Source organism: Castor canadensis, chromosome 12 (genome assembly GCF_047511655.1).
Source record: "Castor canadensis chromosome 12, mCasCan1.hap1v2, whole genome shotgun sequence".
NCBI lineage: Eukaryota > Metazoa > Chordata > Mammalia > Rodentia > Castoridae > Castor > Castor canadensis.
The window spans coordinates 89,238,567-89,382,745 of NC_133397.1; the positions used below are offsets into that span (position 1 = coordinate 89,238,567).

General features: G+C 38.8%; 2 protein-coding genes across 2 annotated transcripts in view; both read left to right on the top strand.

The window, feature by feature from the left end:
- Il18rap (interleukin 18 receptor accessory protein) overlaps window positions 1–13,282 on the top strand; it is a 32,180-nt gene extending 18,898 nt beyond the window's left edge. Inside the window, 7 exon segments of the mRNA XM_020157388.2 lie at window positions 2,232–2,297; window positions 4,167–4,290; window positions 6,292–6,443; window positions 7,797–7,934; window positions 11,587–11,760; window positions 12,526–12,896; window positions 12,899–13,282. Of these exon segments, the coding sequence (XP_020012977.2) occupies window positions 2,232–2,297; window positions 4,167–4,290; window positions 6,292–6,443; window positions 7,797–7,934; window positions 11,587–11,760; window positions 12,526–12,896; window positions 12,899–13,066 (1,193 nt within the window). The 3' untranslated portion in view covers window positions 13,067–13,282.
- Window positions 13,283–40,723: 27,441 nt separating this feature from the next.
- On the top strand, window positions 40,724–102,067 carry Slc9a4 (solute carrier family 9 member A4). Its single transcript, XM_074050453.1, has 12 exons — window positions 40,724–41,228; window positions 45,293–45,756; window positions 63,964–64,223; window positions 65,843–66,060; window positions 68,743–68,945; window positions 69,499–69,585; window positions 79,515–79,585; window positions 81,369–81,530; window positions 87,099–87,195; window positions 92,135–92,266; window positions 92,924–93,011; window positions 97,901–102,067. Exons 1-12 carry the CDS (start codon window positions 40,973–40,975, stop codon window positions 98,254–98,256), a joined length of 2,394 nt encoding a protein of 797 aa, XP_073906554.1. The 5' UTR covers window positions 40,724–40,972; the 3' UTR covers window positions 98,257–102,067.
- The last annotated feature ends 42,112 nt before the right edge of the window (window positions 102,068–144,179 follow it).

Below are 144,179 nucleotides of genomic sequence, written 5' to 3' on the forward strand. Positions count from 1 at the left end.
TAAAGTAGAACATTGCTTTGTGTCATAAACACATAGTAGCACACTGAGGGAAAATGCAGCCAATTTACACTCCCATCAGCAATGAACACAGTCCTACTGTTGCCAAATAATCTTGGGTGTTATCAGACTTTTTGATTGGTGTCAAAGTGAGTTTTTCTTTTCTTCTCCTTCTTTCTCCTCCTCCTCTTCCCCCTCTTCTTCTTTTCTCCTCCTCCTCCTCATTTGCACTTGCCTAACAATGAAATTAAATGCCTCATTCATGTTTATTGCTCTATTAGATTGCTTCTTCTGTAGCTTGTGTGTTTTTTCCCCAACTTTGGCCTTGCATCATTCTTACTAGATCTACAACTGTCACCACAAATGAATGGTAAGATGTAATTAATTTAAGCGTGGCTTACGGGGACACAACATAACAAAACTGTCACTCGTGCTTTGTATTAAAGGGCTACAGAGTGGTTGATTCCACTCTTAATGAAAAATTTAATCAGTTTTAGTTCTTTTTCTGTGGCAAGATACAAGGCATGTGGAGAGGTCTAGGACCAAGTTAAACACAGCCTTGTACTACTGCAGATCTCAGCCATATAATTTTGTATGGGATTGCTCCTGAGAACAGATGTTAGAATATCTGCACCTCTTTCTCTTCAAGTGGTGTGTAAGTATTCTTTTTTATTCACGCATCCCTCAGTCGCCCAAATTCTTGGTGACAGAATGTACTTTTCTCTTTCTTAATGGACATCTTGCAAAGTCTGTTAATTCTCCTAACATTAATTTGTTCCCATACAAATATTTATTGAACTTCTGATATGGGTCAGACTTATAGCTAGGCATGTAAAAATGAGCATCTGGATATTTTCTCTGGCTTCTGAGAACTTACCATATTATTGGGCAGATAGGAATCAGGAGATCACAATATGATGTAACAAGAGAAAGAGGAGCAGTGGGCATGTGGGAGGCCCACCAGACCCAAACCTGGGTAAACCAAGCCTGAGTGAAACCTGAGGGATGCGCAAGAATGAGCACCCCAAAGTAGAAAAGATGCCACTGCAGGCAGAGGGAGAAGCTGATGTCAAGTAGGTAAAAGAAAACACAGTGCAGCCTGGGAAGACAAGGAAGATGAGGGGAGGAGTCTGGAAACAGGAGGGATCTCTCACTGTTCTAACTGTTCTAATAAAGTTTGGAAGACTTTTCTGGTTTAGTTGGGGGGTTTCGTTTTTTTGTTTGTTTTTGAAGAACACTACTGGTGACTTCGGGCAAAGCAGTCTCAGTATAGTGATGAGTGAAGAAATCAGACTCTACAGGAGTGTTGGGGATCTGGGAAAATAAGTACATAAAACTCTTTCAATGAACCAGGCACACCTGTAATCCCCACTGCTTAGGAAGTTCAGCCCTCAGGTGGTAAAGCATAACTGTACAAGGTTGGCCTGATCAAAAAGCACAAGAACCTATCTGGAAAAAAAACTGGAAGTAAAACAAACTAGGGGCATTGTTCCATGGGCAGTTCTGCAAAAAACAAAATATGGCTGATGTAAAGTGTAAGATACAAAGAGGCAAGACAAAAGGGCGGGATTTTTTTTCATTTTTTTAAGATAGAGAGACTGGACATGCATAAATATTGATGAGGATATATAGAGAAAAATATTAAAATTAAAGATAAGAGAGTAATGTGGTGTAAATGAGGAAGTCTGTGAGAAGTAAGATAGATGACTTTGAGAGCAAAGACCATGACTTTTCCTAGGAACTAGAACGCTTGGGGAGGAAGCTTGACAGTGGAGGCATATATGAAAGTTTGTGGCCAGAAGGTGAAGGATAAAATAACTGAAGGCTGAACTCTCCTTTTTGAAACAAGTCATGAGGTTAAGCATGGCAGGGTAGATTCATGCTCGTGCAGATTCTCAGGTGGGTTCTGCCTTGCCTTCTCCTCAGCCAGATGGCACCAAAAAGAAATTTTGGAGTAGAAAGCACAGAGGGGCTCAATTCTGCACAGTGAGCAGATTGCTGTAGAAGACAATGCATCCAGGCAGATAAAAATTAATGAAGGACTACTGTTTTGCTAGCAGCCACAACCTGGGACTGATGTCCCAGTCCCTCAGTGGCAAGCTTTTCACATGGAAACAGTGAGAGGGAGCACCAAAAACATTTAGATCAATGTGTTGAGCTAACACCCCAAATCTTCAGCAATCAGGACTTCAGATTTCTCAGTGCAAGTAACAATTTGTGTTTTCATCTTTTAGTTGAAGACACTAAGTTCAAACCAGACATTCTGGAGCCCATCGAGGACACAATGGAAGTAGAACTTGGTAAGTTGGCCATGTCAGCACCCCTGGGCCTCATTGTGCAGGTCTAAGTGTGATATAAGGAAAGTAAAATAGAACTGGGTGTGAATCCTGACTGGACCCTGTTTTATTCTGTGACCTGGCAAGTTACTTCATTCTTCTGAGCCTCAGTCCTTAGATATGCAAATCATAATCATAAAACTGACTTTACAGGATGGCACTGAGAAAAAGTGGAGCAGTGTGTGATGAGTGGCTGGTGTTTGGACATGACCCATAGGTTTTATATTATTCCCGGGAAGCGGTGGTTGTATACATTGCTTAGGTCCATTGATACATCTGCAAGTTTACTAACTTAAGTAGCATTAGCCCTTATGAATATAGTTCTTGGTCTTATTTTTAAGAGAATTATATACTACAACCCCTGCTCAAATATATTACAAAACAGTGTCCTCTTTTGGGGGAGAATGGAAATTGACTTCCTTATGATCTCCTTTCATCTTGTCAAGTTCATCAACATTTGTGACTTCATATGCAGTCAAATAAAAAAATGCTGTATTTAAAACCAGATGGTGGTTTGTCCAGTAAAATATGTGCCTTCTTAAATGCTAATAAAAGAGTTATTATAGAAAGAAATGCGAAAAGATACATTATTACATGAGGTCGCCAGGTGGCAGTAGTGGTGTAGCCTGAGGACAGAACTAGTAATGGCAATATGGGAATCACATGAGTGGAAGGAACAAAGAAGGGAGAAAAAAGTTAATCCTAGATAACATTGTCAGATTCCATATGGTGTAGTGAAGCTTAAAGTATTAGTGGTGGGAAACATTAAGGAAAAGATGAGTTTCAAATGGCCATTTCCTTGCCATTTCAGGGTTTAATTCTAAGTTTGAGGCAGAGCATGTATGGATATTTGGATATTCCTTGTGGAGGTGGTAGGTAGAGGAGAGTCCAGGAACATGCTTGTCCACTCATAGTGATTGTTCAGGAAAATAGCTGAGTGTCTAAGTAATTTCTAAATATCTAATCTCTAAATAATATCTAAGTGTTATGGTAGCCTAATTATGTTCCTTTAATATACAAATAGTGGTGGTACTAGGGTTTGAATTCAGTGCTGTACACCTCCAGCCCTTTGTGCTTTAGTTATTTTTCAGATAGGGTCTCATGCTTTTTTCCTGGGGCCTGCCTCAGACTGCAGTCCTCCTACCTCAGCCTCCCATGTACCTGGAATCACAGGCATGTGCCATTCTTTACTTTTTTTTTTTCTTTTTTCTGAGATAAGGTCTCAGTAACATTTTGCCTGGGCTGGCCTCCAACAGTGATCCTCTCCATCTCCACCTTCCAAGTAGTTGGGATTACAGGCTTGAGCCAACTTTTGTTCTTTTAGTTTGTTTTTCAGACAGGGTCTCATGCTAACTTTGCTCAAGCAGGCTTCAGATGATGATGACCCTCCTGTTTCCACCTCCACGGTAGCTGGGATTACAGGTGTGAGATGCCACACCTTGCCCTTCAAGTAATCTTTTGTTTAAAAAAGGGTTTTTTTTTGTACCTTGTACTTTAACAGCAGTTAAGTACAAGGAAGACTGGATATATCACTAAAACCCCTATTCTACTGGCGTCGCCTTCAAACCACACCAGGATCCTTAGTGATAGCATCTTGCTAATCTTCATGCTAAGAATGTGTTTAAGATATAAGAATTTCCTAAGAGGTACAGACACACTGAGTTTTATGCATTTCTGGATAAGACGTATTGACATTTGGCCATTTCTGGCACCCCTGTCTCACCTGTACACCAGGCTTCACCACTATCCTTTCTCGGGCCACATCTTTCTTCCGGCACCTGACAGTGTTCTTACCCACTTCCTTCCTGTTTTCTCTGACTTCTTAATTTTCAGGAAAGCCTTTAACTCTTCACTGCAAAGTACGATTTGGCTTCCAAAGGGACTTTCAACCTGTGATAAGGTGGTATGTCGAAGAGTCTTCCCAGGAGTGGGAAGTCCTAATATCTGAGGAAAAAAGGTAAGAAAACACTAGTGAACTTTACTCCTTGCAAATCACCTTTAGAAATGACTAAAATCCACACACAGTTGGTTAGTGGGTAGCCACTAGCACCAAGTAGTGATGAAAATAAGAATACAGAAATGCAATGTTTGTGTTAATTTTAAGCTTGAGGGCCACACAGTTTCTGATGAGGGCATACAATGAACCAGCCATGCATAAAAACATTTTGATTCCATTCCCATGTATTGTACCTGGTCACCTGTGACATCAGAGCCATCTTAATTTGTTTTAAGTACAAGCTGAGCTACACCCACAGCCCCTAACGTGATTTTAAAGCTCAATGTCTAGTAACAGTTTGCAGTTTGATGTGGTCGCTTTAAGAATCAAACTTTCTAGCAGACAGACATACTGACTCAGGCTGCTTGAATAGAAGTACAACCAACAAATGAGAGAGGCTGGTCCCCACCCCAACACTTTGTTTTTACCAGTGCCATCCACTCCTTGTGTTGTGAGTTCAGGGGTCCAAGACTGCAGAATCATTAATGAACTGCAAAGGACCCAGATGAAATGGTGCCATGATACAGAGTCTGACAGCAAATATGTGCGGAGAATAGCTGAAGCAATTTAACCTGGAGAGGAGCCTCAGAGTTGGGACAACTGTCTTGAAATACTTGGGAGCTACTGCATTTTAGCAGAAATTAGACTTTGTTTATTGTTCTGCATAGTACAAACACCAGCTCACTGGACAGAATTTACCAGTGAGAGAGTTTGGACATCAGAAAGGAAAACTCTAGACATTCAGAGCCAACCAATGCCCAGAAAAGCTGGTCTTCAGTTCCCAGAAGGGTTAAAGGGCTGGTGTCCAATCATGTCCAATCAGACACATCACTGAAGGATATGACCCTTCATTTGTTCAAGATCTGGCCCAAAGTAAGAATCTATGCATGACATGCCTTCTTCTATTTTTTAGAAATTTCAATGAATAAATGTAATATCACTTTGAAAAGTATGTATCATCACAAAAAGTAGAGAACAGACTTTGGTCAGAACAATAACATCTAGCAAGAATTTCTAAGGTCAGGAAAGTCATTGTAACTCACCTTAACCTGACATTGCATTAAGTTCAAAGAGGTGTAGTGGTGTCAAGGAGAGCTTGCTCAGCCGTCACCTACCCTCAGGTTTGAATCTGTTTTCCATCTAGTGACAATGTGACCCTTAACTCCTGTGAGCCTCCATCATCCCACCTGTAATCTGTGGATAATGACCTCCATTTTCCAAGGTCACTGTAAGGGGTGTATACAGGAGATGCGTCATTCTTATCATAGTCTGTGGCTGGCAGAAAGCATTCAGTTAATAAGAACTGGTATTATAGGCTCACAACAGCACAACCTCAAATTTCATCACATAAACACAATTACTTAATGTGATGACAGTTTGAAGACTGGCAATTTTTAGAGAATATAAATTTTGAATAAATTCCAAGACTCACAACTTCCTGGATGGGGAATCATGGCATAGATCCAGGAATCAGGCTGCCATTTGCCAGCCTTGTGACCTGGGGCTGCTCATCTATCACCTGAGTCTCCTCATCTATCACCTGAGTCTCCTCATGTCACTTCCACATTAAAATGTTCGTGTTCATACTTTGTAGGGTTTGTGTGTGGTGAGGACTGGAGGGGGCTAGGGTCCATATTCAGTGCTCAGAAGAGTGTCTGATAGATAGCAAATGCTCAATAGGAGTTAATAATTTTAATGTTATTCTTAAAACCTATTCCCAGGAAGGAATTCTTAGAGGGATACCAGCAAATGATATCTTAGTGCAAATGCCTAGCAGAGTCAACAATTTAATCAAGAATGAGCCTTCTCTGTCCATCTTTTATTCTGCTGCTATCTTCCTGTGACATCGATTTCAGTTCTTCTGAAAGCCATACTTTTGGCTACTTATAAGCGTTTCAAGTGCTGCCAATGACTGTCAGTTTATGGTACTGAGTAGGTATGGAATTTTCCTTTCTTTCCTAGTATTAAATCCACATTCAAGGAAGAAGTCATTGAACATGTTGTCTTCTTGAAAGAAGTCACTCAGAGGGATCTTAGCAGAAAGTTTGTTTGCTTTGCCCAGAACTCCATTGGCAACACGACTCAGACCATCCAACTGAAGGAAAGAAAAGAAGGTAAGTCTGGAAGGTTGTCCAAGAATACACTGCTTTCTCTTGAGAGGAAAGGGGGTTCCCTGAAAATAGTAATGATGACAGCAATGAACATTTTAAGCACTTTTTTGACCCATTTAATGCCTTGGCCAAAGGTCTTCTTAACTAAGACTCTATGACTGAAAAAGCCTGTCATTCACTCACTCATTGATTTGCTCATTCCTTCATTCACTCACTCATTTACCTGCTCACTCATTCATTCACTCATTCACTGACTCATTCATTTACTCACTCACTCTCTCATTCATTCACTCACTCACTCACTGATTCACTCACTCATTCACTTGCTCACTCACTCCTTGTCTTGCTCATGCACTCATTCATTTTTTATTCACTCTCTCATTTACTCTCATTTACTCACTCATTCGCTCGCTCCCGCCCTTATTCTCACTCCCTTCCTCATTCTTACTCACTCACTCACTCAGTCACTCATTCACTCCCTCCCTCATTTATTCCCTCCTTTTCTCCCTCCCTCATTCATTCACAAAGTTACTCCCTCACTCATTCTGCAAATACCAGCAGGCAGGGCAGGCCCTGGGTAATGGGTAGGATGCTGACACCTCTCTCGGCTGTTTGTCCTTCCTGGCTTCTAAAGAGCATGGTGGACTCATGTTCTGATGGATGGAGTATGGAGAAGGGAAGGAATAATCTTGCTTGCTGTACAGAATTTTATGTGTATATCACAAATGGTAGCCTTTTAAAAGCTAGAGTAGAAATTCCCAGTAAGGATTAACTCTTAAATTTATTTAAGAAGATGCCCAGAGATGAAGCTGATATCATTCACCCATGCATTCAATTGGTTAATAGAAGACTATAATACAAACAAACATGAATGTTTGTGAGGCTTAAGGAAGACAAAGTTCATTCCTGGCCTGTGGAGGATGCTCCATGATGGTGGCTTTTCTCTACAGAAGTTTATAGATCCCTTGTTTTAGGAAGGTGGAGGGTGCAAAAGTAAGCTGATAAGACTCCTGCTGTCAGGAAGCTAAGACATAGTGAGGATGACAATATAGGATAATAATGTATATTATGGGATGGAAGAGACACAAATGGACTGTGTGGAAATTTATTTGTGAATAAATAAATGTCTGTGATCAGTATTTCAAGCCACCTGATCAGGAACAGCTCAACTCTTTGTGGTCTCTAGAATTTACTGTGGATAGTTCTCTGCAGACTTGATTTGAGATGTTCACAGATTCAAGAGAAATGCAGCTACTGGCTTTGATTTTGATAAGATAATAGAACAGGAACAGGTGTTGGGCAGGCTCACGGCAATACTGCCTCTGTGCTGGCTCACGGCTTCCGTGTCTTCCCCAGTGGTGTTCCTGTTCATCCTTCTTGGTACTGTCATGACCCTGGCCGGTGTACTGGTGGCGGGTGCATTTCTCTACATGCACTGGATTGAGATAGTGCTTCTGTGGAGAACCTACCAGAGCAAGGACGAGACTCCTGGAGGTAAGGTCACCCCCATGCCACCCTCTGATGTTCTCCTTAGAACTGACACAGACTGCAGTATGACCAGGACAGTAAAAATGCCATCAGTACCCATTGGCTTTCGTTCCTTGGTGTTATTTTAGGAAAGAGTTTCACGTGCCTCTTGCCAGCCAGGGCAGAGCAGGAAGGAGTTGCTCAAGAAATTGGCAATCCCCGATGAACAAATAAGGCCCCTGAGGGTTTGTGACTTCCTCTAGGTCTGGTGGCTGCATACCAGAGAAGACTCAAAAAACACTTTTTGTTCATTTTATTGACAAGGATTCTTATAGATGATGCTGTTGTGATATTTGTCAAATTTGGAAATATTCTCTCTGCTAATCAATCTAAGGCAATATGACAAATAGCATATCAATGTCTTAGTTTTTTATGTATAAAATAGGATTGTAATAGCATCAATCAAAAAAGATGCTATAAGATCTCATGATGTAAAACATACTTTTAGAAAGGCACCTTAATACATGGAAAAATTCAGTATGTGTTAGCAATGATTATGTCTTGAAGACTGGAGTGTATGCCAATTAAGTGTGTTAACTATTCTAGATATCACAGTCATTTTATAAGCCAAAGTTGAAGAGAAGTCACGCTTGAAACTGAACCTCTGGAAGCCTATTACAGAGGGTCTTTGGACCCAGTTGTTCTGCCTTAAAAGATCTCATTAGGTAAGGGAGACAATTGGGCAGGGCAGAGAGAGGAGGGAAGAAAAAGAAGAGAGTAGTGGAGGGTCTGTATAACTGAAGCACACTATCTACGTGTATGAAAACAGAAAAATAAAACCCGTTAAAAATTGTAAAAAAAATATGTAAAATCTTACAGAGCTCACCTCAGGTCCACCAAATAAAAGTCCACTTTAACAAGATTAAAAAAAAAATAAAAAAGAAACAAGAGCTCATTAGTTACTAACTCAATCATCCTCATCTGTAAACTTTAGAACAGTGGACATATCCCAATAACTTGGAAGCTCAACAAAGCACAAGAACTATCGCTACTCACGAAGATCTTGCCAATTTACCCAGGAGACAGGCTAATGATACTTATTAGTGTTTGCTTGTTTAGAAGAACTGCATTTGGTTTGTTGTTGTTGTGTTTTTTTCTAGTTAGTCGTGGAACTCTCAGGTTAGAAGATTTGCAGTCTTAGAGAAATTATTCTATTGCTTGGAGGAAGCAGAAGCCCTATTCTGCTCAGTTTCAGGGATAAAGGGCTTATTTTTGGGGAGGGAAGTCCCTCCAATCCAAACTCTGGTGATTTCCCACACTAGAAATTCAGTAAGAAGGTGTCAGATCCCAGGAAAAGCTGAGTAAGAAAAGTACCAGGCCCTGTGTAAAGAACCAACCAACCAGAACAAACACAACCAAAAAAACTAAAAGCGAAGCAACAAAAGAAGTCCATCAATTATGTGTTTCTTTAGGTAAATTATTTAGAACACATTCTAGAAATTCTGAAGCCAAAAATGTTTTTGAGAATAATTTTTCTTTAAAATTAGCCTTTTTTGAATAGAGCAAATTATGTAGTCAAAGTCTTAATGTTTCCCTTCAGCATCTTTTATTAAAATGCTATTTACCTTCAGATTCTAGAGCTTGTGTGTAAGAGTGGGTAAACAGATCTCCAGGCAGAAGCTGATTTTCAAGGACAGTGGTGCAGTGCCCTCTGCTGGCCAATTTATACTTTCCAGTAAAATGACTTTTGAGGCTAATGAATATCTAAAATTAATATCTAAAGTTAATTTAGAAAGGTATAGATTGTTAGAATTATGGAGGACCTAAGAGTCCATCTAACATCCCATTCTTTAATTTTATTACCAAAGCAATGTAGTTTCCAGATAGTAGAAAAATCCTAGTGTGCTGGGATTTCACAAGGCAACTGTGGGATGTTACATATTCAAACTGTGAGCACAAACCTGCCAGCCACAGCCCTGAGTCTCCTCGTTCCAGTCTAAGCAACAAGGTGCTTCATAAATCAGCTCCCTTTGGCACCCTCCGGTCTTGATGCTTGGACCTTCCTCCTCTCTTCCTGGCGCTTAGTCCACTGAGACTTCTTACTACCACACTGAGCAGGTGTACAGCTATTTTGTAGCCAACAGCCTCACTCCTAGCTATTTTGTGACAATTCTGTTTGTCAGAAGTTGTGGAAAGGGCTGGAATGGATGTTCCATTCCAAATAATGTGAGTTAATTTATGAGATTTTTCTGCTTCTCCCAGTACTGACTGGGAGAAGGCACATGAGTCCTTTAAAATATCCTAAAACAAGTTCTGTGTAAACTTGAGTTCCCATCTAGAAGGGAGGGGACTAAATACAAGCCAGACACCAAGCATATTTTGTATGTTATCTCTTGTGAACTGCGACAGCCCACTGAGGAGCTATTATTGTCCTTATCTTTCTTTTTTTAAAATTTGATAGTACTTGGGACTAAGAGCCTCACACTTGTTATGCATGTGTTCGAACACTTGAGCCAAGCCCCTAGTCCTTTTGCTTTTAGTTTGTTTTTCAGATAGGGTCTTAAGTTTTTTCCGGAGCCAACCTTGGACCATGATCCTCCTACCTCTACCTCCCGAGTAGCTGGGATTACAGGCGTGAACCACCATACCTAACTTATCCTCATTTTACATATAGGGATTCAAATAGAAGTACATCATGACTCACTTAAGAACAGAGATACACTCTGAGAAATGCATCATAGGGTAGGTTTTACTTTATGTAAACAACATAGAGTATACTACATAAATCTAGATGGCATAGCCTACTGCACACCTAGGCTACAGGCTGTCTGATAAAATCAAGCACAAAAGAGAAATGGTATGATCAAGAGACATGATAAACAGGAGCTGTCTGAAGCTGTTGCCGGTGTAACATGGGACCGTGTTTTACAATAAACATGTATGTATGTAAGTAGGAGTACATTGTACACAGCCATGGAAATATAGTACGGTAAATACATAACCAGCAACCTAGTCATGTATTATCATTATCAAGCATTACATACCATGCATAATAATTTTGTGGTTCCTTTATACGTCTGGCAGCCCAGTGGGCTTATTTTCACCAGCATCACCACAAACACGTTAGGAATGCATAGCATTATGATAGTATGGCTATGAGATTACCAGGTGATAGGAATTTTTCAGTGCTATTGAGACCATTGCACGGCTGTAATGCGTGACCACCTAAGGAGACACTTTCTCCTATTGGATGCATGGGGCTGGGTCGTAGCAGTGCCTGGCTCCCTGGATAGTATCATGCTTTGATAGTATCTGATTCCTCTTTGATGTATAACTGACAAGACAGAAACAATGCAGATGCAACTAAAGCTCAGAGGCCCTTCAGGGGACAGACAATTTAATCACAGGAGGCCCCAGCTGTTTGATCTAACCCCAGCAAAAATGCATGAGTGCTTCATAAATCAGAATTTGATTTGGGGTGGGCAATCAATACTACTCACCAGTGTGATTTTGAAATGGATGCAGCTGTTGATTTTTATTTTTAAAATCCATTTTATAAGGATCCCACATCTTATTACTTACCTGTTTAGCATGCTTCAAGCATCTGTATATGGACTGTGATAGGAGTAAAAAGTGTAAATGGCTTATGTTTTATTGTTTTATTATTCTTCTTCCTCAGATAAAAAGGAATTTGATGCTTTCATATCCTATGCAAAATGGAGCTCTTATGAGAGTGAGGCCAGTTCATCTCTGAGTGAAGAACACTTGGCCCTGAATTTGTTTCCTGAAGTTCTAGAAAACAAATATGGATATACCTTGTGTTTGCTTGAAAGAGATGTGGCCCCAGGAGGAGGTAGGTCCTGTATGCCAAGAAAAAAAATGTAGAACAAATCACACAGTTCAATGCAAGGGCTAAGTTATTTTGTGTCATTCTTTCTGCTGAGATACACATCTTCTGGGAGGTTTCATGAACCTAGATCATCTTGGGTGACCACATAAAAAAACATGTTCCATAGACATGCTCCATCATTATAAAAAAAAAAAAATCCATTTTCAGAAAAAAAAAAAGTATAAGGCCCTAAAGAGGCCATCCAGAGCAAATATGCTTTTCCTGGCTCCTTCACAGGAAGTCATCTCTGTCATCTGAAACAAATGGCCTTCCTGACTTCTGGAACCTCGCCCTTCAAGCCTCAGCAGTGGGTCAAGCCAGCATTTCAATGGGAGTGATCCACTAGATACCCAGTCTTTGCTGGCCTATAGCATCCTCTGCCTCAGACACCTCCAGTGCCACCAGAAGCCTGGGGATCCCTTGACCTATGTTGACCTTGATTACCTGCTTTTAATGAGCATTGTTCCTAGAGGAAATGACAATTTAGGAAGATAGAATATAAGTGTAGGAACATAAAATTAACAGCCACTAGAGTGTATCCTCAACAATCAATAGAGGTGACATTGTAAAAGTGATGGGGTAAATCATGTCTCTTTCCCCCTTTACCTGAGGACCCATTGCAGGGAATCCCATTGCAGAGAATCCCTGGGTAGATCTGGGAGGTTGAAGGCTATGGTGACTCAAGGCTTACCAATATCAAATGCAAATAATTAAATTATTTATTTCCAGTGTATGCAGAAGACATTGTGAGCATTATTAAGAAAAGTAGAAGAGGGATATTTATCCTGAGTCCGAACTATGTCAATGGACCCACTGTTTTTGAATTACAAGCAGCAGTGAATCTTGCCTTGGATGACCAAACACTGAAACTGATTTTAGTTAAGTTCTGTTCTTTCCAGGAACCAGAGTCTCTACCTTATCTTGTAAAAAAAGCTCTCAGGGTTTTGCCCACAGTCACTTGGAGAGGCTTCAAATCAGTTTGTCCCAATTCCAGGTTCTGGACCCAAATGTGTTACCACATGCCTGTGAAGAACTCTAAAAAATTCACGTGGAACCAACTCAAAATTATCGGAAGGGTTTTTCCCCTGGAGAAGACTCGGTAAAAACAGAAACCACTAGGAAAAACTCCCAGCTTAGGAAATGGCTAGCCAGCCAGGAGCTCCTTCCTCTCCAGCCCCTGGGAAGAGAGGTGCTGCAGGGCAGAAGGCTCTGCATGGATCGAGCTGACAGAAAATTGAGTCTTCCTTTGGCCAATGCTGAGCAAGCCTGACGGACACTGAGGTGTGGCTTAGCACATTGATTTCTTGGACTAACGGGGAAGTTGATTATCTACACCTTTATACATCTCAGGATTTTCTAAGTAACATGAGCAGAATTAGCAGATATAGCTACATCTGCTTTGTGGCTATGGACTATCATTCATACCGAATCAATATAAATTTTATTTCGTATATATTTGCAATCAAATAAATATTATTCTGTTAAACATGTGTGAATCAAGCTTTCCCAATGCTCTCCTGAAAAGAAGAATATTCTAACTCCACATGCACCCATCGACTCTGGCACCCGGAAAGTAAGTGTTAAAAGGGACACAGAGTAGACAAGACTACAGTCTATATTCCTCCTTGCTGGAAACTGTAAGTATTCCTCAACTTGTGATGGAGTGGCATCAGGAGAAAGTCAGGATAAGTTGAAAATGTCCTAAGTTAAAAGAGTATTTAGCACACTTACCAGTTTCCTTTGTGATCCTGGGTCTAATCGGGAGCTGTGCTCACTAACACTGCCCACCACCTTAAGAGAAGGTCAACATCACATAACGCTAGCCTAGAAAACAACCCAATTCAAAATCCAAAGTATTCTTTTTACTGAATACGATCACTTTCACTACATCATAAGGTCAAAAAAAATTGTAAGTCAAACCATCGTAATTCGGACCCTGACTGTGAAGGAAGGAGCCCGTTACTTTGGGTCAACACAGTCTGAACCAGAATATAGGCTTGGGGAGCAGTATGGCTAATTTCAGTTCCTCCTTGTCTCATTGGTAGAATTAATGCAGTGCTTAGTCTGGGCCCTGGGAAGTAGGGACCAACTGGGTCAAAATGATCAGGTCAATATGGAGACAAGAAATGGACTAGCAGGTATGTATAAACTGGAAAGGGAGTGTCAAGAGTCAGTGGCCAAGTTAAGAGTTCTGGGAAGAGCAGGGCAAGGTGATGCACTCCTGTAATCCCAGCGACTGAGGCAGAGGTAAGATGATCTCCGTTTGAGGTTAGCCCAGGCAAAATTTCAAGACCTTATCTGAAAAACACACTAAAAGCAAAAGGATTGAGTCATGCCCAGAATTGTCCCCCCTAAAAAAAGAAAGGAAGAAAGAAAAAATATAAAGAGTCTGAGACCTAAGTGTGTACACCAGTTAAAAAGAAGAAAGAATGGAACTGGAACAGAACTTTGATTTGAGCCATTGCCTGTTAAGGTTATTAACCCAGTGTGTGTCCTGACTTCATGTTCTCAATTTAAGTCCTTCTAAATAGCAGGTGATGTGCTGAAGAGATAAGCCATTGTTCCTGATTGACAAGGCTAATTTGGTTCTTATAGGTGCTTTTATTTTCTTTACAAAAGTTAAAATAGTGTTCTAGTCATAGGTGGATGTAAAACTTTCGCATGCCATCCTCCCTGTAGAATGGGATGACTCATAATTTGGACAATGAAGTAAAGCAACTACTGGATTAATTCACATGTAATGTGTCACATCCACTGGTCTGAATGCCATCCAAGTGCAGAGTGGCTAAGTCATTGTCATTGGCCACTTGGTGCCTGTGTGAAATGCTCCTCTGATCTTCCTTCGCAGAGGCACCCACATCATAAAAACCACTGTGGCTTTGGCACCCAACATCCTTGTTGAAAATTTCAGCAATAAAGTTAAAGAGGAGCTAAGAGCTATAAATTAAGCTGGAGGAAGTTTCTTTTGGGAAGGATCATTGTGGGGTGTCAGCGGGACGAATACACACTGTCATTGGGCCATTGTGTTTGGAGATGGCTAGCATTTTCCAGCCAGCCTCACTCTGAGATTTCAGACTTAGAAACCTCCTTTGGCCAGTACATCCAGGTTTATCTACACTAAGAGAGATGCTGCTGGAGCTAAGCTCTCAAGAGGCCTAGAGTTCTGTCTTTGGCTTTACAGAAAGAGCCTCAGACAACTACATATACAAAAAGAGAAATGTCTAGCCCTAGTATTTACAGAATACATTCTTTCCAGGTCTAGATGACAAATTAGCATTTAAAACAAAAAGACTATTTATATTTCCTACATGAAAATCAACCAAAACAAAGGGAACAACCAATTTTCTATGTATACATTCTAATTGAAAAATTGGACTAAGCAGGAAAGACTATTATTAGAAAAGACTATTATTTTCCCACTGCACCTTTTAAATAAGGTGGTCTAATCATCAATAGCTATAGCAAGGTAGCAGTATATAAAATCAACACAGAAAAATCATTAGCATTTCTATACACTAACAATGAGCAAACTGAAAAAGAATGTATGAAAACATTTCCATTTACAATAGCCTCAAAAAAAATCAAATACCTAGGTGTAAACCTAACAAAAGATGTGAAAGACCTCTACAAGGAAAACTATACACTTCTGAAGAAAGAGATTGAGGAAGACTATAGAAAGTGGAGAGATCTCCCATGCTCATGGATTGGTAAAATCAACATAGTAAAAATGTCTATACTCCCAAAAGTAATCTACATGTTTAATGCAATTCCCATCAAAATTCCAATGACATTCATTAAAGAGATTGAAAAATCTACTGTTAAATTTATATGGAACACAAGAGGCCACGAATAGCTAAGGCAATACTCAGTCAAAAGAACAATGCAGGAGGTATCACAATACCTGACTTCAAACTATATTACAAAGCAATAACAATAAAAACAGCATGGTACTGGCACAAAAACAGACATGAAGACCAGTGGAACAGAATAGAGGACCCAGATATGAAGCCACACAACTATAACCAACTTATCTTTGACAAAGGAGCTAAAAATACACGACGGAGCAATAGCAGCCTCTTCAACAAAAACTGCTGGGAAAACTGGTTAGCAGTCTGCAAAAAACTGAAACTAGATCCATATATATCACCCTATACCAAGATTAACTCAAAATGGATCAAGGATCTTAATATCAGACCCCACACTCTAAAGTTGATACAGGAAAGAGTAGGAACTACTCTGGAGTTAGTAGGTATAGGTGAGAACTTTCTCAACGAAACCCCAGCAGCACAGCAACTAAGAGATAGCATAGATAAATGGGACCTCATAAAGCTAAAAAGCTTCTGTGCATCAAAAGAAATGGTCTCTAAACTGAAGAGAACACCCACAGAGTGGGAGAAAATATTTGCCAACTATACATCAGACAAAGGACTGATAACCAGAATATATAGGGAACTTAAAAAACTAAATTCTCCCAAAACTAATGAACCGATAAAGAAATGGGCAAGTGAACTAAACAGAACTTTCTCAAAAGAAGAAATTCAAATGACCAGAAAACACATGAAAAAATGCTCACCATCTCTAGCAATAAAGGAAATGCAAACTAAAACCACACTAAGATTCGACCTCACCCCTGTTAGAATAGCCATCATTAACAACACCACGAACAACAGGTGTTGGCGAGGATGCGGGGAAAAAAGGAACCCTCTTACACTGTTGGTGGGAATGTAAACTTGTACAATCACTCTGGAAAAAAATTTGGAGGCTACTTAAAAAGCTAAACATTGATCTACCATTTGATCCAGCAATACCACTCTTGGAGATATACCCAAAAGACTGTGACACAGGTTACTCCAGAGGCACCTGCACACCCATGTTTATTGCGGCACTATTCACAATAGCCAAGTTATGGAAACAGCCAAGATGCCCCACCACTGACGAATGGATTAAGAAAATGTGGTATCTATACACAATGGAATTTTATGCAGCCATGAAGAAGAACGAAATGTTATCATTCGCTGGTAAATGGATGGAATTGGAGAACATCATTCTGAGTGAGGTTAGCCTGGCCCAAAAGACCAAAAATGTGGACATTAGATCAAGGGCAAACACAACAATGGGATTGGACTTTGAGCACATGATAAAAGCTTTAGCACACAAGGGAGGGGTGAGGATAGGTAAGACACCTAAAAAATTAGCTAGCATTTGTTGCCCTTAACACTAAAGCAGATACCTTAAAAGCAACTGAGGCCAATAGGAGAAGGGGACCAGGAACTAGAGAAAAGGTTAGATCAAAAAGAATTAACCTAGAAGGTAACACACACGCACAGGAAATTAATGTGAGTCAATTCCCTGTTTAGCTATCCTTATCTCAACCAGCAAAAACACTTGTTCCTTCCTATTATTGCTTATACTCTCTCTACAACAAAATTAGAAATAGTTTCTGCTGGGTATTGAGGGGGTGGAGGGGAGGGGGGGGAGTGGGTGGTAAGTGAGGGGGTGGAGGCAGGGGGGAGAAATGACCCAAGCCTTGTATGCACATATGAATAATAAAAAAAAATAAAGGTGGTCTATGTTCAGGCTCCTGGTTACACCTGTTGTTCAAGTATACTTGTCATGGTGTTTTCTTTCATTCTGACAACATGTGTTAGCTTGGATGATGAACCTTCTACCTCCAGCAATGCTGCATTAACTCCTACTGACACTTTGGGATATCTCAGGCTGTTCTCACTGCCTTCTTGGTCTCTTTTGGGAATTAGTACTGATATTTGACATTTATATTTTTCTAGATTATCATTTCAAGTAAGGTGGTGTAAGCATATGCCACCTTGACTCTCCTCCTTATTGTAGTTATAAACCTTGGAAATGCATAGAAAATTCATTTGAGGAGTCTGAAAAATAAACAGAAGCAAGTAAATTGGAGAAGACAAGAATTCAAAGTTTCAGCTAGGTGTAGTGGCAAATGCCTGTAGTCCAAGCACTTGGGAGGCTGAGGCCTGAGAATCTTGAGTTCAAGGGTGGTCAGCGCTACATAGTGAGATTGTGTCTCAAAAAATTAAAAAAGTTTCACAATTTTATTTCTATTCAATATCCACTAACTCAGACTGATATGGTTTGAAACCCACAGGAGGGATAAAAGGAAAAGTTGTAGAAAAAGCAGTGTAATTCTGGCCTGAAGGCTAGACAGAGATTTCCAAGTCTTTTTCCCTCCAGTGGTTTTTCCACCCCTGTTTGTTCACTGCCCAGACTCTAAGCAATGCTATCATGTGACAGGAGCAGCATCACCACCAAAAAAAGTCACAATAAGGGTCTCCAAGAGCCTACAGCTTCAAGGAAGGAGAGTCTTATGTCCACTTTGACATAAGAAGTTGTGGTTCCCAGAAGCTATAGTGAACCTGTATTGATTTTTTTCTCTATGACCTTTTATCATTGGGTTGCAGAGGTGGAAGCAGTTATGGGAAGTACATTGCACAGTGGGATAAATAAAGCTCTGATGGTCTGATCATAGAACTGCAAACCAGAGGGGAGAAACTTTTGTACCCAGAAAGTGCCATGGGGATTTTAGAGAGACGCTCAGGAATGTACACTCACAATGTTATTTATAAACTCCAGAGCTTATCACCAACCTGCACTAGATGAATCTCACACTAACTGGACTACCATCAAATCTGAGAATTGAACAATGGGATTGACAATTTCCTGAGTTCTAGACAGGCCAAAGGAAGAAGTACTTATGGGGTGGGTCCAAACAGAACTGAAAAGGAGCAAAACAGAACTACACTGAAGCCACAAGTTTGGGGTCCTCCTCCAACTGTGTCAATTGCCTGCTAAAACAAGAGTAACCTACAAAGGATTTGAACAAGATCCAAAGTTGCATAACACAATATTAAAAACGTTAAAGTAAAAATAATTATGACATTTTCTGGTAGGATTTTCAATGTAGGTACATGTAATATATAACTTAATTACAACATGATAGAGGTAGGAGGGACTATCCGGTGGTAAAAGAAAACAAGAACAAAAAAAATTGAGGAAATAAATAGAAATCAAATAAAGATATGGTAGACAGAAATTCATACGTATTAATACGTATATTAAATGCAAAATATCTGAACACAATAATTAAAAGACAGATTAATAGGTTTTTTTAAAAAAATAAAGCAACTTTATTTTTATTGTAATAAAAATAAATATGTATGATAGGTAGATTAAAAGTAAAGGGCTAGATATAAATATATAAGAAGTAATCAAAATAAAGTTGGAATAGCTATATTAGCATCCGTTAAAGTAGACTTCAGAGAAAAGAAAATAACCAGGTTTTCTGGTTTAAATATGAAATGTTCCCCATAGTCTCATATATTGAGGACTGATGGGCTTTTGGGTAGTGACTGGATCATAAGGGCTCTGTGCTCATGAATTAACTGCTGATGGATTCATACTTTGCTGGCATTATGGGAGCTGTGGAGACTTCTGGAGGTGGGTCCGGTTGGAGGAAGTAGCTCACTGGGGCCCATGGGGACTGTATCTTACCCTGGTCCCTTTCTGCTACTGCTATGTTTTCTTTTTGTTGTCTGCCATGAGGTGAACAGCCTGTACCACACACTCCAGCTTCCATGATGTTCTGCTCACCGCAGGCCCAGAAATATGGAGCCAAGTAACTGGATTGGACTCTTTGAAACCATGAACCAAATAAGTTTTACTTCTTCTAATTTGTTTTTGTCAGGTATTTTGGCAACAGCCACACAAAAGTACCTAATACACAAGGATTAAAGATAGATAACACATTCTGATAAAAGGATGATTTTTCCAAAGAGACATAAAAATCTTAAATCTACATGTACTTAACAACCATTTCCAAATACACTAATTAAAAACTTTTAGGACTGAAAGGAGAAAAAGCCAAATAAATAATTTTAGTTGAAAGTCTTCCCTTAAGTATTGATAAAACAGGTAAGCAGAAATTGAACAAGGTTATAGAAGAACAGCACCACTTAATTGGTGTTTTCCTGGGTTGGCAATTACATAACACTCCACCCAACAACAGCAGAACACACGTTCTTACAAGTGCATGTGGTACATTTGCCAAGATGGAGCACATCCTAGGTTATAAAACAAATACTAAGAAGAATAAAAACCTTGAAGCTTTACAAAGTATGTTTTCTGCTAATAATAATTTTAGACTAGAAATTGTTAATAAAAAGATGACAAGAAAATCTCAAAAAGAAAGCCCTTGGAAGTTAAATGATACATTTCAAAGTAATCCATGGATAAAAGAAGCAGTCTCATGGGAAATGAAATATTTCCAAATGAGAGAAATGGAAATTAAGCATGTTAAAAATTTCAGAATAATACTAACTAGAATCATGCTTTGGATAAGTAGCATTGGATTAAGGGCTAATATTAGAAAAGGAGGACCTCTCAAAGTAATAATCTAATCTTCCACTATCAGAAGTAGAAGGAAGAAAATAATAGAGTAGAAATCAATGTCACTGAATACCAGAAAACAAGAAAAACCAGCACTAAAATCTCCTCTTTTGAAAAGATCAATAAAAATGTTAAACCACCAGCCAGACTAACCAAGAACAAAAAGAGTGGATCCAGATTATCAATATCAGGAGTGAAAGACGAGATCTCACTATGGGCTCTGCAAATGATAAAAGGATAATAAGGGACTATGGTAGATACCATAAGAGGACATTCTTTATAACCTAAATGAAATAGATAAGTTCTCAAGAACCAGAAGTAATAAAAACTACCCTTAGATGGACTAGATAACCTGAATTGGTCATAACTGTCAAGGAAATTTAATTCAAAATTTAAAGTGATGAAAACAAAAATCTCTAGCCCAGATAGTTTCACTGCCTATTTCTGCTCAACATTTAGAAAAAACTCATAAATTTTATATGATGTTTTCCTGAAAACAGAAGAGGAACATTTTCCAAGTAATTTTTTGAAGCCAGAATTTTTCTAATGCCAAAACCAAACAATGAAAGTATAAGAAAACCATAGATCACCATCAAGAAAATAATCAGCAATTGAATCTGGAAATATATAAATATAATATAGCATAACCAAGTGGAATTTATACTGGTTATGCAAGGCTGGTTTAAAATTCAAAAATCTTTCAATATAATCCTCCATATTAACAGTCTAAGAAGAGGTCCACTAGAAAGCTTGGTATGTCCTGTAATGACGTCTGGTGACTGTGCTGTATCACCTGTTATTTTATACTTCTTGGTAATACTGGGGTTTGAATTCAGGGCCTCATGCAAGTTAGACAGGTTCTCTACCCACTTTGTATCATCTGTCTAGCTGTGACATGCACAGGAGCATAGTGAGGATGTGTCAGTCACCATTGAGAATGTGGCTGTGAACTTCAGCCAGGAGGAGTGTGCTCTGCTGGATTCTTCCCAGAAGAATCTGTACAGAGATGTGATGTGAGAAGCTGTCAGGGACCTGGCCTCTATAGCAGCCATATGGTAGAGAGATTCTGGGAAAAGAAAGAAGGTGGTCAGTGGGGAAAGTCTTCAGTCAAACTCTAGATCTCAGCTTGAGTGAGGAAACTGGAGTAAAATCCATGAATGCAGTATGTGTGGAGAAGCTATCATTGGTCAGTCATCCCTTCATTAGATACATGGCAGTCCACATTGTACACCAACTATATGAGTATCAGGAAAATGGAGAGAAGACACATTAAGATAAGCAATGTGGGAAAGCTGTCAGTCTTGAAAGGACTCACACTAGAGAACAATACTGTGAATGAAAGGAAGGTGGACAATTCTATTTTCCTCTAACAGGCTTTCAAATCCACACAAGAATGCACAATAGTGATAGGCTATAAGGTGCTTATATATATTTCCCACCTTATATAATGTGGAAAAGCCTTTTATTCTCCCAGTTCATGCAAACATACAAGAGAACTCACATTCACGAGAAATCCTATCAATGTAAAAACTGTGAGAAAGGTCTAAATGCTACCAAATTATTTTGAATACACGAAAGAATTCATACTGGAGAGAAACCTTATGCATATAAGGAATGTGATAAAGCTTTCAGCTGTCCAAGGTTTTCCAAAGACACAAAACAACTCATACTGAAGAAAGACATTCTGATTGCAAAAACATGCAACAAAGCCTTTAGTTGCTTTAGTTTCCTTCAAACCCATGAGAGAACTGATAATAGAAAGAAAACACAAGATAAGTGTAAGGAATATGGGAACGCTTTCTTTTCTCTCTCAATGTTTCAAAGGCACATTATAATTCACATTGGAGATGGAACTTAGCACTGCATAAGGTACTTAAAGGAATCCTACATAGAGAGGAGGAAGATAAATGCACCCAGAAAATATGGGAGAGCATGTATCTCACTAATGAGTCAACAAGCAAATAAGTATCACCAACCATTACAAAAACAACAAGATGACATGTTAATGGTATCATCCTCCAATCAAAAACACAGACTGGTAGATTGGATTCAGAAACAAAATGAAACCATTTGTTGCCTACAGGAAATGCACCTAACTGACAAACACACACACAGTCATAAAGTGAAAGGATGAAAAAAGACATCCCAAGAAAATGGTGCCTGAAAGCAGTAGTGGCTATCACTCATATCTAACAAAGTGGACTTCAAGCCAAAATTAGTCAGAAAACACAAAGAAGGTCACTTCATATTGATAAAGGGGACAATCCATCAAGAAGAGATAAGAATTGTAAACATATATGCACGAATGCCAGTGCACCTAATTACATAAAACAAACAAAATTTTGTGTAAAAGCACAAATAAACTTTAATGCACTAACAGAGAGTGACTTCAATACCTCAATCTCACAAATAGTTTATCCAGAAAAAAATCAACAAAGAAACTTCAGAATTAAATGACACTATACATCAAATGGACTCAACAGACATCTAGAGAATATTCTACTCAACAACTGCAGAACACATTTTATTCTCAGAAGTTTGTTGAATTTTCTCCAAAATAGATAATATTTTAGGACATAAGGCAGGTCTTAACAAATAGAAGAAAACAGGGATAACCTGCTGAATTTTATCACATCATAATAGAATAGAACTATAAATCAACAGCAAAAGAAACCAAGAAAATATTCAAACACATAGAGATTGAGCAATTCACTGAATGATCAGTGGGTAATTGAAGAAATAAGGGAGGAAATCATAAAAACCCTAGAATCAGGTGGAAATGAAAACATAACTTATCAGAACCTTTTGGATACAGCAAAGGCTGTGCAAGCAAGAAAGTTTATAGCTATGTGTGCCTTCATTAAATAATTAGAGAAATCTCAAATAACATAATGATTCACCTCAAGCTCTTAGAAAAATAATAACAAGCATAACCCCAAACTAGTAGGCAGAAAGAAATAATAAAGATCATGGGAGATATTAATGAAATGGGTGATAAAAAATTCAAAGAATCAATGAAATGAAAAGTTCATTCTTTGAAAAGATAAACATGATTGAAAAACCCTTTACTAAGTTAACCAAAAGGAGGGAAAAAATCCAAATCAATAAAATTAGAGATGACAAAGGAGATACCACAAAAATACCAGTGAAAATAAGAGAATCATTAGGGAATACTTCGAAAAACTTATATTTTAATAAACTGGAAAAATCTAGAAAAAAATGGATGAGTTTCTAGGCACATATGACACAGCTAAACTGACCCAAGATCATGTCAGCCACCTAAAGAGATTGATAATGAGCAATGAGAGTGAAGCAGTAATAAAGAGTTTCCAACAAAGAGGAGCCCAGCAACAGGTAGACTACTGAATTCTACCAAACCTTTAAGGAAGAACTAACACCAAGGTTCCCCAAACTCTTACATAAAATGGAAAAGGAAGGAGCACTACCAAACTTATTCTATGAAGTCAATATTATCCTGATACCCAAACCAAATAAGGACACAACCAAAAATAGAATAAAATAATAAAATTTTAGACCAATTTCACGACTAATATAGACACAAAAATTCTCAAAATATTTGCAAACAAAATTCACACTAAAAGGAACATTCAACATAATCAAGTTGGTTTCATAATAGGCATGCAGGAATGGTTCAACACATGAAAATTAATAAATGTAATATAGTACATTAACAAAATAAAGATAAAAATCACACAATCATCTCAACAGATATGAAAAAGTCTGGTGAAATTCAACATTCTTTCATGATAAAACTCTGATGAAACTAAGAAGATAAGGAATATACCTCAATATAATAAAGGCTATATATGACAACCTTATGCCCAAGATTGTACTAAACGTGGAAAAACAGAAACCATTTCCTCAGGAATGAGACAAAGGCATCCACTCGCTCCACTCTTATTCAATATAGTGTTTCCAAGCCAGAGCAAAAAGACAGGAGAAAGACATAAAAGTGATACAAATAGAAAAGCAAGAAGCCAAATTATCCTTATTTGCAGATAATATGGTCCTATACCAGAAAGACACTAAAGACTCCACCAAAAAACTCATATAGTAAATACTTTTGACCATGTAGTAAGAAAAAAACCAACATACAAAAAAACGGTGGCTTTTCTATATACAAATAACCAACAGGCTATGAAAGAAACCAAGAAAATACATCTCAGTTACAATAGCCTCAGAAAATGTACCTAGGAATAAACTTAACTAATGAGGAAAAAGTCCTCTACAATGAAAACTATAAAATTCTGAAGAAAGAAACTGAAGAAAATACTAGAAAATGGAAACATATCCCATGTTTATAGATTTGCAGAAAATGGCTATACTACTGAAAACAATGTACAGATTCAATGCAATTCCATCAAAATCCCAATGTTATTCTTCACAGAAATATAAAAATCAATCCAAAAAATTCATATGGAAGCATAAAAGACCTCAAATAATAAAAACAATGCTGAGCAAAAGTAGCCATGCTGGAGGTATCACAACAGCTGACCTCAAATTATACTACAGAACCACAGTAACAACAGAATGGTACAGGCACAAAAACAGTCATGGAGACCAAGGGTATAGAATAGAAGACACATAAATAAACCCACACAACTATAGCTATCTGATTTTCAACATAGGCAACAAAAACATACACTGGAGAAAAGATAGTCTCTTCAACAAATTGTGTTGCAAAAACTGCATATCCACACATCTGCAATGGTTACTACTCAAGAAGCAAGAGATTAGGAGGATCATGGTTCAAGGTCAGCCCAAGCAAAAAGTTAGTAAGATTCCATCTCAGTAAGCTGGATGTGGCAGCATACACCTGTGATTCCAGCAACAGGGGAAGCCATAGGAGGATCACAGTGTAAGGGCTGCCCTGGGAGAAACTGTAAGAATCTACCTGAAAAATAACTAAAACTGACCAATGCTGGGGTATAGCTCAAGTGGTAGAGTACCTGTCTAGCAAGTACAAGACCCTGAGTTAAAACCCCAGTAATAATAATAATAATATTTATTACTTAATATTATTATTATTATAAGGCAAGATTGTAAAAGAGGTACTGTTTTGGAGGAATCCTCTGGGAGGGATGGGGGAAGAAAAGGGTGATGGAGGGCTGGATATGATCAAAGTACATTATACATGTGTGAAAATAGCATAATGAAATTTGCTAAAAATTGTTTAAAGGGGGGAGGATGGGGATTAAGAAAGAGTAATATAGACAAGATAAATTTGATCATAGTACATTATGTGCATGTGTATAAATATCACAATGAAATCCTTTGTATAATTAATTTAGGTCAATAATAAGTGAAGTTGAAAAAAAAGTCTAAGAAAGAAAAACCTTGTGATCATCTCAAGCAGTTCCAAAACAGTATTTGATAAAATTTCATCCATTCAACATGAAGTCTTTCAGTGAATAAAGCATAGAAGAGATCTTAGCAAACAAAACATAAACAGCTACAACTGAAAAAAATCTCACTTAATAGTTATAACACTGAGAACGAGGCAGGGAAATTAACTCTTAGGAGTGAATAAAACCTTGAAATGAAATTCTTCACCCATGCAATAAGGCAAGAATAATAAATAAAATAGCTTAGAAAGGAAGGTAGAATAAAACTATCTTTATTTCTAAAATGTGGGTTTCTATGAAGAAAATCCAAGAATGCTATTAAAAGTTCCTAAAAGTAGTAAATGAGTTTAGCAAATTCACAGGATATAAGATTAACATGTAAAACTCAAATATATTTCAATCTCTACTGACAAACATTTGAAAACCAAAAGTTAAAAAACATTACCATTTATAACAGCTCAAAAAAGAAAGGAAGGAAAGAAAGAGGAAAAGAAGGAAGGAAGGAAGGAAGGAAAGAGAAGGAAGGAAGGAAGAGAGGGAGGAATGCTGAGGTATATAGTGACAAAACTCATGGTTGTTCTATACTAAAAACTACAACATACTTATGAATTAAAGAGCAATTAAATAAGTAGAAAGGCATAGCATGTTTGTTGACATAAACAATCAACATTTTCAAATCAATATTTTCCCCCAAATTGATTTAGAAGCTTAACACAATTCCACTGAGTATTTCAGCAGGATTTTTTTTAGATAAGGCAAACTGATTCTAAAATATATGTAGAAAGACAAATAAATTGGAATAACAAAAACAACTTGGAAAATAAAAATAAATTTGGAAGACTCACAGTACTCTAGCTTATGAACCAATATAAAGTTATAGCAGTTGAGACAGTATAAAATTGGCAAAACAATAAATCAATGCATCTAAGTAGACAGTCCAAAAATACAAACTCATAAATATGACCTGTTGATTCTTAAAGCTCAATGAAAATTCAGTAAAGGGTAGAGTTATAGTTTTAAACAGGTCTCTATATCTCTGTCTATCTCTGTCTATCTGTCTGTCTATCCATCATCTATCAAATATATGTATAGAAAAAGATGGACCACATGCCTTATATAAAAATGAACTAAAAATTGGCCATATATTTCAATTCAAAACTTAAATGATAAGTTTTAGAAGAAAATATGACCTAGAGTTAGGCAAAGAGTTCTTAAATATGACATCCAAACATGATCCATAAGAAAGAAAGAGTGATAAATTAATTTCAACAAATCTAAAAACTTTTGTTCTGAGAACAACACCATTAAAAGAATGAGGAATAAAGTAGGCTAAAACAGACAAAAAGTATTTGAAAGTCATTAAAACAAAAACACTTGTATCCATAATACTCAATTAAAAAAAGAGCAAAACCTCAAATAGACATTTCACTGAAGAGGATTTACAGATGGAAAAAAATCTGCACTCCAAATAAAATGGCTAAAAAGTAAGGTGGGAGTTGAGGGACAATACCAAGTACAACCAGGGATGTGGAGCAACTGAACAGTCACATCTTGCTGGTAGAAATGCAAGATGGTGCAGCCACTCTACAAAGCAGCTTAGCAAATTCTTACCTACTTATTCTGTATCCCAGAAATTTCACACTCAATATTTACCCCAGAGAAGTACAAATTTATGTTCACACAAAGCCAGTATTGGGATGGACGTTTATGGCAGCCTATTTATAGTCGTCAATACCTAAAAACTTCTCAAACCTATGGGGTGCTGGCAAACTATGGCTGGTGGGTGGACATGCTGAGTCAGGGCATGACTGTGGGGAATTGTGGGGAACAAGACTTTACTGTGTAAGTGAGCTGCAGCTGATGTGTGGGTGCCTGGGAGTACTTGGAGGGATCCTTTGAACACTGGAGGACACAGAGAGTGGGAGTGCACAGGATCCATGTCAGGAAGGTGAGGGGAGGTGATCACCTGGCCCAAGCCAGGACCCAGAGGTCATGTCCTCTGGGTGCACAGGCCAGGCAGAGCACCTGCAGAGGTCTTCACACACACACACACACACACACACACACACACACACTGTTCAGTGTGTCACTTCACTGTCACTGCTGAGTGACAGTGCACCATGGGCCAGAAGAAACAATGCAGCTGCTAGAATGGGGAAGACACTCTGCAATGTCTTTCCAAATCCCTGCACTGAAGTCTGATGCTGTGGTCACTGTAAGGGACAAAAGCATTAAAAATCCACCAGTGCACAGAGCAGATATTGTATAGTAAACACAGAACTGAGAGAGAATAACTTGATAACTAGCACAAGACAAACAGCAAATAATAGTTCACGCAAACAATGGGCTCTTTCTCACCAATAAAAAAGAATTCATCTTTGAGACATACAACACCTGGATGAACTTGAAGGCATTTTACTATGTAAGAAAAGCTAATCTTGAAAGGTTACATTTTATTTTTGAATTAGCACATATTAATAATACAAGGGGATTTCATTGTGATCTATGCGGCTACTTGACTCTCTTCACCCTTCAGTATAATTTTCTTTCCCTTCTCACCTCCTACTGACCTCCCAGATAGTCCCCCATATACATTTATTATTATTATTATTATCTTCATCATTTTAGGTCTAGGTTTCACAAATGGGCAAGAACATGAGATATTGCTGTTTTGAGCTTGGCTGATCTCACTTAGCGTGATAGTCTCCAGTTCTATCTATTTTCCTGCAAGTGACATATGGCTGAGTTTATATATATATAGATATATATAAATATATATATATATCTGAATATATATATACATGAATATATATATGAATATATGTACATGAATATATATATATGAAGATATATATCTTTTTATATCATGTTTTCTTTACCTATTCATCACTTTTCTACAGGTTGGCAATAAACGTGTGAAGAGAGCTGCAATAAACGTGTGTCAGGTGTCTCTCTTGTATGTTGATTTGCATTCCTTTAGATAGATGCCCAAAGTGGTACAGTGGGATCATAAAGTAAGTTATACCATATTTTTAAAAGGCAAAACTGACAAAAACAGATCTGTAGGTAAGGGTGGAGGAGGGTATAACTCAAATGAGAACACAAGAGAGTGAATGACCTGATTGTCTTGGTGGTGACATGACTCTACACCTGTGTTAAAATTTATTCAACTGTAAATGTAAAAAGCTAACTTTATTTCATGTTACTTTAAAAATAAAACTTTAGCCCTCCACCTCCACCATCCCATCAGGACTTCCACTGCTTCTGGCTCACTTGATACAGGTGACACCTTCCTTAACTCTGTAGCATCTCCTGCCCACACAGTGACAGTCCTCAGAGCCAATTCCTTTGGTGTAACTCTAACCTGGCTGTCTTGCATGGCTTTGTGGGATGGATGTCAACTCTCCTCATAACTTGCCCATTGCCAAATGCTCCAGCTGATCTCTCACTGTTGATCATATCCTGTGGAGGGTCAGATACCAGTGTGCTCTCTGAATCCCCAAGGAAAAATTTCAGACTCATTAGGACTTATCCTTTTCTTTTAACTCTTTTACATCCAATGGCATGTATGCTGCAGGGACCATAACTCTTAAGCTCAGCCAACCTTTGGTCAAGGGGTGAAAGGTCAGTCTTCCCCTGGGCAGAGAAGTCCAGTCTTTGAGTCGACAGTGTCTGTTACACAGATTGCTAAGGGTTGTGATGCTAGACCAGTTTGGCTGCCCTTAGCAAGTCTTGCAGGACTTTTGTCTAACATCTCTGTTGTAACCAAGAGGACGCTTGTCACTCTCAGTTCTTTCTTTCTTTGTGATGGTACTGGGGTTTGAACTCAAGACCTTAAGCTTGTTAGGCAGGTGCTCTACCACTTGAGCTACTCAGCCAGCCCTGGGTTTTTGGTGGGTGTGTGTTGGATATTTTTGAGATAGGGCCTCACAAACTATTTGCCCAGACTGGCTTTGAACCATGATTCTCCTCATCTCTGCCTCCTGAGTAGCAAGGATTACAGGTGTGAACCACTGGCTCCAGGCTTAGTTCTTACATTTGTGACCTCTGTTAAAATTCATTGCCAATTGGAAGAGCTCCATTTAACATCTGAGCACCCCCACCCACAGGTAAGTGCCTGTGTACTGTGTCCTCTTAAAAATCACAGGCAAGTCTCTGACCAGAACTTTTCACAGTTGAATATCATCCCCTAGGTACTCTTGCCCCTCCGCTCTGGTTCATTTCATGTGTAGTCTTTCACAGGCCTGTATGATGGTAACTGGATTATTGGATAGGCTGAACTGAGGCATCTGTAGGAAACGGCTTTGTTCTCCTCCCCCATAGCCTTACCACATTCTACCGAACCTCCCCTGATTATATCGCACAAGAGGCTGTTTCCAAATTGACCACCAACTAAGGATGATGCACATGTACCTTGGGTCTAATTAGAACGGATAGCAGAGATGTGGCACAGATGAGTCATGTTTATCAAAGTCATTTTGTGTTTCTGAACTCACAGGATAGGCACTGGCTTTGCTCCAGGTGGCACTGCCATGCAGTGAAAGCTTAACAACCTGTGCTGGACTGTAATCTGAACAAGAAACAGACTCACTGTGCTGAGGCCAGCGTGCTCTCTTCAGAGTGCTGATCTTTTCAGAGGTCAGGAAATCCATGTTGAAACATCCATTTTGGTAGAGAAAGTCCTGCATTCCCTCCATATTCCTCTATCTTCCTTCACCTGTATGCTTTCTCCTTTTTGCCTTCTTATTATGGACTATGTGCCTGTGACAGTATTTCCATGAATAATTGTTGAGCTGAGCTGAGCTCTGGGCATCTGCTTTGTGAGCTACGATATCAGTAAGAATTCTGATGAAGAATCCACCTACCCATCTCAGATTTGCTCAGAAAGTGCTGAACTTTTTCTTCTAGCTGGTGCTCTTTCCAACACATCTCAGCATTGGTCCAAGATGAGATGAGGGGAGACAAAACTAACATCTGAACCCCTGGATTTTGTCTCTTCCTCTGTTTCCTATAGCCCGAAAACTCATTCCCCTTTTATCTTTCTTCTTCTTCTTCTTCTTTTTTTTTTTTGATGGAACTGGGGTTTGAACTCATGGCTTTGCACTTGCAAAGCAGCCATTCTACCTCTTGAGCCACACCTCCAGTACATATTCCCCTGGTTATTTTGGAGATGGAGTCTTGAGAACTATTTACCCACACTGACCTCGAGCTGATCTTAGCCTCTCCAGTAGCTAGGATTATAGATGTGAGCCACTCGTGCCCAGCTGTTACAGCTGTTTTTCTGTCAGAAAAAAATAAGATTCCTGATTCTGATTAGAAAGCACTTACCTTAGTGTTCCTAACAATGACTTTGACCAAGTACCATGTGCAAAAATCAGTTTGCCTACAATAAGACACAACCCTGTCTATGTTAGCTCTACTATCAAAATGCTGCCTCTCTGTCAGAGGCTTTCTTTTATACCCGAGAGACTGATGAACACCCCATGGACAGGCCCAGCCTGCTGGTTGATGAGAGTCTATTGTCCTCTCAATTCAGCCTTACAAATTTCTAGAAACACACATACTGAGTTATTCAGGTCTTCCTTGCCCAATTTTTGGGAGAATTGCTTCTCAAAGTTGTTTAGAAGCCTGTTCTCTGTCTGCCATGGAGGAAATGAAGAAATCACTTTTCAAGCAGAAGGAAGGATTGTCTCCATGGCTGTGGGACTTTGGAACAGTAGGCAGCAAGCTATATGGGCACAGGGTGGCATTTCCAGCCCACATTGAAGAGGTGGTCCTTGGTCCCAACTTTCTTAAAGCATTGGAGAAATTAGATGTGGAGCTTGGGGAACTATCTCTGTTCTTCTAAGGCACCGTTAACAGATCGGTCCTCCATAGCCACACTTGCTGGCCTCGGTGCCAATGGCTACCCAGGTGGTGAGCTGTACAATACTGTCTTCAGCTCTATGGCAAGGAATTCTGGAATGAGTAGTCCCTTTCAATGAGTTAATACAGGTATGACCTTAGGATAATGTGTCCTGTGATCATGAAAAATAATCCTCCCTTTTTGCTAAAGGTTGTGAGTCATGAATTTTGTATCAAGAGATACAAAACTGCCTTACAATAAAGCAATAGATTTCAGAGGTTACAAACCACCTATGGAAGAAGCCTGCTGTACCAGAGACATTGATAGATACACTGCTGTTTTTTTTCTCATACCCATGGAAATCCAGGTTTTCTAGGTGAGACAATAAAGAGGGCAAATTCTTCTCATCACACCCAGCTTCATACTGGATGGCAGGAATGAGGTCATGGCAAAACTCCTGAATGATTTCTGTTGTGGACTGAACTGTGTCACTCTCAAATGTATATGTTGAAGTTCTAACTTCCAATGTATTTAGAGAAAGGGTCTTTATGATATAAAGTTAAGTAAAGTCATAAGGTTTATCTAGCATCTACTACGTACAGAGCATTTTCCTCTGTTATATGTTATGAAGCTTAATCTTCAGACTATCTTTAAAACAGACACCACCATCATCACCTTGTCATCACACATTCATTGTCATCATCATTGTAGAGAACACAACTGAGACTTGAAGAAGTTTAAGCCATGACCCAGATCACATAGCTCCATGTTTCTCCCTCTTGCAAAATTTATTCTCTTAGGGAAGCTACCATATTTGAATTGTAAGAACGTGACATTAGCTCTGGCACAAAGACGTGTTTCATGTTCAAGCTCACATTTATGCCTACCATGCTACCTGTCCTCTCTTCCCATGTTGGAATGTCTTCTGGGGTTGATTATACCCTTCTCCAGGCTATTTGTTTCTCTCAGAGCAGTGGAGGTTTGACTTTGGGGGGCAGGGACAGAACATAGCTTTTTTGTCCTGAAAGCAGGGTCAAAGCTCCTGACTTCTCTCCAGCTTGGGACTCAGGCTTTCAATTTAGGCGTATGATATACCAGAACTTGATCCAAGGCCACTCAGCATAATTGCTAGCTGTGGGTTTGGAAAGCAAATCATCTTTCTGGACAGCATTGACCAATTCTCTATCACTGCTCTTTTTCCCTCTTCTTCCTAAAAAAAGAATAGAAAATTCAGCTTAGACAAAGGAACAAGAGCTCAGGAGCTGGCGACAGATACTCTAAACCCAGAATACTGAACAAATACTTTCTGCAAAGTCAGTGAGGACCACACAGTAGAGGAAGTAGAAAAGGTGTGCTGAGCATTTTGTTGAAAGCTATCGTAGGAGAGAAATGCCTTTCTAGTTCATCATAAGCCGACACAGGACATGTGTCAAGCTTGCTGTTGTTCCTTTTGGAACTTCTTTAAACCAAAAGCTGCCTCTGGGAGCAGTTTTGCACTTGCAGAGCAGGCATTCTACCTCTTGAGCCACACCTCCAGTACATATTCCCCTGGTTATTTTGGAGATGGAGTCTTGAGAACTATTACCCATTTGCCCTCATTTAGTTCCATGAAGACAGACAGCATAAGGTGACTTAAATTATCAGGAATGTCAAGCAGTTCCTTCTCCACCACTGAGCAGATGACAAAGACCACAAGAATGTTTGAGACTTGCACCAATTAGGGGCCAGAACAAGGCAGGTTTCTACTGACAATACAATTACCTGAATAGTCAGATCAAAAGCTTCAGGTAATTTTAAATCTTGCTACAGACCTAAAGTTTCAGAGAATTCCTTTAATTTTCTGCTTTGCAAGGGAAAATATTTTTTCCCTTCTTCACCTTTAAAATCTCTCTTTATATGAATAAGTCCACATAGATAAGACCTCAGCATCCTAAGAAGCTCTGGAACCTCTGTGAATGGGTTTTTTTAGGGATTTGGATGAATTGATCAGTAGCTTTTGGATCTTACTACTGCTAGACATGCAAAGATGAATTTGGTTGCAACTAAGCTCTGAGGCTCCCTGTTAGCAATTGCTCTAACCCTTCCTAAATGTCCGAATCCTCTTACTTGTAGAGAACATGCACATGATAAAATGTGCTCTTTCAACATCCCATTGTCTTTCTGAGACATCTTTTTCTTCCTGATATCCCAGCAACAAATTTGCTGGTCACATTTGTTGTATGGATGGAGGCCTGTCTCACCTCCATTCCATCCTACCGTTTTTCAAAAACAGTTGCTACTTAGTGCTTTCTATATGACAGAAAATGTTCTAACAATTCTATTAATGCTAACTCATTTAGTAAATTCAATTGATCAATTTTATCTTTATTCTTCTGCAAGTGGAAATCAGGGTTTCTAGCACCATTTGCTGTAAAAAAGAAGTCTATTTTTTACATATTGAAATATATTGGACCACTCATTAGAAATCAATTAACCTAAAACATAAAAGATTATTTCTAAACTTTCAATTCTGTTCTATTGGTCTATACAGCAAATCTGGGATTGAGGGTATCCCAGTACACAGTTTTGATTACTTTAGCTTTGTAGCAAGTTTTGAAGTTGAGAAGCATGAATATTCCACCTTGGCTTTTTTTTTTAAAGATTTTTGCCTCTTCTGGTCATATTCCATAATGAATTTCAGTATCAGCTTTTAAATTCTAAAAAGAAGTAACACATCTAGGATTTTGTAGAGATTCTGTTAGATCTGTAGATCACTTTTGAGACCATTGTCATCATAACAACATTAAGTCTTCTGATTTATGGACAATGATTTCTTTTTACTTAATTAGGTCTCTTTTACTTTGGCAATGTTTCATTTTCCAGAATACACGTTTGACACTTCTTTTGTCAAGTTCTTTCCTAATAATTGTATTTTATTCTTTTTGTTGGTGCTGGAGTTTGAGCTCAGAGCCTTATGCTTGCTAGGAAGGTGCTTTACCACTTCAGCCACTCCATCAGCCATAATTTTATTTTTGATGCTGTTGTAAACGGCATTGCTTCCTGCATTTCATTTTGCTTTTCTTATTGCTACTATAAAATAAATTTGTTTTGTAAAATCTCATATTCTGCAATCTTGCTGAACTCATTTATTATACCTAATAGATTTTTAGCCAATTATTTAGAATTTTTATATAATAATGTCATGTGCAAATGGAAATTACTTTTTCTCTTCCAACCTAAATGCCTTTTATTTATTTATTTATTTTTGACTAATTGCTTTCAATAGAACCTCCAGTGGAATGCTGAATAGAAGCGACAAGAGTGGATGTCATTATCTTATTCTTAATTTCAGGAAAAAACAATTAGTCTTTCACTATTAGGTATGATGCTGACTATGGATTTTACCATGTTGAGAAAGTTCCTTTCTAGTCTGTTGAGTGTTTTTTAAATGAAAACGTGTTGATTTTTGCAAATACTTCTTCTCAGTCTAATGAAATGCTCATGTGGTTTTGTCTTTTATTCTGCTGATATGGTAAATTACATTAAATGACTTTTGGATATTAATTAACCTTGCCTTCCTGGGATAAATCTTACTTGGTACAAATAAGTTTTTAATTGTTATATGTTCTTCTGTATCTCCAGCAACATTTGTTATTTTAAGGCCTATTTTGTGGGTTATTTGTAAAGCGTATCCATCCCTCTTTCCGTACTGTTTGCCTGGTATGTCTTTTCCTACTCTTTTTACTTTCAGCCTACTTGTGTCTTTGAATCTAAAAGTGTATTTTCCATAGAAAGCTTGTAGGCTTATTTTTTGTTACTGTTAAAACATGGATATTTTGAATGATCTTTTAGTAATTCTTGATATTGATTCCTTTCCACTCCCCAAACTCCACAGTTTGTTTCTGTTTGTGTGTGTGCTTATTTGTTTAGTGACTTGGCTGGGCAATTTCAATAAAGTCTATTCCCTCTGCAGCCTTTGATATCACGCTTTAGTCAAGGTAGCCTTGGACAAGCTCATATTGTCCTAAACACCTCTCTCCCACTGGATGGCAGTGGTTTTGGCAAGCTTCTCTTTGACTCCTTCTTTCATTGATGTCTGTTTATCTTCTAGCTGATCTGTTGTGGTTATTGATACTGTTAATGGCAATGGTGTAGTCTCTGGTCAGAGGATTTCCAAATTCTTTGTGTCCCACATGTAAGAATAAATGGCAGGACACATGGGTGTAAATGGAGTTTATTAAAAGTTAGGGAGGGGAATTACAAAAAGGGGGCATGGTGGGACCAGGTAGAAGCTGGAAGCAGAAACAGAGTGTGGTTCTCTTTTCCAGTTCTTTTAAAACTTATGCTAACCTTGGAAGGGAAGAACCTGGTTATAACCAATAAGCAGTGAGTGGGAGGGGAATGGGTGATTCCTGGGCCAGGTGAAGGTGGTTCTAGTTGTCCTTAAGCTAGGGTGTAGATAAGCCACACACATCTGCAACTGAAAGGAAGGCTGAGAGAGGAATGTTCAATCTGAAATATTATATTAAGTCATATGTTTTCTAAGAATCCTGAACTTTTCCTAATTCTAGCCTGCTTCCATATCATACTTCACTACCAGTTTCAGGTAATTTAAAGGTGAATGAGCTATTGTTTTCAACAATGCCCTGGACCATTATTTGTTTCACAGTAAAATCCAGCTGAAGCCAAACCCTTTGCAGGTTAATCTTTGAGGCCAGTCTTTGAGACTTGCTCTGAGCTCAGGCGGGCTCTTAGCTATTTCTTTCCCCAGTCTTTCTGTTAAATTTCTAGTTGGTCTATCCTTTCACTTGTGATCATGGAGCTATTACTGGAAGGAAGGAACAAGGGGGACTCTTTCAGCTTACCAGTTTCCACATAAATTACAGGAACTTAAGATTCATGATGCAAAGCATTTCCAGGAGTCTCACAAAAGGAGACTCACAATTTAGAAGTTTAGTAAGGATTTGTCTTAGTAAAACAGATAAGGTAGGGAGAAACGGGAAAGGGAGGGAGAAATATCTGCTGCACTTCACATGCAAGAGGTGGGAGTGAAAAAGACTTAGAATGGAGGTTCTTGCCTGGGGTATTCTTGATTTCCTATCTAGACACATGGTCTCATTACTTTGCAACCCCTAATCATTGAGCTAAGGTTCCAAGCATTAAGACAATAGGTTTAGTGTGTATTTAAAACATAGTTAAGATGGGTCTTGTTTATTCTTCAAAGTAGCCTGGGTTTACCCAAAACACAGGGACAAAAGGTGTGAGCTTCAAGACTTCCATTTACCAGACAGGCCCTTTAATTTTCTGGCTTCTACTTTATCCAACAATTTTCAGCTCCTAGACATCTAAAGGGAGAAGGCAGACTTGCCTTTTGCTGTGTCTCCCTGTTCTGTTAAGTTATTTAACATCTAAAAGAAAAGAAAAACTGGGGGCATGGCTCAAGTGTTGGAGTGCATGCCTAGCAGAGGCGCTGAGTTCAATACTCACTAATACAAAAAAATAAATAACTAGGGGAAAGGAAAGGACAATGAGAGATAAGGAGGGTCAATGTATGTTGCACGCACACACACACACACACACACACACACAGAAATGCAGGTGTAGACTGCATAATGAAATCCACAAAACTTTGTGGGGGGGTGGGAATGTAATGGAAGGGGTCACCTTGTTCATGTGAACACTTTACACATGTATGGAATCATCATAATGAAACCCCCTTGTACTATTAATGTATGCTAATTCAAAAATATAGTAAAACTATAAAAATATAAATAAAAATAAAATAAAAGGATAAAGGAAGATGATGGGTTTGATGCTCTGATTTTTCAGCTTTATTTTATCTTCCTTATTCTGTTTTAATTCTTGAGTCAGACCTTCTTAATATTTTTTATTTCTGATTCCCGGTCACCTCATCTATCTCTCCATCCTGCCTCCTACTAGCTCTTATTACGTGCTCATTGGTTTTGACTGCTCCCTTAGGCTTATATTTCTCTACACTTTGTTCAAATAGTCTCTTTAGAGATAGCTGTAGAGCTGTTTTTCCTTTTCTGTTTGGCAGAACCTCTAGTCCATTTTTCTGGAGACAGGGACAGGGCAGCAACCTGTTTCTCTTTCAGGGACACTATACTTTATGAGTTGGATACTGTTCAGGGCAGTAGCCCTCTGTGTACTTAGTTTGCTTGAAAGTATTTCCTGGTGTGGAAACTCAGTCTTACGAGCAAGCTGGGGTGAAAGAGGTTAAGTACCCATGTTCCTGGCCAGCCCTGCCAGGGTTGAACCTCAGTCCTATGAGTGCAGCTTCATGGAAAAAGGATTGTCAGTCACACTTGTCTGCAACAGAGCTTCTGCAACTCATTATTGGAGGTTGTGCAGGCTTTGGAAACATATAGTGACAGCCTGATTTTCTGAGTAAAAACTGCAGCCCTTGCCTGGGAGCTGAGCTTAGAGTCCAGCCCTTGACTATATCTACCCAGAGAAGAGGTTTCCTTACACTGAGCTCATGGGTAGGGAGAGAAAACAGGTCATGCCACAGATTCTTGAAGGTCTTACAGGTATTTAGGATGTTTTCTTCCGTTTTGTATGCCTTTAGAATAATTTCCGGAGACCGAGAAGTTGCATTTATGTTTAGTAATTCTCATGAACCGTGGCTGTATTACTGGGTGGTGGGAGTGGAGGAGTTGAAACTCTGTTATTCTGCAAGTACTTCCTTTCTTCCTTCCTTGTGCTGTCTTTGGCTTGCAGCACTCACAGAAGCTTTGTCTTACACTCAGTGTGCTAGCTTGTGAAAGCACTTTAGACAAATGTGTGAAAAGTATTGCAAGGGTGGAAGTGATGCCAAGGGTCAACAAGGGGGAGCAACTAAATCTTAACCTGGAATGCAAGTTGTTTTACTGCCTCCCTCTGTTGGCATCACTTCGCTAATACCGATTGTGCCATCAGTTGTCAGTTGATTGTAAGGTGAAAGAAAATGTGGTATATATACACCATAGAGTTTTATTCAACCATAAAGAAGAATGAAATTATGTCACTTTCAGGAAAATAGATGGAACTGGAAATCATCATGTTGATTGAGACAGCCAAGCTCAAAAAGCCAAAAAGTTATATGTTTTCAGTCATGTGTGGAACATAGATCTAAAACAATAATGATGATAACAATAATAATAATGGGACTTGAGTGTAAAAGGGGACTGTTTGGGTGAGATCTGGGGTTGGGGGAAGGAGAGGCTGTGGGGGGTAAAAAGGATGGAAATACATTAGCTATATATGTGAGGACACACATATATGTGAGGATACACACATATAGATATATATATATGTGTGTGTGTATATTTATATTTATATATGTATGTGTGTGTATGGACAGTTATAATGAAACCTACCAAACACTATCTGAAAAAAGGGGGAGGAGGAGTTAAGGGAATAAAATAGAGGGAGTGAACTTGTTCAAAGTACACTGTACATATTTATGGCACTATCACAATGAAATTCCCTTGTACTATTAATTTATGATAATAAAAATTGTAAAAAAAACAAATTTAAAAGCACAGTAAAAGGATCATTCATAAGAAATGTCATATATTCATGAAAGTTTGAAATTTTAGACCAGGAAAAGGGTTCCTAGTGTGGATGACATCTTCATTTTCACAGGGGAAACTGAGGCTCAAACAAATAGTGAATATCCCAAAGTCAATTAAGTAATGACTGAGAACAGAGGTATTGGATTCTTAGTTTTGGTCTTTCTACAAACCACCAGAGGAGATTCTATTATTTCCTTTTAGAAGAAAAGTACAATAAAAATGCAAATAACAACAAAGCCTTTAATGTAAAGAAACCTTGTAGTATGGGTCTTTCACGTATTCATTCTGGAAAAATAAAACAGTTGGCTCAATATGGTACCCTTCTTGTAGTCTACCTGATAGCTCATTTTAGTGAATGGAGCTAATCTAATTTTGTGTCAAACTGTGAAAGACAGAGAAAAATACACATGAGCTCTTAATTTTATTATCATGCTAGGAATTTGAGCCTACGTGTTAGGATCTCAACCATTCCTTTCTCAATTTCCCAGTGATCTTTGGGGTGTGTCTGTCTGTGTCTGCATGTGTCTGTGTGTGTCTGTATGTGTGTTATCTGTACTCAATAATAGGAGATAAGAAGAAAAACACAAATTGCCTTGCAGTTTGATGTGGATGTTGAAGTAGTATGTGAATTATGGATGATACTTCTTATTTTCTATTGAGTGCCATTTTTCATTGCAACAGTGTTATATTTTATCACCTATAAGAATAAGAAATAGGATTAAAATAATAAAACCTGACATTTATTAAGTACCAACTACATACCAAATACTTCACTTGTTATGTCTTGATGAGGCGGATGTTATCCTGCCCCTTTCCAGGTAGAGAAACTTTAACAGGTAATTAACCTGGCAAAGTTCACTAGGTCATATATAGAAGAACTAGAAATAGATTCATAAAACTCATCTCAAAACTCTTCCATGAACACTCTGTGATATGCTTTTTTTGAACAAATAGACCACAATAATAAAATTATTTAAAATGGAAAATTTGGATTTTCCGTGGAGTTTTTCATAACTGGAATTTAAGATGTGAGAAAGTAGTTATTTGGTTTCTTGCTTTTAAAGTAATTCTTTGTAAAGTTTATGGAAAGTTGGCACTTCATTCCTTCTATGAATTACTGCTCATGGAGTACTGTAATGTTTCATGCCAATGTTTGGTGTCATCCTTGTCATTGATCCCTCTTCCTCCTTCCTCATTTATTGAGACCATATGACACAGTGTTCCAAGACAGTCCTAGTTTGCACCTGTGATCTGGCATCGTTGTTAATTGATCTTCATTCTCAAAAGCTCCTTGGATGTACTTTGATGGTCATTGTTCATCTCTAAACCTGCCAAGGGTGTCATATTACAGGTTTCCACTAGGTGTCAGCAGTGTAACCTCTGAGGGAGAACCCTCAGAAAAAGCATTTCATTACAGAAGTCAAATCAAAGCAAATAATTGTGGCTCAAGAGCTACCTGCAGACCTGACCATTCAAATCTAGTGAGAGAGCAGGGGGAGGAGAGAAGGAGCAGGTACGGCACAGGTATCTCTTTCCTGGGATCCGATAGAGCGGAAAGGATTCCCTTCTTCATTAAAGGACTCCAAAAGTACATGGAATGAGCACTGTAGTGTCCTTTCCAATTTTCACTCACAAGAAGAAACCAGTATGCAGTGAAGTGAAGAAACGGCTTTGAATGAAGAGATAGTCTCCCTTCATAAATTTCTCTTCAAGTCACAGTTGGATGAAGGTCCTACAGGTAGCTACCTGGTCTGTAACAAGTTCATTGAATGACTACATTTGAGCCAGAAGCTGAATTGCTTGAACAGGAATGACTTAAAGAAGACTAGAAAGCATCTCCATGCAGGCTCAGTAACACACCGGGGCTCTTCTCAGAATGACCCATGGACTGAGTGAGTTTTATCTTTGATTTGGGTGATGCAGCTTATCTCTAGAAGCCCTCTCTACCTCAGAGACACCCAGGTGTGCACTGAGAAAAGCCCACAAGCATGGCTCTTCAGATGTCTGTGCCTTTTAGTCCTTGGAACTCAGTGCTGTTGCTGGTGGCCCTTGCATGTTCTGAAGCATCTTCCAGTCTGAATGTTTCCACAAGTCCCCGTGCCCAGCACATACCCAGTGCTGGGTTTGCAGCTTCCAGCTCAGAGCCAGATGAAAGGATATCTGTTTTTGAACTGGATTATGATTATGTGCAAATTCCTTATGAGGTCACCCTCTGGATACTTTTAGCATCTCTTGCAAAAATCGGTAAGTCCTCAAATACCTGGTTTGGGAAGTTGTTTCTCCATGAGATAACATACGTAAAAATCCTTGTAGGTGATGGTCTAAGTGGATTTTAACTGTTACCACTATTACATTAACAAAAACAACAACTCCCTTCCTTAAGTCAAAAGAAAGTCAAAGCTATTTAATGCTTCAGGGCTGTGGCTTGAAATTTAATGGCATACTTCTGGATCCTGGGTTGCTTTTGGTTTCCTCTCATTTCAGTGCGACAACCATGTAACAGTATTTATCAGTAAAAGTTTTAAGTTCTGTGGTTTAAAAGATAAAATGCTTAAAGCATGAAGACCTTGGAGTGATTCAGGTTGGACATTTCAGAAGCCACATGATGGTTCTTCTGTAAAATATTTCTTCATTCTCAGCCATGTAAGTGTGGAATTCATCAATGGCCCCCATTGTCTATTCTTTATAATTGGCACATGCTCTGTGAAATGGACAGAAAGCAAGGACAAGACAACCACAGGCAACTCATTTAGTCCTCAGAGATGGGATGTGGAGCATATAAGATGATATCTGTTAGTAAGACTGGTTTACAACTAAGTTAAATGGAGCCGATGGGACACTTCTGTTTTTCTTTGTGAAATAGTTAATTCAAGTGAATGGATTAAGTTCCAATCAAAGGTTCTTTGTGCCAAAAGCCAAAGTGGTGGTTTACATTCTGTGACTATTTAATTCCTAATTGTATCCTCTTGTCCCTTTACAGCCAGCTTATTCCAAAGTGGAAAATCAATACAATTATCTCAGTTACTAAGCATAACATCTTTGCCTCAGCTATCAACTCTATATTATTTGAATGTGCAGATTGCTTAATTGAGGTAGAATCGAGAATATTTTGATGCTCGTTTGTGCGTGCACTAGTGCAATGTGTATGCACTTCTGCATGTACCACTGTATGGATTGAGCCATGTGTGGTATCAGTTAACTTTTCAGGCTCCTGTCTGTTTACTTAATTCTCTCACCTGAGGTTGGGGACGCAGGTGTACTTCTTTGTAACAGCTATTCATTTTGAGCTAGTGAAGTGTGAAGACTGAGTGGAAATTGTTGGAGTGAAGAACTCTCTTGCAATTTGTTAAACAATTAAATTATGCAAAGGGTCTCACATTATTTTTAAAAAGTCTTTGAGTAAATGACTTTCCAAATGGAAACTGTCCTCAGTTCAGAGCAGAGATTAGCACCTTTCATGAAACCACATGGGCCCAGAGAAGGTTCAAGGTGGCCTTAGTGGCACTTTAGTGCCCCTTTATAAACATTGGGAAGAGTCTTTGTCTCCATTGTCCCCTCCTCCACCACTCTTCTTCCTCTTCTCAGCAATGGCTGAAGTTGGTCTGGGAATCAGGAAACTAGATGTTGTTGATAAGTTGGTCACTTTGTCTGTCAATAGACATCTCAATGCAGATTTATATCAGCATTAACCAGTTTGTTCTGTAAAAGGTTTTGCATGTGTTCTGACTCACTATGAGGTAAAGTGAAGAGACTGACTATAAGGACACTTTCTCTTGGGACTATTGATTTAAATGTTCTTGATTTTCATGTTGATGTGATTCAACATACTTTAGAAAAGGAAAATTACTTAAGTAGGTTATCAGTTGGAACATGCTTATTCAAGTATTATTGCATATTTGCTAGTCTTCAAGAGTAAGAGAAGGGAGGATGAAAGGAAGGGTATTTATTGAATACGTGCCATGTGCCAAGTACTGGGCTGGAAGGTTTATATGTGAAGGCTCATTTACCGAGGGAATAATTAATAAGAAGAACTTATAAAATTTTAATACCTAAATAATGCATGAGTTTTTAGATTATATTATAAAACCTGAATAAGAATACAGTTAACAGTTAGTATTCTTGTCATTTATTATTTTATTCCTTATTAATTGAGGCATATTTACTGAGTATTCATGCAATATGTGGAAATGACCTTGCTCCCTGACCTTAAGAAAGGTAGGTTAACCTAGAACTGACTGAACTGACTGCTAGGCACACTGGAAGAAGTACATCAAAATGCTCACTAATCCCTTTAAAACACTCAACTCTGAATTTACAAAACAAAGCTATTATAGAACAACAATAACAAAAATTCATCTCAAGCTTTGTGAGCTGTCTTTTATTTCAGTTCTATTTCTTGGGACATCATGGAAAAGTTTTCCTTGAACCATCTGGAAGAATGGAATTGTAAGTTCTACCCTGACTTTCAAGAAGGAAGTTAGTATTTGTGTCCATTTCAGTTTCAAGCTCTGGAACTATAAAATCTTGACATGATGTGCTCTTTTGTCCCTCGTTAAAGGGGAGAAACTATGGAAACATGGCATGCATGCGGCACTTCCCTTTACGATGCCCCCATTTGTGAGCATGTAGCTTCTTCCTGCTGTCACTATAAATACCCAAGGTGGCTGAAGGCAGGTGAATGTTGAATACATTTCAGAAACTCTGATTCCTGGAAGCAGGACGAGACTGAGGAGCTCCAGGACCTGAAAAAGTCACACTGTGGTCTCTTCCACTTCCTTGACATATCAAGCAATATGAAGTTTGGTATACAAAAAACACTAACTGAAGGAAAAGAAGGAGAGGAAGAAAAGGAGGAGGGCATGAAAGTTGCAATTAGGAAATGGAGAATATAGGACTCTAGAAAGAGGTCATAAACTGGCCTTGACCTCAATGGGATCAATGTAGAAGAGGGAGATGTCCCTTGATGACAGTCATACTCAATTTTATCATCCTGCCTGCGTATAGTGGAAAAGTTCAAAGCTGTGCTCAGGGAAACCCACATCTTTTTTGGATGGCTGAGCCTTGAAATTACTAAGGAGACATTCACTCGCTCCCCATGGCCTATGGGAGGAAGCCTACCATCCTTACTTTTGAATTCAGGGCCTTCTATCATTTGGCACAAAGTTATCATCCAATTGTTTTCCTAATATTCTTTGCAATTCAAAAATTGCTCCAGTCAAATCTCCTCAATGAATGTCAAGAGTATCTGCCTGACTTGGTCCTAGTTAGTTTATAAAGAGGAAAGGTTTATTTTGCTTCACAGTTTTGGAAGTCCCAGTCCATGAGTGATTGGCTGCAGTGCTTTTGGATTAGTGGCGGTGCAACATACAATGGATGGCTGGAGAGTGTGGCAGGGCAAACTCATTCACTTCATTACTAAGAAGCAGAGTCAAGAGGAGGAAGGGGGTGAGGTCTCACGATCCTCTTTCAGGGAACACCCCAATGACCTACTGACCTCCCACAAGAATCCACTTCTTACAGGTTCCACCACCTCCCAAGCACCACCTTGATGACCAAATCTTTAACACATGGGCAGAAGAAATAAGGGAGCCCCAACAATAAAGGTAGTGTCTGTAGAAATTAAGAGAATGGGTAGACTTCTGGGGCGGCTAATGAGAGTGATACTTGAGAAATCTGGGCTGATTATAGGAAGGGGCAAAGATGATGGAAGATGGCTCATGAGTTGATCTCATTTCCCTCCTCAGTGGCTGATCAGATAGCAATGTTATTGGTTTAATTGGTGGAGACAAAATACAGAGAAAACATTTTAATTTTGCCCGTTTGCTTGGTGAAGAAGGGAATAAGGTAAGTTTGGAACAAGTTGAGGTATATGTGACTTTGTTCGGTTGTGCATGAGTTACAAGGTGGATTTTGCCTGAGAGCAAAAGTTTCACTCCTCTCCTTCGCCCTTATGTGCTCTCTCTGATCCCTAAAAAATGGGGAGTGCAGGAGGAAGGAGAGGAGATGGGACAGCAGAAGTTCAGCATGTTAAGCACAGATCTTAGTTACAGTCCCCACAACACTTCCAGGTCCTGCTACAGATGGGATGCTGAGGCTTAGGGGTGTCAACCAGCTAGCCCAAGGTTCCATCTGCTTGACCTAAAAAGATCTCTCATGACTGGGGCCGTGGCTCATGTGGTATAACTCTTGCCTAGCAAACATGAGGCCTGTGTTTATTTCTTAGTATTGAAAACTCACAGGAAAAGGACTGTAGTACATCCAGCACCACTTCATTTAAAAGACTGAAAGACAGTCCTCTGTCTTCCCAGGCTTCCATCTTTACCACAGACTGCCAGGCCTCATGCCAGAAAGCTGCCTCCTCATCATCGTGGGGGCTCTGGTGGGCAGCATCATCTTTGGCACTGACCACAAGTCACCTCCGGTTATGGACTCCAGCATCTACTTCCTGTATCTCCTTCCACCCATTGTTCTGGAGAGCGGTTATTTCATGCCAACTCGGCCCTTCTTTGAGAACATTGGCTCCATCCTGTGGTGGGCAGGCCTAGGAGCCCTGATCAATGCCTTTGGCATTGGCCTTTCCCTCTACCTCATCTGCCAGATCAAGGCCTTTGGCCTCAGTGACATCAGCCTGCTGCAGAACCTGCTCTTCGGCAGTCTGATCTCGTCCGTGGACCCTGTGGCTGTGCTGGCCGTGTTCGAGGAGGCGAGGGTGAACGAGCAGCTCTACATGATGATCTTCGGGGAGGCCCTTCTCAATGATGGCATCAGTGTGGTGAGCTGCTATCGTGTCCCCAGGGGGGCACAGGGGTAGAGTGGGGCTGGGGGGCAAGAGGCTGTACTCAGGGCTACGGAGAAGTCGTAAGTGGGATGGGGCTCCTGCAAAGGCAAGACAGGACTTCAGTCCATAAATCATGACCCAAGTTTTGGTGACTTTCTTTAGGATCTGAATTATGTGCCAAACTGTTCATGAATTTCTTTAAAGGGAGAAAAAGAAGAATAAAACTCTTAATTTTTAGCTAAATTTAGGGGTTTTTTTCCACTTAGCAAGGAGAATCATTACTAATGACCATTCTGGGTTTTCATTCTGGCAAAAGCAGTAACTTGTGTTTTCATTTTCTCCAATTTATGAGACCTCACCCCCATTCCTTTATGCTTTTATTCTAAACTTGCTACATTACATGAAGTTAAATAAAAGAAACAGGTCATGGGGGATAAGACAGAGTAATTATAGAAATGTGTTAGCTTCTACATCACTCAAACGCATGACTCACATGGAGATGTGATCGGGCGCTTTCTGTTTAGGAATCCTTTGAGAAGGATAGACAGACTGGATCAATACTTAGCATTGAGGCTCAGGAGATGTCTGCAGGCCGGGCTGCTGGAGCCTTCAGAACAAGACAGTCTCACTGGTCAGTTTCTTTAATAAGCACAACCTTCACCAGTTGTTAGTCTGTAAGACATTTATATATTTTAAACTTTTTTATTATTTTAAACTTTATATCCCTACATACAAATAATACTAGGTTGCATTTCACTTTCAAAGAGCCAAGCAGTACAAAATTATGAAACACAAAAACTTCTACTTGCCTCTCTTCACCCTTTATGCAAGAGGCAATTGTTTTTATTCATTTGGCCTTTTTCTTCCTGGTCTTTATCATGTGCACGCACACACACACACACACACACACACACACACACTCACACAGACATATACATAGCTATAGAGGTATGTTGGGTTTTTTTTACAAAGGTTGGGAGAACATATGTATTGCTTAGATGTAACAAGTCTTGGAATTCTATGTTTTTTCAGCTGTTGCATAGTATTTCAAGGTATACCAAATGTTTACTATAATTTATTTAACAATTTCCTGGATGGATGATTATTCAGGATGTTTCTAGATTTTTGCTTTTACAATCAATGTTGCAATGAGTACTCTTTTTCTGCCTGCCTCTGGTTTTGCATTTGGGACTGTTGGTATAGGATATTTTCTTAGAAATGAATTTTCCAGCTTAAGCAGTATGTACATTTATGATTTTAGAATATTTTGAGGTTCTCATCACCACAGTCACTCCATTGCAAAATGAGAACTTTTCACTCTAGAGTTATAGAGATGACCAAATATCTGACCCTGGACAGATGGGATGGTCATTTGCTCCAGGGAGGGGACACCACATGGCTCATATGGCCACATGGGGGCTGCACCTGGAAAAAAAGTGAACTGGCAAGGGAACAGGTTGACACTGCTTCTGAAAGAAGATGTGATGGGTTGTTTGGCTAAGTTTGTGGACTATCAAGCAACTGAAACTTGCTACTCAGGGAGAGGCAGGAACTGTGCCTGGTTCCCTTGGTAGGGAGGGTTGTCTGGCAAGGTGACCTTATCCATGGAGCTGTGGAGTAAGGATAACTTGCAGTTAGGCCGGATGAAGTCCTCTCAATTTTGTCAAATGTAGGGTAGTATGTGACATTAAACTTGACTGCACAGCTGCCAAGATTTTCCAAAAAGTCATTATCAGCTTACACTGACAAAGGCAGGGTGCTGACTGCCACCTCTTTCATTCTCACATAACACTGTTTCTTCACTAGGAACATTACCATGTGATCTACAAAAAATCCTTCCAAGAAATAGTCTTTATGAATTACCAGTGTAAGCGCTTGACTGCTGACCATGAGCTCAAAGACAATTCAACCTCGCCCCGAATTTTCTATAGAGTTTGGTTTCAGGTTGCCTTTTCATTGCCAGCAACATTTGCTTGGCTTTCTCAAAGTTTAATTGCTTCCGCATAGACATTTCTAAAGACCAATCATTTCAAAATAAATTATAATTTTCTACTGACCAGAGTATCTGCTGAAGGCACTTAGGTGACCTTGCTGGGAGACGCTGATGTTGCACTGGCTCTGGTGAGGTTGCCCACACGTCACTCTGTGGTCACCCACAGCACAGTGAGTATTAAGTGTGTGCCGGGGCACTGCTGGGTCCCTAAGTGAAACCGGAGAAGCCCCAGGGCCAAATTTAGAAAGCAGCTTGAAAGCAACTGGTACTTTCTGCCATCCAATGGTATTTTGAGAGGCTTTGAACTCACCCTTTCATTGAGCAGGGAGCCTGCCCAAGGATAGCAATGGCAATCCTGCTCATTCAGCAGAAAGTCTGAGTCATCCACAAGGTGGCCTGTGGTTGTGGGCTACATGTAACAGCTCTATAGACCTTTGTCCATGAATTGCTGCCTTTTCACCAATGAGAAGGAGCTGCTTGAGCAAAATATCAATGAATCTGATACTCTGTGTCTCTTATCCCACTTAAATCTTCCTGCCACCAAGATTTTAGGTCATAGCTTTAATCACAAGAACATGCCTTCAGTGGTAGGCAAAGTGAGCAGAGAACAAAATCCAACTAGTTTTAAATGATAACCAAAACTGTATTCTATACTAGACATTTTCTAAGACAGTAGATTTCAGCTGTTCTCACCATATGAAAGAAAGAAAGAGATATAAGGAAGGAGAAGAAAGAGATGAAGGGAAGGAGGAAGGGAGGGAGGAATGGAAGGAGGAAAGAAGAAAGAAAGGCAGGAAGGAAGGAAGATGGTAATGATGTGAAAATGGTTACATTAACTAGACTGTAGTAATCATTCCATTCAAAAATGGAGAACAGGAAGGTAAAACAGATCCTGGGGGTTGGCAGGATGTAGGGAAATGGTATAGGAGGATGAATGTGATGGAAATATTAAGTACTCATGTATGAATATAGTAAGATGAGACTGTTGAAACTGTTCCAGGAGTGGGGGGAGGGGAGATAAAAGAGAATGGTGGAGGTGTTAGATTCAACTATGATATATGTATTATAGTAAGAACTTTGATAAATGTCACAATATACCCCAAGTACAACAATAATAAAAAGATAAAAAATTAAAATGATAAAAAATGATGTTGTATGGCTTTAACACATGTAATTTTAATTTTTAAAATGAAAATTCCTTCCTTTCTTCCTTCTTTCCTCCTTCCTTCCTTTCCTTCCTTCTCTTTCTTTCTTTCCTTCTCCCTCTTTACTTTCTTCTATTTCTTTCTTTCCTTTCTTCCTCCCTCCCTTCCTTTTTCCCTCCTTCCCTCCCTCCCTCTTTTCCTGCCTCCCTTCCTTCCTCCTTCCCTCCCTCCCTCCCTTCCTTCCTCCCTTCTTCCCTTCTTTCCACCTTCCCTCCCTCTTTTCCTTCCTTCCTCCCTCCCTCCATTCCTTCCTTCTTTCCTTCCTTCCTTCCTTCCTGATTACCAAAAAATAAAAATAACCCATATTCCCGGGTGGATGTTATGGCCAAAATTCCAGCAGGAAGACAAGTGCAGCTACTATACCCAGGCCTCATGTGTGTGGGTCACTTTCACATTTATTATCTTATTAAATCCTTAGGTCTTATTGTGAAGCATGAATGAGTGCCCTCATTTTTTTGAAGGTCTTTTTTTTTCTTTTATTCATATGTGCATACAATGTTTGGGTCATTTCTTCCTCCTTCCCCCCCACCCCCCTCCCCCTCCCCCATACCCTCCCTCTCCCCTCCACCCCCCCTCGCTACCAGGCAGAAACTATTTTGCCCTTATCTCTAATTTTGTTGTAGAGAGAGTATAAGCAATAATAGGAAGGAACAAGGGGTTTTGCTGGTTGAGATAAGGATAGCTATACAGGGAGTTGACTCATATTGCTTTCCTGTGCGTGGGTGTTACCTTCTAAGTTAATTCTTTTTGATCTAACCTTTTCTCTAGTTCCTGGTCCCCTTCTCCTATTGCCCTCTGTTGCTTTAAAGTATCTGCTTTAGTTTCTCTGCATTGAGGAATGCCCTCATTTTAAAGATGAAGAAAATAAAGCAAAAGAAGTTAAGCTGAGCAAGGACAATAAACTTGCCCGACAGTGACAGAGCAGACCTGTGCGCCTCTCTGCCCGCTTCCAGCCATTTCGCCTTCTTATCTGTTGATTTTTCAACTCATAAAGCTGTGAGAGACAGGAGAGAACCCACATGTTGGTGAGGACACAGGGCCAAAGTTCAGTTGGCCAAGCCAATTTTCTTTCTCATGTACAGAAGTGGTAGGTTTGGTGATTCCACTGTGTGGCTTTAGGCAAGATTCTGATCCCCTCATGCCTGGAAAATTGGGATGTGACATTCCTCAGCTCACAGGGTATACAAGATTCATACTCAGCTTTGAGTACAGTGAGTGCCCAGCCTGGTGTGGACCCTCAGTGAACACTGGTTGTTACTTTGATGTCACACCAGCTCATGGACATTGCATGGTGGCTGACTATCCATAATTGGGCAGCTGATTTTCAGTACAGCACCCCTTCCTTGACTGTATGGCAGATGTTCTCATACTTACATTTCTCCTGGTTTCCCTAGATCAATTTGCTGAATAAGCAACAAAACAATACCACTCACTCCATCTCTCCCCATCTCTAGCCTCCTTCATATCATCTGAGAGGAACAAAGGGCCAGACAGTGTCAGGACTGAGGCCAGAACCCAGGAAGTCTGGCTGTAGAGTTTTTCTGCTCTTGACCACCTCGTCATGCTGTTCCTACATAGCCTTTCCCTTGTTCCCTTCCATTTTCTTCCCTTTTGTTTTCACTCCTTCTAGGGATACCTCCATATGGCATCTTGGTGCCTCTGTGTCCATCCTCTAGAATGTCATGGAAAGAGGTGAGCTAAACCTTCTGAGTTCTTGCCTTCGGCCAGTAACCATTGATGGGTGTTTTATCCAGTTTTCCTTATTCAGGCCTCATGAGACTTAATGAGATTAGGATACCTGTCCCCATTTGGGAAGGCAAAATGTGTAGCAAAGGGCTGAGCCCCTCTGTACCCAACAGTCTAGATTCATATCTGTTTAGAGTTAGAGTGAGTTATCAGATAATCATGTGTCTAAATTTGTAAATTGTTATTTTTGTTATAAAGACATAGGTTCCCAGAGAAATCATTTATCTATTAAATGAGTAGAATTTAGTCTATGCAGCCTAAATCCAAAAGATGAGTGCAAACTTGTTGTCCCTTTCTGTAATCAGCCAGCTGGGCAATCACTAGCATTTGTAGTAATGACCTTTTACTCTCATTTATGTTGCAGTTGGTCCTTCTATTATGCATTTTTGTTGCTAGCATTAGATCCTAAATTCACTGATCCTTTATGCTAGAATTCCTTTGCCTCTTTCTTTTCTCATCTGTCCACCAGCATATCGGACATGGCTAACAGGCTGCATGCTGGCTGTCTTGATTTCTCTCCCAGCTGTTCCTGGCATCTGCATCATAGGACCAAGCATCCAGCTCTGAGCCACTGTACTTCAGGAATAAGGGAGGGGAAATGGAGAGGAGGAGAATCTGTGAGTGGTGGTGGTGATAGGGTGACCTGCCACTCTGCTCTGGCCAGGTGGTCACCATTGACTGCAGCTGTCTTTCTCTGCTTCCCAGGAGTGAGGCTTCCTTTGAATTTAGATCTGTCTGGGGAAACTGTGGGTAAATGCAACATTTTCCCTCCAACAATCTGCCACCACCAACCTTCCGCAATGATTCTGAGTCTAAACGCTGTGGGAGGAGGGCACTGGGACAACAGTGGACACATACAGGGTGACCCATGCTTTGGGCCCCATGGGAATGACAAAATGCATTCATGTGAGGGTAGATTTTCCTTCATGAGTCTTTTGTATTTTCTGCCTCAAAAGGGGTCCTGCCTTCATTGCCTCCCATTCAGGAAGCATAAAGCATAGCCAAGGGCACAAACAGGTGGTCATATGCCTCAATTCTGTTCTTGTCCCACTGAAGGTTATGTGAATTTAGTGGAATTGCATAAACACTCTGAGCCTCAGTTTCCTTTCTGTAAAGTGGAGATCAGGTAGTCTGAGGTTAAAATAGCTCCTGGCACAGAGTGAGTACTGTGCTTTTGGTATTAATCAAAGCCCACCTACCTGAGGATTTTTGACTCAGAGCTCTTCTCACACCTGAAGTGATGGCTCAAGGTCTTATCTGTCTGTCTGAACTTCTCAGGCTCAACTTTTCCTAGAGAAGGTCTATGCACGAACTTGAACAGAATCTTGGGGGGGATGCAAGCAACTTTTCTTTGTCCTCTTTTTATTTCCTTTCATTGGATTCAAATTCAGAGGATAGGAGGGGAGAGGAGATAACTTTACAAGTACAGAGTGTCCTCAACTTTAATAATGCTTCAGTTTTATTTTTCAACTTTCCCATGGGGTGAAAGCAATTCCCATTCAGTAGACATAGTGCCTTGAACTTGGAGTTTGGTCCTTTCCTGTGCTAGCGATGTGTGGATGATACTCTTTTGGATGCTGGGCAGTGGCATCAAGTGTAACTTCCAGTCAGCCTGTGATCACGAGGGGAAGTGCCAAACTCTACAACGCGCTGGGCTGCTGAGCTGGGTGTCATCTGGCAGGTTGGGGGACTGCATTTTTGACTTACGATCTTTCCAACTTAAGATGACTCTGTTGTGTTGTGACCCCATTGTAAGTCAGGGAGCATCTGTTCAATTCTGGTGAAGAATGTAGGGAACTGGGTGCATAGGGGGATGTGAGCCTACAAAAATGCATGGTTTTGGTTAAGGGTATCAATCTTTTATTTTTCAGTTTCCAATGTGGGAAATGGGAATGATTGATCTGAATTCAGAGGGTGGTTGTGAGGAGGTCATAAAATGAAACTTCTAGAGGGTGGGTGATGAATAAATATCGCTTTGGCCTTCTTATACACCAGAGAAGGAGTCATACAACGAAGGCAACCTGCCTTATGCATTCCTATGACGATTAGGTTTAAACCTCAAACAGGACCCAGAAGCCTTACTTGGCCAGGAGACCAGAAAGTGAACACCACCGCCCTGAAAAGCCAACACAAATGCCAGAGGAGGGAGGCATCTCCCCACGGTGCTGCAGTGGAAAGGGGAGGGCAAGAGTCCTGCTCCCCAGCCAGGGCTGCCATGTTTGCCTTTAGACATAGGCTCTCAGCCAAAATGTTTAGAGGTTTGCTTGATGAGCTTCCCTTTTGCCTGCAGCTGCCACTCACAGTGTAACAGGGTGCGCTGTGTGTGTGTGTGTGTGTGTGTGTGTGTATGTGTGTGTGTGTGTGTGTGTGAGTGTCTGTCTTTTGTGCATGTGTGACATCACAACCAATGTAGCCTGGAGTGAAGATGAATGGAGCTTGGAGCAGGATGGGGAGGTGGCATGAGGAGGAGTGAAGACAGCTAGTGTAGGTCCCAGGAATGTGCTGGAGGGCAAAGCTCACCAACATGGAGGGGGTTTGTCTGACACCTAACCTTCCACAATGATGCCTCCTTTACCTCCCACAAACATGGGGTCAAGTGAGCTGCTTTGTAAGCAGCAGCCTGAAAGACTAGCCCCTTCTGGGGGAGCCTATTGCCCGGAGGCAGGCTGGAGCAATGCAGGACTAAGGCTGGGTCATTCAATAATTATTTTCTGCAGTTCCTCAAATTCAAGTCCTAAACACTTGTTTGGTTCTTTTTCTTTTTTCCTGCTTGACAGTAGAATACTGAGGTTTGAATTGCACAAAATGATCTGTGACCAGACTACACTGTGAACCACTCAGGATGATTGGAACTCATTTCAAGTGACAAAAAAGAACAAAGCCTTGTTGATTGTCAAGTTGTCCTTTCCTTGCAGGAGGTGGGTTGGGCTGCTATAGAAATGGATTTGGAAAAGGAAAAAGGGAAATACTTGGGAGAAGAGCAATTTCTCTTTGGAGAATAATTAGGTGGGCAGAAAATCAATCTGTGCTTCTCACCAACTGGGCTAAGTGCCCGGGATGCAGAAGTAAACCTGCTCTGTCCCCTGCCCTTGACTGCTGAGTCACAAGCTGTGGACATTTGGCTTTCTTCTTCTTGTTTATAAACTATTCTTCTTAACATGCAACCATGGACCTACATATTATTCTGATTTTTTTTAAAATAACCCTTTACAGCCACAGAAATTCCCTGGGAGATTATATAAAATATTCATCCAGGGAGGACAGCCTCGCACTTTGATACAGCCTAGAGTTTCCTTCTCCTATGGTTGTTTTCCAACAGATGTCCCACCAGCAGCAGCACTGAGCATATGTTCTCAAGGATCTATTGGGTATGTTGGAACGCAGTATGGAAAAATAAGCTCAATGCCATGTGAAAGCCTCATGAGTTGGCTTTTGGGAGACACTGGTTGACAAATAGTTTCCCTATAGCTTCCTCATTGATTACATATATGGCTTCCATCCAGCAGAACCTGTTGTATGACCTGCTCTGTAGTTTTAGATCTTGGGGTAGATAGGGGAGGAAGCCCTTGATTCTGCCTCCAGGCTGTGGTCATCCACATTTCACTTCTTACTGTCTTTGCTTGTGGGTGGGCACATTTGTCTGTTTTGTGTTGATATGACAAAGTACCTGAAATTGGTTAATTTTTATATAAAAGTGTTCACTTTGGCCCATGGTTAGGAAGCTGAAAGTCCAAAAGGCATGACATCACTGTAAGGGCCCTCTGGTTGTGTAACAATATGGTGGAGAAGCAGAAAGAGAATCCCCCACAGGACCCAAAGTGCATATGTGCAAGGGAGGAATCAAAGAAATTCAGGGGAGGGACTAAGTCCTCTTATAACAATCTACTATTAACAGACTTCCAGTAAGAGTGATAGAAAACACTTCTGCCGGAAGACCATGGATCCCTAGTGAGGGTGGCACCCCATGACCTCATCACTTTTCAGTAGGCCCCATCTCTTAAAGATTGCACCACCTCTAAAAATCACCACACTGAGCCTCCAGCAAATGAACCTTTGAGAAACAAATCACACCAGAACTACAGTAATAAATACTAGACTAATACCATGGGAAAGAACTGAGACATCATGAACTTCAACTCCTTTATTTTGATGATGAAGTTCAGTAATACTTAGTAGAGCCAGATACCCCTGGTCCTAATCATCCATCCATCCATCCATCCATCCATCCATCCATCTCTTCATCCACCCTTCCATGCATTCATCCAACTGTGCATCCATCCATCCACCCATTCTTCCATCCATCCATCCATCCATCCATCCTTCCATCCTGTTGTCCATCCATCATTCCATCCATTCAAAAATATTACTGAGCAGCTCCTTTGTCAGGCACTGTTCCTTCTGTGATGCCAGAGCAAACTTCTCCACAGAAAAAGCAAATCACAGAGCTAGTCTTTAGTGAATTTACATCTACACACAGAATTTTATACTTAGCAGAATTTTGAGGTTAGCCTTTAAGTCACTTTTTGTATCATATAGATATACTGACACCCGGCAGTAAAAGACAGTTTTTGGGTGTTTGCTCCAAGTTGGTGTGGGAATGAGGGAGGAGAAAAATTTGCAAAGGTGGGGGGAGGACTATCAGGCTCTGGGACTTCCTTGTGTGGAAAGGTATGTGTGCATGGTGGGCGGGGGGAGTCTCTTAGGTTAGTTTTGAACTACTGAGTTTGAGATAACTTTAGGCTATTGAAGAGAATTGTTTGCTAGCTTTCCTAATAGGAATCTATAGCCAAGGAAGATAAAGGAAGATTTGAGAATTGTTGACAAGTAGGTGGCAATTATAGCTGACTTATGTCAACCCTCCAAACTACTATGCTTCTAGCTCACTCAAACTTTTTAAGTTGTAAAGTTCCTTAAAGAAACTTCCTTGTTGTGTTCTAAGTCAACAAAATCTTGCTACTCACATTTTTCTCTCCTTTACATTCACTGACATCTTTTCATATTACCAACTTGGCCTCTATTCTCTGAACTTATAAGCAACAAATGTGCATGAATAGCAACCCAAGGAGGGTCTTGTCCTGGGTTGCAGGTCTTTTTTCTTTCTCTAGGAATGAGGTAAAGCATCCTGTCTTCTGTCCTTTGCATCATTGTGCAGTGGTTGGGATGTAATTGCTGGCCTTATGAAGCTTACTTGAGCAGTGAGGGGGTCAAGAACTTGTCCTATGACAGAATTTAATCTGCCATTGCCCCATCTTATAGACTAGAAAATTAAATGAAATTTATTTGATTTACTGAGTAAGGTTGGTGAATGTATTTCTTTATGATGGTCTTTGTACCCTTTCAATATCTGACATGCAGTAAAGAACCTTCTTACCATGTTATGAGTTTGAACTTTCAATGCTTTTTACTTGCATGTAGGCACCCATTAAGCTTTTTTGTTTGTAAGGAACAGAATTTATAGCAACACCAGCAGTAAGGACTAATTTTAAAGTTACAAAGGCAATAAGGAAGACATAGATCCTATATTAATCCTCCAAGGTGGCCAAAACAAAATGCCACAGAGTGGGTGCCTTACACAATAGACATTTATTTTCTGTGGTTCTGGAGGCTGGGAGTACAAGGTCAGGTCTCTGGCGGTTCATTTCTGGTAAAGCCTCTAGTTGGCTTGCAGGCAGTCAGTTTCTTACTATGTCCTCACATGTCTTTTCCTTCCTATGGCCCTCCCTAATGTCTTTTCCTTTTCTTATGGGGGACAACAGCCATGTTAGCTTAGGGCTCTGCTCTTATGATCTCATTTTAACTTTTATCTTCTGTCTCCAAATATAGTCACATTCTGAGGTGCTGAAGGTTAAGACTTTGACACATGAATTTTTGGGGAAAACAATTTAATCCCTAGCTGACAGATTAGGAACCCAGGAATAGAACGTGCTTTATGACAAAGTGAGGTATGACAAATAGATAAAAAAGAGAGTGCTAAAAAGTATTCAATGAATCAAATGAATATAGGAAGAAAAAATACACAGAGGGAGAAAAGATAATATGGCAGATCTAAATCAATCATAACAGCTGTAAAATTAAATATTAATGGATTAATTACTCTAATTAAAAGCCAGAAATTACCAGAACTGATTATAAAGCAAGACTCAAAAAATTCTATTTGTAAGAAATGCAATTTAATTATAAAGACATAGATACGTTGAAAGTAAATGCTTACAAAACGATATAACAGGCAAATGATACAAGACTACTGAAATAGTACATTATTATTACTGATACAGTATTGATATAGTACTGATAGAATAGATGTAAAAAGAGGAAGGTTTCAAGATTATGGCACAACTTAGAATTTCATGCATTTATTGTGGGAATGTAAAATGATGCAATGACTTTTGAAAGTTATTTGGTAGTCTCCTAAAACTTTAGTAGTTCTATTATACTACCTAGGTGTTCCATTCCCAGGTATATCCCCAAGAGAAATGAAACATGGGTCTACCCACACACACACACACACACACACACACACACACACTAACTTGTAATGTTTACAGCAGCAATATTCAAATAGTCAAAAACTATTTTGAAGGGCTGGAGAAAAAATGTGCACTAATAGGAGAAAGGGAAGATCACATATGCTATGACCATGTGGTAGAACACCACTCAGGAAAAAGGAGGGGCCACTGACATCTGTAACAATACAGATAACTCCCCCAAACCATCACATTGAGTTTATAAAGCCAGGCACAAATGAGTTCATTCTTTATTACTCTATTCACTTAAAATGCAACTACACTCCCAGTGCCCATGGTCAGAGGAGGGGATCAACTTTAAGAAGTAATGAAAAACCTTTCTTGGTTTGTGGAATTGTGCAATATAGTCACTAAAGTGGTGGTTTCATGGATGTATACAGTGTCCAGAATTCACTCATTTTAGATGTAGTTTATCATACGTAAATTATTACTCAATGAAGTCGCTAAAACAAAACAAATTCAGCATGTTTGGAGCTAGCTCTCCACCTCTGTTGAGCTATGGTCGGTGGGCTGCTGTTTTTTAGTTGTAGTGAGTTTTTGTGTGTTAAATGAGCTTTGCAAATTTTGCAGTGGTTTCAGTTAGAGAGTTGCCATCATGATACTCATGGGGGTATAAAGAGTTTATTAAAGATGACACAAAGCAACCACTTCCCGTGACAATGAGTAAAGAGGGAAAATCTCACCCTGTTCAGGTACCACGGCCCTGTTTGGATTTAGCATTGGCTGTTTCTCCCTTTCACATGTGAAAAACACATATGCATTAAAGTCAATCCGAAGAAAATCTTTTGCCTCTGATAATAACACCCAGGGTCTGCTAATTTGAAAGTCTGTAAATTATTTTTCATGTAGCCATACAGATTTTGTCTGAAATGTAGTTAGTCTCTTAATTGTATGGACTGTTTTCACTTCTGAAAGTACATGGCATCTTCCTGTGGGTCCCTGGATACCAGGGTCAATGGAGGACTAGGAGATGTTCCTAAGTCATTGCCATCAACTGGGAAGCTATATGAAAGAGTTTTGGTTTGTGGCAACAATATTCAAATCTTTGACTCTCAATCATGTTGCCTGAGTTTCCTCTGGATTTGAGAGTCAAATAAACCTCATTCAAACCTACCTTTCTGGGCTTGTTGAACAATGTCTGGCTTCTCATCTTGTCTTCTCTCCTTTGGGAGTCATACCCAAGGCTTCTAAGAGCCATATGTGGATTGCTCCAGCATCACACAGAAATGAAATTAGAGCCAGGCACCAGTGGCTCATGCCTGTAATTCTAGCTACTTGGGAGGCCGAGGTTGGGAGGACTATGCTTTGAGGCCAGCCTGGGCAAATAGTTTGTGAGACCCCGTTTTTCCTGTTTTGCAAACATGAAGCCCTGAGTTCAAACCCCGGTCCTGTGAATGAAAGAAAGAAAGAAAGAAGGAAAGAAAGAAAGAAAGAAAGAAAGAAAGAAAGAAAGAAAGGAAGGAAGGAAGGAAGGAAGGAAGGAAGAAAGAAAGAAAGAAAAAGATAAAGAAAGAAAGGAAATTAAGTTAAACACACTCAACTGTGTCAGGACAAAATCACTAAGTTTCTTCTGGATTTATTTTGAAACCATGTGCTCAGCCAACTTTTTCTTCAAACATGTCTCAACTTGCTTAAATTAAATAGAGCAGTATTATATCAGCTTTGTAAAATATGATTGATACATAAATAGACAGATAGATATTTTCAGGTCATCTACAGATCAGACACCCAGGAGGCACCAGAAGTGCAAGGAGTTTATTAAGGAAATGCTGACGAGGACAAATGAAACAAGAGCCTGGGATCAGGCCAAGCCCTCAGAACTGAGTGCAGTGACCCCTGGTGAAAGAGAAGGAAGGAGAGAAACTGGATGGGACTGTCTTGCAGCATTTCTCAGAGTTTACCTAGCCCATGGGGAGTCCTCAGGCTAAGGGCACCAAACACAGGAGTCCTGTGCCTTCCAGGAAGGCGCCTGCCTCTGTGCTAGTGTCACCTTTTTGTCATTAGCTGAGAACAGTAATTGGGAGTTAAAAGTCAGAAGATGGCTGGTCAGTTTCATTCCCTCAGATCTCTGCCACAGATGGAGAGATGGATGATTGACGTCCGATAAGACAGGTGATGACAGAGAAGCAGGATGAAGAAAGACATATTTATCTTTATGGATTGTGTGGACAGGATTGTGGGCCATGGACCATCTTCTTTTGCACTTTTGTTTCTTAAAATTTCTGCACTTTAGCATGTGTATTCCTAAACAAATCTGGTTCAAGAATTCCACAAGTCTCCCTCTTTTAATTAACTCTTTTCCTAATTTCAGAAATTTACAATATTCACGGTGTGTGTATGCCCTTGATTGAGCAAATTTGCATCAAGCTTCTGATTCTACTTCCCTGTTCCCAGCATCTCCTTCCAGAAAATGTACTAGAAATTTCTCTTTGGAATAAAGAGGAAAGCCTTTCTATAATCTGTCTACATTTCCTTATCTAGTCAAGCTTATTGGTCACTGGCTGCCAATTACATTAGAAATTGGGCACACATCTCTACACTGAAATGTGTCCTAGCATTGCTTAAGAAACCGGATGGAACCATTTGGTGAAAAGCCATAGTTTAGGATCTTTCACAATTCAAAATGGTATCATTTGTGCTGTAGGAAATTTATAACTTAAGTCTGCTAGTCTAAAGTATAAGTTAATTTCATGTAAGTGTACTTTTGGTTATAATAGCCATCCTACATAGAATAGTGGCTTTCCCTCCCACCAATACATTCATGTCCACCTGGAACCTCAAGAAGTGACCTTATTTCAAAACAGTATCTTTGCAGATATAATTAATTGTAAGAATTTACACTGGATTGAAGTGGAACTTAATCTAATGACTGGAGTCCTTAGGAAGAGGAGACACAGAGAAGGTCATCTGAAGAGGGAAGACAGAGACTGAAGTGATGTGTCCACAAACCAAGGATTACCAACAACCACCAGAGCTAGGAAGAGACAAGGAGGATGCCTTAGCATCACCAGAGGGAGCACAGCCCTGACAATGTCTTGGTTCTGGACTTCTGATCTGTAGAACAGTGAGAGAATAAATTCCTGTTAATTTGAGCCACCCAGCTTGTTTCTCTTTGTTACAATGGCCTTAGTCACAATGACAAAACTGTACATGGAGGTACCTGTGGACCAAGAGCATGTGAGAGAGGCCCCATGTGCATCCACCTTGTGTCCTCCCTCCTCGACCAGCACAGTCCCTTGGCAATGAAACATACTGGTTGAGTACAGGTGACACGTGAGCTACTTTGAGGAACCACCCTCTCTGCCAAATCACATTCCAAAACCAAGAGCCATGCCGTAGTGTGAATGTGGATAGCTGGAAAACGTACAAGCAAAATACATGCTGACTCTAGGGTCTTCAAAAGCAAGGATTCCCACCTCCACAGAGTGCTTCTTCCACTTCAATGTCAGTAGAGGAAACCTTTGACAAGCAAAGGTGAGGCCATCCTTAGAGGAGAGGACAAGTGAGATAGAATGGGGCTTTGTTTTTAATGCACATTGACTGTTAATGTATATAACAAAACACGAGTCTAGGGACAACTCTTCTAGGCAATTGATCATTATTGCCAATCTCTGTCTGTGAGAAGCCAACAACCTTTTGTAGTAATGGTGATATCACAGTAAGTGCCCACAGTCATGCACAACACAGGCCTGTAGGGGCCAGGACCACAAAATGGGCTAGTACAGACAGCATACAGTTCTGGTTAGCCCTGTAGGTGAAGCCAAAGCCAGAACCTCAAAGCTGTTAAGCCACGAGGAAAAGAGGAGGTGGCCTTGGTGTCTCCATCAACTAGAATGGAATTGGAGAGATTGGAGTGGAACAGAGGCTGAGGCCTAGGGAAACCTGGCAGGGTGCAGAGAGAGATCCACATCAGAGGTAAGAGGAGAGCAGAGGATAAAGGGAATGCTGTGATTGGAATGTCCCCTCCAAAACTCATGCAGCCATTCGATAGCCATTGTGATGGTAGCTAGGGTTGGAATCACCCTTGAGATGTGATTAGTCTGCCCTCATGAATGGATTAATGCAGGTACCGCAGGAGAACTCTGGCTGGTTTGTAATAGTTTTGAGCCCCTCCTGCCTTCTCTTTCTGTCTCAAGTGTGCTCACTTTCCTTCTGGTCATGTGATCAAACAGCATGGAGGCCCTCTCCTGCTATGCTCTTGGACTTCCCATCTTCTAGAACCATGAGTCAAATGAACTTCTGTTGTTGGTACATCACCTGCGCTGAGGTATGCTGCCATAGCAGCGGAGATGGACTCAGACAGTGAGGGGGCTGTGGGATGAGGGCCCAGCGTCTCACCCTGGGGTTCTGCAGCACTCAGGAACATCCTCACACTCACTGCTTCCTTGAGCTTTAGCTGCCGCCCTTGCCCTGATGACTTTAGTTTTCCTGGCGTGGGCAAACAAAGCTCAAATGGTGTGTGCTGTGGTTCTGCAGGATTCTTCAGGGTCTCATATTCTCAAATGTCTTCTTTACTGCAGGCGTCTTGGGTCATCTGTCTGTGTTTTTGCTTTTTGGTTGTTCTGGGTTTTGAACTCAGGGTCTTGTGCTCCTTAGGCAAGTGTTCTACCACTTGAACCAGGCTCTCCCTCCCAGCCCTTTTGCTTTAGTTTATTTTTCTGATACAGTCTTTTGCTTTCTTTCAGGCCAGCCTCAGTCCACAATCCTCTGTCTCCTGAGTAACTGGGATTACAGGAGTGAGCCACCACCCCAAGCTTGTTTATTAATATAGAATCTCCCTACCTTTCCCCCCACCCCCAGGGCTGGCCAAGAACTATAATCCTTCTATCTCTGCCTCCCAGGTAGCTAGGATTGCAGGCATGAGCTACCATGCCCAGCCCAATCATCATTTTTATGTATCTCATTCCCTCTGTTTGTTTCCACTGTCTAGAAGCTAGATCTAAGTTCTGGGCTGTGGAGTGACATAAAATAGTCTCTGCAACTTCACAATAAATGTTGTAATAAGTAGACAAATAGGAAAATAAAAAGTCTGTATCCCATAGGCTAGAGCTGTTTGGAGAGTTCAATAAAATGGTATAAAGATGTTCCTTCACTGACAACGGGGTCACATCCTGATAAACCCACATAAGCTGAAATGGCATGTAATACACCCACACTATTGACCATCCTGGCTGAGCAGGACAGTGTACTCTACAGGGTCAGCTGTTCCCCCTGGGATCATGCAGCTGCCTGGAGCTGTGGCTGCCACTGCCCAGCATCCTGAGAGAGTCTCTGCATGTCACCAGCCTGGGGAAAGATATAAAGTCAGAATTCAAAGCATGGTTTCTGCTGAAAGCATATCTCTTTTCCACAATCATAACGCCAAAGAATCAAACCATCCTAAGTGAGGGACCATGTGTTTTTTATTTTTGTTTCTTTGGTTTTTTTTTTTTTTGTCTGTTTTTATTTTTCTTGCCGTGTTAGGGATTGAACCCAGGGCCTTGAGCATGCTAGGTAAGTGATCCCATACTGAACCTCACCCCAGCCAAGGGATCATCTGTGTGTGGAGAGTGTAGCAGGCTGAATTTATTCAGGAAAGTGAAGCTTGCATAGTGATTTCAGAGAAAAATTGTAATGCAAAATTTATTAACTCTAAGTAAGTTATATTTGACAGACATAAGGGATGTCTTTAAGGGTCCTATGGTATCCAAGAAAGGAGAGCCTTGGACAGGTTCAGATCTCACTGGGGAAATGTGGATTGACAACTGGAGAGGCTGAGATCCGGAGAAGTCAGCCACAGACTGACACTGAACTGGAGTTGCTGGGTATAAAAGTCTACCCCCTTCAAGGCAGGCAGGGCCCAACATCAGCAGTCCCTGGTGCACTAGGGCCCTGTGCTCCCAAAAGCAGAGAGCCTTCAAAGGAGAGGCAGGCATGCAGTTAGGGGTAATGGTCTGCAGAGAGCACACTGCTCAGGTGGACCCCAGGCCATAGACATGATGCATATGGGCCAGACTGAAGCTGCCAGGCTGCAGAGGAATTGGTCTCAGGGCCTGGGGCTCAGGGAGGTCCACTGAAAGTCCTCACACTGACATGGGTGACCTGAAAGGCCCTGAAGAAATTTCAGGAATTCATTTCCTCTTGTGGTGGTCCTTCTGTTCCCTTTACTGAGGTAGCTAAACCTGGTGCTCACTTTAAAGGAGAAATGCTCACAGGAAGTGTGTGTTACTTATACAGCATACAAGAAAGGGCACATTTGAAGCTTAGAGGTAATAAATTAAATCATACAGAGAGCTTAAAAAAGATACTGGAGCATAGTAAGTGCTCAGTTTTTATATTATTAATTTTTGGGGGGTTACTGAGATTTGAACTCTGGGCCTCACATTTGTTAGACAGGCATTCTATCACTACAGTCACTGCCAGCTAAACTTTTTAATTGATATTTTATTTGTACATATTTATGCAGCACAAGGCAAGGATTCATTGCATGTACACAATGTGTAATAATCAAGGCAGAGCGATTAGCATTTCCTAATCCTCAGACATTCATTATGTGCTCAGTTATTGAAATCTACGGAAATTATACATTTTATTCAATAAGTCTCAATGTGTTTAAATTATATGGAACACGTTTAAAAGTTACATAGTCATGTTAATATTTGTTGTATAATTTATTATTGTGTAAAATTTAACCAGACACAAGGTGGCTGGTGTATAAAATATTTCTAATTTCTTTTTTCATTTTTTTATGTAGGTGTTATACAATATATTAATTGCCTTCACCAAAATGCATAAATTTGAAGACATAGAACCTGTTGACATTTTGGCTGGATGTGCCCGATTCATCATGGTGGGATGTGGAGGAGTATTTTTTGGCATCATTTTTGGATTTATTTCTGCATTTATCACACGTTTCACTCAGAACATCTCTGCAATTGAACCCCTCATCGTCTTCATGTTCAGCTATCTGTCTTACTTAGCAGCTGAAACACTCTATCTCTCTGGTATCCTGGCGTAAGTACAGTCCAGGCATCAAGTTGCATGGTAATATGAGGAAAATTTAGGACCACATGAGATGAGCTAGGTATCCAGAAGAGTTCAGGTTTCTGATGATAATCCTCAGAGGTTTTGCAGGACTTTGGATTTAAATTTTTTCTCTGTGTGAAAATCTGATTCATGTACTTTGCCAAACAAACGTTCTTTCCAACAATTGGGTAAGTAAGCTTTTCTGGGGTGATTTTTCTGAGGAACATGTAGCAGCCATAATGTCAATTTAAAATGCTGTGAAAAGCTGTTGCAGAAGCCAGGCCCAGTGGCTCAAGACTGTAATCCTAGCTACTTCAGAGGCTGAGATCCAAAGGATGGTGGTTCAAGACCAGCCTAGGCAAATAAAAGTTCACAAGACCTCATATCACAAATAGCTGGGTGTGGTGGTCCATGCCTGTCATCCCAGCTACAGTGGTAAGCCTAAAATAGAAGGATCGTGGTCTGAGACCCTATCTCCAAAATAACCAGGGCAAAAAGGTCTGGAGGCACAGCTCAAATATTAGAGAACCTGCCTAGCAAGCACAAAACCTTGACCTCAAACCTCAGTAACACACACAAAGAATAAAGCAAATAAAAAATAAAAATAAATATATAAAATAAAATTGGTGCAGAGAACTGGGGAGAGATAAAGGTTAAAGTCCATCTCAGTACTTTTTTCCCTTGAAACATTAATTTCCAGATGGAAGGGAGGCATGCCATGGGGAAATTTCTGCCTTCTGCCCTTCTCCTCAAATAACATCACAGCTCATGACTCTTCAGTGTGAAAGGAAGCTAGAGAGATGGCATAAAACTACAAATCTAGATTTTCTCCATTCTAATGAAGATATTTGTTTAGATGTTTTTCCTTGTGTTTGTGAGGCCTTGAGATGTTTTTCATAGGATGAGTCTCCTCAGTTTGGCTTGTTATACCTGGCTGTGTTGTTTTCTCTATGGCATTGAGTTGGTATTCAGCTGTTCAGGCAGAAACATCTAATTTTATTGCATAAGAATACCTATGTCAATTAAATATAATACTATAGATTCTAGGAATCTATCATTTCCCCATGGTAAAAATGACTGAAACTGCTGAGACAAGACAAAGTTCTTTCTTTTCCCCATACTTGGAAAATGGCTGTAGAACAGAAGCACATGAAATGAAAAATTGTCATAAGATTGTTATAAGAAAAGCTGTTTGGAGAAAACAAGGTTCTTGCTGGGTTATTCTTGCTGTCCAACTGAAGTGGATTAATTTTGGTTTATGCCAGAGTGGAACAGAAAGTAAGATTTGGGGCTGACGAAGCTCTCAACAAAGCTTCTGCTTTGCCTAAGTGAATTGTCTGACATTGTTTTAAAGGAGGCCATACCACATCTCTCTTCCCCACTCCACTAACTCTTTGTTGTAGATATATGTAAGGAATAGAGAAGAGGAAGACAGAAAAATCTGTGGAAAATCTTTAGCCAGAGAATGGCAATGGAGGAGACACTGATGCTAGATAAAGACAGGCTTTGTGTATCTGTGTCACCAACACTGGGGAGGACTTTTGTTGGAGGTGTTAAAAAAAAAAAACAACTTGTTGCTTATCTTTGAGACTCTGCTCATTTTGTAGAATCACAGCTTGTGCAGTGACAATGAAAAAGTATGTGGAAGAAAATGTGTCCCAGACATCCTACACGACCATCAAGTATTTCATGAAGATGCTGAGCAGTGTCAGTGAGACCTTGATCTTCATCTTCATGGGCGTGTCCACCATTGGGAAGAACCACGAGTGGAACTGGGCCTTCATCTGCTTCACGCTGGTCTTCTGCCAGATATGGAGAGCCATCAGTAAGAGCTGCAGTATCCCCAAGACCCTCTGCCTGGCTTCTCCTTAGCCTCAGTCCTTTACGCAGTGGAAAAACATAAAGAAGAAGGGATTTGATGCTAAACTGTTTTACTGGTTAGAGAAGTCTAGGCTCCCTGTAGTGACCAGGAATGTTTTCTATTTGCTCACTAATTACTCAAATTACTAATTACTCAAAGTAATTAGTGACTGGCTGATGAGGTTTTGAAGCGGGGCTGGAGCAGAGTACTGAGTTTTTTAATTAAAGAAAGAATTTTCACATCTACACATTTAAATATAACAAAGTAAATGTAGCCCTTGCTCTTCGCTTCTTTGATAATTTGTAGCCTCTTGCACCTTAAATTAGATATAGATTATAAACTGTGGGCATTTACACTTTTGTTAAGGATAAGTGAGATCTCACAAATTTTATTCTATATAAGACAAACACTGTTGGAAAACATTCCCTTAAATAGTGTAGCTGGTTTGAGGGCTGAGTGCATGATGTATATATAGCAAACAGAGGACCAAGAGTAAATTGTTCTTTAAAAAGCTTACTCTTAATTATCATACTAGTTAGTAAAGACAAATATGTAACTGACCTCAACCCTGAAAAATCTACCTAATTTTTAAAAAATAAATCCCAGCGACTGCAGATACATCTTGTACATTTATTTTTCAGAAGCTAGAAAAGAACACTAGACACTGGAGTGCAATATACATGTTGCCTTTGAGCAGAAGCAATTGTATTTTTAAATGACTTTGACTAATCATTTAAGTCAATTACTCAAAATTAGGAGAAATGGCTGAGAACTCAAGTTGAATGTATCAATTCCAAATTACTGTAGGATGGCTTTTAGGATGGAGAAAAGAATAGCAAGAATGCAAAATTATTAAAATATTCATAAAAGTAATTGAACACACAATCCTATCTCTAGTGAAAAGATAATTAAGGACACTGAAATACAAATTTAAAATCTCAAGTCCAATTCTGGCAAGATTACTGAAGTTGGATGGACATTTATCTAGTCAAAATCTTCTTCCTCAACCAAACAATAATGGACTTAACATTTTTTTTTTAGATTTTTTGATTGTAATATTCTATGGATTTACAGGGTAGTAGAGCTAATGTCAAGAGAAGTAACATTACAGAGCTCTGGTACAGCCAATAGGAAAATGAACTACCTAAGAATGGATTAATATTGTAGATACCTCAACACTATGCACCCTTAGTGACCACCCTGCCCAACTCTTGTAGCTGAGAGAATTGGTGGAGTCACCACTGAGAGAGTGAGTGACCTACTTGGCCACATCACAGTGATTGACAGAGCAAGTGTTAGAAGCCAGTTCTCTGGCTCACTGTTCTCTCTCCCTCCTGACTCATCATTGTTAATAATAGTGATTATGAAGGGTTTAACATAGAAGACCCTTATTTCTGTTATTTATGGATATTAAATTTACTTAACATTTCATATACCCTTGGAGGTAAGTATACTGGCCCTCTATATCCATGGGTTCTGCATCTGTAGATTCAACCAATCACAGATCAAAAAGAGTAGAAAAAAATGCATCTGTATTAAACATGTGCACACATTTTTTTGCTTGTTCTCACTCCCTAAACTATTGACCTAGCATTGACAGTGCACTAGGTACTATACGTAATCTAGAGATGATTTACAGTCTGTGGGAGGATATGTGTAGGTTATAAGCAAATACTACATCATTTAATAAAAGGGACTTGAGCATTCATGGATTTTGGTATCTATGGGAGTTACCAAGGGACACCTGTACTGCTGTTATTTCTATTAAGTTTATGAGGAGTGTGATTGATCAAGAAACTTGTCTGAGGTCACATGACTGGCATACAAGACAAATAGGACAAACCAAACATAATGAAAACTTTTAAATTCTGTTGCCTTTTGTACACCACTGTGCTTGTTACCAAAGGAGGCTTGCTGTGAGCTCTGTGACTGGAACTACTTAAGGATGTGAAGAGCTGATTCTGAAATGTTCATTTAGTCAGAGCTGTAGCAAAGGGACTCTTCCTACCAGGAACCAGGACCTGCATGGTACCTAAGTCACGCAGAACACATGAAACTGGAGAATCGGCGTAGTGGAAACCACTTCTGTGTTTTGAGCAAGCTCCTCTGCCCTCCAGCCTCCACTTACAAAGCCCGCTAAACCCTCACTAACTTCCTTGCTTGCCTGCATTGGAACTCAAGAAGAATTGAACCAGCTAGCTCAGTCACTGAGAGTGCTCCCCTCACACTTTTGGGTATCAAATGAGAATGAGATAAGAATACTTTTATTTCCAAATACCTGCTTTAACTGGTTTTGAAAGACAGAATATAGACAGATCTATATTCTAACCTATGAATATAGATTAGAGATACATACCTTATGTAAAAAACTCAAGTTTTATTACCTTATACACATGTATGAATACACACACTACACATTCTAGGCAGCTACTAGAGAAAACTTCCAAATTGAGGCACTATTGCCTCACGAACAGCCAAAAAATGAAGAGGCTGGAATAATTCTTTACTTGGGATGGGTGGTCTTGGGTATGTGATGGAATCAGGGAGCCTGGTTTGGACGGCAGGTGCATATGGATTTCAGTTCTCTAGCATTGAATCCCTACCGTTCATCACCCTCTGCTCTAATACATATTTCCCCCTTTCTAGGCGTATTTGCTCTCTTCTATGTCAGTAACCAGTTTCGGACTTTCCCCTTCTCCATCAAGGACCAATTCATAATTTTCTACAGTGGTGTGAGAGGAGCTGGAAGTTTTTCACTTGCGTTTTTGCTTCCTCTGTCCCTTTTTCCTAGGAAGAAATTGTTTGTCACTGCTACATTAGTAGTTATATACTTTACTGTATTTTTTCAGGTTGGTAGATTTCCTTCATATTCAAAATAAGTAGATTCTTCCAGGACTATATTTTAATTAGTAAAATATAAGTAAAGGCACTTTTCTGATTTTTAGATCTCTTTTGAATACTCAAACTAAATTATCAGATATTTATAGGTTATGTTAATGATCAGACTTTTTCTTCTAATATATGTTACCTTTTAGTCAACACAACCTATCTATTACAATATTCCAGGGTGATAAGCAAGTGATTGCTACTCTACTATTTACCTTGAATTAGTATTTGATAGCACAGATTTTGGTTTTGGCTGAAGTTAGCTTTTAGTAAGCTAACAAATGTTTATTTTAAAGGATGAAATCCAATTCCTGTATTAAAATATAGAAAATAAGATGTATTTTATTGCAGTATTTGAAAGAATTAAGAACTAAAGTAAACATTGAAGCACTTATCCAGTGGAAGCTAGAAAGAAAAACATACAAATTGATGTTCTCATGGTTGTGATACTATACATGGTCTCTGTATTGACATACCCACTCAGCAGAACCCTATATTTTGTTATTTATGATCTAGGGAATCACAATTGGTCCTCTGGTCAGGTACCTGGATGTCAGAAAGACCAATAAAAAAGAATCCATCAATGAAGAGCTTCATATCCGTGTAAGTTAACTTCATATCATAATTGATGAATTAATAAATTTGTTCCCATTTACACCTATGAAATAATCTAGAGCCTTGATGAAACTCGTGTACCTGTCACCAGACTTGTAGCCTCTTCCTCCCAAGCTACAGTGAAAGTGACTGTGCTAGTTTACTATTGCTGCTGGAGGGAAGTAACAGCTTAGTGGCTTCAAAAAACACAAATGTGTGATCTTGTAGTTTTTGAGGTAGATGTTTGAGATGGGTCTCAACAGAGGTGTCACAGAGCTCATTTCTTTCTGGAGGCTCTAGGGAGTACTTAGTTCCTTGCCTAGGCTTCGACATACTTCCTGTATTCTTTGGCCCATGCCCCCTTCTATCTCCAAAACAACTAATACAGGTCAGGTCTCCCTCACACTGCATCACTGGGACAATTGCTCTTCTGCCTTCCTCTTCCACACCAAGAACATTTGAATGCATTGGGGTTTGGGTAGAATCAATCGTGAGGCATAATTCTTCTTTATTTGTGAAACTGAAGAAACAATTTGCCTGACCGCAAATTTTACTGGCAGGACAGTTGTCTTATTATAGTTATCTATATTCCCTTTCAAAAAGGACAAAAAAATGGAAGCAAAAAAGAAGTCATTGATTTCAAGATAATTGCAACATCCTCCTGGGCAATTCATGATTTCCAGGCCTGAAAATATTGTAATCCCTGTGATTCTTTCTGCTGTCCTCTGGGTTCTTGACTCTAGTCTCTGACTCAGCTTCACTTATTAGTGATAGTACTATTCCTTTGCAGGTTGAGTGATTTCATCAGCCAGTTCCTTGACTGTATAATTTGGGGATCCAACAGCCTTCTTTTATCTCAAGTGGTGGTGTTTCTCTAGGTGTTCAATAGGGAAGTAAAGCAGGGAGATAAATGAAGAAATGTATGGTTTATAGTCTCTCTTTTTTTATTTGTGGGACTGGGGTTTGGAACTCAGGGCTTAGTGCTTGCAAAGCAGGCTCTCTACTACTTTAGCCATATCTACAGTACATTTTGCTGTGGTTATTTTAGAGATGATCTCATGAAATATTTGCCTGGGCTGATCTCAAACCTTAATCCTCCCAATCTCAGCCTACCAAGTAGTTAGGATTACTGGTATAAGCCATTGGCACCTGGCTGGTTTATACTCTTGTGGGAGAAGGCTAGCAGATCCAAAATGCACAGGACAGATCATCAAAGAGAGTGGACTGGAACTTTTTTCATGAGCTAAAGCTGTTGTCCACAAGTGAAACTTCTTATTAGGGAAGTCTCAGGTCTATTCTAATAGTCTTTCAAGTGACCAAACAAGGCCACTCAGATTATACAGGCTCATCTCCCTTACTCAAAGACAATGGGCTCTGAACTCTGCTCATATCTACAAAATGTTTTCACATATATTCAAATATATTCTAGATTAGCATGTGATTGAATAGTTTGGGATTCTTCCATCAGGTTGAACACCTCAGAAGACTCTCACAGAGACTAATGTTCAAAGTTATCCTGCATGCTTCTAAAATCATAGTCTACAAAAATATGGGGTCCTCTACTCTTTCTGAACTCTTTTTTTTATTGTTTCATTATTTATATGTGCATATAAGACTTCGGTCATTTCTCTCCCCTGCCCCCAACCCTCCGTTACAACCCACTCTGCCCCCTCCCTCTCCCCCTGCACCTCATCAATACCCAGCAGAAACTATTTTGCCCGTATCTCTAATTTTGTTGAAGAGAGAGCATAAGCAATAACAAGAAGGAACAAGGGTTTTTGCTGGTTGAGATAAGGATAGCTATACAGGGCATTGACTCACATTGATTTCCTGTGCGTGTGTATTACCTTCTAGGTTAATTCTTTTTGATCTCACCTTTTCTCTAGTTCCTGGTCCCCTTTTCCTATTGGCCTCAGTTGCTTTTAAGGTATCTGCTTTAGTTTCTCTGCGTTAAGGGCAACAAATGCTAGCTAATTTTTTAGGTGTCTTACCTATCCTCACCCCTCCCTTGTGTGCTAAAGCTTTTATCATATGCTCAAAGTCCAATCCCCTTGTTGTGTTTGCCCTTGATCTAATGTCTACATATGAGGGAGAACATACGATTTTTGGTCTTTTGGGCCAGGCTAACCTCACTCAGAATGATGTTCTCCAATTCCATCCATTTACCAGCGAATGATAACATTTCGTTCTTCTTCATGGCTGCATAAAATTCCATTGTGTATAGATACCACATTTTCTTAATCCATTCGTCAGTGCTGGGGCATCTTGGCTGTTTCCATAACTTGGCTATTGTGAATAGTGCCGCAATAAACATGGATGTGCAGGTGCCTCTGGAGTAACAGTCTTTTGGGTATATCCCCAAGAGTGGTATTGCTGGATCAAATGGTAGATTGATGTCCAGCTTTTTAAGTAGCCTCCAAACTTTTTTCCAGAGTGGTTGTACTAGTTTACATTCCCACCAACAGTGTAAGAGGGTTCCTTTTTCCCCACATCCTCGCCAGCACCTGTTGTTCGTGGTGTTGTTAATGATGGCTATTCTAACGGGGGTGAGGTTGAATCTTAGTGCGGTTTTAATTTGCATTTCCTTTATTGCTAGAGATGGTGAGCATTTTTTCATGTTTTTTTTTGGCCATTAGCATTTCTTCTTTTGAGAAAGTTCTGTTTAGTTCACTTGCCCATTTCTTTATTGGTTCATTAGTTTTGGGAGAATTTAGTTTTTTAAGTTCCCTATATATTCTGGTTATCAGTCCTTTGTCTGATGTGTAGCTGGCAAATATTTTCTCCCACTCTGTGGGTGTTCTCTTCAGTTTAGAGACCATTTCTTTTGATGAACAGAAGCTTTTTAGCTTTATGAGGTCCCATTAATCTGTGCTATCTCTTAGTTGCTGTGCTGCTGGGGTTTCGTTGAGAAAGTTCTTACCTATACCTACTAACTCCAGAGTATTTCTTACTCTTTCCTGTATCAACTTTAGAGTGTGGGGTCTGATATTAAGATCCTTGATCCATTTTGAGTTAATCTTGGTATAGGGTGATATACATGGATCTAGTTTCAGTTTTTTGCAGACTGCTAACCAGTTTTCCCAGCAGTTTTTGTTGAAGAGGCTGCTATTTCTCCATCGTATATTTTTAGCTCCTTTGTCAAAGACAAGTTGGTTATAGTTGTGTGGCTTCATATCTGGGTCCTCTGTTCTGTTCCACTGGTCTTCATGTCTGTTTTTGTGCCAGTACCATGCTGTTTTATGGTTATTGCTTTGTAATATAGTTTGAAGTCAGGTATTGTGATACCTCCACCATTGTTCTTTTGACTGAGTATTGCCTTGGTTATTTGTGGCCTCTTGTGTTTCCATATAAATTTAACAGTAGATTTTTCAATCTCTTTAATGAATGTCATTGGAATTTTGATGGGAATTGCATTAAGCATATAGATTACTTTTGGGAGTATAGACATTTTTATTATGTTGATTCTACCAATCCATGAGCATGGGAGATCTCTCCACTTTCTATAGTCTTCCTCAATCTCTTTCTTCAGAAGTGTATAGTTTTCCTTGTAGAGGTCTTTTACATCTTTTGTTAGGTTTACACCTAGGTATTTGATTTTTTTTGAAGCTATTGTAAATGGAATTGTTTTCATACATTCTTTTTCAGTTTGCTCATTGTTAGTGTATAGAAATGCTAATGATTTTTGTATGCTGATTTTATATCCTGCTACCTTGCTATAGCTATTGATGATGTCTAGAAGCTTCTGAGTAGAGTTTTTTAGGTCTTTTGTCATCTGCAAATAGGGATATTTTGACAGTTTCTTTACCTATTTGTATTCCTTTTATTCCTTCTTCTTGCCTAATTGCTCTGGCTAGGAATTCCAGTACTATGTTGAATACGAGTGGAGATAGTGGGCATCCTTGTCTGGTTCCTGATTTTAGAGGGAATGGTTTCAGTTTTTCTCCATTAAGTATAATGCTGGCTGTAAGTTTGTCATATATAGCTTTTATAATGTTGAGGTACTTTCCTTCTATTCCTAGTTTTCTTAGAGCTTTTATCATGAAATGGTGTTGGATCTTATCAAAGGCTTTTTCTGCATCTATTGAGACAATCAAGTGGTTTTTGTCTTTGCTTCTGTTAATGTGGTTTATTGCGTTTATTGATTTTTGTATGTTGAACCACCCCTGCATTCCTGGGATGAAGCCTACTTGGTTGTGGTGAATAATCTTTTTGATGTGTTGTTGAATTCGGTTTGCCATTATTTTGTTGAGGATTTTTGCATCAATGTTCATTAAGGAGATTGGCCTATAGTTCTCCTTTTTGGAGGTGTCTTTACCTGGTTTTGGGATAAGTGTAATACTGGCTTCATAAAATGTGTTTGGCTGTTTTCCTTCCCTTTTTTGTGGAACAGTTTAAGGAGGGTTGGTATCAGTTCTTCTTTAAAGGTCTGATAGAATTCAGCAGAGAATCCATCAGGTCCTGGACTTTTCTTTTTGGAGAGACTCTTGATTGCTGCTTCAATTTCATTTTGTGTTATAGATCTATTCAGGTGATTAATTTCCTCTTGGTTCAGTTTTGGATGATCATATGTATCTAGAAATCTGTCCATTTCTTTTAGATTTTCAAATTTATTTGAATATAGTTTCTCAAAGTAGTCCTTGATGATTTCCTGGACTTCCATAGTATTTGTTGTTATCTCCTGCTTTGCATTCCTGATTCTACTAATTTGGGTTTTTTTCTCTCCTCATTGTAGTCAGGTTTGCCAGGGGTCTATTGATCTTGTTTATTTTTTCAAAGAACCAACTTTTTGTTTCATTAATTCTTTGTATGGTTTTTTGGTTTCTATTTTGTTGATTTCAGCTCTTATTTTTATTATTTCTCCCCTATTTGTTTTGGGATTTGCTTGTTCTTGTTTTTCTAGGAGTTTGAGATGTATCATTAGGTCATTGATTTGGGATCTTTCAGTCTTTTTAATATATGCACTCATGGCTATAAACTTTCCTCTCAGGACTGCCGTTGCTGTGTCCCATAGGTTCCGGTAGGCTGTGTTTTCATTTTCATTGACTTCCAGGAACTTTTTAATTTCCTCTTTTATTTCATCGATGATCCATTGTTCATTAAGTAATGAGTTATTTAGTTTCCAGCTGTTTGCATGTTTTTTATCTTCACTTTTGTTGTTGAGTTCTACTTTTACTGCATTGTGATCAGATAGTATGCACGGTATAATTTCTATTTTCTTATATTTGCTGAGGCTTGCTTTGTGCCCTAGGATATGATCTTTTTGGAGAAGGTTCCATGGGCTGCTGAGAAGAATGTATATTGTGTAGAAAGAAGTTGGATGAAATGTTCTGTAGACATCAAGTAGGTCCATTTGATCTATTGTATATTTTAGATCTTGGATTTCTTTATTGATTTTTTGTTTGGCTGACATATCTATTGATGATAATGGGATGTTAAAGTCTCCCACAACCACTGTGTGGCGTTAATATATGCTTTTAGGTCTTTCAGGGTATGTTTAATGAAATTGGGTGCGTTGACATTGGATGCATGTAGGTTGATAATTATTATTCCTTTTATTAGTATGGAATGTCCTTCTTTATCTTGTTTGATCAATGTAGGTTTGAAGTCTACTTTGTCAGAGATAAGTATTGCTACTCCTGCCTGTTTTTGGGGGCCATGGGCTTGGTAAATCTTCTTCCAGCCTTTCATCCTAAGCCTATGCTTATTTCTGCCGGTGAGATGGGTCTCCTGTAAGCAACAAATTGTTGGATCTTCCTTTTCAATCCACTTCGTCAAGCGGTGCCTTTTGATGGGTGAATTAAGTCCGTTAACATTAAGCGTTAATACTGATAGGTATGTGGTGATTCCTGTCGTTTAGTTGTGTCAGTTGTTTGAAGGTTTGATTGTGTGTACCTAAGTTGAGGTTACTCTCTACTTTCTTGATTTTTCTTTTCCTGTGGTTTTGTTCTGCCTGTCCTTTCATGGTTATGTTGGGTTTCACTTTCTGTGTGCAGAATCCCTTGAAGAATCTTTTGTAGTGGTGGCTTTGTGGTCACATATTGCTTTAGTTTCTGCTTAACATGGAAGACTTTTATTGCTCCATCTATTTTGAATGATAGTTTTGCTGGGTAGAGTATCCTGGGGTTGAAGTTATTTTCATTCAGTGCCTGGAAGATCTCACCCCACACTCTTCTTGCTTTTAATGTTTCTTTTGAGAATCTGCTGTGATATTGATGGGTTTACCTCTGTATGTTACTTGTTTTTTCTTTCTTACAGCCTTCTATATTCTTTCCCTAGTTTCTGAACTTGTTGTTTTAATGATGATATGTCGTGGGGTAGTTCTATTTTGGTCTGGTCTGTTTGCTGTCCTGGAGGACTCTTGCATCTGTATGGGAATATCTTTCTCTAGATTTGGGAAATTTTCCGTTATTATTTTGTTGAATATATTACGCATTCCCTTTGCTTGGACCTCTTCTCCTTCCTCGATGCCCATGATTCTCAAGTTTGGTCTTTTGATGGAGTCAGTGAGTTCTTGCATTTTCTTTTCACAGGTCTTGAGTTGTTTAATTAACAGTTCTTCAGTTTTTCCTTTAATTACCATTTCATCTTCAAGTTCTGAGATTCTGTCTTCTGTTTGTTCTATTCTGCTGGATTGGCCTTCCGTTTTGTTTTGCAGTTCTGTTTCACTCTTTTTTCTGAGGTTTTCCATATCCTGGGTGGTTTCCTCTTTAATGTTATCTATTTTTGTCCTGAGTTCATTTATCTGTTTATTAATTGTGTTCTCTGTTTCACTTTGGTGTTCATACAGTGCTTCTATGGTTTCCTTTATTTCTGCTTTTGCTTTTTCAAATTCTCTATTTTTGTTGTCTTAGAATTTCTTGAGTGTCTCCTGTACATTTGGGTTGACCATGTCCAGTATCATCTCTATAAAATTCTCATTGAGTACCTGTAGTATGTCTTCTTTTAAATTATTCTTGTGGGCTTCATTGGGATCTTTGGCATAGTTTATCTTCATTTTGTTGGAGTCTGGATCTGAGTATCTGTTTTCTTCATTTCCCTCTGGTTCCTGTACTAATTTTTTGCTGTGGGGAAACTGGTTTCCCTGTTTTTTCTGTCTTCCCGTCATTGTCCTTGGTGTTGTTACTGTCCCTGTACTGTGTGCAATTAAGTGTTTTCTAGCTTGTAATAATAACAATGGTGATATTTAGAATGGAAGGGTGAGAGGAGATGGAAAGCAAGAAGTTAAAGAAAAGGGAAAAACAAATAAATACACAAGTAGGAGAAAACAAAACAAGGAATCAAACAAGAAAGTTTCAAAGGTATAAACAGGGAGCGTTAGTGTCCTAATTGACAGTAAGCTGAACAGGCATTAGAGAGACAGAGAGAGGATTGAAAATAAAAAATAAAAAGAATAAAGATAAGAATAAAAATAAAAAGTAAGTAAATGAAAGAAATATATATATATATATAAATAAAATAAAACAAAATGAAAAATAGAAAATGAAAAAAAAAACCCTCCAAGTTCAAATGCAATGAAGTTTCAGTCTTAATAATTTTGGTGTCCATCTCAGTCTCCAATCCTGGAGATGGTGCCTCAGATGTTGTTCTGTAGTTGTCTCATCAAAGGGGATGCATAAAGCAGAACAAAACTGCACACACACACACACACAAAAACCCACAGTGTCCCAAGTTCAAATGCAATACAGTTTCAGTAAGTTTTTCAGCATGCAGGTGTAGTTCAGTTGTTTTCTCATCAAAGGTAGGGAGAGAGAAAAAAAAAACAGTCTGGAGACGGGTCTATGGTATCTGCAGCTGTGGCTTGCCTGCCCACTGCTGTCAGCCTGCTGTTGCTGGAGGCGTTGTTTATGCAGTTCTCTGGGGTGAGCTTAGCACTCATCTGGCCCTGCAGGCTTTGTTTACTCAGAGTTCTCCTGTGCGAGAGCCGCTGCTACAAGCTTTCCCCTTTCCAAGCACACTGAGGGAGGTGACACTGCACCTGCTTTTCAGGCCTGTGTGTTTATTTACAGCTCAAGTGGGAAGTCGGTCTTTCCCCCTCTCCTGTGGAGTTTTCCTTCCTCCACCACTCTCACAAGCTTTCCCACTCCTGATTGCTGGGTGCGTGCCCCTGCTCCTGCTGGAGCCTCTCTTGTTTATTTACAGTTCTGGGAAGGATTCCCTTCCCCCAATCTTTGGCGCTCAGTGCGCCCCACCCTCTTTCCCGTGTGTCTTTATTGTTCTTATTGCCTATTCCTCAGTTTCTCTTTTTTCCCCTGGTGGAGGTCGGTCTGTCCAGGGGGCTATGCTGCTCTGGCCCGGAGCTGTCTGTGGGAGTACCGCAGTACTGCTAAGCTCACCTGGTCTGCATCTTCCTAAGCCGTCTGGGCGTGGGCTACTGGCGGCCCAGGGGCCCTCCTGGTTTCTCCATTTAACATGAAGTGGAGATGCTCTGTGCCGGCTGGAGGTGTGGAGGGGGTCAAAGTTTTGCCTCTTCTCGGTGGTTTTGCCTGCAAGGTGTGTCTCCAGCGTCTCTCCAAGATTTCACTATAGGAGGCTCGCTTTCTGCTTCCTCCCTCTAGCCGCCATCTTCTCTTTCTGAACTCTTAATAAGAAAAGAGTACAGGCTGTTATTACTTCTATAGATCTTGCCTAGTGGTAATTTGGAGTGGCAACATTCCACTATGACAAAGATGACAGATACTTGGTTTCTAGCAGTTTACCTAATTTATGGGGAATTTATTGGGAGAGGAAAGAGAAGGAGAGTGAGACGGAGGGGGAGGGGGAGGGAGAGAGAAGAGGGAGGGGGAGAGGGAGCATCAACAAGACTTCAGCTTTGTTATGAAAGCATTCTGGTCATTATTTCTTGATGAGCACACCCAAAGTGAAATGAGTGTGGACAAGCAGTGACTGGGCGCACTTGGCTCATGGCTATTCAGGGGATTCAGGCTCTGAGTAAATAACTGGGCCAGACACTTTTTAGGTTTCCTCTATCCCTGAGGATTCATAGTTCTAATGAAATCGTCCCAAATCATCCCTGAATTTCATAGTAAAAGTTATCCAAGGAAATAAAGTAATTCAAATCCCATGAAATCCAAACTAAAAATTTTCAAGGTCACTTGAAAATATTTGACAGAGTAGGACATGGAGTATTTTAAACCATAATAGCTTAATCTGATTTTTGTCCCTATTTTTATCTCCTCAGATTCATTATTTTGAGAAATTATACAATATATTATATAAGTCTATAGAACTTCAATATTTTACTCCCTTATCATTTATTTTTTATTTTTTTCAAAAATCACCCCTAACAGCAGAAGACAGTAAATCAATTAAGTATTTAAGGAATAATTTGGTATTTGAATCTATTTTGCAAAAAAAAATTTAGAAACAAGTATAGACTTCAACAATTTCTAACTTAAATTGTTTAGAGACTAATATGCAAGAATTTTAAGATTGTGTTTTCCCTTAAATTCTTGTAAACAATAAAAATTGTAGTATAATTGGCTTGGATGTTGAAATGTCTAAATGATTAGGTACAGTCTCATTTTAATAGATTATCTGGAGAATTTTATTTTGAGAAACTGTATGAATTGGATGCTGGTAAGGTTTTTTGACAATGAAATTAAAACTTACAGTTAATTATTAGACATATTTATATGATTCCTATAATAAGAAATTTCTTACATCATTCTAGAAAAGTATTATTCAAAGGAAATCCCAGGTGCCCTGTTTTTGTTATATGTCATGTGAATTTTCAAGAGCTTATCTATAAGATCTTTTAGTCATGAAACTAAGTTGACTTGCCATGACATATTTTAGTTACATGAATAGATTGATAGAAAAGAAGATATACTTCAATAAATTAAAGCCTCCTCTAGTTTCCAAAGTATATTAATTTTTCTTGTATGCTTTTTAGAGCTTGTAGTTCACCAGCAACCATTTTCTTATGTTTGGTTTGGCAGCTGATGGATCATTTGAAGGCTGGAATCGAAGATGTGTGTGGGCAATGGAGCCACTACCAAGTGAGAGACAAGTAAGGAGGTCAGGATTTCATCCTACTAAGGATAATTGTGGCACAGGGACATTCCAAAGGGGACCAGGAAGATAAAGGGCCCAGGAGCCACTGTGTACAAGAAACGGTTGGAAGTCTTGGACATGCCTAGTCTGGGAAATGAGAGCTGTCAGGCAGAGGAGACTATTGACTTGGTTTAGGTTGCTTCAGTGAGAACTAACACAACTGATATATGGAAATTAGAAAACTTTATTTAAGGTAAAAACAGGGTCAAGGTTCTTCATGATAAAAGTGGCTCAACCATGTCAGAAGGCTGCAAAGGGCATTTGGTGACTAGTTAGGAATTTTGGAGAGGGATTCCATCACTGTGGAGAGCACTCCAAAGGAAGACCTGCAAGGGTTCTTCCTACATAATGATTCTTTCTTCTTTGCTGTCTCTCACATTTCTGAACCAATGCCGTTTCTGACTTAGTCTAGAGGAGAAAGACAATGGTTGTAGACAAAGGATGTGAGTTGTCAGTGAGTGGTTGTTGGCAGCTGAAGCCATGGGATGCATGAGATTATGACAAGGGTGTGAAGAGAAGACACCAACTGAAGATAGGACTCTGAGAAGCAGAAGGAGACAGGAAGAAGTGTCCAGGAAGGCTGGGAGGAAAGCAGAAGTGAGCTAGTATATGGAAGACACTGAGAAATGACCCAGTACGTAGAGAGACACAAATGGCCAGTAGAGTTAGGGCAATGGCAGCCACTGGAGTTGAAGAGAACAGATCAAGGTGGCTCAGCAAGAAGAATGTCAGACTCATGGCAAAGGTGGGGATTACAGAAGGATAAAGACCAGGAACCATGGCCTGTCATGAAAAAGAGCAGAAAACTAGAAGATCAAAGGGTTACCCAGTTGAAGCGAGAGTAGGTGTGATTGGAGGCAAACAGATCACAAAGCTTAGGAGTCAGCCTGCCACACCTGGCGGGGACTTAATGAATAAGGAGGCTGCCAACCTTGTATACCAGGAAACCAATCACCAGATAATAAGCCAGCAGCCCAGGAAGTTATGTTCCCCTCCAGAAAATAAAGCAGGCCCACAAACTACTCTTTGAATGTAAAATGATTGGAAGTGTTGAGAATTCCAACTCCAAACAAATGGTCTATTCCAAAGGCACCACATGCATGCACACAGCTCAGTCTAATAGGTTGGCCAGAGGTTCACTACAGTAGTCAGCGGCCATCAGTGTCTAGCCTATTCACATTCTCCATCATTCAGACTGTTAGGACATATGTGGGCTTTTTTTCTCCCCCCTAATTGGCGGATTCAGAATGATCTGCAACATAATAGGGCAAAACTACTGTAACTACCAGGCCATTTAAACTTATTGGGCTCTGGTTGAATAGGCCAGCGTTACTGTAAGTGCAGCTGCTGCTGTTATGAGCTATTAGAATGGGACACTTGTTCAAAAGCCTCAAACCCCTCATTTCTCTCTTATAATTGGAACTGAATGGGGCTGGGCCTCCCCTGCTCCTCACTTATGCACACTTTTTGCCTTGATTGCAGCTTGTCCTTTTCTTTTTGTTCAGTTGATTTTCAATGTATTCAAGGCCACTAGACCATTCTTTCTTTATTTAAAAAATGCAGAAATACTATGAATTTTAAAAAAAAAATGTGTTCAAATGCTAAGAATTCCAGGCACTGCCCTTGATGTTTTTCAGAATAAAGTTAAGTAGTAGTTTGTTTTAAGAAAAAAAACAACGCATACCTACATAACACATACAGAGATTCAAGATTCCTAAAATATTGGTTTTCATTATTAGGTTTAAGAAGTTTGATCATAGATATTTACGGAAAATCCTAATTCGACAGAATCTACCGAAATCAAGCATTGTCTCTTTGTACAAGAAACTGGAAATGAAACAAGCTATTGAGATGGTGGAGTCTGGGATACTAAATTCCACAGCTTTCTCCATTCCTCAGCAGTAAGTCATGTCCGCTTCTCATCTAGGCCTTCTATGTCAGAATGTCAGAAGGAACTAATTCAGGGCTCCATTTAAAGGTAATACCAGAGAGAAGAGGCAGAATGATGAGTGTGTTAGTCTGATTTCCATTATGGTAAGAAATGCCTGAGGTAATCAGCTTATAAAGAGAAAAGGTTTATTTTGGCTCACAGTTTTGGAGGTTCCAGTCCATAATTAGTTGGCCGTGTTGCTTTTGGGCAACACAGTATGGCAGCAATACATGCAAAACTATTCATCTCACAGAACAGAAGCAGGGTCTGAGGTTCCAATATCTCACTCAACAGCATATCCTAATGATCTGAAGACCTCCCGTCTACAGGTTTTAAGGCCCCAGCTCTTAAATATTCCACCACCTGTTAATAGCACAAGGGCTATGGACCAAGCATTTAATACCTTTGGGGAACTCTTACCTATACCATAACAATGAGGAAGGAATCATAAACAATTATTGTCTAAACCTTGGCATTTTGTGGTTTGATTCAGGCTCAGCTTGTTTCACCTGGTTTCTGAGAATTACTTTCCAGCAAAAGTTGCCTCCCTGTAGTTATATGAAATCTTCCTTTGTGAGTGAGGAGCAAGTGAATTATAGAAGGATGGAATGGCTTATAAGATTTCTTTCCTTTTACTTTTAATCAAAAATCTTTTTCCTTTAAGCCCTGTTTACTTGATTATTTCTATCCTATTATTGTATTTCTTTTCCTGCAAGTCATTTTTCTTCCTCTGTGATAAGAGGAGAGACAAGTTAGCTTTCTGAGATGCTAACTTGGATTTGGGGATGTATCAGTAAGCCTTGTGTCACTATAACAAAATATTGACACAGGCTACTTGTGAAGTAGAGAGGTTTATTTTGGCTCATAGTTCTAGAGGTTCAAGTCCAAGGTCAGGTAGCTCTGTTAGTTTGGGCCTCTGATGACTGCAGCACAATATGGTAGAAACAGTGTTGGAGCAAATGCTTACATCTTGAACCAGGAAGCAGAGAGAAAGGAAAAAACTGAGGTCACAGAATCTTCTCTAAGGGCACGTCCCCAGTGGCCTAAAGACCTCTCACTAGGCTTCAGCTCTTTAAGGTCCATATAGACTCCACAATTGACACCCATGGAGACCAACCTTTTACATATGGACCTTTGGGGAACACCCATTCAAACTATAGCAGTGGATGAGTTGTGGTAGTATGAGGTGTGGTAGTTGGTGAGCTATTTAAAAAGAAAGCAGTGTTTTCAATTGTGTTTAAGGGCAAGGTCTAAATGAGATTGTGAGATGTGCTTTGAGTCTTTTTTGAGACCAGCTTGGAATAGGAGCAAGGAATTGGCTGGAAGACTCTAGGGAGTTGATGCAGAGGCAATGTGTATGGAGAGGCAATACCCGTCTATGAATCCACCATTACATCATGAGTGTCTTTGAAACATAGTCTGTCTCTTGAACTACCTACCAACCAATTGTCCTCAAAACTGGCTAGATATTTTTGAAAGCTGCATTAGTTCACTGATACTTAATAAGAGCCCCTTCAATATTACAAGAATTAATTTACCTCTCACAGAGGCTCTCTTCTAAGGAATGGTTTATGAATTGGGAAAATTAATAACAACATATATTTGGGAAAGGAGCACAAGCCTCCCTCTCCATCCTGTCATCTTCAGAAGGTAAAGACACTTGATCATGAGCTTCAAGCATATCCCTATATTAGAAAGGCAAGATGAGAGAAATGTGAAGAATAGGTAGCAATAAAATTGACACAAAGCTCTGGGTGTTATTTTTTAGGTAATACCTTCCCCCTTTACCTGCTAATGAATCAGAAATGCCATTGCTTTCTTATATGGCCTGGGAAAAATCTAAACTAGTGTCCCTGAGGTATCTCAGCATAAACAGAAAGCTTTCTGCCTTATGTCTTGGTGAGATTGTTTTTGTGGCTTGTTTGTTTGTTTTGTGCTGACCATTACATGATTTTAAGGAAACTTCTGATACTAAAATGGGAAAAGGCTAACAAATATTTTTGGCAATGCTGTACTGAGCCATAGTGGAGCTGGAAGCAACAGGAAAGATCAGGAATGCTGATCCTGTTTACCTTAGAATGATGCTATCTTATTCATCAAAGATTTTTTTTTGCATTTTCTAAAATATTGCATTCAAATATTCAAGGTATTACTTAATGATTGAACTTTTTGGCTTCCCCTTACATTTTCTACTTTAGCTGTAGTCCCACTTATTAGATGCCCAGTGTGTGCCACACACTGTGAAAGCAGACAGAGGCTCTGTTTTTGTGGGCACTGTACTCTAGTAAGATCATGACCTTAACAAAACAAAGACAACAAAATGTACAATCATATAGGATAGGGAGTTACAGGATCGTGTGAGAAGTGAGTCTCCTGAGGTCTCCGGGTATGTGACCTGCTCACTGAAGGATGAATTGGAGTTAATGCAATGGCTGAGGACCTACCGACAGCTCCAGGCAGTGTAGACCTTTAGGAACTTCCACAATTGGTTTGCTCTGTAGTTATGTGAGCACTTGGTCTAGGAATGTAGGGGTGCTTATCTCCAATGAGAATCAGTCTGTCATACTAAAGCCTGTTTTGAATCTCTGTATTACAGGGCATTTGCTATAAGCAACTGCTTCAATTTCTGACCACAGGGCAATTTTTAAACCAGCCTTATTTAGATTTCCTCCCCTTCCCCTTTGAGTTAATTATTTCTTCAGACATTGGTTCAAGATTAGTAAGTCTTACAGAAAAGGGGTTTATTTTTTTCCCCTCCTATATAGTCCACTATAGCCCTATCTATTTAGTTAACTGGGATGAGAGAAGTTTTTTGAAATCTGGTATTTAATACAACTTTAGTATCTAAATTGCATTTATTTGATCTCATTAGAAATCTGTAGGACGTCAAGCAAAAAGGAATTCCTCTCCTAAGATCAAAGCAGCTAATTTCTAAAAAAACAAACCTTTATACAATAATAGGAAAATGAAGTGTGTACTCAGCTCGCTTTTCATTATTCGTATGAGAGGATAACAACAAAATGCACATATATTTTCTTCTTTAGAAGTTTAAGCAATTGTTCTACAAAAGGTTTAGGTTTCCAAATTCAGTGACCTTCAGGAGAAAGCTACTGTCAGGGTTGTCTGTGGTACAGGTCATAGCACACTGATACCGTGGAATCCCATTGCTTTTACATTCATTAAATATTTGAACTTCAAAATCACCCTGTGGAATAGAAAGGATATATACTTTGATTATTAGTTCAAATATTGAGCAACTCATCTCACTCACGAGTGGCAAATTGTTAGAAATTTTCAGAGGATAGAAGCTCAAAATGATTAAAGAGATGAAGCTTTAAAAATAATTTGATTAATATTATAGGGATATTAAAATATTTATAAATTTAGTGGCATGACAAACTGCAACTGTACAACCTCAATGTATTGTACTTTAAAACTCCCAACTAATTTTGACATAGACTTTATTGTTTTAGGTGTAAAATAACTTCATTAGTATAACATCTTATCAAAATAGAAGAAAGGAAGACAGGAAGGAAGGAAGGAAAGAGGGAAAGAAGGAAGGAAGGAAAGGAAAGGCACATTCAAATAATTTGGATTCATATTTTCTCAGAAATTTCCTTTATGGATAATAAATGAATGTTCCAGAGACAAGTCTTCCAAGTTGTCATTTGAATCTTTTGACCTAGGCATCATCACCAGTTTAGTTTATCTAAGGATTGTATCTTTCCCATGCTTGTGATACAAGCATTCCAGGGATGCTTGTGTTAATGAAGTGACTCCAAGGAAACTCCATGTATCACCTCGCTCAAATTAGCCATGAATCTGCATAATTGGTGTTGCAGCTTCTCAGTGTGGATTGGGGGAGTTAATCCTTTGAGATGCCCCTATTACTCTCTCTAGCCAATAGCCAGTGTGGACTTCATTAAGTCTGGTCCTTCCCAAAGTGATCAATTATAAGCTGGGGTGAGTGCCAAGTTAGGTTTACTGCTATATCAAGTTTTACTCTGCCATTCCCTTTATCAGTCATTTTTCCTATTTGTTTTACCATGAACACAGAAAATGGAACTGTTTGACTAGCTTGTGTATCTGCTTAACAATACATTACACCTCCCATAATGAAAGAACGTGTTCTGATTGTGAGAGAATGTGTGTACCTCAATCAGAATAAATTTTACTTGGAGGACGTTTACACAGTTACGTTGAAACGCCTTGATAATAATGTTTAGATCACCAAGGGTGGTAACTGAAAATCAATACAGTTGACATTCGCAGCTATAAGATAGGAAACTCTGATTTCAATAATTTTGTAGAAAGGGCATTAGTCAATCGTTAGATAGCATTGCTAAATAAAATCCTGGCATAGTGGTATGCAGCATCCAAGCCCTTTAAAATATTTTACCAATCTCACATTACTTTCAAAATGTCCTTAATATTTATGACTGTATTGCTACTGATGTTCGAAAAAATACTTAAAGGGGGTCTTCATGTAAACTAATAACTCATCTCTGTGATCTAGCATCCTAAAAACATACAGAGGCAGAAACTGAGTCATTGGTGCCCTTATGCATTCAGAATAGCTGTAGCTAGAAGGAACAGGTGAAGAGGAAAACAGACAAAAAAATTTCAAGATGATAAGGAAGGTGGCAATATTAAAGGGAGGCTTTAATTTTCTTTAATTCTTTCCTTTTTATTCTTATGCCCAACAGTGAACACATAGTACTAGTCTAATAAAAAGCTATTTTTTTCTTTAAATCACAGCCACTAGATTGTAATCAAATACATTTGTCACATGAAAATTCTTCCCATAGCAATGTCCTGACTTAGAAATCCCCAGAGGACAATTGTGCATTGACTGCTAACCTGGGTCAGGTTTTAAACTCTTCAGGAGTTTGTGGTGCCAGTGTCTCAGAGCTGGGTTGACTTTCAGGTGCAAATGGTTTAATTCTTTTTGTAAAATGTGATGCCAGTTTCTGAAATTATTTCTTAACTATTGGGTAAAATCCCTCCAGGTGAATGTACTCACACAACTTCACTATTCTCTTCTAACCGGGTTGCTCGAAATGTGGTGTGTGGATGGCCTTGCTCTGTGAACTGGTTGCCAACTGGCCAGAGTGAGATTAAGCACGGGACTAACAAAAAGTCAGCATTTGGCTGAGTATTTTTTCTCCATTTAACTTAACAGTGAATATTGGGATATCATTTTGTGGTAAAATTTTCTGACAATTGATTTTTACTGTGTTCTACAAACATCAATTTATAACAGATTGAACACAGAAAATGGAGGAGTAAAAATTATTTGGTTGTAATCACCTTAAATCCCCTTTGCAAAATGGGTCAGAATAATTAGCACATGAAAACTACAAAAGCAACAGTTTTGAAAATTTAAGACACATGTTCTGACATTTCAGATCAATTTACTAAAATAGTAGGAATAATTATGTAAAAATACAGGTCTGGAAGTTGGGATTCCCACTTTTTTGTGGCACCTCTTGCTGAGAGGGAAGAATAACACTTGGTTTTCCTCCAGTGATGTTCCCAGGGCCCGAAGGATACAGGAAATCAAACGGCTTTCCCCTGAAGACGTGGAGTCCATGAGAGACATTCTGACACACAACATGTACCAAGTTCGACAAAGGGTATGTATGAACCCTCTGGCTCGCCCCTGCTGCCTGTTCTTGGAACCAGTTCTTCAGGAATCCATTTTGTTGGCATTGTCCTCTCTAAAGTGGCCTCTTGCTGAACAAGTTCTCTCTGCTTGGTTTGGAGAACAGAAAGCTAATTGTTACATTTCTACTGCAAATCTGCACCTGCGGCATAAAAAGAAATGTAAATCCAGTTGCTGTCTCTAGGGGTCAGGCTACCCCAGCCCTTTATCTTGGAGCTTTCCAGAACTTGTGACCTCCCTGTACTCCAAAGACATGACAGACATGCAGTCTAATTCATCCAGCACAGAAAAAAGATGGCACCAGGACACTGGTGACCATCAAGTTGACTAAGTGATGTCAACTATAATAAAAGGTAAAAAATTGCATTCAGTTAGGTTATAATATTGGAGCTATAATGCTGAAAGCCAGAGCAAAAACAGACATATTAGGCAACTTATTTTTAATTTTGGAACTGGGTCTGGAATCTGCACTACTCCTTAGGAACTAGTCCAAAGTACATAGAAGAATATTTCTGGAAATAATGGATGAGTATTTCAGAAACTTTGATTAAATTAAAGGATAGTTAGACTGATGTCATCTCTATAGGAGCTTTTTGTTGAGGACTCAATTGTCCATCCTAGTTCTTGGGTGTGATTGTAAGTATGTTCATTGTGAGGGCCTTTGTTTCTGTGATTATGTCATAGATCATAGTCTTAATGGGATTTATAGTCAAAACTCATTTTCAAATGGAAGATACTGGTTTTAGTGATGCTGATGATTTGACTTGTTTAAGGTCACACAATAAATCCGGGTTAAGAACACAGATCTTCCAACCACCTACCCAGTGTTCCTTCCCTGACTCCAGATTTATGTAATCCAGTGAAAATGAGTGTTCTGTTTCAGAAAGGTTGATGAAGGACTGTAGGTCAGTTTTGCAGATAGCGTGTTTAGAAGTAAATTCCACAGCCTTTAAATCATTCCAAGTGAAACTGTTTCAGTAAGACTATCACATCCTGCCTTTGATAAATAGAGAAGAACTTCCTGTTTGAAGAATGTAGCTAGTGTAGTGCGGGACATGGCCTGCGGGGTACCTGGCACTCAGCATTTTCCCCACCTTGACGAACTTAGGGAAAGGATCAGAAATGGAGGTGGACATTCTGAAACTCCAATTCAATCTCAAGTGGTTCTTTCCTCTCTCTCCTTCCCCAGTACAGGTTCCCATATGGCCCCCTTTCTTCTTTTGTAAGATTCCTCCTCTATCTCTCCTTCAAAGTTCTCCCTTCCAAGCTACGCAGCACCTCCATTCCTTGTTGCTCCACATTTAAGCTCATGGTCCTCTTCTCATGTAAAGTATGGAACTGCTGAACAGGTTGTCCATGACCTGTCCCCACCTTTCCTTGCTCCTCCAGTCTCATTTGTCACTACACTTTGAATGACATACTTCGTTTTCATGATAACAAACTCATCCCCCATGCTAAGTATCATGGCGAGTCAAATGAGAACATGGTTAATGCAGAGCACCCTTACAACTGTGAGATGCCTTTTACCAGTGCTTTCAGTACTTTGAGAGTGAGGCTCACCAGCCCTGCTCCTTCCTGTCTTTCCTTCTAAGTCTACCTTTAAGAGGATAGTGACAGTCCTGTCTTCTGCCATGGTCCTTTTGCTCTTTTAAAGGGAAAACCATCCTGAAAACACAGTCTAGAGAACTGTTCATCCACTCTTTCCAATGGATAATCTATGTTTTTAAGGGTTGACACATGGGTGTATGGAAGCCATCTGCAGTCCTCAAGCCTGAGTGATAGGTGCAGAGTGGGGGATTTCTCACTGTCTGGGTCTTGGAAGGGTGTGTCTTGGGAGTAAGAAGTCACTTCAGTGCAGGCAAAGATGAGTATATGATTGACTCTGGGGAATCCTACAACATAGTTATCTGAAACCAAATTGGCCCTGGTGGGTCTGCAGACGCTCTCACCCCTCAGCAGGTCCAGGCTGAAATCAATGTGGGTAGGAGGTTGAGGGACAAAACTCAGGAAATTCCCAATGGGACAACCATGGAGGAAGGTCTCTGGAACACAATGGAATGGGGACTGAGAAGCATTCTGTCCAAATGTACAAAAGAAGAAACCATCCTTGGCCCAGGCACAAGGAGAGGTCTCAGATTGATCCACAGTCACTGTGGTGGTCTAGGTGATCAGATTACTCTAAGAATTTCCATAAAGTTCCAAAGCAAGGGAACAAATTATTCAACTTCTGTTCTCTTCAGCAAATAGTTAATGTGCATCCAAAGGTGCCAGACTTAGGGACATTGCACATTGAAATACAAAGTATTTTTCTCCCATAAAACTTAAGGTTTCGTGGGAAAAACAAGGAACCACCTCTGTCACAATAGGACAGAACTGGGCACTGGTGGCTCATGCCTATAATCCCAGCTACTCAGGAGGTAGAGGTCAGGAGGATCGCAGTTCAAAGCCAGCCTGGGCAAATAGTTCTCTAGACTCTATCTCAAAAAAACCCAAAAAATCTCACCAAAAACGGCTGACGGAGTGACGGAAGAGGTTAAGAGTGCCTCAAGCAGTAAGAGAGCCTCCCTAGCACGTGTGAGGCCCTGAGTTCAAAACCCAGTGCCTCCAAAAAAAAGAACAAATAAAACAAACAAATAAAAAACAAGAGGGCATAAATGGAGAGAGGAAAGAGAAGAAACTAGTACACACATTATATGCATAGGAGCATCTATATAGTTGCTTCAGACAGACAAACAAACAAGGATGACAGTTTCTGAGGCAAAATACAAGTACAAGTGTCCAAATGTTACTTGAAGTACAGCTTCCTCCAAAGTCTAGGTATGGAAATTCCTTCTATGACTATATGTTTACACACACATATACACATAGATGTATACATAAACATGTACACATGTACATATACACTGAACTCAGATTTGCATGACTAGCATTGATGGAAAATTGTAAAAGTTTGACTACATATATTGATTTAAGCATTAAATATGCTTATCATAGTGTCATATTGTTTTTAATATTTCAATGTATAAAATGTACTTAGGTTAAGGTCTGTCCTTAGAGACGATGGATAAGAATTCCTATTTCAAACTGTGTTCACAATTAAATTTTTGGCCAAATTCTTGTCAGCTCCTATTAGGGAAAGCAGAAAGTCAGCTTTGCCCCTGCCTCCTTGTTCTGTTGGCCTTCAACGTGTGCCTTTTGTGTGTAGTACTTTTAGGCAATTATGTGATTGTTAAAGATTTATTCAGTTAAACAGATAATGAAAGTCACCAATGTAATGCCTAGTCACTAACACTCAATAGCAGAAAGCCAGTGAAACTCTGGAGGGCACTGTTTCACCCTCTCCTTGTTAGGAACATCATCTTCTGTTCAGACAGGAAACTGGAAACTCTCATGTCTAGACCAAGTAAGGTCTGTCATAGATCCACAGACCAAGAAATAATGAAGATTAATCTCTTGAATTTTTTGAATAGAAAGGGAAGTATTAATATTTTCTTTTCTTACCCCAGGGATCATATCATAGCACCTTGGAGTTTGTGCCCTCTACCAGAGTGACACATGATCACAAACTCATTTCTGGATCTTTGCCAGTGCCCCCTTGTACTTTCCCTTCAAGTTGGTTAACAGATCCTGTCTTAGTTCTTGTGATCTTTCTTTTCAGAACTTAACCCTCCAGATAGCACCCACTCATCTTTCAAGACGCACTTCAGTGTCATAAACCTGACTCTTCCAAGCCTAATTAAGTGCCTTTTGCCTGTACTCCATAATTCCCAGATGATCCAACACATACGACCCACTGAAGCACATATTATCTCATTATATGCTGAACTCCCCCAGAAGACTATAAGCCATTGGAAGGACAAAATCCTAATTTATTCACTTTTAAATCCTGTACTTTTGCTTCACCTGGCACACAGAATAGCCACTCTATTGCAGTTGAGCTGCTTATCGTCTTCAAAGCATCCATTAAGCAGTGGGGATAACATCTGAGGCTGAATGCTAGTATCCAGCAGGATTTGTGGGTGTATTGGTGCACATAGTGTGTCATCTGCTCGCCCCAGAGAAACTGGGCATTCTTGAGGTGGGGGAGAGGGAGGGGGCGGAGTGGGTGGTAAGGGAGGGGGTGGGGGCAGGGGGGAGAAATGAACCAAGCCTTGTATGCACATATGAATAATAAAAGAAAAATGAAAAAAAAAAAGAGACTGGGCATTCACTGATAAACCTGGAGTAAGCAAAAAGGGGGAGAAGAAAGTCAGTTAAGAGTCTTGCAAATATTTGTTTAAGATGTGATGTTGGCCTGTGGTCAATGACAAATTTTTACTGGTCTGGGGTAAGGGCAAAGAAGAAATGAATCATGAAGCTAAGTTGATTTGATTCGATGGACTGTTCCTTATTATCCGATTTTATCCTACTCTCTTGATTTTTAAAGACCTCTTCCTTTCTGAATTGGCAATAATGATAACAAAAATGATTGATTTGGGGGGGAATGGGTGGGAGTATGTTTCCTTAATTGGCAAATTGGAAAAGATTAACCCTGTGGAAATTCCCAAAGTAGTTTTCCATCTTTCTTATCCATTCAATCAAAATACCTAGGAACCGCTGGCCTAGCATTTAAAACTATCTGGGAACGATGGGGGTGGAGCAGCTACGGTCTGTAGGCGCCTGAAGTTGGTGGGGCTGCTGAAGGGGTTACAGAAGGCACAGGCGTAAGACAGAGCTCAGCCTTGAGAGCCGTGATGGCAGACCCCTTTCAGGAGGAGGCCTGCTTCGTGTGCTCCAGGTGGTGCTCAGCCCAGCTGAGGTCCTCAGTGCCTGGCTGCCCCAGCAGCTCGGGTGCACCATGTTCCCGGGGCCTCCTGGGGCTGAACCTTGCGCTAGGGAAGTTCTTACTTGCCTTTTCGTTCTCTCTGCAGACCCTGTCCTACAACAAATACAACCTCAAACCACAAACAAGTGACAAGCAGGCTAAAGAGATTCTGATTCGCCGCCAGAACACTTTGAGGGAGAGCATGAGGAAGGGTCACAGCCTGCCTGGGGGAAAGCCGGTGCGTGGGTGCTGCTGACATGTGACATTTTTTCAGTCTGCAGATGTTTATCACCTGATACCTGGGTCTATTTCTGGCCAGTGCCTCTCTGGCACTTTGTTGCCAGAGAGAGTCAAAGGCAAAAGAGGGTAGGGCACCCAGGCAACCTCCTCCCGCCTCACCCCCCACCCCCACCAGGGCGTCAGGGACCAGAGGTAGCTGCGCATGAGGTCTGCGGCAGTGAACTGCCCTCTAGGATAGATCAGCGATTGCGACATGGCTCCAGGGCCAAGTCTGGACCGACACCCCATGAAGAACAGGTGCTGAACATCCCAGGAGGTTATAGGGAGGGATTGTTCTTGCTAAGACTTGTGAGCCTCCTCTTGAAGTCACCTACCATGTACCTCAACTCTCCCTGTTTGAGGCCATATCAAAATGGAGGCTGGATCTAGGACAGATGCTGACCTTGATCCTAAGCCCAGGTAGGCTGTGGGAGTAACTAAAAAGTTCACAGTGGTTCATTTTACCATGAGAGAGAAGGGAAATACTCTTTTTTTAAAAGCTGGTAATGAAGCAAGGCACCTTGGTACAGGTCTGTGTTTTTCTCTTTATTTGTCACGGGGAGGTCTCCAGTGCAGTAGCTCATTCCGCTTTTTTTTTCCTACTTGTTGCCCACAGGCTGGCACCAAAAACATTCGCTACCTCTCCTTCCCCTGCAGCCATCCCCAGCCAGCAAGGAGAGAAGGGAGGGCTGTTGAATCCACAGGTAACCTGATGTTTGTACACTCTGTCTTTTTCCTATAGAGAGTCACTTGGTAAATATTTGGGGGTTTGCGGGCCAAGAGGCAAAAATCAAGACTATTATATAGGTACTCATACGGCACCAAGAAGAACACAAGTTCTAGTAGGGGTGAAATTCAGAATTTTGTTTATGGACAATGAAATTTGAATTTTATATAACTTTTACTTGTCAGGAAATATTCTTTCCTCTGATTTTTTTCGGCCATTTAAAAATGTAATGATAATTCATAGTTCACAGACCAGACAAAGAGAAGGTCCTAATTTGTTGTGCTCCAGTTTAATTTGTTGGGCTCCAGGGACATTGTGGAATTCACCTTCAATTTAAATATGAGCAGAATTCTGCAAAGTTGGTTAACTTTTGCTGAATAATTCCAAAATTTACTGATTAAAAATTTCCCATTTAACACTTAAATGGGAATCTCAGAATTACTGAAACTGCTTATTTTTCTAATAAAAGCCAAGTTAATGTGCTTTAAATGATGACTTTCTATCAACAAAAGGTGACATATAATGTATGTCATATGCCATGTTATCTATGTTGATCTTCATAAAATTTTAAACATTAAAGATCACATTGAGAATTCAAGTAAACTACACATAGAATTTTAGAACATAGATTTTAAATCTTTAAAAAATAAATATAATTCACTAAAATGAGAAATTTTTTCTGGTTTAAAAACATGCTTTAGGTAAAATCAAAATTGGTAAAGACAAAGATCAATAAAGGAAGTTAAAAGCACTTGAAACACCGATGCCCAGATATAACCACCACAGAACATTTTGATTAGCATCTTTCTATGATTCTCACTATATTCTGACTCCTACATTACCCATCCCTGATACAAAGAAAAATCACAAAAACACAGCATCACATTACACATAAATTCAAATTTTAGTCATTGTTTTGTAAGCTTTATAAATTGACCTAATTCATTCAACAGTATCTTGTAGACAGGTTTCCATGTCAATAGATATGAGTCTAGTCTCATTTTAAATGGCTTAAAAATAGTCAGTTACATAGAAATATCATAGCTCACATAGCTAATTCCAAATTAATCAGCACCCTTAGGTCATGTGTGGTTGACTGTTGTACAAATAACCAAGTATTCTCTTAGTGTGTTTTTCTGAAAGTAAAAGTTTAAGGTAAAAATCATATGTATTTTAAAAATTTTAAGTTTTATTTTACTTTTTATTGACACATAGCGACTATACACTGCATATATAGCGAAAATGCCACTTCAATTTACCCCTACAGCAAAACTATGTGAAATGGTATTTTCAAAACTGGGCTGTTGTCAAACTTTTGAGTATTTTACAACATGATAGCAAAAATTTATTTTGCATATTTAATTTTCATGTGAATCTCTGAATTTTAAGTGAGGTTGAATACCTTTCTTATTTTGGGGGACAATTGCATTTCTTCTGGGGAATTTGTTTTGTGTCTGCTTTTCTCCATTTTGTGTCGGCTTGGTGCATTTCTGTAGATAAAGTTGAGGAACTCTATCTTACATGGGTATCATCCATTTCTGCTCCTATCTGTTGCTAAGCATTTTCCCTCAAGTTTCATATTTATCTTTTAGACATATTTGCTATTTGATATTTTATTAAATCTGCTCAAGCTTTCATAGAAAAATTAGAAAATGATTTGCCCATTTTTTTCACTTGAATTTTTGATAGAGTAGTTTTCTCATTTAATTTCTATCTATCTGAGTTTTAGCTTTGTGTGAGGACTAAGGTAAAGATGCACTTCAGATTGTTTTCAATGGCTGTTCTCCTATTTCTTCTCTGCCAAGATGAAGTGCTACCTTTGCAGTATTAAAGCCATCTTGAAGAGAGCTTTGGACTCTCAGTTCTGTTTCATCAATCTAGTTATCTGTTCCCAGATCATGCTCTATCTAGCAACTAGTACTATTTGATGTTATCAATGGGCTCCCCTGCAAGCAAAACAAGAGAGGGACAAAAATAGGGCACATAATAGATTTAAAATGATTTCCTGTTGCTATTTTTGCCATTTTTGAGTAAATAGAAAAGAAAGTGTCACAGTTATTTCTTGTAAGATGAGGCTCAATAGCTCATGACTTTGACTCTGGTAGCAGAAATGACCACAAAGCAAACCCACTCGAGCACTAATGTGAAATCTTTAAAAAGCATTATTAAAAATCCTCACAACACTAAAGAAATATTACACCTTGCAAAGTGTATTTATTTCAGAAGGTGGGAGTCATTTAACACTTAAAAGTGTATTCATATTATTCACCAGATGACTACATGAAAGGATCATAGCCTTCAATAGATGCCCTTAGAAAATGGCATCTCACTCATACTTTCAATAAAAGCTATTAAATGCCTGGAAATTTTATCTGGGGTTGTCTTAGCCTGTTTTCCATTGCTACAACCGAGCTCCTGAGACTGGGTTTTTTATAAAGGGAAGAGGCACGGAAGTTCAAGATTGGCAGGTCCTCACAATGTGCCATGTCATGGTGGATGGCATCACACAGTGGCAGTGAAAGTTGGAAAGAATGAGCTGTGGTGAGCGGGCACATGCAGAGGGAAGAGTTCAGTGGAACTGTCCCATCTTATAACAACCTGATTTTGAGAGAACTGATCCAGTCTTCTGAAAAAGACATTAGTTCCTCCTAGAGGTTCCATCTCCCAACACTGTCACATTGAAAAATTATGTCTTAGCGTAAACTTAGTGGGGACATATTCAAACTGTAGCAAGAACCTATATGAAAAAACAAATTAAATTCTACTCTTCACTGTTGCTTCAGTTCTGTAAAGTAGGTAGCATTGGTACCCCCACATATAATTGATTGCCTGGAGGTAAAGCCAGTCACATACACATAGGCTACACACATGAATAGGGAACATAAATCTATCAGAACAGGGCTTATAAACAAGCAGGCTTGCAAGAAGTATTAGCCAACTATGATGCAGAAATACTGACTGTTTCCAATAAGAGAATGTTGGTGAGCTGCACATAAATTTGACAGATAACTATACAGTCTTAAGTAAGGGCAGTAAATTATCCATTTTTTACTAGAGGATTTCTTTAAAAACTGTGTGCTATTAAACACTTCCTGCAAAGATGGTTTCATTAGTATCTTGATCATGGTGTTTTAAGATTTTTCTGGTGTCCCATATTATAAACATATTTTTGTCAGTTATAAACATTTGAGCATACTGTGTGAGCTCTAGTTGTGGGGTTTTGGCTTCTTTTGTTTTTTTTTTTTTCTTTTCCTTAGGAGGGAGTACAAAGTAGGAGAAAGAATAGGGTTTTCAGATTTATACAAAAATGTCTGAAAATACTGAAATTCTCAGGAGAATATTTAAAGGAAAAATAAATTCATAAGATTATTCTCATTTATATGAGATTTGCAAAAATATTCTGTTGAAGGTACACTGAAGTGGTGAAAAGACAATGTTCTATGTATGGTTAGGTAGATGGGAGATAACTGAGAAAGCACATTACCTGGACACCTACATCTCATAGTGTAGATTTACATGGCACAAGGAATGTACAGTCAGCTTTCGGTATCTAGAGGACCCCATCTGAAGATTCAACCCACTGAAGATCAGAAAAAATGTACTAAACATATACACTTTTTTCCCTTGTTAATATCCCCTAGTTAACATAGTATAACAACCATTTACATAACATTTGCATTTAGTATGTATTATAAGTAATCTAAATATGATTTAAATTATACTGGCAGGTGTGCATAGGTTATATGCAAATACTACACCATTTAATATGAAGGACTTCGTCATACCAAAATCTGGTATACCCAAGGGGTTCTGGAACTAATTCCCTAGGATACTGAGGGTCGCCTTACAAATGAGATGGCATAGGCTGATGGGAAAGAGTGAATTAGCAGCTGGACAGACTGTTGCCTGGACTCCTTTGTCATCTTCACCAGCTGCGTGATATTAAAAGTCACTTAATCTTGGGCAACTTTGGGTACTTTCCCTAGGAAATGAGGATGATTTTACTTGTCTCACAGGGCCATTCAGAGGATTAAAAAATGGCATAGTATATGTAAAATGATTAGCGCTGTAGCAGGCCATAGTAAGTTCCCATCAGTGCAAGTTCCCATGCTCGTCACTGTCACCAGGTACCAACCATAAACTGCTCTCCCACCTACTCATTTGGATGGACAGCATTAGTCACATCCTGATCTTTGCTGTGATTTTCTGTGCCTTGAATCTGCATCTCCAAAGTTGGCCTTGTCAAGGTCAAAGGGATGAAACTCAGACATAAAGCTTTCATCCAACTATCCATTAAAAACCAACCAGGCATGGTGGCACAAGTCTGTAATTGTTACATGCAGGAGGCTTTGGCAGGAGGATTGTGAGTTCAATGCCAGCCTGGGCTACTTAGCAAGACCTTGTTTCTAAAAACCAGTGGCTGAGGAATATAGCCCAGTGGTTAGAGTGCTTGCCTAGTATGGGCAAGGCCCTGGGTTATACACACACACACAAAGCCAATCACATGCACATGGCAGTACCATGTAACCTTTAGTTTTGCATTGGCTTTATGATTTATGTCCCTAGGTTGCGCCTTATGGTTTACATAACCCTGGTCAATTAATCTGATCTTGGTCAGACTGGCTTGACACTCTGGTTTCCATAGATTTCCATTTATTTATAACACTGCACATATAGCATCTGTCCCATCAACCCCTTGGGGTGGTGACCTCGCAAGGGAAAATCATGCTGATATGAAAGGAGTGTGCAAGAACTGGTACCTCATGAAGGGCTTGCTTCTCTTTGAATTTTTGCCATCTGGAAACCAAGTCTTAATTCTCATTTCATGTCTTGTTCTTTCTCTTTTTTGTCATGATGTTTTCCTAGATGATGACAGCAGCAATTCAGGATGTCCATCCATCACGTTCAGCCCATACTCTCAAACAGGGTTGCTTCAGGAAAGACGACCTACACAAGAAATGATCCCAATGAAGCCCTTGCACAGAGGAGGAAAGGCATTCAACTTAGGCCAGCAAGGCAACAACAGCCAGGAAGAGCATGGTGGCAGAGGCAGGAGGGTGGTTTTGAGGCCCAAGCCTCTGTTTCACGCTGTGCATGAGGAGTATGAATCTGAAGGGGAGACAGAGGAGGAGGCTTCAGCTACTCAGTCTAGATGGTCAACTGAGCACAGACATGGCAGGGAACGTTACAAGTCCCATAGTCCTTTGCTCCAAAGAAAATAGTTCTGTCCCCAAGACTGCCTCTGCGTCTTGAGTTTACTTTTGGGCATGTTACAAGAGCAACTCTAAGAGTGATAAGTTGAAGGCTGAGTCACATGCTTAGCTGGTGTACCTTTGCAGATGAATTCTCAGTGAGTGATAGAAGTTAACCCCACCGATCCCTAAGAATTTCTAAGAAATTCTATTCAAGACCTGAAAGAACTTCTTATCAAGACCATACTGAAATATAAGTATGATTGTTCAGTAATTCACATTGACTACATATATGTGTAACTTATCATTAAATTAGAACTAGGAGGGGAATTTGAAGTCACCAGGCTCAACATCCTTGTTTACAGATAAGGAGCAAAATGTCAAGGTCAAGGAACCAAGGTCCTATGGTGAGTTGTCCTCCTTCCAAAGTGAATACATATGGCTTTGATTTTCACGTTATGGATTAATCACATCTCAAAGCAGAGGTAAAATTTATTATAACATTGTTATATTTAATCACTGGTAATGATAGCTATGATGTACGCTATAGAATTAATCTTTGAACCATGCACTTGTAGTGTGTTTTATAATTAGAATATTGATTTTAGAAACAAACACTGGAAACACAATAGCCACAAAGAAACAGTTAAATAACAATGACGTTAATCACAGGTATTTCTTACATGTGTGTTTACAGGGTGTGATAGTTTTTCTGTTGAGTTTGGGGACTATTCTTCATTAATTTTTCATGCCTTCTACCCCCAAACTTGAGCTTAAAACTTATACTCCAGAGCTCCAATTTTACAAAACTTCTTTATCTTTCCTTCCTCCTTCCCCTCTCTTCTTTTTTTGCTTTCTCATGTCAGTGCACCTGTAGATTAGTAAATGTCTCAAATGTTATGTGAGTCAAGTGATCAACCGATGATAGTAAATTCAAGCCCCTTTAACCATTGTTTTTTGCATCTCCCCCAAGTGATCTAATCTTGCTTATCTTTAAAAGCCACATCCAAATGCTTCCTAAAACCTGCCTTGACTCCCATAATCCCCATGTGCCCCTGCATTCCTCAGGCTATGTGTGGGAAATTCTCTGTGAGTTATGCTTATACATGAACATGCATGTTTATTCTGGTAGCTCATGGCCCAAATGACAGGGAAGAAGTTTGTTCATTTTAAGTTTTTAGAAATATCTCTTTGCTTTACCCTTTTCTATTTTTTAGTTTAATTAATTTTTTCTCTTTTCAGTTGTCACAGCATCTTCCACATGGTAGACTACTTATAAATGTTGCAAAGACAATAACATTTTAGAGCTGGGAGGGATGTTAGAAATGGTCTTGTTAGATAGTCTTATTTTCCAGATGTCAAAACTGAGATGCTAAGGAAAGCAGGTTTAGAGTCTACTTTCCCTTGGGAAAAAATGGCTTGTCCTCCACTGTGACATATGGATACTGTTATTGACTAAGGGCAAATCCTTTGCCCCAGGTTTATGTTTTGTGAATGATTTTTACCCATGTTCCCACTGCAGTGGTAGAAATGGCAATGGCAAAGGCCCTTTATCTTTCTTCTTCTGTATCTGAAACAGAATCCTGCTTCTAAATTACCTAAGCATTCTGATTTTAATAAAAATTATATACTACCAAATAATAGAAATCAGCCCAAAGGGATAAAAGGACATATAAAACTCAAGAATCTGTGTAATTTTATGTTTAAAGAAACAGTTGATCAACCTCTATGCCTCATAAATGAGAGGCAATGAGTATTATTCTTAAACTGTAGTGGGAGGTACAAAGGTACATGGGGGTCACCAGAGTTCACCAATACAAAGTCATGTGTAAACTGACTTTTGAGAGATAATAGAACCTACAACCCTTCCTGGACTCCATCCACAAAGCAACAGAAATCCACATTGCAAGGGCCCCTTCCTAGAGTAGCCAGTAAGGATTAGTGCATCCACAAACTCTCCTGGTTTTCACTCAGATGCTGGTGCCATTCAGAAGAGGGGTGGTAGGACTTAGAGAGCAGTTTTAATTGGTAGGAACTATGGGGTAAACCTCCAGCTGGATGAAAAACCACCTTACTTTCTTAGGCAGAGGTCAAGCTCAGACTAAAGAGGTGAGCCATTCAGGTTAGTAAGCAGTGGAAGGTTTGTACAAAGTAGTCCCAAGGCCGGCAAGACAAGGTAAATGTCCGCACTTGCAACTCATGCCTGTCTAACCTTGTCTTCTGCACAGTAGTCCCCCTTACCTACCCAAGATCCTGGGTGGATGCCTGAGCCTGCAGATAGTACTAACCCTCATGTATTTTATTTTTTTTCCTGTATATACGGAGCTATGAGTAAGTTCAATTTATAAAGTAGACATAGCAAGAAATTAATAATAACTACAACTAGAACAGTTATAATTGTATAATGTACAATCTTATTTTAAAAATGAATTATTTATTTCTGGAATTTTCCATTTAATATTTTGGACAGCAGTTCCACTGAAACTGTGGAAGTTGGAATTGAGGATAAGGGAGAGCCACTGTATCATGAAAAGTAAAACTGTGAAAAAAGGAAAAAACTTATTTGGTGGCTATTTCCTTCCTACCTAAAGGGATTGGTTGGGTTCATGTCACCTCTCAGCTTTCCTAAGGTGAAGCACTTTTGGGGTAGCAGCAGTTACCTTGATCCTCTGGTCACTGCCTCCTGTATTTCAACAATTATGTAACCAGAGTACATTTTAACAACAGGAGCCATATAAAGAGTTGTCTTCCGGAAGGCACTTGTTCCTCTGCACTCTAAGTGGCCAGGTTGGGAAGTGGCCCCAAAGCTTCTGCCTAAATGTGTGAGAGGTTGAGGACCCAGTGATGCTAGTAACTCTGTCAGACTTGGAGACTCATAGTGAAATGCCTCATTGGATATCCAGTATTGTTTCAAAACAAGGATCCAGTTGGCTTCCATGTGCTCCTGGTGACAGCCCATGCTAGCGGTTGGTTGAGGGTTAGCAGGTGCCCCAGAAATGCTTGTGGGTGTCAGTTTCACTGTAACAGATTTTCTAACAGGCTCTAGGCAGAGCAGCAGGGGGAGTTTCTTCTTAGGTATTGAGGAAGACCTAGATGTTGCCCCTTCCTCACCTGGGGAGGGATCCAAATTGCATAAGGATCCTATCCAGAGCCTGGCTCAGATCCACTGAGCAATCAACATTCCCTGCCAGTGGCTCTAAAGAATTTGTCGTTTTATCTTCAATATCCAAAAATCTTACAGAAAATACACAAAGTCCTAATTTATCTATGAATTTTTGTTTTGTATTGTTTGTTTTTTAACTTTCCGAAAACTATTTATATTGTCAGTCTGAAGGGTCTTAGGTTTTAAAGTGAATTCTAAAGTTGAGTAAAGTGCCATTTCCTTTAACCTATACCCAAAAGGTTTCACCTTAAAGGTTTTCCACAAATTTTCTGATGCTTGGGATTCAGTAAATGTTCTTTATCCATCCTTTTCAACTCTGGCATGATGCATGGGCACCCCTCTTGTCTCTACCTGCTAAAACAGAAACTTTGGCCATGGGAGAGAATCTGCTACAATGGAGTAGAGAATAAACTATTCTGCACACTTTGCTGTTCTCTCATTCTTCTCTTTCTCTCATGAAGGCTGTGTAGTTCTGCATTACCTTCTTGGAAAAAGATTAAGCATTAAGAGATAGACCAGTGGTAGAATTACCATTCTGATGTAAGGTATGTGTGTAGGCAGAACTCAAGTCATCAGCCGGGAATGCTGGTTTCAACCTACAGGGAAAACTTTCTTTTTTTTTTTTTCTTCTATTATTCATATGTGCATACAAGGCTTGGGTCATTTCTCCCCCCTGCCCCCACCCCCTCCCTTACCACCCACTGTGCCCCCTCCCTCTCCCCCCCCACCCCCTCAATGCCCAGCAGAAACTATTTTGCCCTTATTTCTAATTTTGTTGTAGAGAGAGTATAAGCAATAATAGGAAGGAACAAGGGTTTTTGTTGGTTGAGATAAGGATAGCTATACAGGGAGTTGACTTGCATTGATTTCCTGTGCATGTGTGTTACCTTCTAGGTTAATTCTTTTCAGGGAAAACTTTCTCACCTACTCATATAGGTGCTCGCCATGCTGACCATTTAGATTTGAAATCATATGGTTAATTCAGAGCTCAGTCTCTGAAGTCAGACCATTTCTAGCCCTCAGACCGTGTAAAAATTCATTTTTGTTCCTAAGCTGAAGTTTACCCATTGATAAAATAAAAATACTAATTTTATCTGACTTATAGAATGATCATGAGGTTTAAATGACACAATAAATATGTGAGTTTTTGATTAGTGTTTGTTTTATAGTAAGACCTTGATCACTTTGGCTGTCATTATTTAGACTACAGAATATGCACTTATAAAAGAGGATATTTATTGATTTAATGACATGAAGCCTTCTGAGAGGTGGTCTGGCTGACAGAATAGAGGACACTTGAGAGGACTAGGGACAGGATGTGGCAAAAGTACAGAGCACTAAAAAATGTAGTCACAGCTCTACTTGGACATACCTCACTCCAAGTCCATCAGTCAAGAGCAAAAGCAGAAACAAGGTCTAGATATGGATTCACAGTTTTCAATCAAAGCAAAACCTCATCTTTCTTATTTCTTTGTCATTACCTCAAAATAACTGCGTTTTACTGCTTTGGGGGCAGTTATCCTGATGTGTCTTTCTGATTTTGATTTATTTTCAAAGAGACTGTGAACTTACCATGACAGGCAGTCAGTGAATAAAAGGTGAAATTTCTATTTTCTTTTGGGGGTGGGAGGATAAAACTCAATGGGATTTAATTCCTCAGCTTATAAATTCTCTTCCAAAAAAGACCTTCTTTTCAAAAATGTGACTATCTTCACTTATGTATATTAACTGGAGAGATAAGTGGCTAAGCATTTTCAGTATATAAAATAGTGTGTAATATGCTTCAGGATGCTGTAAAATTAGGCAAATCAAGTTAAAAAATAAAGTCAGCAAATGTGTTGGTGTTGCCTAATGTTTTTGCAAATATCTTTTATCCACAAATGAAATGGGTGGATTCTTATATTTCTTAATTTTTTTTCCTGAGTAAACTCTGTCAAGTATCTTATTTCTAGCTCCTCCTGAGAAAACCCAGCAGTGCAAACAGAAAGCTTCCTTTTAGGACATCAGTCACTGTTAATTGCTAATGGGGCCATAAGCCAAGAAGAATAAAAGAGTTGCCTGCAGAGTGCTAGTCGTTCCTGGGATTAGCCAGTGATATGTCCTTTCATCTGTCATAATAATTGATTTAATAAATTCATTTTCCTTCTGAGACTCTAATGAACTTCCAAGCCAGGAGTGCTCAGGTAAGTATGACAGATTAGAAAGTAAAATTGCCATTGCTCAGACTTCTTCAAGTGTGGGTTTATTCACAAAGTAAACTAAAACCACATATGGACTGAAACAAGATGGTCGCCATGGCCAGTTTCTAGACATAGTTATCCAGCTCTTAAATCAAAACAAGTAGTCCTAAAATTATGGTATCCATTCTGCTTTAAGAAATCAGTCTTAAATATAATAGCAATAGCCATCATGTTTAGAGAGCTTACTAATGCCAGGCACTATTCAGCATGCTTTACACTCATGGATGCCAGTAGGGTCTTATCATAAATGATAGCAATCAGGTTGAGAGGGAGTAAGTACCAGGTGCCTGCTCCTAGGGAAATTGCCAACACCAGGTCTGTCTTGGTGAATACCCAGCAGCCTAAAGATATTTCCTGAGTACACTGGGAAGTTATTAAGCAGCTTAGGTCCACACATTTCTCATGTAGGAAAGATCCAGCAGGAAGAATCAGAGAAGCTCCATCTTGCCTAAAAATGGACAAATAAATACTATGGAAGATACTATTGTTTTTGAAAATGTGTTTTTATAAACTTACTGGCTAACCTGAAAATTAGATGATGATGAATGATTGATAATTTTAGTCAGCGGGTTTTTAGGGAGAGCTCATAAAATGTTTGACTTTAAATTTAGTTTCTTTTTAGATTTCAATAATATGCTGTTTTCAAAGAAAATTTTTCTTTTTTTTCTATTCATTTATTCACATGTGCATACAATGTTTAGGTCATTTCTCCCCCCAGAAACTTTTTCTTAATTCCTAAATGAGTCACCAACCAGACAATCTCCATTGGCCTGGGCATTGAACTGTGCTACTTACAATACTTATGCCAGCTAAAACTAGCTTTGTTGGGAATATGGTTTCTCTCTCTCTCTCTCTCTCTCTCTCTGTCTGTCTCTCTCTCTTTCTCTCTCTCTCATCAAATAAACAACTGAGCTTTGGCTTGGTGATGTAAAACTTCAGAATTTAGAATGAGTAATTCCTCTTTGGTTTGGTCCACTGGGCCTATTTTGGGAGCTCAGTTCAAATCAATGTTCTCTTGTAAATTTTATTTAACAATATTATATGTTCAGCATTTTACTAGAAACTCTCTCTACACTTTTAAAAAATAGAATTCTCCTAGCAACCTTATGAAGTAGATATTATGATTTTATATCTATTTTACAGATGAGAATACCAAGTGTTGTCAAGGATAAACAGCTAGCAAGTGGCAGTATCATTCAGAACTGTCTGACTCAATGCCACTAACTTTGTCCACCAAGTCACAGTAATACCCTCATACCTGTAATCAGAGTTCTAGGCCACAGACCAACTGTCCAGGGTTCCACATGTCAGGTCTGACCACTCACTTCAACCTGCCAAATAAAAAGATGAGTATTGTTGAAGGGAAGAGAAAGGAGATTTATTACAGAGCATGAGCACACCCTGAGAAAAGGCAATGGAAGCACTTTAGTCTATCTTTGGAGTAGAGGGAGAATTGGGGTGGCGGGTAGAGGTATGCATGACTAGTAAACAGTGCTGGTCACAGTGGTCCAGTGGTCAGAGGTGGTCCATTGTTCATTATCTCAGGATTGGTAAAATGGGGCTTTGTTATATAATGTCATATTTGCCTGGTGGGTGGCCTGTCATTGGAGGTTCTGCTATCCTTTCCTTAGGGGTTGCTTTCCTTGTAAGGATGTTATCTATCCATCAGTCCTATCCTTCCCTAGGACCCAAGGTGATTACAGAAAAGAGAGATATCAGAGTAAAGGGGACAGATGCAAAATGGAGGCAGGAGTGTCAAGCTTTTCTGTTTTTAAGTGCCTCAATGAAGAGCTAGTATTTTTTAGCAAAAGGAGTTTCTAGGTGACTAATATATAACAATTGCAAAGAATTACATTAAGTAACTTTAAAAAAAAGGAACTTGCCCTTTGTTGCCATCATTTGAACTGCTAAGATCATTTTGGTAAACTGGATAATATTTTAAGTCCTGTTAATCTACTACTGTCACTATCCCAAAGCTCTTTGTCCTTTTACATGATGTTGAAGCTAACAGTGGCTGTCCAAATCATTCATCCAGGAATATGTGTCTATGATTAAGTACAGAGAAAGTGAGCACATGAGTTATCCATTTGTTGATTTTTAAATTATTGATATTTTTTATTTCTATTAGATTTTGACTTTGGACTAGTAGGAATATTGGAAAATTTTACCTAGCACCACAGCCCTGGACTAGCTTAAAGGAAAGGAAGGTCTCTCTGCATTTCACTTTCTGTGTGTCCTTACAGGAATCTTTCTGGGTAACTAAGAGCAAGTGAAACTAACATTGGGTTTCACTGGTGTTCTGTTTCACAGGAAGGCTGCCCTTGTTTTGGATTTGGGCTTCTGCTGGACCTGGTTCAAGAGGCAGCTCCATTATCTAACTGTGCCATCTCTGAAGGGGTTGTGTGTGTAGTGTGGAGAGGGCAGGCACGATGTCAGCAAAGTACTAAGTGCACAAGTTAACTATTCAGAAAGAGGTGAGGAGGATAAATAGTCTGTCCTCCAAAAAGGGAATATTTTATAAAGAGAGGACAAAAGGACAGATCCTCGCCTAAAGATACACCCATGGGCGAGTCACAAATAGCCCCAGAGCCTGGCAGTACAAACTAGCAGTCTTAAGAGCATGGTGTTTAGCAAACAATGCTTGCTGTACCCCACCCACAGCCTTGGAGCTTAGGATCAAGTTCTGAATGCAGAAAACACAGCTGGTATTTCTGCAGTTTCACACCACAACATGTTGAGTTTCAGGCAGCTCCCTGGCAAAAATATTTGGACAAGATTACAATAAGGAAATGGAAAATTTGAAATGTAAACTACCATAGGTAGTTAATTTAATTCTTCCAGGAAGAGGAGCTAGACAACAAAATATTGGGGGGGCGGGAAGAGCTACTTCATAAGAGGGTTAATTTCATAGTGACTTGGAGAGATACGGTTAATTTGTTGGAGGAGAAAAGGTACTACTGTAATGAAATTACAATGTCTTCCTGAAATTTGGGACAGACTCAGGAGACTTTCATACATTGGAAGATAATTTTACATTTGAGGAGTTCTTGCAAGGCTTAGTGTACAGCCCCGGTGATCTTGCTTTATGAGCTCTTTGTATGATATTCATAAAGAAAGTCTTAGAAAAATGTTGTTGCATTAATCTTTTCCAAGGCCTCTTATCTTAAAGCAGTGATTAGTTCTTGGTTTAGCACCAGGGCCAGTTCTTTAGGCTTCATAACTCTCTCCAGGATCACAGTGAGTCCAGCTCACTTGTAGTAGATGCCTTCCACCAGGAGTTTACTACCTGTCTGGCTATGAGTCTTTAGCCTTCTTCTCCAGGAGAGCAACATTCCGATTTGTGGCTTGGAGTACTAGCCTCATCACCTAGTAGTTGTGTGATACTGACCAAGGCTACTAACCTCTCAAGTCAGTTCCATATCACTAATTTGGAATAGCGATATCTACTTCACTTATCTCATGGAGGGGTTTGGGGTAGAATGGAGTTGAGTTTAGTAAGCTGTAAATATAGAGCCCTTTGTGTGCCTTCTGAAAAAAGCTGAAGAGGAAATACAAGTGCCTCAGAGCTAGAAAAAGTGAGTAAAATAGATCTGAATTTCCTCAGGCAATTTATTAAATCTTCCAAGCTGTCAGAGTGTTTTGACATATGGCTCTGTGCACAGTCAACGTGAACTATTACCATAGTTGTGGTTTTAGATAGCTTCATGACTAAAGGTGAGCTAAAGAAAAAAGTTATCCAGTGATACCTGTTAAAGTGTGATGAGGAAGTCTTTATGTAGGACTGTTGCAATGGGCATACAGACTGCATTGGGTGGCGAGGAGGAGAGATGGGACACAACTCTGAATACATCACAGGCAAATGGGATTGATAGCTAAGGAACAAGAAGGGGGTCATGTATGGGAAATTACTAAGAGGAAACTTCGGGAGTCAAGAGGATTCTGGCTAAACCAATTTAACAAGATTCTTGCTGAAGAGAAGCCAGGGTGACCAGATGTCTCCTGTTGGAGGTTAAGGAACCCAATGAGAGTTTCTTTACCTATTTGTATTCCTTTTATTCCTTCTTCTTGCCTAATTGCTCTGGCTAGGAATTCCAGTACTATGTTGAATACGAGTGGAGACAGTGGGCATCCTTGTCTGGTTCCTGATTTTAGAGGGAATGGTTTCAGCTTTTCTCCGTTAAGTATAATGCTGGCTGTAGGTTTGTCATATATAGCTTTTATAATGTTGAGGAACTTTCCTTCTATTCCTAGTTTTCTTAGAGCTTTTATCATGAAATGATGTTGGATCTTATCAAAGGCTTTTTCTGCATCTATTGAGATGATCAAGTGGTTTTTGTCTTTGCTTCTGTTAATGTGGTTTATTACGTTTATTGATTTTCATATGTTGAACCACCCCTGCATCCCTGGGATGAAGCCTACTTGGTCGTGGTGAATAATCTTTTTGATGTGTTGCTGAATTCGGTTTGCCATTATTTTGTTGAGGATTTTTGCATCAATGTTCATTAAGGAGATTGGTCTATAGTTCTCCTTTTTGGAGGTGTCTTTGCCTGGTTTGGGGATAAGTGTAATACTGACTTCATAAATGTTATCATTCGCTGGTAAATGGATGGAATTGGAGAACATCATTCTGAGTGAGGTTAGCCTGGCCCAAAAGACCAAAAATCGTATGTTCTCCCTCATATGTGGACATTAGATCAAGGGCAAACACAACAAGGGGATTGGACTATGAGCACATTATAAAAGCGAGAACACACAAGGGAGGGGTGAGGATAGGTAAGACACCTAAAAAATTAGCTAGCATTTGTTGCCCTTAATGCAGAAAAACTAAAGCAGATACCTTAAAAGCAACTGAGGCCAATAGGAAAAGGGGAACAGGTACTAGAGAAAAGGTTAGTTCAAGAAGAATTAACCTAGAAGGTAACACCCACACACAGGAAATCAATGTGAGTCAATGCCCTGTGTAGCTATCCTTATCTCAACCAGCAAAAACCCTTGTTCCTTCCTATTATTGCTTATACTCTCTCTACAACAAAATTAGAAATAAGGGCAAAATAGTTTCTGCTGGGTATTGGGGGGGGGAGAGGGAGGGGACTGAGTGGGTGGTAAGGGAGGGGGTGGGGGCAGGGGGGAGAAATGAACCAAGCCTTGTATGCACATATGAATAATAAAAGAAAAAGGAAAATTAAATTAAATTAAATTAAACACTTCACTCATTAAAAAGTAAAAAAAAAAAAAAAGGAACCCAATGAGAAATGAAAGGTGATCAGATATCAAGGGCAGGGGATTCTTGCTAAACTCACTTAACAGGGCTTTGCTTAAACAGATTTTACAAGGTAGTACCCCATTGGGCCTGGGAGAAGGCTCAAGAGTCTGACTCATGTTTAGTTAAGCAAAGATTATTTGTCATATGTGTGCTATGGAGTCAGGCTGCCTCAATCTTGTGAAAACATACCAAAAAATAAAAACAAATTGTTAACTCTCATGTAAAAGGAACACTTATTGATACTCATCTCTCAAATAACTTGTGTGTGTGTGTGTGTGTGTGTGGTTGCGTGTGGGTGGTTGTGTGTGTGGGGGTGGTTGTGTGTGGGTGGTTGTGTGTGTGTTACTGGCTTTGAACTCATGGCCTTGTCCTTGCTATGCAGTCACTCTGCCATGTAAGCCACAGATCTAGCCCTCAACTCATAAATGAATGAGGGAATTAATATGTAATTTCAACTAGTTTGAAGGAAATTTCAAAATGTCAGACATGTATAGGCAGTCAAGAATAGTAAGCTTAAAAAGTGATTGAAAAAATAACTTTTTGCATGGTAGAAGGGGAAATCAATTTTCTCTCTATTTGTAAAACACATCTACTCCAGTTTCTCTGGCAAAAAGGATAAATGAGCCATATCCAGGTTTTCGCCTAGTATTCAAATTAGCTTCTCATTCAATTATGTCCCATTTGCCTTATGTTTTCAATATATTTAACATTAAAGAATCCATATAGTATACTGATCCAGCTGATTCTCAAGTGCTCTTCATTTAACTAGTGCTAACTTTGTCAATAAATACAATTGGGATACAATTAATTGCAGTTGTCCATTTAAATACTCTTCTTACCCCTGAATTGTCTTTAAGCTACTTCCAACTGCAAATCTGTACTAAAATCTATTTAGACAATTTTCCTTTCCATGATTTAGACTGTTCACTACCACATATTGGGAATAGAATTGGTTTGGGGGATGTAATTGGCATGGTGTCAAGTTATAACTGCATACATCCAAACTGTGGGATCTTTGACAAGTTATAATACCTCTTTGAACCTTTATTGATTCTCATTTATTTTATTTATCTATGAAATGGCAACAATATGACCTCTGATGCTAAAATACAAATAAGATAATGCATGTAAAACCTAAGGAAATGCATCTGTTAAAATCTAACAAAATTAAAAAAGTAACTGCCCTTATTGTACGTTTTGTGTGTGTGTGTGTGTGTGTGTGTGTGTGTGTGTGTGTGAGAAAGAGAGAGAGAGAGAGGGAGAGAAACTAAGGCACTGGCAATATTTTATTTGTGTAACTTGCTCATAGAACTGTGAAATTTTCCTTGAATGAGACTTACTGGGTGTAGAATAAAAAGGGAAAGCAAACATATACAATTGTCCCCAAATTTCCCACTAAGAAACAGCTATTTCATTATTGAGAACATTTACAAAACTGAATCAATGTTGTTCTAATTGTGTCTGATGCCTTCCAAAATGAAATAAAACATTAGTTCTTCAGTATACAGCAACTCTTAAGTACACTTAGTGGAATCATTACCACTGGCCTGTCGACCTGCATAAGATCAAGTGGAACTGGTGACTGAGTGCTCAAGGCACTGATGATCTTTCTGAGTATGCATGGAGCTGTTACTGAATGCACAGGGGACTGGTAACTATGTGAGCATATGTGGCGCTATGTGCAACCATCCCCTACCTGTGACTATTTTCCTGTCATGGTCACACAAGCTCCCAGCTCTGCCTTGCTTAGTTTCAGTGAATCTCTATTTTTTCCTATGGTTGCTTATAATTTCTTCTGTGGTTGCTAACTAAAGCAATTACTTTAAAACAACAGAGGCCAATAGGAGAAGGGGACCAGGAACTAGAGAAAGGTTAGTTCGAGAAGAATTAACCTAGAAGGTAACACACATGCACAGGAAATCAATGCGAGTCATCTCCCTGTATAGCTATCCTTATCTCAACTAGCAAAAACCCTTGGTCCTTCCTATTATTGCTTATACTCTCTCTTCAACAAAATTAGAGATAAAGGCAAAATAGTTTCTGCCTGATAGCGAGAGGGTGGGGGGGAGAGGGAGGGGCAGGGTGGGTAAGGGAGGGGGTGGGGGGGGGAAGGGGGGAGAAATGACCCAAATATTGTATGCACATATGAGTAAAAGAAAAAAAAAGAAGTTTCTACTCAGGGAAATTTTAATGTGTACAAAAATAGCAGGAAGATATATGTTGATGTGCTAACTCCAATTTAATAAATAGTAATCACAGCCAATCTTGATTTCCACTGCACCTACACCTGCCATACATTCATGGATTATTTTCATGTATCACATCAATTTATCTGTAAAATTTTCAGCATTTGTCAGTAAAAAATAGTAGCAATGGTGTTTTCAAGACCAAGTTCAAGCAAGAATCTGTTAACACTTTACATATTTAGATCAGAATTTGACCAAAAAATTAACAAAATTTTGAAGGTTGAACTAATAAACAATTGAAGTTTGATCATTTTTTAGTATGTAATAATTGATGGTTAAAAATGACCATGTGTAAATTATTAAGCAAAGTGGCGTGGGCACTGAGCACACAAATAAAAATATTCTTCTCATGCCCATCTAAAGTAGAGTCAAGAGACTATGGGAAGAAAATGCTCAGGTCACAAATGGTTGTTCTAGGAACTACCCCACCAGGCTATTCTAGCAAAACAACCTAGTTTTACCTATCTATCTATCTATCTATCTATCTATCTATCTATCTATCTATCTATCTATCTTCTTACCAATCCTTGGAGAAACAGCCAACTATGACACTAAGACTTCACATAGTAACTCTTGCCTGGGGCCAATCAGAGCTTGCCAGATCCCTCAAACATCTTGTGTTTGTTTCTCTATCCTAGCAAAATCCCCCACATTTCCTTTATTCTCAGGACAAACAAGATGCTACCTTGGCCTGTGCATGTGTATCCCAGATTGCAATCCTATTCTTTATTTCCAAACAATAGTCCCTTCATTGGAAATTTGTCTTGTGAATATAAAAAGTAAGATGGCTGCAGTTTGGTCAAGTTGGGAAACAAAATTTCTCTGTGAGTTTCAGAGATCCCCCTGACAATAGTCCCAGGACAACCAATCATATGGAGTTTAATGTGTGAGCAGACCCCCAGCACCAATCTGAATGCTCAAAACAAGCTGTGGAACTAACAAGGGCAATCATAAACTGTTCAGAACATCCCCATTGTTCCCCAAAACCCCAATTCCCCTTCCCCTTGATGAAGCACTTCTTTAGTTATTGCACCTATGTCTATAATTTATGAAATCATTCTGTATCTGAATTAAAAACTATCTTTGCATTTATTTTAGCCTTATTTATGATTTCTTGGGTTATGGTCTCTAGATTTTTTTTTGACCTTGACAATAGTAAAGTAAACATACATGAACCTACAATTCATTTGGAGAACTAGAGTAATCCTGAATCATAAAGTAAGCACTAAAACTTAAGATAATGCTGAATAGTTCACCAATTTACATTCCACTACAAGAATGTTTATAGCTTTATTTTACATTTACATCATTACTTGGTATTATTGGACCAGAAAAGCCGCCTAGATGAATAAGAGTGGTAGATGATTATGAGGGGAATCTGTAGTAGATAATACAGAAGGTAGATGAGGGGTACTCATACAGTTTCAAGATCAGCTTCAGGGATGAGAGCCACAGTTCATCCCATTGACCTATTTCCTGTAAGGTTTCCTCAGAATCCCAGAGGAGCTGTTCCCTCAGAGGATCAGCTTATTACACAAAACAAGTGGATTCAAGTGGCGCAAAGGGCAGGCTGTAAATGTCCCAGAATAAACCACCCAGATTTCCTTCAGGAGTTTGGTGCTCATTCCCCCATATTCCAGGAGTGTTGCCTGCTCACAGCTGGGTCCTTCCTCAAAAATTCTGTCAGGAGAAAGGAAGTACATTGCCAATGTCTTCCCTTTCTTCAGAAGGCCAGCTGGATCCAGTGACTCAATCAGATGAAGACCAAAAGGACCATCTCTCCTGACACATTCAGGACATTTCTGAATTGTTCTTCAGAGCATTCTGTGAAGCTGGCTAAGTTTTTGTGGAAGCTATATTACAGTTTAACTGCTCGCTGTGACCAAAATGTCTTCCCTCAGAGCCTCACAATGTTGCTTTTAATAACATTCTCAAGTAAACTTTCTACACATACATTTCTGTTTTAGAAATTGTTCCCTAGATAATCTGGGCAGATTTTTCCCAGAACTGATACATTAATTGGAATTAATTAACATAACCTCTAGTATTTCATATGTAGGTAATGAGTTAGAAAATATTTTCCTCCTTCTGGTTCATAAAGCAGGAGACATCAATAGCTTTCTTTTCCTTGAAAGGGCCAACACTATACTTTTGCTATTTTGTTTTAGGCTATATCAACTTCAGTTCTGTTCCATCCGTTAAACTACAAGGACACTGGTTATTCTACCTTCCTGTAGGACATAGTAAATCATTACACAGGTGATATGCTAACAGGGCTAGAAGGCAGGATAGTGACCAGGGAACAGGAGCTGATGCCTTGGTGAAGCACATGTATAAGAGAATGGGTGATTTGCTCAATGGAAACATGAGTTATTCTAGTCAGTGGGGTTTCTTTCTGGAGGTAGTCACAAGTCTAAAGTAGGTTATTGCCTTCTGTTTTTCTCAGGGTTCTGTCAGGAAACAATGAAAGCTTCAGGGTTGAAAATTTAGAACTGCTTAATGAAGAATCTACTTAGAAAAGTGAAGACAAAATTAGGGATATCAACAAAGGCTGGGGAAGTACCTTGGGCTAACAAATGTGAACGTTTTTATCTACTCCTAGACTGAAAGAGCCCATTAGAGTGGGGTCCAGGGCTCCTTCTGTAATTTACTTAAGCTTTTTAGCCCTATTCATGCATGATCTCAGATACATCAATTCAATATTTTTGGTTGTTGGTTGGCCCACCTAAACTTTTGCTTCAATATGGATTCTGACTAGACTCAGTTTATGACAGGCAGTTTAGCATCATTGTTACTTGTCGTGCCATGGTCAGATAGGATCCTACTTATATGTTAACAGGCTTTGAAAGCATCTAATTTTCTAACACAGATGTCATGGCCTTGCTCTAGAATTCTGCACATCGATTTTGTGTATCTTCTACACAACCTTCCTATAAAGTTCATACAGCATCTTTTCCTACCACATATATCTTTAATATCACAACAAACTACACTCTGTGGCTCTCAGGTAGCAGGTGTCATTATATGTAAAATTCATAAGGACCAAGTATCTTCAGAATATATTGCAACAGAGGGATGGAGAGTTTACAAAGCCCAGGAACGAGACCATAGATATATATCGTTATCCACTGCATGAGAATGAAAACTCTTTCTGGCCCAGCTTTTTGATAGTGATGAAAACAAATTCAGAATAGTCATGGTGGTACATGCCTGCAATCCTAGCTACTCAGGAAGCAGAGGCAGAAGGATCACACAGTTGAGGTCAGCCCAATAAAGATAGTAGTGAGACACTGTCTCAAAAACAAAATATAAACCAAAGGCTCAGGGCACAGCTCAAGTGGTAGAGCTCTGGCACAGCATGCATAAAGCCCTGGGTTCAATCCTTAGTTCTGTAAAAGAAAGAAAGATTAAAGGTAGGAAAGAAGAAAAGAAGAAAGAAAGACAGGAAGGAAGGAGGGGGAGGGAGGGAGGAAGGGAAAAGGAGAGAAGAAAAGAAATGCACTCAACAAGAGAATGACTGAATACAATGTACTTGAATCTGTATTATTTTGTCTAATAAAGATAATACCACATATGGGTAGCAGCTACAACTTGGTGTAACTATTTGAACTTGTCTACTATTGATCTGTAAGAACCATGGTCTTTTTATAGGAACCAGATTGGACCATTAAATGGAATATTACTCAAGCTAGGTACATTGTATTATTTAAATTCTTAAGGTGAAACTAATCTCTGCCATTTAATTTAATTTAATATCTTAAATAATATTTTAGAGGTTACAACTTAGGTTTGCCAGCTATATACTATACTATACTATACATAGGGTACTATAGGATAAGAAAGGATGTGGTGGCCCTATTAATCTCCAAACGAGTCCACTTCAATTGCACATTCAGGGACCAAGAAAAGTCTACTTGATGGGCCTTTGTGGCCAGGAGCTCTGGAGTCGTCTGGACCTGTGGTAGGAATAAATTTATTACCTTCTCCTTGCATACATCATGACAGGTGGGTCATGATGATCTTTCAGATTTCTAGTATTAATGTGAAATCAGACCCTCCATCCAACACTGCTTAAAATAGCTAGGTGTCCCCTTTTCCCAGTAGATGACTCCCTGAATAAATACCTATAGGTCCCTTCGAGGAAGGACTAGGAAATCATGTTCTACATATTTGTTTTTGTGTTGTAGGGCCCATGCTATTGGAGGTCTGGCCTGTCCTTTGGTCAGTGGGCTCTGCTTTCTGAAACATGAAAACCGAAAAGGAATCGTGATGTTTATTGGGATAATGTGATGGAAGGAAAAATGTCCTCCAAAAATGTCTACATTCTATTCTACAAAAACTGTGACTATGCTACCTTATGTGGCAAAATGACTGTGTAGATGTAATTAATTACATTAATGGTTTTGATATAGGGAGGTTATTCTGATTGCTCAGGCAGCCCCAATACAATCACAAGAATTGTCATAGAGGCAGACAAGAGGGTAAGCATGAAAAAGGGATGAGATAGAGAAGCAGAGCACTAAATTCAGAGAGAGAATGGAAAATGCTGCACTGCCTACTTTGAAGGTAGAAGAAGGGGTAGTGAGCCTAGGAATGCGGGTGTTCTCTAGAAGCTGGAAAGACAAGAAACAGATCTTCCTTAAATCCTCCAGAATGAGTGCAGCCTTGGCATCATCTTGATGATTACCTCACCTAACCCCAATTGCCTCCCAAAGGTCCCAGCTCCCAACACCATACACATATGAATTAGGGTATTCAGTGTCAGTGTAAGTTTTGGAAGGGGACATTAAAACCATAGCATTTCACTCTCGGCCTCCCAAAACACCATCTTTGTATCTTTGAAATCTCTTAAAGTGATACTAATACTCATGATTTCAACAGAGAATGTGTAATAACCTCAACTTGCTAATTTGTTTAGTAGGGGAAGCTTCAGAGAGCTCTACCTGTTCTTTCATGATGCAATGGCCCCTACTTGATGAGTCAGGGACCCACTTGCTAAGTCTATTTCTATTACAATATACATTCAGAATCTGGAACATGAACCACAATGGATTCGCTGATCTAGTGGGTCCCGAATCATTGGATGTCAGTCAAAATTCCATTCATTGCTTTACCCAATAAGCCCCAATTTGGAGTAGTGCACCACAGTGGAATTGTAGATTTACAGAAGTGAAAGTTACCTCAGAGCCAGCATCCAGTACTCCCTAAATGTCTAGATTGTTCTTTTCCTTGGATGCAATTAGGTAAAAAGTATCTGCAAGTAACCCTGGTTACACAAGTTTGACTTGTGTAGCATTGATATTATGACAGGATATTTAAGGGAACCACATTTGCCCTGTATTTGAAGGGCTCTAAGTTTGTGAACTGTCTTAAATCTGAGAATTGGCAGTGCTCATAATTTTGTGGTGGCCTAAGCCAGACCTCTAGTTATGGTCCCATAGTTTTAATTATGATCTTAAGAAGGATATTAGGATGTTTTAGTCCTGGGAACTCAACGATCAACCAATGATTGCAGAAGGATCCTGAAGATCAGATCATTCACATAGCCACACAAACCAACCTGAGGATTACAGTAGTAATGACTCTCTTACCCATGGTGACTAAGCAGTTCTGCTTGGTCTCTGCTATATCAAGAGCCATCATTGGCTGGGGGTGTGACTCAAGTGATAGAGCACCTGTCTAGCAAGTACAAGGGCCAGAGTTCAACCTCCCAGTACCACGAAAAAAAAGTCTGTCTATCATCAGCTACTTTGAAATCTGAATGTCCAATATTTTGAAACCTGGGATTCAACATTTTGGCAGTGTTTCCCAAATGAACCCAGTGGCCCGTGGGAAACAACCATTGTAGTGATCTTCACAGACTCTGGGTGAACTTTGGAGGCTTCTTTCAGAGACAGAGTTATGAATGGGGCAATAACCACAGTGGTCCTCCCTTATCTGTGGTTTCTCTTAGACAAAAGAGTCATTCAAAGCAAGTTTTCACTCTACCAATATTGGTTAAATATAAGAATCTGTAAGCTTTCTGAGACAGTGTAAGATAAAGATAATGAGCAAGAGTTTCTCTGAAACCGTGATATCTCATACAAAGGAGGATAAAGAAGTTGAGAAATCATGAAGACAAATATGACTCAGAAAGAGAGGTAACAAATCACGTTCAGAAAATGCAGCCATCCACCTTTGCACAGACTATGTGAAAAAGGAAAGTGTACAGCTTGAGCCCAGGGAGGAAAAGTGTTTGCTAAAGGAGGCTGGGAAAACAATAAGAATGGTGTTTTTGATATTAATATGATGTTTAGAGAACCTGCACCTCATTTTATCACAAATAATCTAGGTAGGCACACCCTTGTAAGGTGTAAATTAATGGAGTAGTTTCTTGCAGAATTTGGACAGAAATCTGTAGAGTTTTCTTTATCACAAGGAAATGTAACAAGACTTTCAAAGATTAAATGTAGGGCAATAAATGCCAAGAAAAGAAAGTATCAAAGTTTGCTTTGGGAGAGACAGACTATGGTCACTGGAGTACAGCTACCTGGATTGTGATATCAACTCTTACATTAACCAGTTTTATGACACTGGTCAAGTGACCTTCAATTTTCATCTCTAAAATGGTGATGATAGTTGTGTGAGCTGTTAGAGAATTAAAAGACATAGTGTGTAGGAAGTACTGAGGATTCTGCTTGTCAGTAGCAAATGGTCAACAAATGACAAAATGGCCATTTTTTAAAAACTTTTTAAAAAAAGTTCTTTGATCTTCTGATAATGCTGGCAACTAAAACATTCATTTTTAGAGTATTTTTCAATCTAAACTGGGATGCAATGAACTCATTTTTCATGAAAATTATAGAACCACTGTGGTGAAAGGTGTGATATGCTTGGTTGGGGAAGACTCTCAACCCATATTAACACTATGTAAAGATAAAATTTCTTGTCACTAAAACCTATTTTCATACCTCAAATTATCTGGTGTTCTCATCTTGGGTATACCAGACACTTTAGCTTTGACATTGTAAACCCAGTCATAAAGATTCTATACTCACATATAAAAAATCCATGAAATGTGTATGTGTGAGTCTACCCCAGACCTTCTCTTCTATCTGTTGAATTATTCTCTATTCTTTGTTTCAATATCACTGTCTTGATTTCTTAGTTCATAGTATATCTTTAGATCTAGGAATATAAATCCTCACAGTTTATATTAATTGACAAACAGTAATTATACTGTTAAGTAGTTATAGGTGTGGCATTTGAACACATATACAATGTGTAATGATCAGATTAGGGCAGCTGACATGTTAATCATTTCAGACATATATGTCATTTCTTTGTGTTGGGAACATTAAATTCATTTTCTTTGTTTCAAGATAGTTATGGCTGTTCCTCACCTTTTGTTTTCCCACGTAAATTTCAGGATAAGATTATCATTTCCACAAAAAATGCCTACTGGAATCTTAATTCATATTATGGTGAACCTACAGCTCACTTTGCGGATTGGGATTTTATCTTAATAATGAGCATTCTTCTAACTAATCAACATAGTGTATTTCCCCACTGTTGAAGAATTTAGTTAAATTTAACAATGCTTTATATCATTGAATATAGATGTTTTTCACATCATTAATTTTATCACTCAGGATTTAAAAATTTTGATGCAATGTCATATACTTTTAAATTAGAACATTCTGATTTTATTTGTTGTTAGTATATACGGATACAATTTAATTTCAACTTAACCTTTTATCCTGTGGTCTTGCTAAATTCATTATTAGAACTAACATTTTTATTGTATCTATTAACATGTTCTATCTATACAGTCATGTCACCTCCAAATAAACATGTTTGTTTGTTCTCTCCAACATTTATAGTTTTAATTCTTTTTCTTGCTATATTACATTGACAACCATCTCCAATACAAGGTAGAAAAGATGTGGAGAGGGGTAATTTGTCATCAACTAACCATTATGTATGAAATTAGCTGTGGGATATTTTATTTATAGATACCTGCTATCAGATTAGATTGTTCCATTTCTAGTTTAAGAGCTTTTATCATGAATAGGTGTTGACATATCAAATGCTTTACTTCTATGAAATAGAATAATCATATCTGTTTTGTACTTTGTTAATGTGGCAAACAAACTGAAAATATATTGATCTGTCATTTTCTATTCTTGTGACACCATATTGATCTGTTATTTTCTATTCTTGTGACACCTTGACAAGTTTTAGTCTCAGGTATATATTGACTTCAGAAAATAATATGGGATATGTTTCCTCTTCTAATATCCGAGAGTTTATGTAGGTTTAGTATTACTTCTTCTTTCAATACTTGGTAGGATTCACGTGCAAAACTACATAAGTCTACAGTTTATTAGTGGCAAGGTTTTTAAATAATGAATTCAATTTCTTTAAACTGTATCTGACATTTTAAATATTCTAATTCTTCTTAAACCACTTTTAGTAATTTTTGCATTTTATTGCCTTGTCCCATGTCACCTAAATCATCCAATCTATTGAGTTTTTTGTGCCCTTTGTAATCTCTAGTATGTAGTAATTTTGTTTCCTTTTTCTTTTTAAGATCATTGTTGCAGGGTTTCTCAATTTCATTAATCTTTTCAAAGAACCAACTTTTGCTTTGTGCTTTTGTCCATCTGTTTTCTGTTTCTCCTTATTTATTCTCTCATTACCACTATTTTCTTCATTCTGCTTATTTTAATTTGCTCTTCTTTTTTGAACTCTTAGGGTGGAAACTTAGATAATTTGGTCTTTCTTTAATTACAAATATTTAATGCTATAAAATTTCCTCTAAGCACTGTTTTAGCTAATTTTGGTCATCTTTTAAAGTAATTTAATGCTATAAAATTTCTCCTAAGCACTGCTTTAGCTGCACCCAACAAATTTACCAGTATCTCTTAGTTCAAAATATTGGCTGATTTCTAATGATTTCTCCTTTGGACCAAATCTTGTTTATGCTTTGTTTGTATGTATTTAGGGGGTTTCCAGTTGGAACGGATAGATTTAAAAAAAAACTGTAAAGTTCTTGCTTTGTTTTAATTTTTTCCTTCTCACACTACATATATTCAGCCACACACATTTTCTTTCTTTTATTTTTTTTTTTAGAAAAATGAAGGACTTTATTTAAATGTTTGTTATAACTGACTTTTTAATACTACTTTCATGCAGGAATATGAATAGCAACAAATACTATTAAAGAGACTTAACATACATTGTTGTTTTTAATTGCTCCAATGAAATAAGCGCTAATGAAATAAAAGGGACTATATTCTTTTAGGTGAATTGGCTACATGTTTTCTGAGAAAATAGTTTGATTCTACATTTCCCTTTCTGGAATTTTCAGGCACAATTTAGGAAGTAATTGCTGTGATACATGGAGGACCACCTATAAAAGTCAACCTCAGCCCTACCAATGGACCTGAAATTTTTACTTTTAAACCTTTGAAAAAAGACATCAAAATTTACCTTCCAAATATGTGCTTTAAGGGAAATGTCATATCAGCTCTTATTGCCTTACCTCAAAATGGTTTATTGTAATATCTGACAAGAGACTGAGGGAAAGCAACAAAGGTAGTCATGTTTTGTGTTAAGAGAAGTAATGGAATGGGAGCCATCCTGAATGGTTGGAAGACTAGGGAACTAAGAACAGGGCTTACATTTCTGTAGGTTGTCAGTAAAGTACTAAGGGTAAGATTGCTAGCCAAGGGTGGGTATAGTGTCACATGCCTGAAATTCCTGCACTTGGGAGGAAGTTTGGGTTATTTAGCAAGAACATGTATTAAAAAAAAATAAGGATTTTTTTATAATAATGCTTCATACATTTACATAATTTAAACTGGTATGGTAACTTATTTTATAGCATCTAGCCCAGTGTCTTTTTTTTTTCATTTATTCATATATGTATGCAATGTTTGGGTCATTTCTCCCCCCTACCCTCTGTCCTCTTCCTTACCCCCCAAACCCTCTCCCCCCACCCCACCCCACCCCCCGCTTCCAGGCAGATTCTGTTCTGCCCTTATCTCTAATTTTGTTGAAGAGAAGACATAAGCAATAATAAGATAAGGATAGCTATACAGAGAGATTCCTAGCATTGCTTCCATGTACAAATGTGTTACATCCCAAGTTGATTCATCTCTAACTGACCTTTTCTCTAGTTCCTGATCCCCTTCTCCTGTTGGCCTCTGTTGCTTTGAAGTTTCTGCCTTAGTTCCTTTGCACTGAGGACATCAAATGCTGTCATGTTTTTTGGGTTTCTTATCTATCCCCATACCTCCCTTGTGTGCTCTCCCCTTGTCATGTGACCAAAGTCCAATCACCTTGCTGTATTTGCTCTTGATCTAAAGTCCGCATATGGGGGAGAAAATAAAATTATTGGTCTTCTGAGCCTGGCTAACCTGACTCAAAATGATGTTCTCCAGTTCTATCCATTTACTTGCGAATGACAAGATTTCATTCTTCTTCATGGCTGCATAAAATTCCATTGTGTATAGATACCACATTTTCTTAATCTATTTGTCAGTAGTGAAGCATCTTGGCTGTTTCCATAACTTGGCTATTGTGAATAGCTCAGCCACACACATTGTCACACAAATATAATTCTCATAGTATTATGGAAACTAAGCCAGAAAATAGCCTTTTATTGCCCTCTGGACTGCAAAGATTATGATGACATAAGATTTGTAAAATATATGTGATATAATGCAAGAAGTTGTAGTTTTTCATTAATATATTTCTTTTGAAATCTAACTATTAACTTAGTAAAAAAGAGAATGAAAGAAGGAAGGAAGGAATGAAAGGAAAGAAAGGAAGGAAGGAAGGAAGGAAGGAAATTTTTATTTTGAAGCATTCTTCTTTTCCTGGTGTGGGTGCCCTAAGTATGTGAGATATATATCTATGTCTATATCTATATATCTCTATATAGATCTCACTCTATAGATATAGATCTATATAGATCATACTCTGAGGCAAGTTTTGTGAGTTTTGTTGGCAATATTAGAGTTTGGACTCAGGGCCTCATGCTTACTAGGCAGGCACTCTTCCACTTGTGCCATGCCCCCTAGCCCTTTTTGCTTCAGTTATTTTTCAGATAGGATCTTGCATTTTTGCCTGAGGCTGACCTCAAACTTAAATTTTATTTACACTTCCCACATACCACCTTTTCTGGCTTATTGGTTGAGAGATGGTGATTTAACAAATAAATGAATTAGGAATGAGAGAGGTTATCACCTGCTAAAGATCACACAGTGGCAAGTGAAAGAGTAAGGATTAGAAACCAACTGATTAAGTCACTTAGACTCAAAAATGGTGGTTCTTTTATATTTATTTATTTATTTATTCTAGAGCTTTTGCTGGTTGGTTGGTTGGTTGGTAGGTGTTTATCCCTTATATTGTATACTGTCAACACCAAGAGCTCATTATCTAGTTCTGGTCTATGGTTAACCATCTCCCAAATTCCATTTTTCTGTAGAGTTGTATGGGTAGTTAAGATTTTTCTCCCAGTGGACACTTCCCGTCTTCTACCTGGCCCTTCAGAATATTGCAAACCAAATAACTGGCTCTTCTCCTTTTTGAACTTTATTTTAATGCAGATTCCATTGCTATTCATTTCTGGCACTAGCGAGGTTTATAGAAAATAATGATAGCATTGATTTGAAGAGGGAAAGGAGGGCTGAAATGACCTCTTACTGTGTCATGGAAAATTTGCTCAGTTTTTAGCAAATGAACTCCATAGTTTATCATGGATATATGTTTCAAGGAATCTGACCCAAATAACTCTCTAGTTGACTTCCCAACACTATTGTTAACTAAATCTCCATGTTAGCAAGATAACTCTGAAAGTTAAGATCAAAAACTCAGATAAAGTCATGAGAAAACAATCAACATTTAAGAAAATATTGTTTAATTTCAGTAAGAGAGAAAAACGTGAAAAATAAGACCCAAAGTTCTTTTTAATATATACATATATGCGTGTGTACACACACCACGCACACACACACACACACACACATATTACAAAATAAGGGGTTCATTATAACATTTGCATACATGTGTATATATATTTTGACTATATTCACTTCTTCATTACTTTCTCTTGTCCCCCATCACCCACCTACTGGTATTCTTCTCAGTCTTCCATCTACTTTCATGTCTTTTTAAAAAATCTAGATCCTGCATATAAGAGAAAATAATCGATGTTTGCCTTTCTGAGTCTGGCTTATTTTTCTTAGCATGATAATCTTCAGTCCCATCCATTTTCCTGAACATAGCATGATTTCATTCCTTTTTATGATTGGATAAAACTCCATTGTGTATATGTACCACATTTTCTTAGACATCCATTCATTCATTGGATGGGCACTTAGGCTGGTTCCATAGCTTGGCTATTATGAATAATGTCACAATAAATATGTATAAGCAGATATTTCTATTGTATGCTGACTTCAGTTCCTTCATGTGTATACACAGGAGTGGTATAGCTGGATCATGTGGAAGTTCTATTTTTAGTTTTTTGAGAAGCCTCCATACTGATTTCCATAGTTCACATTCCCACCCACAGTGTGTGAGAATTCCACCCCCACACCCTTGCAACATTTGTTAGTGTTTGTTTTCTTGATGTTAGCCATTCTGACTGGGGAGAGATGGAATCTCATTTTGATTTGCATTTCTCTGGTGGCTAAAGATGCTGAAAGCTTTTTTTTTTAATGTATTTATTAACCATTTGTACTTCTTTTGAGATTTTTGTCTTCAATTTATTTGCCCATTTTTATTGGATTATTTGCTCATTTGATGTTCATTGTTTTTAGTTCTTTCCCCTGTTGGATGAACAGCTGACAGAGATTTTTCTTTCATTCTGTAAGCTGTCACTTCACTATGAAAATCATTTCCTTTCCTGTTTAGAAGTGTTTAAATTTTAATTCTTGTTATTATTTCCTGAGCTATTAGAGTACTACTCAGGAAGTCATTGCCTATGTCTATGTTTTGAAGTATTTCTACTGTTTTCTCCCATAAATTTAAAAGTTTCAGGCCTTAAATTAAGGTTCTTGGTGCATTTTCAATTGATTTTTGTATAGCAATCCACAAAACATGTGGATATCCAGTTTTCCCAGCATCATTTGTTCAAGAGGCTATCTTTTCTCCAAATGTATGCTTTAGGTACCAATGTTAAAAATCAGATGGCTGTAGTTCTGTGGGTTTATTTCTGGGTCCTCTCTTCTATTTGATTGGTCTGTCTTCAGTTTTTTTCTTTAGTGTTTTATAGTTTTCACCTGCTTGGTTAGAATTGTTTTGAGCTATGTTTTGAGGCTATTGTAAAGGATTGGTTTTTTCTCATCATATGCATTATTGGTATATAGAAAAGCTACTGATTTTTATATGTTAAATTTGTTTCCTGCTATATTACTGAAAGCGTTTTTTAGAAGCAAGATTTTTCTGCTGATGTCTTTAGGGTCTTTAAGAATAGCTTCATCTCATCCAAAAATAGGCATAATTTGACAATTCTTTCTTTCCTATTTTTATCCCTTTTATTTCTTTCTTTTGCCTTATTGTTCTGGCTACATTGAACAAGAATGGAGAGAGTGGACACCCATGTCTCTTTCCTGATTTTGGAGGAAATGCTTTCAATTTTTCTTCCTTCAGTGTATTGCTGGCTATGGGTTTGTCATATACAACCTTTATGTGTTGAGGTTTGTTCCTTCTAGTCCTAGTTTCTTCATGGATTTTATCATGAAAGGATGTTGAATTTTTTGAAAGTTTTTTTTCTGCATCTATTGTGATGATTATTTGATTGTATTAATGTACTGTATTATGTTTACTGGATAATTCTTGCATCTCTGGAATGAAACCAACTTGATCATAGTGCATGATCTTTTGAATGTGTTGTTAGATTCAGTTTGTAAGCATTTATAAAGGATTTTTGTGTCTACGTTCATCAAAGAAATTGGTGTATAGTTTCCTTTTTTGTTGTATCTTTATCTGCTTTTGGTATTAGGGTAATATCGGCTTCATAGAATGAGTTTTGTAGTTTCTTCCCATTTTGTTTTGTGGAATAGATTGAGGTGCATTGATGTTAGTTCTTCCATAAAGGTCTGGTAGGGCTTGGAAGTGTATCTGCATGTTCCTGGGCTTTTCTTTGTAGAAAGATTCTTAATTACTAATTCAATCTCATTGCTCATTATAGATCTGTTTAAGGTGTTTATATTTTCTTGGTTTAATGATGGATCATATATGTGTAGAAATTTAATCATTTCTTCTATATTTTCCAATTCATTGGAAAATAAGTTTTCCACATATTCCTTAATGATTCTCTGTATTTCATTGGTACCTGTTGTAGTATCCCCTTTTTATCTCTAATTTTAATGATTTTGGTCTTCTCTTTAAGTTACTTTGGCTAAGAGTTTACAAATCTTGCTTATCTTTTCAAAGAACCAACTGTTTCTTTCATTGATCCTTTGTATTGTTCTTTTAGTCTCTATTTCATTAATTTCTACCCTGTTCTTATTATTTCTTTCCATGTACTAATTCTGGCTCTTGCTTGTTCTTGTTTTTCTTAGACCTTGAGGTACACTATAAGGTTGCTTATTTAAGATTTCTGTCTTCTTAATGTAGGCACTCAGACATTTTCATTTGATTCTAGGAATTGTAAAGTTTCACCTCTAATTTCTTCAGTTATCCACTGATCATTTAAAAGTATATTGTTCAAATCCACTTGTTTGCATAATCCCTGTAAACTCTCTTGCTATTGATTTCTGTGTAGAGATGGACAGCTCTTCTGGTTTTACTTTGCAGTCTTCTTTGTGAGCTACATTCCCTTGAGGGCTTAATGCCAAGTGCTGTTCAGAGACAAGAAAATAAACTTTTGTAGCAGCAATATCATCAAAACAATTCAGAAATAGAGTAAAACTCAATTAAAGACACTGGCAATCACCATACATTAAAAAGCACCAAAATAATGTAAAATAAGATATGAAATTAAAAATCAACAAAGGTAAAAGTAGTAATAATAAAAGAATGAAATAAAGGAGGAGAAAGGAAAGATAAAAAAGAAAGAAAAAACAAGGTTAATAGAAAAAGAAGAGGAGAAAAAAGAATGTAAGGAAAGAGAAGAGAGTAGATCAGGAGATTAAAAAATGCTTACAAAGTAAAGAAAATAAGTTACATGAAAGGATAAGAGGAATAAAAAATAAAATTGTAAAACATTTTTAAAAACAAATTAAAAATTCTAAAAATAGCAGTAAAAGCAAAAAATAAAAGATAATAATACTTATAATCATTAATGTAATTATTAATATTGCTATTAGTTATAATTGCTATTGTTGTTATTGGGAATACTTCCTAGGTCCACTAATATTGGAATCCACCATATCTGGAGTGGGGAAGAGTAATGGGTTGCATCTATAGACTCTTGTAGCTGCTCTGTTTCCATACTATAATAGGTGCTGTGTGTAGACTGAGAGCAGGTTGATCAAAGCCATGTTGTCAGCATCAGGCTTCATCCACTTCAGAAGCTTCCCTTCTTTGTATACCAGGACACACTGCTGGCCCCAATGAGCTTTGCAGCTTGTGGGACAGGTAGGTTCCCACTCACTCCAGAGCCCCTTTCACCAGTTTGTACACTAAAGGCTAGCAAATGTTTAAGCCAAGAGGAGAGGTGTTCCTTCAGCATGTTGGAGAGAAGGGGAAGAAAACAGAACTCTGAGTTCTGCACTGGAACTCCTAGCTTCTACATGGATTTTATCATGAAAGGATGTTGAATTTTTTGAAAGGTTTTTTTCGGCATCTATTGTGGTGATTATTTGATTGTATTAATGTGCTCTATTATGTTTACTGGATAATTCTTGCATCTCTGGAATGAAACCAACTTGATCATAGTGCATGATGGTTTAGCTTCTGTTTCTTTTTACTTTACAATGGATGATACAAGCTGGACATGGTAGCTTATACTTGCAATCCCAGGTACACAGGAGGCAGAGATGGAAATCGTTGTTCGGGGTCTGAGTGGGACAGAAAAAAGGTAGTGAAACTCTATTTCAAGGAACAATCTGGACGTGACGGCATACAACTGTAGTCCAAGCTGTGCAGAAAACATAGGTTGTGAGATCACTGTCTGAGGGTCATCCAAGAAAAAAGTATGAGCTCCTCCTGAAAAATATTAAGCAGAAAGGGCTGGAGGTGTGTTTCCAGAGGTAGAGTTGCTTGCCTCTTAGCCAAAAGCAAGGCCCAAAGTTCAAAACCCTAGTACTGCCAAATAAATAGATAATTAGTTAATAAAATAATAAAATGAATGGTACAAAGTAGACACTGGCCTTCAAATTTTGGATCTTTTCCCAGGCTGACAAGGTGTTATACAAGACTCTTGAGTGCTGGGAGAGACTGAGCACCCAATACTCTAGTGTTGCCAGCATTTTAGGTTTGCAGGTATTGAATAAATTACATGAGGTTTCGATACTGTGTTTAAGATACAAGCAAGCTTTGTGTCGGATAATTTTGCCCAGCTGTACGGTCATGTTAGCGCTCTAGGCACATGTAAGGTAGGTGAGGCTAAGCTATGGTGCTTGGTAGTTTAAGTGTTCTGGGGGCATTTTTGATTTAATGACATTTCCATCTTAACTGCAGTTAATTTTTTTGAGATACAGCCCCATCAGTGCTTCAGAGCACCTATAAATAGAACATGAGCCAAAGTCCCTGTTAAAAGTGATTGCTAAAATTTGCTAGACTTACGTGATTTTAAAGTTCAGCTTAAAAAACAGTTCTTTATTGAAAGAACTGTTTGAATTTGTAACTTTAGTAAATAAATTCTTAACTTTTTAAAACCAAAGTAAACTTCTGCGTAGCTGTTCCATGTACCATTCAGTCCTGCAAAGCACATGTATTTAGTGTGAACTAATCTCATGCTAAGCTTTCTGCTGTTTGACTTTCCATTTGGCTTGTCTTCAAATCCTCCCAGAAAAAATGCCTTCAGGCCTGGGGATGGCAGAGTGGGATTTGAGGACAGTCACTGGGTGACACCATTTACCATGTACAGAGTCACCAGCTAGGTAGAGAGTCAGAGGAGCCTTTGAGAATCACCAAAACGTTTCCAAGAGACAAGTGACCCCTGGCTACAATTTGCAGAACACCAAGTTTTAGTCTAAGAACACGCTGTACCTCCACCTGAGGGATCCAGTGCCATGTTTGGTCTTGTTATCTCCAGTGATAAGGATTAGGACTCAGAGCATGTTTCTCTCTGAAAGCCAGCGTGACCAGTGTTTCTGAGATTATCTTTTGTTAGTCCTTGCTCATAGGGTTTTGTCTTTCCCTCAGGGTGAATTCCCTGGCACAATGGGCCCCTCCCCACTCTGTGTAGTGCTTTAGCTGGCAAAAGAACTGAGGCTGAAATATGAGATTGGCTTTATGGGTGAGGTTCCTGTTTGTTCAAAGCCACCTCCTATCTTTCCTTTCTGAAGCCACCAAAGAAAACTCTGGAAATCCTGGAGTGACCCTTAATTAACTCAAAGTAGGAGGAGGTACAGGGTAGCTAAAATAGAATGCCTTTCTTTTCTGTATAGCAAATACCATCTGTACTGAAACCTTTTATGGACAAATCAGTTTTCCCGAGTTTGATCTATTATTTGTATAAATTGAAACAATATTTCCTCTGTTCTTCTTAGACAAAGGGCCAAGTTTTGAGCAAGTGATTCTTTCAGTTCCAGTAGCTATGCTTCTGGAGATGCCCAACCAACGTCTTCCAATGGCTGTCTTTCCAAGGGGGTGGGCAGCGGTGATAAAACAGTCAAGTTCATCCTAGGGAAATAGTGAATCACCTAATGCCTTGGAACCATGCTCCAGTCTGTAGCGCCTCTGCATGTCCCTCTCCTCCTCTGTGCCTTGCCTGCCCCCCTTACTTTGTCAAATATGTCCTTAGGAAAGTTTAGATTAAGCACTTTCTACTTCAGTGTGGTAGATCTCTCAAGATCTAGCATTTGAGTTTGGTGGGTTTTTTTTTTGAGAGAAATGAATTTTAGGCCTCAGAGTGATCAAAAATGGCTTTTGAGGGAAAGGACCTCCCTCTCATTCTGAGGGCAACCTTCCTAAAAGGAAATGGGATGTGTGCACAGATCAGTGTACAGATACAAACCAAACCAAAGGTTGATCTGAACCAGTATTTTAGCTGAATTTAAACTGAATGGAAACAATCATTTTAAATCCACCCTATTGAGATAAAAACTAGAAAGCACTTATGTCGCACCAGTCTATCTTTATGCTTAGTTGAAAGGAATATGAAATGTGTCATCTTGGTTTTGCTACACTATTTTAGATTGCCTTTTTTTCCTTCCTTCCTTTTTTCCTCCCTCCCTGTCTCCTCCCTTCTTCTCTTCCTTCCTTCTTTTTTTGTTTTCCCTGAGATCTTTCAGTTGAAGCAATCAGGAAAGGTTAGGCTTTTTGGACACTAAGTGTTTTCTCAAGAACCAAAGTAATCGCATGTGAAATAAATTGTTCTTGCTTGTCATATTAACAGTTTTTCTTAATGATTGTTCATTGTTATAAGTATCAGTGGAGAATTTGTCAAAAGCTCACATTTCTGCATCTTCTTCTTTTCTCCTGGCAAATGATCCAACAGGTCTGTGCTGGTGCCCAGGAATCTGTATTTTGAGAAGAACATGAAGTATCAGATATAGAGAAAACCAGCAGGTTTAAATTTAATTTAATCTGCAGACCTATTTATTTGGTTCTGGTTTGAAGGCTCACTCTCTTCCTTGGCCTCACCTGTGCTATGTGCCCACAGCACATAGCTTTCTCCCCTTCCCAGCCCTGCCTCCTTACCTTGGGAGCTGTGCTCCATTGCATCATGCTTCCTTCTGCCTACCCTAACCTCAGGTTACAATGTGCATCCTTGAAGCGAGTGCTGGACACACGAGAACAAAATTCTCACTTGTTACCGTTGATTTATTCCAGGATAAGCTTTATACCTTTGAGGAATGATTAGTCTAGAAGTAGGTCACATGGATTTGGTTATCATGCCTTGCAAACAAACAAACAAGCAAACAAACAAAACATCTGAAAAAGAAACTGTATGTTTAAAGTGGTTGATTAAAGTGGCATAGATGGTTTCATATGAGGCAGAACAGATAGACTGGGATCTGGAAAGTTAAAAATTCCCCAGATGTCAGACCACAGATTGCAAACTGGTAGACCAAGGTGGTCCTATGGGCATATGAAGTGGTAGCATCTCATTCAGAGGCATTGGAAATGTGGTTAAGTATGAAATTGATCCAGCCTTACCCTCTCTCCTTAAAAAAAAAAAAGACCTATCACAGCTTGGTGGAGATAGTTCTAGAAAGATTAAAGAAATATAATAGTAATATGTATTAAACAATTAGGTTAAGTATAGGCAACTTAATATTAGCAAATAGATCATGTAAACAGTTTTAAGAACCTAAAAAATAAAAATTTTTCATATTAATGGGGTAATATGCTTTAATACATGTATACAATAGGTAGCGTTTAAATCAGTTAAACATATCTATCACCTCAAACATCATATATTCTTTATGGAAAACAGTTTCAAACTTCTTCCTTCTAGCTTTTGCAATGTGCAGTACATTTTTGCTATCTGTAGTCACCCTGCTGTATAAGAGCACATGGGAAATTCTTGCTCTTATCTGTCTGTAACTTAGTACTCAACAGCCAGCCGTTGTCCATCCCTCCCTCCTACCCGCCTGCTCTCCCCAGCCTCTGGTAGCCACCACACTACTCTCACCTTCTATGAGATCAAAGAGCATTCTGGAGGCATTAATTTGTTGGATCCATGAAACAACCAGAGAATCAAGTATGTTTGAACTAATGTCTGACATTCGAAAGAGACCAGGTTCATTTCTCACAACATAATTTCTTTTGATTTATCTTTGTTGTTGTTGCTCCTTTACTGATTTGCTAAAACCAGGTATTTCCTCCGGAATCATCAGGTAGCATGAAGCCTCAGGACTTCTAAGCACTGTGCACTGTCTGTCATAGGAGGCATAGTGTATAGCTCTCTGTGAGCTGCCAGTGCCGGAAGGCAGCATTTCCCTGAACAGAACATAACAGAGCCCAGGGCAGATAGTGAATGGACTGAGACAGTCTGAACAACGTGAGAGGTAAAATCGTCTTAGTAATAATAAGTGATAAAAAGCAGACTATAGAATCACACTCTTCAACAATTTTGTGTCTACTTTCCTCACCTATAAAATACAGATGATGACCGAGGTAATATCTTCTTCAGAAGGGAATGTTAAGATTTGATGTGTATGACATCTGTGCAAGAGCTTCATAAACAAGATTTCTTACTTATCACTCAAAGTCCTGCTCAAATCATTCAAGAAGCTATCCGTGACTCCCCAATTTGGGTTTCAAGGTCATTGCTGTCAGCCTGGATCATGCAGTCCTTCTTCCTTCCACTAAACTGGATGCTCTTTGAAGACAATAAAGAGAGCCCTTGCCTGACTGTGTTCCCAGGCCTTAACAGTAGAGACCAAGCCAATATTTTTTTTTTCAATGAAATGGTTTATCTTGAATAGGGAAGGTGGGATTTTATATGAAATCTTCAAGTCCAGGTGGAATCCTCCATAAATGCGAGGGGAGCAAAGTCCAATGAAGGAAAAAACATGCTTGTATCAACAGGAATGAAGTTGCAGTTGCCTCCACCTGCTGGCCCTCACTTCTGCTGGGAAGCTTCGTTCTGGAATGTGATTTTAGTTGAGATGCTGATGTCACAACTACCACTCTTTCACCAAATTAATTTAAAGGAACCTAACGGAACTTCCACTTATAAGGTTGTTATTTTCATTAAATCTTATAATAAATGTCTCGTGTTTTGGAATATAAATCCACAAACCCAGAGATTGTAGTACTTGCCTCTGAAATGGTCCACCTGGAGTGTGTGATCAAGGTAGCTGCTGAGCAGACATTGACTGGTTGAATGCGTGAATGGATGGGTGAATGGATGATTGGGTGAGAGAGGATGAAATTTTTTCCCAACAAAATGATTTATTTTCACTTTCCTAATATGCCTTCTGCATGCATGGTTTTCCTCTTTGATTAATCTGAATTCTATAGCTGGTCTATCTATTTTACTCTGCCTACTGACACAATGTCTTTTCTGTAGATACCCCTTCTTTCATTCTAAGGGCTCACCTGGCCCCCTATATTGTCTTTGCATCTTAAATGCCATAATAATTATCAACTTTACTATAGCAAAGATTTCATGCCATTTGATTGTGTCTTCTCATCCTTCCCCAGGTCTTCAGTAACTCATCACTGCATTCCTGAGCTGTGAGTTGACTCATTCTTGATTACATGTATGCTGCAAGCTTTTCCTATGCTGCTTCACTGATAATTATTAAATTAATAAACTAATGGCTTTAACATATTGAGTATATTAATAATATCTTATATGTAGATGTGATTACATGATGTATTGTCAATCATTTAAACTCAGCTATTTTTGAAATGTTTTCATTGATATATATTTAAATAAATGTGTGCTTTCACTCTAATTTTAATTTTAAGAAAAGGTATTACTTTTCATGGATTTCCCCCTTTATGTACAAATGGTTTTGTAACTTTTAAAATTTGTTTTTTCTCATCATGTTCAACCAGACTATTACAAATATTATGTACTATATAACTAGGTTGCTAATACTCAGGATTTGAATTTTTAAAGCTCTTATAACTACTGTCAAATTAGTTTTCAAACATTTTCAGAAAACTTATGTGATCCAAAGCATGGATAGATATATCAGTTCCATTTATATCTTCACCAATAATAGGCATTATAGTTTTTTAAATAATAGAGGTAGTGAAATTTATTTTTGCTTTAATTTGCAATTTTTCACTTGAAGCTGAACACTTTTCCTCTTGCTTACACATTTTTATTTCCTTTTAGGTAAACTGTATTTTCATATATTTTGTTCATTATGCAGTGGAAAATATTTTAGCCATTTTCATGCATGAAAAATAATCACCACAGACTCCAATAAACTACATTTTGAAAAAGTCTTTATAATAATATCAATTCTCATCACACAGCTAGTGTTCACATGGCTTGAAGCGCATATCAATGAATGAAGAGTAATCATTTCACTTGAAAGTCATCAAAATCAGTTCACTTGCCTATACTTCTTGTGAGGAGAGCCAATGATTATTCTGGGCATTTCTGGGCATTGACTTCCCTGTCACAATTGGCACCTGTTGTCAATTACAAACCAGTCTAGGAGGCCAGAGTGACAGCTTCTGTTCCAGACCAAACCTAAGAGACAGAGACACAACTTATCTCAGGTGAGCAGAAGGCTAATCAAACTCTGCTTCTATCCTTCTGTTTGCTTATTTAACCAGGCAAAAGTAGTTAACCACTCAGAGAAAATAGCTTCAACTATATTGACATAAACCTCACTTCATATGACCCATGGATAATTGCTGGCAGCCTTCAAAAGGATAGAAGCTTGCAGCCACACCATTTCCTCAAAACCAACCACGGCAGCCACCTACATTCTGTCCATGCAATTTATTTTGGAACAAAATGATGATCCATTTGTTGGGCAATTTCTATGAAATATACTTTAAAACTCATTCATAAAATCTCATTTCCAGTGAGTGTTGGAACCCACATTGATGACCATAGCTGAGGACAGTTAAGGTCAGTGGCTCCCAATTCTGGCTGCACATGGACTCTGCAGAGAACTTTGAAAGATCCTGATGGCAATGGCTGCCTATGCCCTCCTCCTGACCCCCAGTGTTCTGATCTAATTGGTCTGACATGAGGCTTAGTCTTCCTACTGCTTTAGAGAAGATAATGGATAGGGTCTTAATGTTACCTGCTGAAGGTAGGTATTTCCATTCATAAAAAATAAATAGTAATAGATATTAACTTCTCAAAGAAAAACACTCAAAAGGATTTTTTGTCTGTTTATTTGCTTGTTGAAGAAATGCCTGCAAAGAACTTAGAAATACAGAAAGGATTCAAATAATGTAAGTTAATCAGTTTTTAAAAAGTTTTTATTTGAGACTTTATATAAATACAGTTAAATTCTATTTGTGTATGAAATCTTAATAGGGCAGTAATTTTTTGCTAATAAATACAGAAGCAATATATTTACCATTTTTTCATGTCTAACCATCTCCTTTTCTTCTCCTATTCTTCTCAGTTTTGTCCAGACTGTCTCTTTTATATACCTTCTTATCTCTATTGCTTGGCAATAGTTTTGATACAATGCAATAAATGGTTGTTGACTGAATGCATTTTTCTATTGTTTTGCTGGCTGGTTAGGCTTAATAGTAATAGTGCTATGGTGACCTCTGTTGATGAAACCAGGAAGTGCAGTTTGTGGACAGAAAGGAGTGATTTTAGTAACAGAGGAGTTGACCTTGAAATATGAGCTATGCCCAACCTCAGAAGTCAGGAGGAAACAATATCTGAATGAGCTCAGAGCATAGGGAAGGGGAACAGCACTGTTGGTCTGTCTCTGTTGAGAGCCCAGTCCACGTTTTTCTTCACAGCTATCTGATTCTTTGAACCAGTGACCATGTTCAGGACCCCAAGCTTTAACTGACTCCTTTACATGATTTTATGAGGTTTTCATCCTTCAAGGAATTAAATGTTCCATACTGTGCATTGATTTTTCATGAAGTACCCAAAGCATTCTAATTATGGTAGTTAAAAAAAAGTCTACTCCACATTTTAGCAGAAATTCACAGTGCTTTGGAGTGGATTTTTAAAACTGCTCTTGTTTTTTATTTGATTTGCCCTTATTGTTTGTGTACCAATGCATGGAGCCATTGATCTGGTACCCATATCTCTTGTCACTCACATACTCCCAAGTGTTTGGTATAAAACCTGGAGGGAAGAAGAAATGAAAGAGGCTGCCTTTGATGGCTTATTTAAGTTGATAACTACTTAAGAAATTAAGTGTAAAAGCACTGTATCCTATGAAAGAAGTAAAAATTGGAAAATTGTCACCAAGTCAGAAGCACCGATGCCATAGAGGATGAGCCAGCTATGAGCTAACCCAGAGAAACTAGCTCTAAACTAAGCCATTCAGTGTCAACCTTTGCACTGACTGACTCAGTTAACTTTCTGCCTAATTAACTTGACTTTCAGATGGGACTACACATAAAATACCCCATATGGACTGTGGTCCCATTTCCCCATCAAATAAGGAAGTATAAAATTGCTTATCTGCAGACTGATAACTTGAGTTTGAAGGGAGAAAAACAGGAAATGGGGTATTTATTTGAATAGAGATGCCATATTAATACAAATGTTATCTGAACAAAATGGTGATGATTTTAGAGCAGACAATAGAGTATGTAAAAAGGGAAAGGAATATAAAATGCCAACTGAAAAATGGAAGCATGAAATGCACACTGGACCCTCACTCTGTGCCCACTGTTGGTTTTCAGCCCTGGGGCCATTTTGATGGTGGGCCTGTGCTGTAGATCTCCACATAGCAAGAAACAAACTTGTACCTGAAAACCAGTGCATGGAACTCCAAACAAAGAGTTCCATATCAAATTATCAAACTATTTTTATAAAACTGCAAGTTTAGTCTATTTATTTTTCTTTACACACCCTGTCCCCAAAATTTTTGAAGCGTGCTAAAAATGATACAAAACCCAAGAAGATAACAATAATAAAGTAGAAGCAACAGAAAGAAGGAAACCAAAGATGGAACTATAAAACAGAGCCAGGAAAGTGGTTACGAACACACACACAAATCCATACTATCCACAGGCCACCAATGTGGCCTTCTTGCAGCCAAAGTATCAACAGTAACTAGTCAAGTACTTCACATATCCTATAAAATAACAACAAACAAACAACGAATTTCATAGAAGACAACCAAGCAGTCCAGTTTTAAGACCACATACCACATGACAGAATAAACAATGTCCTTAACAATATCTTCATGCAAAATTTTCTAGAACTTTTCCTTAAATTACTTCTTGTGATGGGGTGCCCAGTTAAATTTGAATTTCAGACAAATAAAGGAGATATACTTACAATAAGCAACTATCTTTGTTTATCTGTGATTCAAATATAACAGAGCATCTGTATTTTGATTGCTAAATCTGACAACCGTGAATGAAAGCCTCCTAGCAAATGCAAATCCCTGCATCTGTGCATGCTTCTATCTCTGATAAGATGCAGGACACTGTGCAAGCACCAATATGGATCAGAGCTAGAGCCTCATGATTTTAGGTAACTACAGTAAAAAAAAATTCATGCATACTCAAAAATTGCATTTTTGGAAAGTCACTTTTGAGAGAGTCGAGTGCTAGAGGACATTTTGTTGAAAATGCATGTAAATCACCTTTGTTTGCAGATTGTCACCTACAAACATTTTGGGAAATAACTGCTTTTGCTTGTTCACATTTTCTGTGTTCAGTGCCAAATACATGATTGGGCATTGACATGGCTTAATATCTTAAGGCAGTTTCCACTCAGTATGATGGATTATGAAAACGTAGTAAGATATTCCATGTATATTTTAAAGGGCTAATTTTGTTGACAAAAAGACACTAGACAAAAGTGACAGTGCACAAAAATTGTATTTTTACTTTGAATGCATTAGATTTGGCTGCATTATAATCTTGAAGTTCATAAATACTTCTAATTAAACTATTTAATGTGTTTACCACATTCTAAAACCATAGTTTCTTACCCATTGGGAATTAGTTCCAGGACCCTCTTGGATATCAAAATCCAAGACAGAGGGCTGGCTGTAAATGTAGATGTTTATAAAGTAGATGTATTGTCAAAGCCATTTATTGCTGGGCACAGGGGCTGATGTCTAGGTACTTGAAAGTGTTCAAGGCCAGCCATGGCAAAAAGTTAAGGAGAGACCCCTCATCTCAACAAAACTAGCTGGGCATAGTGGTGGGTGCTTATGATCTCAACTATGCTTTCCCAGGCCACTCTTATGCAAAAAGGGAGATCTTATCTGAAAAATACCCTAAAGTGAACAGGGCTAGAGTTGTGACTGGTGTGGCAGTGTTTGTCATCCTGAGCTCAAAATCCCAGTACCACAAAAAAATCAAAGCCATTTTATTACTTTTTTCTCTAAATGAATTGTTCTTATCATGATTAATTGTTGATGTTAAGAACATAGTAGTTACTTTAATTATTGAATAACTTTTTTAGTAGGAGATAATTAAACTTTGCATTTTCCCAGGGCCTTGTGCATGATCAAAACCACTCTACCACTAAGTTACACCCCCAGCCCTCTAGAAATATTCTTGAAGATAGTTTTTACAATCTGACTTCCCAAGTTCTGCATTTGTAATAGCAAAATTCAGTTCCAATACACTGCAATTCAAAATTAACGCATGATTTGATATTCAGGAATTTTATAGAACTCATAAAACAAGAAGTTCGAGTATGAAATTCCTGGCAGATCATAAACCTTGGCCATAATTTACTTGACCATGTCTCTGTTGGTGCACACTTATTTGCGTCTCAGCATTTGCTCTATCAATGGTGTTGTCTACATCATCCTTGCAAACTTGTTTTGCACATATGTATTGGCATAGCTACAGATAGAACTGTAGAAGGTCAGTGGTGGGCTCACACTGATTCTACAGATTTTTGATGTTGTTTTGATTTTTATAGCTTAGGATGGCTTCAAGCTTGCAATCCTCTTACCTTGGGCTCAGTTTTAAGTCATCCACAGTTTTAAGTTTAATAGAAATTGCCAAATTTCTCCTTGAATAAACTAAGTCATTTACATGCTAAACCGGCAGACTAGCAGAATGCTTTCCAGCACCCTTCACGCCATTTTAACCATTACCAGTCTTATAGGTGAGAAAACAAAACAAAACCATTCCTTTATCTTATATCTACTTGAAATTCATCAATTAGGAAGAAGTTGTAGTTGACCTCTGTCCATTTTGGGCTGCCCAGAATCCATTATCCAAACTCAGTTCCTTCTCCACATGGCACATCCCACTCTCCAGAAGGCAATTGTGATGAATGTTACATGGAGTGTCATTGGGAAAGGAGATACTGTCCAAATCACTCTGTGGAAACTGTGGGTTTCATATCCCCACCCCCACTTCAACCAAGCAAGAGATCCAATGCAGCCTACTCTTTAGCAACTAGGGCTTCTTTTGGTTCTGATATTTGAGAGAGTGGTCCAAGGGAAGGACAAGGGTTGGGGTCCCAGTCATGGCAGTGTGGCTGAATGCTGCTAAAGTGACTTTGGCTGTGGTACTTGCTGCTCAGGGCTGCAAAGCAATGTGACCATACTCTGGATTAGAACACAAACTGTTAATGTTGTAAGCCCCAGTTATCTTCAAGTGCATTCAGTTCTGTTTGAGAAAATCACTGTATTCCTTATGCTTTCAACCATGAATGCTGCCAAAATTATACAGAAATTCAGCGTAATAGTCCAGTAAATAGTGAAACCTATAGGTAATGACTCTTTCAGGTGCATGAAAGTGATTTGATAATTGGTTTATATACAATTCCCCAGGAATTATTCTATGGTATAAATTCAAAAATAACTATTAAATTGAACCCATCTATACAGCAATAATATTAGCTTGTATTAGGATTATTCTTTTTAAAGCAAAAATATCATACCATAAGATAATTTGGAGAGGGAACACACACACACACACACACACACACACACACACACACACACAGAGGCAAACACATGTGTGCCCACCCACAAACACATACACACACATACACACACCCATTCGAATGGTGTCCAAGGCTTAGACATGAGACAGTGATGAGAACTAAAGCTTGTTGATTTCTGCCTTCAATGATTATTAAAAATAAAGAGTTGGCTCTAAATAAAAGTATTTTCCATATGTTAACTACCTAGCAAATAAGTAGACCAAAGATTGTACGAATGAAAATGCCTGTGGTCCAGTAAGTTGTAGCGTGGCTTTGGGCCAGATGATAGAGCCCAGACAGAAAGATACAAGTGAAGGAGACCCCAAGTCTTTAAAGTTGTTTGCACTATAAGGTGGGGAAGCCTCCCATCACACTCATGGGTCTGCATAGTACACCTCACCCACACATGCAGCAGAATCTTGTTACACAACAATGGCAGTCTTATATTCTTCCTAGACTTTATTGTCCTTCTTATATAGCACTAGGACCTTGGAACATTTTATTGTGATTGATTATCTCAGAACTATTTGTAACATTCATTCATTCATTTCACAAATACATGAGCATGCTGTAGAAGGTACTCTTTCTATTTATTATTATTAAATTTTTATATAGGGAGAGTACCTTTCCTTATCATGTGGTTGTATGACAACACTGGAACCTTTGAAATATAGTTTTGAATTTTGGTTCTCTCTGTCCTTCCCACCCCTCTTCCTTTCTTTTTCTACCCATCTCTACCTCTGTCTTTTTCTCTATGCCTAGCTCTGTGTATCTCTGTACCTATCTTTGTCCCTCTGCCTCTTTTTTCATCTATCTATGTATCTATGTATCTCACTTCATTTAGCCAGAGCAGTATTTCATTTACGTGTGTACATATATACACATATACAATAAAATCCATGGATTTTAAGTGTTTTAGTTTGATAAGTTTTGTCAATTGCATGTAGTCATTTAACAACCACTCAGAAAAAGAAAGAAAACATTTCCCAAACTCCAGAGCATCCTCTCATGCCCCACCTTTTAAAAAAAATAAATTCCATGACCATTTTCTAGAACAGCTATGCCTAGTCATGCAAGTGAGGGCATATATATCAGGCAGTTATTGCCATAACTTTTCTGTGTAACAAACTACTCTAAAATTCAGTGGTTTAAAAAACTTTATGCATTTATTTAGCAATGTAGGGTGCAGGTCAGTTGGGATCAGTTGATCTAGACTAAGTTTAACTGAAGCAGTTGGCAGATGACTATGTTCTTGGGTCTCTCATTTCCTTCCTGTACCTGCAGGTCATCTCAGGTATAGTCTTCACATGGTGTGCGTGAGGCACAGACCCCTTGGTTCTAAACTCAGACCCACAGAGTAGCTTTCCCAAGAATCTGCTGACCAAAGCAGGCCTCATGGTTGAAATCAGAGTTGACAATTATTCACTGTCACAGTGAAGGACCTTTGGAAGTAACTTGATAAGTGGCATAGGTACAGGGAGGGGTGGAGAATGGAGGAGATAGTGAATCACAGATGTGTAAAAGACATGTTTATAAGTGCATTTTTAATAACTTATGGTATAAAATGGATTTTTATGAATGATTTATATACTATCTCTCATCTACTACCTTATTGAGTGATTTACCTCCCTCAAACCAATTTTTTTAATTTCCATTTCAGAGTTTCTGCAACTCAGAAGTGGAAAAAGAGAGCTAAGTAGGAAATTACCATCCACTGAGATACTGTAGAAGCCCATTGGAAGAACATCTGATGGTGCAAAGGAAGATTTTACTAGAAAATGACAGTTTAGCTATGAACTAAAAAGGCAAATAAATATGAGCTGGAAAGACAGAGATAGAAAAGAAGTACATTCAGATTTGCAAGAGGGTGTGGGAAGCGGATGGCTTAGAAGTGAAAGTAATTAGATGGAGCGTGGAGTTTGAATGGAAAGATTGCTATGGTCACAGAGTGAGGAGTGGCTCACAGATTGCAGAAACAGGAGGCAGGAAGGCTACCGATATGTGCCAGGCAGAAATGATTGTGGACACATAGGAGTAGATCTATAGAGATGGAGAGAAATGGATGGATTTCAAGTTTGATTTTATGTGGTATGTGATAGAGAGTGAGAAACCAAGTACAATGTCAAAATTTCTTGAGAAATCAAATACACAGCCTTGCATTTAATGAAAAAAGGATTAGAAGAAAGATCCAAAATCACATTTGATTTAAGGGAGAAACAGAGAGTATGCATACGTTTTATATATATATATATATATTTGTTGTTGTTAAGTTTCATTTGGTTGTGGCAAGAATACTTAAAATGAGATATACCCTCTTAAAAAACTTGTTAGTAAAAGTATTGTTAGGTATAGGTCAAGGTTGTACAGCCATTTCCTGGAATTTATTCATCTTGTTTAATTGAAACTTTTGCACCATTGCTTAGTAACTCCTCATTTTCCCTTACTCCTATTCCTTAGCAAATACCATTCTTCTAAGAGTTCAGCTATTTTAGATGCCTCATGTAAGTGGAATCACTCAATATTTGCTCTGTTACTGGTTTATTGCACTTAATATAATATCCTCAGAATTCATCCATGTTGCTTCATATTGCATAATTTCCTTCTTTTTTAAAAGCTGAATAATATTTCATTATGGTGTATACCAGAGTTTTAAAATATCTGTTCATCTGTCAATAGACATTTATGATGTTTCTACGTCTTGACTATTGTGGATAATACTGTACGACAGTGCCAATATCTCAGGGTCTTCATGTCCATTCTTTCAAATAAGTAGCCAGAAGTAGCATTGCCAGATTATCTGATAATTCTTCTTTTAGTTTTGGGGAATTTTCCATACTGCTTTCCATAGTGTTTGTACTCCCACCAACAGGTTCTTATTTCTCCATGTCTTCAGTAGCACATCTTGCCTTTTGGGGTTTTTTTTATTGTTGTTGTTTTGTTTTGTAATTGCCATTCTAACAAGCATAAGGTGATATTTCATTGTGGTTTCAAGTTGCCTTTCTCTGGTAATTAGAGATCTCGTGAGTGTTTTTCCATTAACCTGTTGGCCACTTGCATGTCTTTTTCAGAGAAAAGTTTAGTGAAGGGTTTAAGAGATACAGTCTAGACCTGTGCAGGGATGCTATGGAGGAAGTATAGATGACAGTGGGGAGGGAGAAACCAATAGCAACAGCTTGGTTTTCCATGTGGCTCAAGAGAATGAGATTGGAGCTCAGATGAGAGAACAAATGCCTGTCCTTTAGGAATCAAATGTCCCCTTTTGTTGTAGAGAAAAAGGAGAAAAGAAGTGGGAATGACTGATTAATCCTGTGCATGGGAGAAAGTTCTTGTTAACAGTTACTCTTTCCTTTGAAAAAGAAGGATAAGGTGGTGTGGGGGAGGTGGTGAAGTATTGTGTTTAAGGAAACTAGAGAAAGTTTAAGGAAAAAAAAATTGGGAGAAGAAACTAAGAAAGCTTAGTTGTTTCCTTGGCAATGATGAGGGCTCAGGAGCAGCAGGGTATCATGAATTTATTTCGTCCCAAATCTTAATGGCTGTGCTATTTGCCACAGTGCTGGCACTCAGGGAAAGTGGACATTTTGGCTTCACTCAGGGAAGCATTTCTTCAGGTGCGATGCCAGGACAACAATGGAGCAAGAGATTTGAGGATACTGGGTTTATTTTACTCAAAGCCAATGCCATTTTCTGTAATTGTAACATGTTCTTAGAATTGATTCAAACATTTGAAATTTATTTTTGATGCTTCTCAAAAGTAATCAGCTCTTTAGACAGTGTTAGAGAAATAAAACTAGGTTCTCCTATAATAATGCATATCTAACTGCTTGGTCTCTTGAGGACTTTTTATTTTTATTTCTTTGCAGTACTGGGGTTTGAACTCAGGACTTTACACTTGCAAGGCAGGCACTCTACCAATTGAGCCACACCTCTAGCCCTCTTGTGGATATTCTTATATTGATTTGTTTTCAATTGACTTCAGTAGAGACAGTGAAATATTGTTTTTTCTTATCCCCTATGTCTAAATGCCTAGGAACACACCTATCCAATGATATGCTAATTTATCAGGATTTTCTTAAGTTTTGAAAAGATTGCATAGATCAACATTTTATATGTTAGTATATCTAACTAGAAAATGCACCTTTAAATGGACATCATTTCAAGCATAATCTTTTAGATTAAGATGCAGCCATGCCTGCAAAGCAGCTTCATATACTTGAGTACACGTACACTGCAGGATAGTGAAACATGGATGCCTAATGAAAAACATGATAATGCCAGGAGATTCATGAATACGGTGAAGTATCTTGTGACCAATAAGTCATGGGTTGTTTACATAGCAATGGTTTGGGAATATGAGGTGGATCCCAGGTACCAGTGGAAGAATGTAAGTCTACATATGGAGACAATTACATAATCTAATTAAAAATTTTGTAGAAGTAGGCTCTTGTTTTCTTGTTACAGCCTAATAGAGGAACTGGTTTTACGAGTTTGTTTGATGTCAGTGAATTAAGCAACAGGTTCTAAGAACTGGTTTTTAAAAAGCAAAAACTGGATCACACTGTGGGCATGTTTTTCAAAAGTAACCTAACTTTTACCTTGAACTGGATGTACACACAGTGAGTGAGCCAAAATATGTCATATATTTTGATTGTCTCCACATTCAAGGTAACTATGATCAAGTCAGGGAGTGAGCCACATCAACTGTTAAAAAGAATATAGATACAGCCAGATAAGTTTATTCTTGTGAACAGAGCCTAGCTACTATTTGTAAGTAAATGTTCACTTCCTCTATGCCTATTCCAGGTTTCTTTGTCATCATTACAAACCTAAATCTCTAGAACCATAGAGAAGAGTTTTAGTGACATGAAGAAGATAAGAGTAACTTGAGAGTTTTCAGACCAGCTGAAAGACAGTGAAAACCCTGGAATTAGATTGGATTATAAAGGAAAAGAAGTATGCCTTCTTGTGTGGATGGAGAAAATATATGCGACGGGAATATTTATGTCAATATCTAAGATGAATATAAAGAGATGGATGTACTTTAATGCAGGTGGAATCACTTAATTCCCTATTCAGAGCTTTGAGCTAAAGGTGCATGTGTGTGTGTACATGTGTGTATGTGTGTGAAAAAAAGAAGGAAAAGAAAGAGAAAGAAAAGGAAGAATATAAGGAGGAGGAAGGAGTTGGGAGGGGGAGAAGAAGATATTGTATTATAAGCAAAACTTATGAAAGCACAAGGCACAGTTCCTGCCCGTCTTAAGGGATAATCTAATTTCCTTACCCTCCTGGCAAAACCTAAGTGGGATGGCTGGCAGTGCAGTTCAGTTTGAGAGCACATGCTTAACATGTGCGAAACTTTGTGTTCAAGCTCCATCACCAAAATGGGCAGAAAAAACAC

Coding starts and splice junctions, on each gene's coding strand:
- Slc9a4 (XM_074050453.1), top strand. CDS start 40,973: ATGGCTCTTCAGATGTCTGTGCCTTTTAGTCCTTGGAACTCAGTGCTG. Junction 79,586..81,368: donor CACTACCAAGTGAGAGACAA/GTAAGGAGGTCA, acceptor TTTCATTATTAG/GTTTAAGAAGTTTGATCATA. Junction 93,012..97,900: donor GAGGGCTGTTGAATCCACAG/GTAACCTGATGT, acceptor ATGTTTTCCTAG/ATGATGACAGCAGCAATTCA.